At 43.6% G+C, this 144,179-nt stretch overlaps 2 protein-coding genes across 5 annotated transcripts; one reads left to right on the top strand and one right to left on the bottom strand.

The window, feature by feature from the left end:
- The first annotated feature begins 9,222 nt into the window (after positions 1-9,222).
- Positions 9,223-56,902, top strand: tmem184c (transmembrane protein 184C). Of its 2 annotated transcripts, none has more exons than XM_060827220.1 (10): positions 9,223-10,127; positions 13,932-14,062; positions 14,174-14,210; positions 22,795-23,000; positions 27,877-27,951; positions 38,488-38,581; positions 39,181-39,293; positions 39,549-39,648; positions 45,214-45,385; positions 53,574-56,902. In XM_060827220.1, the coding sequence occupies exons 1-10, from the start codon at positions 10,011-10,013 to the stop codon at positions 53,852-53,854; spliced, it is 1,326 nt and encodes a 441-aa protein (XP_060683203.1). In that variant the 5' UTR covers positions 9,223-10,010; the 3' UTR covers positions 53,855-56,902. The 2 variants fall into 2 exon arrangements, with proteins under 2 accessions (XP_060683203.1, XP_060683213.1); XM_060827230.1 differs by having other exon boundaries at positions 45,280-45,385.
- Positions 56,903-60,444: 3,542 nt separating this feature from the next.
- On the bottom strand, positions 60,445-110,368 carry prmt9 (protein arginine methyltransferase 9). 3 transcript variants are annotated; one of them, XM_060827243.1, is made up of 12 exons: positions 110,080-110,368; positions 103,812-103,960; positions 97,087-97,323; positions 95,767-95,934; positions 93,901-94,003; positions 81,784-81,890; positions 78,324-78,516; positions 76,152-76,335; positions 70,866-71,592; positions 64,563-64,716; positions 64,317-64,439; positions 60,445-61,530 (listed from the first exon to the last, which is right to left on the bottom strand). In XM_060827243.1, exons 1-12 carry the CDS (start codon positions 110,236-110,238, stop codon positions 61,312-61,314), a joined length of 2,523 nt encoding a protein of 840 aa, XP_060683226.1. In that variant the 5' UTR covers positions 110,239-110,368; the 3' UTR covers positions 60,445-61,311. The 3 variants fall into 3 exon arrangements, with proteins under 3 accessions (XP_060683226.1, XP_060683237.1, XP_060683246.1); XM_060827254.1 differs by having other exon boundaries at positions 110,076-110,164; XM_060827263.1 differs by lacking the exons at positions 93,901-94,003; positions 95,767-95,934; positions 97,087-97,323; positions 103,812-103,960; positions 110,080-110,368 and adding an exon at positions 81,970-82,059.
- Positions 110,369-144,179: the final 33,811 nt, after the last annotated feature.

The following is a 144,179-nucleotide window of genomic DNA, read 5'->3' on the forward strand; positions in this document are numbered from 1 at the left end:
GGGGTGGAGTGGGGGATGGGGGTGGAGTGGGGGATGGGGGGTGGAGTTGGGGATGAGGTTTGGAGCTGGGGGTGGGGTTTGGAGCTGGGGATGGGGGTGGAGTTGGGGATGGGGGTGGAGTGGGGGATGGGGGGTGGAGTGGGGGATGGGGTGGAGTGGGGGATGGGGGTGGAGTGGGGGATGGGGTGGAGTGGGGGATGGGGGGTGGAGTGGGGGATGGGGTGGAGTGGGGGATGGGGTGGAGTTGGGGATGGGGTGGAGTTGGGGATGGGGTGGAGTGGGGGATGGGGGTGGAGTGGGGGATGGGGTGGAGTGGGGGATGGGGGTGGAGTGGGGGATGGGGTGGAGTGGGGGATGGGGGTGGAGTGGGGGATGATGGGATTGAGTTCAGGGTGGGACATGGATCTTGGTGTAGTGTTTGAAGATGAGGGTGGGGGTTAGAGCTGGAAATGGGGTTTGAAGCTGGCGGTGGGGTTGGAGCTGGGGGTGGGGTTTGGAGCTGGGGTGGGGTTGGAGCTGGGGGTGGGGTTTGGAGCTGGGGTGGGGTTGGAGCTGGGGGTGGGGTTTGGAGCTGGGGTGGGGTTGGAGCTGGGGGTGGGGTTTGGAGCTGGGGTGGGGTTGGAGCTGGGGGTGGGGTTTGGAGCTGGGGTGGGGTTGGAGCTGGGGGTGGGGTTTGGAGCTGGGGTGGGGTTGGAGCTGGGGTGGGGTTGGAGCTGGGGGTGGGGTTTGGAGCTGGGGTGGGGTTGGAGCTGGGGGTGGGGTTTGGAGCTGGGGTGGGGTTGGAGCTGGGGGTGGGGTTGGAGCTGGGGGTGGGGTTTGGAGCTGGGGTGGGGTTGGAGCTGGGGGTGGGGTTTGGAGCTGGGGTGGGGGGTGGATCTGGGGGTGGGCTTTGGAGCTGGGGTGGGGTTGGAGCTGGGGGTGGGGTTTGGAGCTGGGGTGGGGTTGGAGCTGGGGGTGGGGTTTGGAGCTGGGGTGGGGTTGGAGCTGGGGGTGGGGTTTGGAGCTGGGGTGGGGTTGGAGCTGGGGGTGGGGTTTGGAGCTGGTGGTGGGGGTAGGAGCTGGGGGTGGGGTTTGGAGCTGGGGTGGGGTTGGAGCTGGGGGTGGGGTTTGGAGCTGGTGGTGGGGGTAGGAGCTGGGGGTGGGGTTTGGAGCTGGTGGTGGGGGTAGGAGCTGGGCATGAGGTTTGGAGGTGGGGCTGGATCTGGGGTTGGGGTTTTGAGCTGGGAGTGGGGTTTGGAGCTGATGGTGGGGGGGTCGAGCTGGGTGTAATGTTTGGAGGTGGGGGTGGATCTGGGGTTGGGGTCTGGAGCTGGGGATGGGGTTTGGAGCTGGTGTGGGGTTTGGAGCTTGGGGTGGGGTTTGGAGCTTGAGGTGGGGGTGTAGATCTGGGGGTGGGGTTTAGAGCTTGAGGTGGGGGGGTGGATCTGGGGGTGGGGTTTGGAGCTGGGGGTGGGGTTTGGAGTTGGGGGTGGATAGTGCAGTTGGGGATGAGGGGAGCTGGGGATGATGGGGTGGAGTTGGGGACGGGGATGGAGTTGGGGGTGGTGTTTGGAGTTGGGGATGGGGGGTGGAGTTGGGGGTGAGGGATTGGGAGAGGTTTGGGGTGGGGTTGGGGTGGGGTTTGTGGTTGGGGTTGGGGTTTGGTGTGGATTTGGGGGTGGGGTTTAGGGGCAGGGTTGGGGGTGGGCTTTGTGGTTGGGGTGGGGTTTAGGGGTGGGGTTGGGTTTGGGGTTGTGGGTGGGGTTTGGGATGGCGTTGGTGGTGGAGTTGGGTTGGGGTTTGGGATTTGGGGTGGGGTTTGGGGTGGGGATTGGTGATGATGGGTGGAGTTGGGGGTGGGGTTTGGGGTTGGGTCGGAGTTGGGGGTGGGGGTTGGTGTTTGGGGGTGGGGGTTGGGGGTGGGGTGGGGTTAGGGATTGCAGTTTGGGGGTGCCGTTTAGAGTTGGGATGGGGTTTGGGGTTGGGGTGGGGTTGGGGGTTGCGGTATGTGGGTGCTGTTGGGGGTGGGGTTTGGGGTTGGTGTTTGGGGTCTGGGGGTGTCGTTTGGGGTTGGGAGTGGGGTTTGGGGTTTGGGGGTTGGGGGTTGGGGTTGGGGTTTGGGTTTGGTTGTTATGGTTTGGGGTGGGGTTTTTCGTTGGGGGTGGGGTTTGGCGTTGGGTTTGTGGTGGGGTTTTGGGGTTGGTGTGGGGTTTGGGGTTGGGGTTTAGGATTTGGGGGTGGGGTTTTGGTTGGGTGTGGAGTTTGGGTTGGGGTTGGGGTTTGGGGGAGGGGTTTGGGGATGGGGGTGGTGTTTGTGGTTTGGGGGTGGGGTTTCGGTTGGTGTGGGGTTTGGGGGTGGGGTTTGGGGTTGGGGGTGGTGTTTGTGGTTTGGGGGTGGGGTTTGGGTTGATGTGGGGTTTGGGGGTGGGATTTGGGGGTGGTGTTTGTGGTTTGGGGTTGGGTGTTGGGTTTGGGGTTGGGGTGGTGTTGAGTGTGGGGTTTGGGGTTGGTGGTGGGGTTTGGGGTTAAGGCGGAGTTGGGTGTGGGGTTTGGGGTTGGGGGTTGGGGTTTGGGGGTGGGGTTTGGGGTTGGGGCAGAGTTGGGGGTGGGGTTTGGGATTGGTGGTGGGGTTTGGGGTGAGGGGCGGAGTTGGGCGTGGGGTTTGGGGTTGGTGGTAGGTTTTGGGGTTGCTGGCAGAGTTGAGGGTGGGATTTGGGGTTTGGGGTGGGGTTTGGGGTTGGGGTGGGGTTTGGGGTTGGGGTTTGGGTTGGGGGTGGGGTTTGGGGTTTGGGGATGGGGTTTGGTGTGGGGTTTGGGGATGATGGGTGGAGTTGGGGGTGGAGTTTGGTGTGAGGTCTGGGGTTGGGGTGGAGTTGGGGATTGCAGTTTGGGGGTGCCATTTTGAGTTGAGGGTGGGGTTTGGGGTTGGGGTGGAGTTGGGGGGTTGCGGTTTGGGGGTGCCGTTGGGGGTGGGGTTTGGGGTTGGGGATGGGGTTTGGAGTGGGGTTTGGGCGTTAGGGTTTGGAGGTGGGGTTTTAGATTGGGGTGAGGTTTGGGATTGGGGTGGGGTTTGGGGTTAGGGGTTAGAGTTTGGGAGTGGGGCTTTGGGTTGGGGTGGGGTTTGGGATTGGGGATTGCGGTTTGGCGTGGGGTTGGGTGTTGGGTTGGGGGTGGGGATTGGGGTTGGGGGTTAGGGTTTGGGCTTGGGGTTTTGGGTTGGGGGAGGAGTTTGGGGTTGTGGATGGAGTCTGGGGTTAGGAGTTGGGGTTTGGGGTAGGGTTTGAGGTTGGGGTAGGGTTTGGGGTTGGGTGTTGGGGTTTGGGTGTGGGCTTTGGGGTTGGGGGTTAGGGTTTGGGGTGGGGTTTTGGGTTGGGGGTGGGGTTTGGGGTTGGCGATAGCGTTTGGGGTGGGGTTTTTGGTTGGGGTTGGGGTTTGGGGTGGGGTTGGGGTTGTGGGTGTGGTTTGGGGTTGGGTATTGGGTTTGAGGTTGGGGTTTGGGGTTGAGGGTTGGGATTTGGGGGTGTGGTTTGAGGTTGGGGTGGAGTTTGGGGTTGGGGCGATGTTGGGTGTGGGTGGGGTTGGGGAGGGGATTGGGGTTGGGGGTTGGGGTTTGGGGGTGGGGTTTGGGGTTGATGGTTGGGTTTGGGGTTGTGGCGGAGTTGGGGGTGGGGTTTGGGGTTGGTGGTGGGGTTTGGATTGGGGTGGGGTTTGGGTTGGGGTTTAGGTCAGGGGTGGGGTTTGGGATTTGGGTTTGGGATTGGGGGTGGGATTTGGGTTGAGGGTGGGGTTTGAGGTTTGGGGTTTGGAGTTGGGGATGGGGTTTGGGGTGGTGTTTGGGGTGGGGGTGGGATTTGGGGATGAGGGTGGGGTTTGGGGTTGGGGGTGGGATTGAGTTTGGGGTTTGGGGTGGGGTTTGGGGTTTGGGGTTGGGTTTGGGGTAGGGTTTGGGGTTGGGGGTGGGTTTGGGTTTGGGGTTGGGGTGGGGTTTGGGTGGGGTTTGGGGTTTGGGGTTGGGTTTGGGGGTGGGGTTTGGGGTGGGGTTTGGGGTGGAATTTGGGGTTGGGGTTGGGCTTTCGGGTGGTGTTTGAGGTTGGGGCGGGTTTGGGGTGGGGTTTGGGGTTTGGGGTTGGCGGTTGGGGTTTGGGGTGAGGTTTGGGGTTGGGGTAGGGTTTGTGGTTGGGTGTTGGGGTTTGGGGGTGGGGTTTTGGGTTGGGGGTGGGGTATGGGGTTGGAAGTTAGGGTTTTTGGGTGGGGCTTTGGGCTGGGGTGGTGTTTGGGGTTTGGGTCGGGATATGGGGTGGGGTTGGTGTTTGGGGGTGGGGTTTGGGGTTGGAGTTTGGGGGCGGGTTTTGGCGGTGGGGTTTGGGGCTGGTGTTGGTGTTTGGGTGTGGGGTTTGGGGTTGGGGTGGGGTTTGGTTTGGGGGTGGGATTTGGGTTGTGGGTGGTGTTGGGGTTGGGGGTGGAGTTGGGGTGGGGGTTGGGATTGGGGGTGGGGTTTGGGGGAGTGGTTTAGGGGTGGAGTTTGGGTTTGGGGTGGGGTTTGGGTTGGTGTGGGGTTTGGGGAGGGGTTTGGGTTGGTGTGGGGTTTGGATTGGTGTGGGGATTGGGTTTGGGGGTGGGGTTTGGGTTGGTGTGGGGTTTGGAGGTAGGGTTTGGGGTTGGGGGTGGTGTTTGTGTTTGGGGGTTGGGTTTGGGGTTGGGGGTGGTGTTTGTGGTTTGGGGGTGGGGTTTGGGTTGGGGGTGGTGTTTGTGGTTTGGGGGTGGGGATTGGGAGTGGGGTTTGGGTTTGGGGGTGGGGTTTGGGTGTGGGGGTGGGGTTTGGGTGTGGGGATGGGGTTTGGGTTTGGGGTGGGGTTTGCGTTGGTGTGGGGTTTGTGGGATGAGTTTGGGGTTGGGGGTGGGGTTTGGGTTGGTGTGGCATTTGGGGGTTGGGTTTGGATTTGGGGGTGGGGTTTGGATTGGTGTGGGGTTTGAGGGTTGGGTTTGGGGGTGGGGTTTGGGGGTAGGGTTTGGGGTCGGGGTGGTGTTTGGGGGCAGGGTTTGGGGTTGGGGGTGGTGTTTGTGGTTTGGGGTGGGCTTTGGGTTTGGGGGTGGAGTTTGGGTGGTGTGGGGTTTGGGGGTGGGGTTTGGGTTGGTGTGGGGTGTGGGGTTTGGGGGTTGGGTTTGAGTTTGGGGGTGGGGTTTGGGTTTGGGGGAGGGGTTTGGGGGTTGGGTTTGGGGTTGGGGTGGAGTTTGGGTTGGTGTGGGGGTTGGGGGTGGGGTTTGGGTTTGGGGTTTGGGGGTTGGGTTTGGGGGTGGATGTGGGGTTTGGGGGAGGGGTTTGGAGGTGGGGTTTGTGGTTTGGGTGTGGGGTTAGGGTTGGTGTGGGGTTTGGGGGAGGGGTTTGGGGGTGGGGGTGGTGTTTGTGGTTTGGGGGTGGGGTTTCGGTTGGTGTGGGGTTTGGGGGTGGGGTTTGGGGTTGGGGGTGGGGTTTGGGTTGATGTGGGGTTTGGGGGAGGGGTCTGGGAGTGGGGTTTGAGTTTGGGGGTGGGGTTTGGGGGTGGCGTGTGTGGTTTGGGGGTGGGGTTTGGGGTTGGGGTTTGAGTTTGGGGCTGGAGTTAGGGTTGGTGTGGGGTTTGTGGTTTGGGGGTGGGGTTTGGGGTTGGGGGTGGTGTTTGTGGTTTGGGGGTGGGGTTTGGGGTTGGGGGTAGTGTTTGTGGTTTGGGGGTGGGGTTTGGGTTTGGGGGTGGGGTTTGTGTTGGTGTGGGGTTTGGGGGAGGGGTTTGGTTTGGTGTGGGGTTTTAGTTTGGGGGTGGGGTTTGGGCTGGGGTTTGTGGTTTGGGGGTGGGGTTTGAGTTTGGGGGTGGTGTTAGGGTTTGTGTGGGGTTTGTGGTTTGGGGGTGGGGTTTGGGGTTGGGGTGGTGTTTGTGGTTTGGGGGTGGGGTTTGGGGTTGGGGGTGGTGTTTGTGGTTTGGGGGTGGGGTTTGGGTTTGGGGTGGGGTTTGGGTTGGTGTGGGGTTTGGGGGTGGGGTTTGGGGGTGGTGTTTGTGGTTTGGGGGTGGGGTTTGGGTTTGGGGGTGTGGTTTGGGTTGGTGTGGGTTTGGGGGTGGGTTTTGGGGGTGGTGTTTGTGGTTTGGGGGTGGGGTTTGGGTTTGGGGGTGGTGTTTGTGGTTTGGGGTGGGGTTTGGGTTTGGGGGTGGGGTTTGGGAAGTGGGGTTTGGGGGTGATGTTTGTGGTTTGGGGGTGGTGTTTGTGGTTTGGGGGTGGGGTTTGGGGTTGGGTGTGGTGTTTGTGGATTGGGGTGGGGTTTGTGGTTTGGGGGTGGGGTTTGGGGTTGGGGGTGGTGTTTGTGGTTTGGGGTGGGGATTGGGGGTGGGGTTTGGGGGTGGGGTTTGTGGTTTGGGGGTGGGGTTTGTGGTTTGGGGATGGGGTTTGGGTTTGGGGGTGTGGTTTGGGGGTGGTGTTTGTGGTTTGGGTGTGGGGTTTGGGGTTGGGTGTGGTGTTTGTGGTTTGAGGGTGGGGTTTGTGGTTTGGGGGTGGGGTTTGGGGTTGGGGGTGGTGTTTGTGGTTTGGGGGTGGGGTTTGGGTTGTTGTGGGTTTGGGGGTGAGGTTTGGGGGTGGGGTGTGGGTGTGGGGATGGGGTTTGGGTTTGGGGGTGGCGTTTGGGGGTTGGGTTTGGGGGTGGGGTTTGGGTTGGTGTGGGGTTTGGGGGTTGGGTTTGGGGGTGGGGTTTGGGGGTAGGGTTTGGGGTTGGGGGTGGTGTTTGTGGTTTGGGGGTGGGGTTTGGGTTTGGGGTGGGGTTTGGGTTGGTGTGGGGTTTGGGGGTGGGGTTTGGAGGTGGTGTTTGTGGTTTGGGGGTGGGGTTTGGGTTTGGGGGTGGGGTTTGGGTTGGTGTGGGGGTTGGGGGTGGGGTTTGGGGGTGGTGTTTGTGGTTTGGGGGTGGGGTTTGGGTTTGGGGGTGGTGTTTGGGGGTGGGGTTTGTGGTTTGGGGGTGGGGTTTGGGTTTGGGGGTGGGGTTTGGGAAGTGGGGTTTGGGGGTGGTGTTTGTGGTTTGGGGGTGGGGTTTGTGGTTTGGGGATGGGGTTTGGGTTTGGGGGTGTGGTATGGGGGTGGTGTTTGTGGTTTGGGTGTGGGGTTTGGGGTTGGGTGTGGTGTTTGTGGTTTGGGGGTGGGGTTTGTGGTTTGGGGGTGGGGTTTGGGGTTGGGGGTGGTGTTTGTGGTTTGGGGGTGGAGTTTGTGGTTTGGGGTGGGGTTTGGGGTTGGGGGTGGTGTTTGTGGTTTGGGGTGGGGATTGGGGGTGGGGTTTGGGGGTGGGGTTTGGGTGTAGGGGTGGGGTTTGGGTGTGGGGATGGGGTTTGGGGGTTGGGTTTGGGGGTGGGGTTTGGGTTGGTGTGGGGTTTGGGGGTTGGGTTTGGGGTTGGGGTTTGGGGGTGGGGTTTGGGTTGGTGTGGGGTTTGGGGGTAGGGTTTGGGGGTGGGGTTTGGGGGTAGGGTTTGGGGTTGGGGATGGTGTTTGGGGGTAGGGTTTGGGGGAGGGGTTTGGGGGTGGGGTTTGGGGTTTGGGGGAGAGGTTTGGGGCAGTGTTTGGGGTTTGGGGCGGTGTTTGGGGTTTGGGGCGGTGTTTGGGGTTTGGGGGTGGGGTTTGGGGGTGGGGGTGGTGTTTGTGGCTTGGGGCGGTGTTTGGGGTTGGGGGCAGGGTTTGGGTTTGGGGTTGGGGCGGGGTTTGGGTTAGCGGTGGGGTTTGGGGTTGGGGTTAGGTTTGGGGGTGGGTTTTTGGGTTGGGGTGGGGTTGGGGGTTGGGGGTGGGGTTTGGGGTTGGGGGCGGGGTTTGGGGGTTGGGTTTGACGTTTGGGGGTTGGGTTTGGGTGTTGGGTTTGGGGTTTGGGGGTGGGGTTTGGGGTTTGGGGGTGGGGGTGGGGTTTGGGGTTTGGGGTTTGGGGGTGGTGTTTTGGGGTGGTGTTTGTGGTTTGGGGGTGGGGTTTGGGTTTGGGGGTGGGGTTTGTGGTTTGGGGGTGGGGTTTGTGGTTTGGGGGTGTGGTTTGGGTTTGGGGGTGGGGTTTGGGGGTGGGGTTTGTGGTTTGGGGTGGGGTTTGGGTTTGGGGGTGGGGTTTGGGGGTGTGGTTTGTGGTTTGTGGGTGGGGTTTGGGTTTGGGGGTGGGGTTTGGGGGTGGGGTTTGTGGTTTGTGGGTGGGGTTTGGGTTTGGGGGTGGGGTTTGGGGGTGGGGTTTGTGGTTTGTGGGTGGGGTTTGGGTTTGGGTTTGGGGGTGTGGTTTGGGGGTGGGGTTTGGGGGTGGGGTTTGTGGTTTGGGGGTGGGGTTTGGGTTTGGGGGTGTGGTTTGTGGTTTGTGGGTGGGGTTTGGGTTTGGGGGTGGGGTTTGGGGGTGTGGTTTGGGGGTGGGGTTTGGGTTTGGGGGTGTGGTTTGTGGTTTGTGGGTGGGGTTTGGGGGTGGGGTTTGGGGTTTGGGGGCGGAGTTGGGGGTGGAGCTCGAGCTCTCACCTGGCCCCTGACGTCAGCGACTCGCTCACCTGGACCACTCTCGGTGACTACTTCCGGTGGGTGGTACCGCGTGATTGACTGACGGCCCAGACAATCCGCGGGGAATGCTGGTGCACGTGACCGTGGTGTACCAATGGGAGTGGGCCATGGGCGGGGCCTGTGAGGGGTTGGGCCCGGGGCCTGAGGGAAGGGGAGTGTTTACACCGCGGCGCCGGTTTATCCATCACCCCCGGGGAGGGTGTACTCTGATCGGCGCTGGCCCTGACCCTGACCGTGCCCACGGCATCGGGTTACCTCACACCGAGCGGCTGGTACCGGGAGCGGGAGCGGGAGCTGTCAGGGAACCGGGCCGTTTGTTGTGAAAGGCCTCGGTGCTGCGGACACACAGGGAGCTGGCTGCAGCCGTCAGCAGCTCCACAGCCCGAGCCGTAACAGGCAGGGGGGCAGGGGGGGCAGGGGTCAGAGGTCAGAGGTCAGAGGGGGCAGGGGGGCCAGGGGGCCAGGGGTCAGAGGGGGCAGAGGGGCCAGGGGTCAGAGGGGGCAGGGGGCCAGGGGTCAGAGGGGGCAGGGGGCCAGGGGTCAGAGGGGGCAGGGGGGCCAGGGGTCAGAGGGGGCAGAGGGGGCAGGGGGCCAGGGGTCAGAGGGGGCAGGGGCAGGGGGGCAGGGGCAGGGTGCCCCTTGCAGTGAGGGGGGTGGTCCAGGGGGTAGGGTGCACATTGCAGAGGGGGGGGGGTCCAAGGGGGTAGGGTGCCCATCGCAGTGAGGGGGTCCAGGGAGCAGGGTGCCCATTGCAGTGAGGGGGTCCAGGGAGTAGGGTGCCCATTGCAGTGAGGGGGTCCAGGGAGTAGGGTGCCCGTTGCAGTGAGGGGGTCCAGGGAGTAGGGTGCACATTGCAGTGAGGGGGTCCAGGGAGTAGGGTGCCCGTTGCAGTGAGGGGGTCCAGGGAGTAGGGTGCCCGTTGCAGTGAGGGGGTCCAGGGAGTAGGGTGCCCGTTGCAGTGAGGGGGTCCAGGGAGTAGGGTGCACATTGCAGTGAGGGGGTCCAGGGAGTAGGGTGCCCATCGCAGTGAGGGGGTCCAGGGAGTAGGGTGCCCGTTGCAGTGAGGGGGTCCAGGGAGTAGGGTGCCCATCGCAGTGAGGGGGTCCAGGGAGCAGGGTGCCCATCGCAGTGAGGGGGTCCAGGGAGCAGGGTGCCCATCGCAGTGAGGGGGTCCAGGGAGCAGGGTGCCCGTTGCAGTGAGGAGGTCCAGGGAGCAGGGTGCCCATCGCAGTGAGGGGGTCCAGGGAGCAGGGTGCCCATTGCAGTGAGGGGGTCCAGGGAGTAGGGTGCAGAAAGGAACAGGTTTCTCATCATATGAGTTGTCCTGGAGATGGAATGTCCCTTGTTGTATGTTAATTGTAATGAGATTCCAGTTTATTTCGAGGATATGTGATGAGGACATCCATTACTATTTTATACTTGGGGAAAGTGTACAATTGGGCTACCTATGTGGGTCTAGTAGGATCTGATCAACTGAAGTACATCGGGTGAGGGAATTACACTTGTATCCTTGAATCATGCCATGCACTTGTGGAAACTGGAGACGGTGGATCCGGCCTTTAGTGGTATTCCTGTACCTTGTAGGTGTTGTGGTTGCTGTTCCTCTCTGTGTGTGGGAGCTGCGAAAATCTGAGGTATCATAACAATCTTGTTCTGTTTCACTGTGAGGCAGTTCTGTTTTTGAAAGGTGAAATGTATAAGTAGGAAGCCTTCACCGGATGGCATCGTTTGTTATTTTAATTTGCATATGTGGAAACTCCTGCAGGCAAATGTACTGTTCTTGTTTTAGAACATCAGTTTTCTTTAAATTATTTCCTTTCTACTAATGGATCTTCTGGAACATTGGTCGGGTTAAATTGGAGACTCCACTTCCTTTATAGCTGAATATTTTTCTCTCCTATCTAATGTCTTTCAACTTCTGGCTTCCTTTTTCTCTTGTATTACACTTTTTTTTGTCTAATCCTTTAGAGAGAAGTTAGTGTAGTGGTGAAGACAGTAGTCTGTGGAGTTGACTCTTGAATGCTAGACCTTGGGAGTAACAGGTAACAGATACATTTTGAGCTGCAGATCATAAGCTGGGAAGAGATCCAGGAATGATTCATTTTCTCCTTTCTTTTATGAAAGCAAGTTGTGGAGAGATGGAAATCAGGTCAAGGATAGGAGAGGGGGAGGTAAGAATTGACAGAAAGGAAAGCATTGGCACTTCAGCTAAGAAGCAGCAAGGTGGAGACATAAAGGGCTAAGAGTATGTAAAATATACATTCCGTGGTAATAGGAAAGGGTAAGGAGCAGGAAGAAACATGCTCAATTTTCGGGATTGAGTTTGACGGAAAAGAAATGAGGATTGGGAAGGGGCAGATACATATTCCTGAGTTGGGAAACTGGAGAAGAGTGTACGTTTGGATTTCAACATGGAAGGATGGGGACATTCTACTTGATGCACAATTGGAAAGGGCAAGAAGGCCGACTGGAAACACTTTTTCTCCCGCAAGACCAATTTAGGAAAGTTCCATTACTTTAATAAGGGTGACTGGGAGTTACAGCACAGAAGGAAGGAAGTTCAATCGATCAACTTTCTTGGGGCTAGGGGTTGTAATTTATCTAATGTTACTCCCATGGCATTCCAAATGCTTTCACTTAAGTTGTGTTTTGAAAGCCACAACTGAGTCTGCCTATACCACCCTTTCACGCAGTGCACTGTAACTGTTGGGGGGGGGGGGGGGGGAGAAACACTTTCCTTCGTGGCACCTTTTGCAAAAGAACCAATCAGATCAAATCTCAGTCCTTCGGTTTTTGACCCTCCTGTTGTTGGGACAGTTTCTCTTTTACCTATCTAAACCTCTCATGACCTTTTGCATCCAAGTTGAATCCCCTCTGTATCCAGGTTTATAACTCCATTATCTTCAATGTGTTAAAACATATGAAGGTCCTCATCTATGTAACAATTGTCAGTCTTTCCTGCACACGATCTAAACTTTTTGCGTCCTTCCTGAAGTTCAGTGGCCAAACTTGAATGTAGTATTCCAATTCAGGTCAAATCTGCCTTTTCAGAAAATTCTTCATAACTGGCTTGCTGTTATACAGTATTCTGTGACACTAATTACAAATCTTTGGGTTCTCTGTCATTTTAACTGCTTTCTGAGCATGTCATGCCACCTTCCAACAATTTGTGCATACGTATCCTACTCCCCCTTAGAAATGTATCCCTTGTATTGCCACTGTTTCTTTCTTCAACTGTAATGCATCAGTTTGTACCTCTGTTCATTAAATTTCATTTGAATGCCTTGAATAACATAAAATACTATGGCTTTTGGAAGTCTGAAGCAAACACAGAAAACTAGAGAAACTCAGGTGTGATGGGATGTGGAGTGAGAAATATTGAGTCCAGAAAGATGTTTTTTTCTGAACAACCACCTTGTTATACCAGACTCAATATTAACTCTTGTTTGGAAATTGTCTTCTACGCCAAAGTCACAGTCATTATTGAATTGAATTTATTGTCACGTGTACTGAGACACAGTGAAAAGTTTTGTCCTGTGAGCAATACAGGCAGATCACAGAGTTAAGTAGCATAGATAGTAAATAACAGGTAAACAGCAGCAAAAACAAAAACACAGGTACAGGCGAATGTTAAGAGTTTGAGAGTCCATTCGGTATTCAAGCAACAGTAGGGTAGGAACTGCTACGAAACTGGCTGGTGCGTGTGTTCAGGCTTCTGTACCTTCTCCCCGATGGTAGAGGTTGTAGAAAAACATTGCCAGGGTGAGATGGATCTTTGAGAATGCTGGCGGCCTTTCCTTTACAGCGGGCCTGGGAGATGGATTCTGTAGATGGGAGGTTGGCCTTTGTGATTGTCCGAGCTGAGTTCCCCACTCTCTGGAACCGTGTCTGATCCTGAATGGTACAGTTGCCATACCAGGTAGTGATACATCCAGACAGAATGCTCTCGATGGTGCACCTATAAAAGTTGGCAAGGGTATTCACTGTCGTGCCAAATTTTCTCAGCTGCCTGAGGAAGAGGAGACGTTGTTGGGCCTTTCTAACCAGTGCATCCACATAAAGAGTCCAAGAAAGCTTGTTGTTGATGACCACTCCCAGGAGCTTGACACACTCCACTCGTTCCCCCTCTGTGCTGTTAATGTGTAGGGGGGCATGAGTAACATCCTGTCGAAAGTCAATAATGAGTTCCTTGGTTTTGACAGCATTGAGAGCTCGGTTGTTCTCAGTGCGCCATTTTTCCAGGCCTTCCATCTCCCGTCTGTAGTCTGTTTTGTTGCCATCTAAGATTTGACTGGCTATGATGGTGTCATCAGCGAACCTGTAAATGGCATTAGTCTAGTGGAACTCCGGAACAGCATTGTTCCAAATGCAGTCTCCTGGAGAACCCCACTGTGCATGTCCCTCCAATTCGAGAAAATCATTCATTGCTACCTTTTTGCTTTTTTGTGATTCAATCAACTTTGTCTCCATACCTCCAATGTCCCTTTTATTCCATGAATTTCAAACTTGCTGACAAGTTTGTTATTGTCGCACTTCTCAAACCTCTTAGAGGTTCATGGCCATCTCATAAAGTGCCCTACCGTTGACTACCATCTATGTTATCTCATCAATAAACTCGATCCAATTGGGGCAGCACAGTGGCTCAGTGGTTGGCACTGCTGCCTCACAGCACCAGGGGCCTGGGTTCGATTCCAGCCTCAGATGACTCTGTGGTAAAAACAATGACTGCAGATGCTGGAAACCAGATTCTGGATCAGTGGTGCTGGAAGAGCACAGCAGTTCAGGCAGCATCCGAGGAGCAGCGAAATCGACATTTCGGGCAAAAGCCCTTCGTCAGGAATAAAAACAGATGACTCTGTGTTGAGTTTGCACATTCTCCCTATGTGTACATAGGTTTCCTCTGGGTGCTCCGGTTTCCTCCCACAGTCCAAAGATGTACAGGTTGGATGAATTGGCCATAGTGTTCAGGGATGTGTAGGTTAGGTGCATAAATCAGAGGTAAAATGTAGAATTATAGGGTAGGGGATAGGTCTGGGTGGGTTAGTTTTTGGAGGGTCGGTGTGGACTTGTTGGGCCGAAGGGTCTGTTTCCACACTGTAAGGATTCTATGATTAATCAAATGGGGGGTAAGAATATGTCATTGAAAGCGTTGACGAAGTGTGCAGGCACTACTTCAAACTGTCAGTATTTTAGCAGTTATTGATTCAACAGTATTACCGTACTGATGTACCGTATTCAACTGCCAGCCACAGTAATATAGTTGGATAATGCTAGGAAATATTTTCTCGTAATGCGGTCATTGTTAGTTTCAAAAATAAATATGTCTTTCTGACCATTTGACTAAATCAGATTTTACTGTGGCTTAATTGCAGTAACAAAACTGCAACTTTAAAACATTACTTTGTTTCCACAAAAGTTTTGGTTTTTTTTTAATGCAGGTGGGAACTCACAATAAAGCGTGGTTCACTGCTGGAATTTTTGTGTTTATGACAATTCCAATATCACTTTGGGGAATCTTGCAGCACCTAGTGCATTACACTCAGCCAGAATTACAGAAACCAATAATAAGGTATTTATCGTATATTTTGCTTTTAAAATTAATCAGCTTTTCATGTAAAAAAAAATCTGTAAATGCAAACTATTTAGAAATCATAATTTACTGTCAATTTTCTGACTACAGGATCCTATGGATGGTTCCCATTTACAGTTTAGACAGTGTAAGTAGATTTTACAGTTATGAATAACTTGTGTTGTTATGGAACACTAAATTAAATTATATTTTCACGTACCAGACAATTAACCGAATACTGACTTGTGGAGTGTCTCGTACCACGGAAAATGTTACTATAAGGTCTCCCTCGTATCAGGAATGCAGAGTTACGAGGCAAAGTTTCAAAATAAAGGATCTCCCATTTATGACAGAAATGAAAAAGAATTTCTTCTTTGGAGTTATTAGTATTTGCTGTTCTCTTCACCAGGGTACGTTCAGAGGTTTAATTATTGAACCAATGAGGCTGAGTTCAACAGAGGTTTGATCAACGAGGGAGATGAGAGTTACTGGTGCAGGCAGGAAAGTGAAGTTAAGGCCACAATCAAGTCTGCCAAATGGCCCATACCACCTATAACTTATGTTCGTAGTCCTTGTATTGTAGTTGCTGATGGAGTAGCTGTTTCTTGTATTTTTATGATTCACATTTGTTTTATGGGTCAGTATATTCACCTGCTAACTGGAAAGGTGATGGTTTGAGATTACCCAGAGATGAAGGAAATGTTTGCTCTGGTCCTCTTGTGCTGCAGTGATAATGTCCCTAACTTTGGACCAAGAGGTCTCAGTTCAAGTCCCACATGGTCTAGAAGTGTGTAATACCTGAACAAATTGATTAGAAAGTAAGTGTTTTTTTTTTAAATGCTCAGTGTCAAGACCTAATCATTGTATGTTTCGGAAATTGATATCGTCATGACTTGGGGAGCATGCTGGAAATCCGAGTCCTGCCATTCCTTCGGTTGTCACATTATTTCTATTCTAGAAGAAATATGCAAAATTCCCAAACTACTATTTCTTTTTAGGTAAGAATTGGTAGGAAACATGGACCAACTGTACTTCTGCATAGGAGGTAAAAACAATGACTGCAGATGCTGGAAACCAGATTCTGGATCAGTGGTGCTGGAAGAGCACAGCAGTTCAGGCAGCATCCAACAAGCAGCGAAATCGACGTTTTGGGCAAAAGCCCTTCATGATGAAGGGCTTTTGCCCGAAACGTCGATTTCGCTGCTCGTTGGATGCTGCCTGAACTGCTGTGCTCTTCCAGCACCACTGATCCAGAATGTACTTCTGCATAGAACTTAGCAAGAATCTCATAGATTCCAGTCAGGAGTGAACAATAAACTCTACAAATTAAAACTCAACTCTTTCTAAATCCCACCTTGTGCGCATGCAAATGAACATTGTAAATATGGATGGGGAGGAGAGAGAGCACATGGACAGAGGGAAAACTGGAAAAACAGGTGTATTCCCAAAACCCTATTTGTTTAGTTCTTGCTTGTCTGAGGTTTCTCTCTTAATTCCAAATAGTTTCATTGGTTTGCTGGAGGCATGGCGTGGCTATTTCACTTTTTTTTTTACAAGGTTTCTGATATATCCAATTGAAAGTCACAGTTTGGACCATCTACTGCACATCAGATATGCTGGTTTTCCTCAGTTTAAAGTGCCTTGCTAAGAGAGTCAAGAGTATTATTGGCTGCTGTAGGTCTGCTAGTTTCTTTTCTTAAAGCTTTTGTTTTTTTTTTGCACAGCCCAGCTGTTCAGCTACCTGACAACCAATCGAGTTGTTGGCAGGCAGAGGACCTTTTGTCATCGGTTTGTGAACTGAGAACCTATTATCAGCCAGCTTCACTTGTAATGAAGCAGCCACACAAATGAGGCTTACACCGTTATCAAATTCCTTGCATTCAAAGCAAGTGATCGTTCTTGTAAATCCTTGGTTTAATACAGTTCGTTCTCATTTCAGTTCACAGCTTTTTAAAAAAAAATATAATGAGAGAGTTTTGATAATAGCATTAAAGAAAGACCTGAATTTAGCTCCATGGATTCTTTCACTGATGTCAACCCAAGATCTTGAGGGTTTTCACAAACAATCAACCCAGAGTAACCTGCATTTCAATATGTAACCACATCCGTGAGGTCTCATCACTGATTATTGTGGAAAAATCCCTGAATTAAACATTTGAGTGTTTTGGGCATAATTGAAACAAAATAAAACAGCTCCGTTTTATTATTCCCCGTTTGGAGAACTCAATGTAGCTCCCTTTAATGTTGCAGCATACATATGAGCATTTCTTCAAAACATTAGTGGTTAAGTGTGAAAGTGACCTGATGTACACATCTAACCTTTTATAGTACAGTGTATATGATAGATAGAACTGAGATAAAATCATTGGGTGTGCTGAAGTAATATTTTCTTTGTGATCATTCAATGACTTTTACTCTAGTGATGGAGAGGGATAAGTGTGCACTGCAGGGCAGGAGTTATAGCTGGGGGCAGGGAAATTATGATGCGGTGAGGCATGACTTAAGATGTGTGGATTGGAAAAATAGGCTTCAAGGGAAGGACACAAGTGATATGTGGAGCTTGTTCAAGGAGCAGCTGTTGGGTGTCCTTGATAAGTATGTACCAGTCAGGCAGGGAGGAAAGGGTCTTGTGAGGGAGCTGTGCTTTAATAAGGAATTGGAATCCCTTGTAAAAGGGAAGAGGGCGGCCTATGTAAAGATGAGGCGTGAAGGTTCAGTTGGAGCGATTGAGAGTTATACGGTAGCCAGGAAGGATCTAAAGAGAGAGCTAAGAGCAGCGAGAAGGGGACATGTAAAGTCCTTGGTTGGTAGGATTAGGGAAAACCCAAAGGCTTTCTATAGATATGTCAGGAATAAAAGGATGACTAGGGTAGGTATCAGTCCAGTCAAGGATAGTAGTGGGAAGTTGTGCATGGAGGCGGAGGAGATTGGAGAGACACTAAATCAATACTTTCCGTCAGTATTCACTCAGGAACGGACATTGTTGCTGATGTGAATATTGAGTCACAAGTGATTAGAATGGATGGCCTTGAGGTATGTAGGGAAGAGGTCCGGGGAATACTGGAAAGGGTGAAAATAGATAAGTCCCCTGGGCCTGATGGCATTTATCCTAGGATTCTCTGGGAAGCTAGGGAGGAGATAGCGGAGCCATTGGCCTTGATTTTTATGTCGTCATTGTCAACAGGAATAGTGCCAGAAGACTGGAGGATAGCGAATGTGGTCCCCTTGTTCAAGAAGGGGAGTAGGGACAGCCCGAGTAACTATAGGCCAGTAAGTCTCACTTCTGTTGTGGGCAAGTCTTGGAGAGAATTGTAAGGAATAGGATTTATGAACATCTGGATAGGAATAATGTGATCAAGGATAGTCAGCATGGTTTTGTGAAGGACAGGTCGTGCCTCACAAACCTTATTGAGTTCTTTGAGAAGGTGACCAAGGAAGTGGATGAGGTTAAAGCAGTAGATGTGGTGTATATGGATTTTAGCAAGGTGTTCGATAATGTACCCCATGGTAGGCTACTGCAAAAATTACGGAGGTATGGCATTGAGGGTGCATTAGAGGTTTGGATTAGGAATTGGCTGGCTGGAAGGAGACAGAGGGTAGTAGTTGATGGTAAAGGTTCATCTTGGAGTGCAGTTACTAGCCGTGTTCCACAAGGATCTGTTTTGGGACCATTGCTGTTTGTCATTTTTATAAATGACCTGAAGGAGGGGCTTGAAGGCTGGGTGAGCAAGTTTGCGGATGACACGAAAGTCGGTGGAGTGGTGGACAGCGAAGAAGGATGTGGCAGGTTACAGCGGGATATAGATAAGTTGCAGAGCTGGGCAGAAAGGTGGCAAATGGAGTTTAATGTAGCTAAGTGTGAAGTCATTCACTTTGGTAGGAGTAACAAGAAGATGGGTTACTGGGCTAATAGTAGGCTACTTGGTAGTGTGGATGGGCAGAGGGATCTTGGTGTCCATGTACACAGATCTCTGAAAGTTGCCACCCAGGTAAATAGTGCTGTGAAGAAGGCATATGGTGTACTGGGCTTATTGGTTGAGGAATTGAGTTCCGGAGTTCTGAGGTCATGGTGCGGCCTCGTCTGGAGTATTGTGTGCAGTTTTGGTCGCCATACTATGGGAAGGATGTGGAGGAATTGGAACGAGTGCAGAGGAGGTTTGCCAGGATGTTGCCTGGTATGGTAGGAAGATCGTATGAGGAAAGGCTGAGGCACTTGGGGCTGTTCTCATTGGAGAAAATAAGGTTTAGGGGAGATTTGATAGAGGTGTACAAGATGATTAGGGGTTTAGATGGGGTTGACAGTGAGAACCTTTTTCCGCGTATGGAGTCAGCTGTTACTAGGGGACACAGCTTTAAATTAAGGGGAGGTTAGTATAGAACAGATGTTAGGGGTAGATTCTTTACTCAGCGGGTTGTGAGTTCATGGAATGCATTGCCAGTAGCAGTGGTGGACTCTCCCTCTTTATGGTCATTTAAGTGGGCATTGGATAAGCATATGGAGGTTATTGGGCTAGTGTAGGTTAAGTAGGCTTCGGTCGGCGCAACATCGAGGGCCGAAGGGCCTGTACTGCGCTGTATTTTTCTATGTTCTAACGCTCTCTCTGTAGTTTTCATCAGCGAATTAAATGTTTGACATTTATAAGGCAATTTTTTTTCAAAATCCCTGATTAGGAAACAATGTGATCAGAGTGTAGCCAATAACCCAGAAACTGGATATGAATGTGTCACAAAGAATTGGTAAAATACAAGACCAGCAAAAACATGTTAATATTAGTTACAGCTGGTATCCTCAGGCATAGCTGTTATTCGGATCAACTGAAGTGAAAGCTAACTCATGACTGTTCCTGTTTATTGCTGTTTGTGAAGTAGTGTGCCTGGTCATCTTTATAAAGCACTTCTATTCTGGTAATTATAGGATATTTTATTACCATATCAAATTCTTGAATAGTGTCCTGAGTGTGAACACTTCTGAACCATGAATCTTAACATGCCAGTAGAAATTCCGAGGTCAGTTTACAGGAATTTGTTTGTCAGAATGGAAAATCCAGCACTGCCCTCTCTCAGGCTCTTTCTCCCTATTTTAGTTATCGAGATCATTGAAGAATTAACAAAACAGGCTGACCTTTATATAAAAAAAAATTGAATTTTGGTCTTTGTCATGTAATATTGTGTCTGTATTGCCATAGTACACACAAATTATTCAGTCGTTCAGTTAGATTATAGCTGCTGTGTATGTGTGCTACATATTCATACATCAAGGAGACAGGACGCCTTCTCACACATCAGGGACACAGGATACCTTCTTGCAGATTGTTTCAGAGAACATGTCTGGGACACCAGCACCTACCAACCCCACCGCCCCGTGGCTGAATACTTCAATTCCCCCTCCCACTCCATCAAGGACATGCAGGTCCTGGGCCGCCTCCATTGCCAAACCCTTACCACCCGTCGCCAGGAGGAGGAACACCTCGTATTCTGCCTTGGGACCCTGCAACCACACGGGATAAATGTGGATTTCAACAGCTTCCTCATTTTCCCTCCCCCCACATTATCCCAGTGCCAAGTCTCCAACTCGGCACCGCCTTGCGGACCTGTCCATCACTGCCCCCCTCTGACCTAAAACCTTCTCCCTCACCTTCATCCATGTATCACTTTCTCAGCTATCAACCCCACCCCCCCTCTCATTTATCTCTCAGCCCTGGCCCACAAGCCTCATTCCTAATGAAGGGCTTATGCCTGAAATGTTGTTCTCTTGCTGCTTGGATGGTACCTGATCTATTGTGCTTTTCCAGCACCACACTCTCGATCTCTGGTTCATATCCCATAATATCCATATCCAGGAAAAATCTGTCAATCCCAATTGACTTAACATCTGTTTGGGGCACGTGTTGCATGTTTACTCTTTTTTTTAAGTGATTAAAAATGCTTCTTGCTTTTGATCTGAAAACCCTTGGCTCTAAATTTAATCATTTTACCCACTTGTTCAGGATTGTGATACCAGAGGAACTCTAGTGGTTTCATTGCAGCAAATCGCACCCTGTTACCACTTCAAAGGCTTAATGTGAAGTTGCACATGTTTGTTGATTTCCAAGTGCCACAATAAAGAGCAGTAACACTACAGGAAAGAAAATAATACTTTCATATGAAGACAGCTGTGTATTCTCCATAAAAAAAATTCATCACCAGTATTAAGAGAGTCAAAGATTGTGGTGCTGGAAAAGCACAGCCAGGCAGACAGCATCCGAGGAGCAGCAGAGTCGAGGTTTCGAGCGTTCGATCTACTTGCATGTAATTGCCAAAGCCCAGACTCTAAAGATCTGTAGGAAAAAAAAAGACATCTTTGAACTATGGATGCTAAAATCTATGTTTAAAATTCAAAATATAGACTATAAGTGCTTGAAATTGCAAGATCACAATGGACAAAGTGACACCTAGTAAAGAACATGCCAATTTTTTAGCCACTGGGTCAGAGCTTAAAAATCTACGGCAATCTGTTGTAGACCATAAAGTGGAGGGCCACAGGAAGATGATCAACATCGGTGTAATTGCATGGTAGATGTTTCCGAGCAGTTGCCAACAACTCTCTCAGTGTATATGAGGATGGCACAAGCCTGACCAGCGTGACAGGAGATCTCCTAGTTGGAGTAGTTCCAGCCGAGGCAGCAGCACATCTTCCAACCGGTTAACTGTCTAACCTAGAGAGATTAGCAGCAGTTCAACTACTCTGTTCCTTTCAGCTACGTGTCCTTACCTTAATTCATTAGAAGTTTGAATCCTTGCAGTGTGGAAGCAGGCCATTCAGCCCATGCCAACCCTCTGAAAGGCATCGCACCCAGCTCCACCCCCTACCCTCTCCTTGTCATTCCCATGGCTAACCCACCTCGCCTGTACATCTTTGGGAGGATACCAGAACACCTAATGGAAATCCAGGCACACGGGGAAAATGTGCCAACTCCACGCACAAATAACCTGAGGGTGGGATCGGACCCAGGTCCCTGGTGCTATGAAGCAGCAGTGCTAACCACTGTGTCACCTTATTCTCCTCATTTGTTTCATCATCAGATTGATCTAGATGTAGTCCTTTGTGAAAACCACTCAGTTCTCCGAAAGATCTTTTGGAACAAAGATAACGTGTGCCTTATTTTCCCTGTAACTTCTGTCTTGAACAACCCCCACCCCCACCAGCAGATGTAAGGAGACCATAGACAACATTAAAGCAGTGACAGAGCATCTGTTCAGCTGACTTTAGCATGCTCTCAAATAAAAACAGAAGTTGCTGCAAAAGCTCAGCGGGTCTGGCAGCAGCTGTAAACAGAAAGCGGCTGCCAGAGCGACTGAGCTTCTCCAGCAACTACTGTTTTTGTTTCTGATTTACAGCATTTGCAGTTCTTTCAGTTTTTATTTGGCATTCTCATTTTCCTTTTGCCAAAAAAAGTTTTGCAAATTTGACCCCACAGCCTTACCCCTAAAAAGATACATTTTTCTAATGTCTCTCACATCTCATTCAAGCCCCATCTCGGAGCTTCTTGTTAACAACTGTAGCTCCTGAGTTTTGTTTTGTTTAAACTCTCTCTTTTCATTAAGACTATTGATTCTGTTTTCCCTCCTGCTCAAACTTGTAGATAACATTGTAAATGATTTGCTGCTGTTGACATTTGTGTCCTTCGTTTTTTAAAAAACGATCTTTATCACCACTTCAAAATCTTATCAACTCTCTCATAAACTCTAATCTCCCTTTCCCCTCACGTTCTTAATCATGTGACCTCCAGAATCCATCGTAATGTTCATGTTTAAATCTTTTCAGTTAAATGTTTTGGCCCAAATCATAGCACTAAAGATCAAGGTGCAGTGTCTGTTTGCTTTAAAGGATGGAGAGAGGTAGTTTGCAACACTTCTATTCTCCAGTTCAGTAGCAACACCCTGTTGCTTACAATCTAGTTTTGGAGACCGTCTATTCACCTATACTGACCTGATGTCAGTTTATTTGTCTGATTTTAGTTGAGCTGTGTGTGCCCCAGTTTATAAATTAAAATAACTAAAGCCATCGTCTCTGACCCCTGTAATTTATTCTAAGTTCTGATGACCAGTTTGCTATGTGGTGGTGACATTTGGTTGAATTAGACTGTAAACTAACTTGATGTCCTACTGAACGCAGAGCTGAGCTTCCTATTTTATCTTCACTATTCACCCCCCGCCGTTCTTAGTCCATCTGCTACCACGGCCATTGGTTATGAACCTCGAACCTCTGTTTAAGCTTTTCTGGTCTCTTGTGATTCTGCCTTTAACTTTCTTCAGTGAAACAGGCCTCCAAGAATGTTAAGTTCCTTCAACTTGTGCCGTAGTGCAGCAACATTCCAGTCTAGCATAATTGTGCATCTGAAGTGCTGTAAGCCACAGGGCTATTTACCAAGCGGTGAAAAATTGGGATTAGGCTGGAAATTGTTGTGGCCACTGCAGACTCAGAGTTGTATGGCCTCTTGTGCTCTATGTATCGAAGATGTCCACACAGAAGATGATTGGTATGTACTGCATGTTCCCTATCTGATTTGTGATAGGCTCCTTCTTTCTTTTAATACTTTGCTTTGGTGTTTGGGGTGGCCTTTTTTGAATAAAGGTATCATTCAGAATGCTGGATTAGGCAACAGTTTAACTCCAGAAGTTGATCTGAAATTTGTGTAGCATGTCAGTGTTTAATTACTTATTTTCACATGATATCACTCTTTACTTAACAGTGGATAGCCTTGAAGTATCCTCATATCGCAATATATGTCGATACGTGCCGAGAATGCTATGAAGCATATGTCATCTATAACTTCATGATCTTCCTACTGAGCTATTTGACATATCAGCACCCAAATTTAGTGATTCTGCTTGAAGCTAAGGATCAGCAGAAACATCTACCTCCTCTCTGCTGCTGCCCCTCTTGGCACATGGGCGAGTAAGTAAGAATGTTCACGTGTTCATGCGTTGTTCAAATGCAACTAATTTTCCTGCAAAGGTTTGAGTTGTTTTACATGATTTAAACATAAAGCGCTTGCTCTTGACCGTTGTTAATGGCTGCACCTGCATGCAAATATTGGCTTTTATCCTTTTCAACTATTTAGGTTTAATCCAAACCTTTGATCCTTGCAATATTTTAAAATATGTAACAACTTAGAGTTTACTAGACGCCTCTATTAATCATACAGTCATCGCGATGTACAGCACAGAAACAGACCCTTCGGTCCGACCCGTCCATGCCGACCAGATATCCCAACCCAATCTAGTCCCACCTGCCAGCACCCGGCCCATATCCCTCCAAACCCTTCCTATTCATATACCCACCCAAGTGCCTTTTAAATGTTGTAAAGTACCATAATCTCACATTTATCCACATTACATTTCATCTGTAATGCATTTGCCCATTAAATCAATTTGTCCAAATCACACTGTTCCCATCCAGCTTTTCCATCTGCAAATATTACACTCAGTTTCCTCGTCTAAATCATTGAGTCACTGGGATTCAAGTACTGCTCCCCGTAGTGCTGCACTGGTCACAGCAGGCTGCATGAAAAAATACTGTTTGCTGCTCCTCACTGTTTCCTGTCTGCCGGCCAGTTCTCTCTCCATGTCAGTATGCTACCTCCAACCTTGCATGTGGGACCTTATCCAAAGAATTCTGAAATTCCAATTAAGTCAAGTCCACAGTTTCTCCTTTATCAGTACTACTAGTTGCATTCTCTTAAAATTCGATCATAATTTACCTTCTGGAAACCCCTGCTGACTCTGTCTGATCCTGTCACTCCTTTCCACATAGTGTGCTATTAAATTTTTAACTCCAGCAATTTCCCTACTAATGTCAGGATATTCAGTCTGTAGTTCTTAGTTTCCCCTCTCTCTGTTTATTTTTAATGTAGATGTCATGCTCCTATCCTCCATCCATAAGAGCTGTTCCAGAATCTGTAGAATCTTGAAAGATGACCAGTAATGCATCTATTATTTCTCAGGACACTTATTAATTATGTTGGGATATATTATTAGGCCCTAGAGATTAATAGGCCTTTAATTCCATCAATTTTTCCAACACCATTTCTTTACTAGTACTGATTTCCTTCAGTTCCTCACCGTACCCTATTTCCCCCACGTTTTAGGGGTGTTATTTGTGTCTGTCTTGTTCACTATGATAACTTCCCCCTTTCCTGACTGTATGGGACCTAGAAGTGTCTTTAGTAACCTTTTTCTCAATGGAAAAGAAAGTGAGGACTGCAGATCAGAGCTGAAAATGTGTTGCTGGAAAAGCGTAGCAGGTCAGGCAGCATCCAAGGAACAAGAGATTCGGCATTTCGGGCATAAGCCCTTCTTCAGGAATGGCTTCAGATTCCTGAAGAAGGGCTTATGCCCGAAACGTCGAATCTCCTGTTCCTTGGATGCTGCCTGACCTGCTGCGCTTTTCCAACAACACATTTTCAGCTTTTTCTCAATGGAGGTTTCTACAGGAGATGAAGCAGGAATGGAGACAGCTGTTGACACTCATGTTGAAATAGGCTCTCTTTGTGATCAGCTGCTTATTTAAGGGTCAAGTATGATAAGCTTGTGAATGGTCTGACCCAGCCTCAGACATTGGCCAGGAGTCTGTGACTGGAGAATGCTCTATGTGGTGGGAAATAATACAACAAGTTAGACTTTCCCAACGTTTTCATGTAGTGTGTTAGATGAGGCAGACATTTGTGTGTTTATCTCCAAATGTGAGCATGTAATCTGAGGTCAGTTTTGATCCATTTCAAAAAAAACTGGTGAGTTTTCCCATTGTTCTTCCCAACCATCATCACTTTAAAATAAAAACACACAATTCAGATTTTATTTCATTTCATTTTTGGGGGGATCTTGTTCCACAAAAATTAGCTGTACTACTTCCCATGGTACGAGGATGACTATACTCCACAACTAAATATGAAACCAGAGTGAAAATCACTTTTTATAGAGACTTTTTTTTTGATAACTTCAATTTAGTAGATTTAGGAGGTTTGTCACTAATTGAATGTCAGTATGGTAGTTATACAGTTGAGAAGATATCTTTTTTCTTAAAAATAGGACCCTTGGCTTTGTGCATAGAGCACAAAACCTTATCGACACCTATCCAGTCTCTTCAGGAGTGTTTTTTCAATTCTAGGTATCTCATGTTTGCAGAAAGATGAAAAGACGTCAAAGCGTGTAGAAGGCATTTGCTGCAATGGTGCCATAGATGAGAGACTTTAGTAACATTAAGTAACTGAAAGATCAAAGTTGTTTTCCTGAAAACAGGAAAGGTTGAGAGGAGGTGGAGAGTAGTGTTAAAATCATGACCTATTTTGATTGTGTAAATTAAGAGACACTGATAAGTGAAGGTGAAAAATGTAAGATAATTGGCAAATGAATCGGAGGCAATGAGAATAAACTAAGCTATAAGATATGATGTGGAATACAATGCGTCAAGGAATGATGTAGCAAATTCAATTGCAGCCCTCAAAAAGCTCGACCAATAAATTTTTGAAGAGCTAAGGGAGAGAAGCAGGATTGGAGACCACCTGCAGAGCTCTTCCAAAGTGCTAATGCAGACACAATGAATGTCCGAATTATGTAGGTGTCCCCTGTGGGAAGCTAGGGGAGTGGTTGCTGGGCCTCTTGCTGAGATATATGTCACAGGTGAGGTGCTGGAAGACTGGAGCTTGGCTAACATGGTGCCACTGTTTAAGAAGGGTGGTAAAGACAAGCCAGGGAACTATAGACCAGTGAGCCTGACGTCGGTGGTGGGCAAGTTGTTGGAGGGAATCCTGAGGGACAGGATGTACGTGAATTTGGAAAGGCAAGGACTGATTAGGGATAGTCAGCATGGCTTTGTGCATGGGAAATCATGTCTCACAAACTTGATTGAGTTTTTGAAGAAGTAACAAAGAGGGTTAATGAGGGCAGAGAGGTAGATGTGATCGATATGGACTTCAGTAAAGTGTTCGACAAGGTTCCCCATGGGATTCTGGTTAGCAAGGTTAGATCTCATGGAATACAGGGAGAACTAGCTGTTTGGATACAGAACTGGCTCAAAGGTAGATGACATGGTGGTGATGGAGGGTTGCTTTTCAGATTGGAGGCCTGTGACCATTGGAGTGCCACAAGGATCAGTGCTGGGTCCTCTACTTTTCATCATTGATATTAATGATTTGGATGTGAACTTAAGAGGTACAGTTAATAAATTTGCAGATGGCACCAAAATTGGAGGTATAGTGGACAGTGAAGAAGGTTACCTCTGGCTTCTGGGGAGCATTGGAGGCTGAGGAGTGACCTTATAGAGGTTTATAAAATCATGAGGGGCGTGGATAGGATCAATATACAAAGTCTCTCTCCATAACTAGAGGGCATAGGTTTAGGGTGAGAGGGGCAAGATATAAAAGGGACCTAAGTGGTAACTTTTTCACGCAGAAGGTGGTACGTGTACGGAATGAGCTGCCAGAGGAAGTGGTGGAGGCTGGTACAATTGCAACATTTAAGAGGCATCTGGATGGGTATATGAATAGGAAGGGTTTGGAGGGATATGGGCCGGGTGCTGACAGGTGGGACCAAATTGGGTTGGGATATCTAGTTGGCGTGGGCGGGTTGGACCGAAGGGTCTGTTTCTGTGTTGTACACCTCTATGACTCTTTGTTGAGCTGGGATGTGGTCTTGCAAATTTCTGTAAATATTGCTAGTTGTTCTTATTGGTTATTCTAACAATTTTGCATCATACCTGAGATATCAATGTTGGTGCCTTAAGGTCGTAAGTGTTCGGTTTCCAAAAATTCAACATGAATAGCTGATGGTGATTTGGCATTTTTGAATTCTTGTTTATCTTTTCCAGGTACTTAGCAATGCATTGTTTGCAACCTGGCTTACAGATTTGTTTGTTAAAACACAAACATTTTAATCCTTGTGCATCATTTGTACTTCTAGATTGCCTTACGTCCTCAGCTTAAAAACAAGATGTTTTGAATCCTGGGTATCTGAAATTAAGAGAAAATGATGGAAATTCTTAATAGGCTAGGTGTCATTTGTGATAAAAGAAGCAGCATTAACTATTCACATTGTGTACCTTGTATCAGATTAAAACTTGCTATCTGTCAACAGCCCATAATCTAAACCTAAGACAGGACTTGCTGGAGGTATTTGGCAGATCTGCAGTATCTCTAAAGCAGAGTTAACACTTCTGAGTCCAATGACCCTTCTTCAGGAGTCTGATTCTAGTTCTGAAGGAGAGTCAATACATTAACTCTGGGCACCTCTGTGCAGAGAAAGCACATCTGCTGAGTTTCTCTAGCAATTTCTGTTTTTGTTGCAGACTCACAGCATTTGCAATTCTTTGTTTTATCCCATAATCTAATATAGCTTGTTCTTAGATTTTTTTTCATTGCTCTGAACTGCCATTTTGACCTGAAGACAATCTATGCGTAGACCTATAAATAATACATCATTGAGAAATATCCTGTATTTGATCTGAAGTATTGCCCTGTTGTATATTTTCTGTTGTTCATTAGTTCCATACACAAGGGAAAAAAAAAATTTGTGTATCTTATTCATAAGAAATAAGGCATTTGTGGATTACATAATAACAACCTTTGTTGCATTTTAACTGGCTCATGCTATAGATGTAAGTGTCTAAGAATGACAACAATTACACATTCAATTTTCAGGTTTCACCTTTATTCACTGTCGTTTCACTGAAATATTCAACAGCATTTCCTATTACTTCCTGTTTCAGAACCTTCTAAATATTGTTACATGTGTATGTTAATTATGGTAACTCTCTGGCTTGTGTTTTCTTTCGACAGGGTGTTGCTGTTCAGATGCAAGCTTGGAGTTTTGCAGTACACTGTTGTTCGACCATTTACAACCATAATTGCATTGTAAGTAACATTGTTTCAGAGTATTAAGTGCAAACATATCAGTTCTGAGGGGCTCCAACATTTACAACCATCAGTATTTTCTACAATCTCTTAACATGCTGCATTTGAATGCTCAGAGTATTGTCTCTTTATTGGGGGGTAACTCATACAGCTTGCCTATTTGACTCAGCATCACTGTTTTTGCCTTTGTACAACCATCCCATCTCTGCCCAAACCACCCAACTTTAATCTTTCTACCCCTTCGGTCTACTGCGCAGCTCCAGCTGAACACACCAATTCATGGAACGTTGTTTTCATTTTCATATTCTTAAGAGATTAATTATTCCTCCTGTTTTCTTAGTAAATTCTACAGAGCCACATAAAACGTAATCCATTGTCTTTCCTATAACCTTGGGTTACAGAAAGCATCACATTACAAACCCCTTTCACGTTGAAACCACAAGTCCCAGCAGAAGAGATTCAGCCAATAGCAAAGCTTTTTTTTTCCCCTGTTCAAGTGTATAACCAATTCCCTTTTAAGTTTCCATTGTTCTTCGAAGCCATGCATTCCAGATCACACATCATTGTATTTTTTTTTAATGCCTCCTCTTCCCTCCAATGGATTGGGGCTCCTGTGTACAGCTTTGATCCCCTTTAATTGTTGTTGCTTGTGAAGATGTTTCGCAGAAAGTTCACTCAACTCCAGGGATGGCGGCTTATCTTACGAATTAAGGGTGAAAAAGTGAGGCTTGATGCACTTTGAAGTTCAGAAGGAAACAAGATTTTACTGAAATGTACAAGGTCTTGAGGATAGCTGATGGATGTTTCTGCATCTGAGATTAAAATAGGGAAAATTTGTCTCAAAGTAAGGGGTCTCTCCCTTTTAAGAAAGATGAAAATTTGTTTTTCTGTCAACAGAGTGAGGAATCCTTCTCCCCAGCAGACAGTGGAGGTTTGGTTAAATTTACTCAAGGCTGAGTTAGAATTTTGGGAGGCAATTTGGTGTAAGATTTAGGGGGATCATGTGGGAGAGTGAAGCTCCGACCACAACAAGGTCAGCTGTGTTTTACAAACACTTCGAACAGGGCCAAATGGGCTACTGCTATTCCCGCCCCCATTTAATGATTGATCGCTCCACACAATAAAACTGGGCTGAGTCAGCGTGGCTGTGTCAATGGGAGGCCATAACCGATAAATCTGTTCAAGTCTTTTGAGGACATAACGGGCAGGTTAGATAGAGAGCCAGTGGACATTTATTTGTTTAGATTTTCAGAATGAAAATCTTTGACACGAAGCCGCACAGGAGACTGCTAAATGAGAGCCCATAGGGTTAGAGGCAAATTACTGGCGTTGATAGAGGATTGGCGGACTGGCAGAAGGCAGCGGGAAGAGTTAGAAGGGTCTTTTTCAGGATGGCTGATGATCAGAGGAGTTCCACAAGGGTCCATGTAGGTACCATAACTGTTCATGTTGTACATAACAATCTGGATGAAGGAACTGAGGACACTGTTACTCAGTTTGCAGATGACCTAAAGGCAGGGGAACAGGTGGTGTTGAAGAAGCAGGAAGGCTGCAGAAGGTTTTGGAAAGGAAAGTGGGCAGAGAAGTGGTAGATGGATTAAAATGTAGGAAAGTGTGAGGTCATGCACACTGGTACAAAGAATAGAGGTGTAGACAATGGTAACTAAATAGAGTCATAGAGTCACAGAGATGTACAGCATGGAAACAGACCCTTCAGTCCAACCTGTCCATGCCGATCAGATATCCCAACCCAATCTAGTCCCACCTGCCAGCACCCAGCCCATATCCCTCCAAACCCTTCCTATTCATATACCCATTCAAAGCCTTTTAAATGTTGCAATTGTACCAGCCTCCACCAGATCCTCTAGCAGCTCATTCCATACACGTACCACCCTCTGTGTGAAAAAGTTGTCCCATAGGTCTCTTTTATATCTTTCCCCTCTCACCCTAAACCTATACCCTCTAGTTCTGGACTCCCCCACCCCAGGGAAAAGACTTTGCCTATTTACCCTATCCATGCCCCTCATAATTTTGTAAACCTCTATAAGGTCATCCTGCACCCTCCAATGCTCCAGAAAAAACAGCCCCAGCCTGTTCAGCCTCTCCCTTTAGCTCAAATTCTCCAACCCTGGCAACATCCTTATAAATCTTTTCTGAACCCTTTCAAGTTTCACAACATCTTTCCAATGGAAGGAGACCAGAATTGCACACAATATTACAACAATGGCCTGTAGAGCCGCAACATGACCTCCCAACTCCTGTACTCCGTACTCTGACCAATAAAGGAAAGCATACCAAACGCCGCCTTCACTATCCTACGTACCTGAGATTCCACTTTCAAGGAGCTATGAACCTGCACTCCAAGGTCTCTGTACAGCAACACTCCCTAGGACCTTACTATTAAGTGTATAAGTCCTGCTAAGATTTGCTTTCCCAAAATGAAGCACCTCGCATTTATCTGAATTAAACTCCATCTGCCACTTCTCAGCTCATTGGCCCATTGGCCCATCTGGTTCAGATCCTGTTGTCATCTGAGGCAACCCTCTTTGCTATCCACTACACCTCCAATTTTGGTGTCATCTGCAAACTTACTAACTATACCTCTTATGCTTGCATCCAAATCATTTATGTCAATGACGAAAAGTAGAGGGCCCAGCACCGATCCTTGTGGCACTCCACTGGTCACAGGCCTCCAGTCTGAAAAACAACCCTCCACCACCACCATCCTCTGTCTTCTACCTTTGAGCCAGTTCAAAACAGGAATACAGCTAACAACCCGCATCCATGAACACCAACTGGCCACGAAACGACACGACCAGCTATCCCTAGTAGCCATACACTCAGATGACAAACAACATGAATTTGTTTGGGACAACACCACCATTATAGGACAGGCTAAACAGAGAACAGCCAGGGAATTCCTAGAAGCATGGCACTCATCCACGAATTCGATCAACAGACATATTGACCTAGACCCTATATACCGGCCACTGCAGTGGACAGCTGCTGACAACTGGAAGCGGCAGATTCAAACCAGTATAAATGCCGGAGGAATCAGCACAGAAGCACTTCACAGGAGGTTCCCAAGCACTGAAGATGTCACCTAGAAAGGGGACGAAACGTTTGCAAGAAAAACTCCCAGCTCGGCGAACAGAATCACAACAACGAGCACCCGAGCTACAAATCTTCTCACAGAAAAGAATATGTCAGAACTGGAGAAAGTCTGTAAATGATTTATGGAATTATACCAGAACTGAGAAGTTACCTTATAACCATGGAATGGTTTCAGCAGAAGAATGCATTTGGCCCGTTGTGTATGTTGGTCTTGGAGTAATGTACCTAGTGCCACCCCCTTGACTTTTCTCTGTGGCCCTGATAACCTTCCTTTTGCAGATAATGAGCTAACCCTCTTTTGAAAAGTCTCCAATGATCCCGCCCACATCCCGCACTCAGGCAATGAATTTCAGATGCTAACCACTTATTGCGTTAAAAAGTTTTCCTCCTGTCACCTTTGCTACATTTGTCACTTTATCTTGTACTCTTGTTCGCAATAGTTTGATCACTGGGAACAATGTCTGTCTCTACCTTGTTCAGCTACTTCCTGATTTTCAGACTTATGACTGAACTTCTCCAGTCCTTCTCTACACCTGAAGCTCCTCATCCCTGGAACTATATTCATGAATCTTTCTGTACCCTCTCTAGTGCCTTCTAAAATGTGGTGTCCAGAATAGGTCATAGTATTCCTGTTCAGACCAAAGTAGTGCTCATAACCAGAAAAGATAAAGATACTTTTCTTTAGAAAACTGAAGCTTGATAAACCCGGAACGGCAGATGTTAGAAATTCTGAAACAGTGTGCTGGAGAAAGACCGCAGGTTCGGCAGCATCTTTAGTGAGAAAAACACTTAACATTTCAAGTTCCGAGACCCTTTGTTAGAAGTCAAGAGTTGATCTGACTAAAGGCTTTACAATTATGAAAGGATTTGATAGGGTTAAGCACAGAGGTCGTTAGACTTGCAGATGCCATAAATATTATTTTTACTGGCAAATTTTGGGGGAACATCTTTATTCAGAGAATGAAATGTGGAATGCGTAATCACAAGTGATTATGGTAACTAGCATTAGATGCATTTAAGAGGAAGTTAACTAAGAGTGAGAAAAGAATAGAGCCATATACTGATAGTTAAATGAAGGGTGGGAAGAAGATAGTATGAGGCATAACCACTGCCAAGGTCATGCTGGTCCAACTGACTGTGTGTGTTTTGTTCATTCTACGTAATGTCAGGGAAGGTATGAAATAGAGGCCAGCCAGGATAGCATGGGAATAGTCACGTCTTGGTAAGAAAGATATGGGTGAGCAATAAAGCATCCAGTTAGCTGAAGCAGAACAGGGGCGGTAATGTTGTTGTGGTTAGAAATTGGTGCTTTTGGTGAGGGAGAAAATACGACATTCAAAGGTCAGATCCAGATCGAGGTCAAATAGGACGACATCTTTTCGAACTGTCCTGTTCAGTGTTAGACAGTGGCTACAGCAAGGACGGGAGTTGGTGCAAGGACATAGAGTTTGTGGCAGGACCAAAGCTTAATGGTTTTGAGCTTCCCTGTATTTAATTTTTAGTTGTGGATATAGCATTTCATATAAGTAGCAGAAGGGATAAGATGTAATAGTACGGTAGATGGCAGACCATCACCATATGTGTGAAACCTCATGTGTTTTTGAATGATATTGCTAAGGGGAAGAATGTAGATCAGGTATAAGAGGGACCACAGATCACCAGACACTTCAGAGATATTAGACCAGAAAGAAAAACCATTACAAGGTTGTGTAAAGATTTGTAGTTTGGGTGCTGGTTGTTGTGGTTGTGGGTATGTTTGCCGAGCTAGGAAGTTGATTTGCAGATGTTTCATCCTCTGTCTGGGTGATGTCTTCAGTGTTTTGGAGCCTCCTGTGAAGCGCTTCTGTACTGTGTCTTCTGGAGTTTATTTGGTTCCGTTTCTGTTTATGATTGCTCGGTGTAGTGGCCGGTATGTTGGGTCTAGGTCAATGTGTTTGTTGATAGAATCCATGGCTGAGTGCCATGCTTCTCAAATTTCTCTGTCTGTCTTATGATCGTTGTGTTGTTCCAGCCAAATTTGTGGTCCTTGTCATCTGTATGTGTGGCTACTAGGGACAGTTGGTTGTGGCGTTTAGTAGCTAGTTGGTGTTCATGGATGGAGCGGAAAGAGAAAAAGCACAAATCATCCTCGCAGAAAGAAGAGGACCGAATCGCTTTAGCAGAACAAAAAGAAAAAGAAAAGGAGAGTTTGAACTTTAGAAATTGACACATAGACAGGAAGTCGCCTTAAAAGGATGGAGGTGATGGTAGGCGGTATGCTTACTGAGGAAGATAGGGAGCAAACCCATCATAGCCAAAGGCCTGGTGGGGATCTGTTAAATTTATCCAAGTGTTGCCTGAATTTGAGGATGTAGAAGCCTTTTTCATCCTGTTTGAAGTGGCTAATGACTATATGAGTTTTGTTGATCCAAACAAAGCTATTAGGTAGAGTGAGTGAGGTATCTGCATCACTATCGGAGGAAATATCTGGGGAGTATGAGGAGGTGAGGAAAGCCATCTTAAGTGCATATGAGCTTGTGCAGGAGCGTACAGATAACGTATCAAGAATCTAAGGAGGGACTCTGTTCAAATGTACATGAGTTTGAAAGGATCAAACAAAGTAATTTTGATAGGCAGATAAGGGCATTAAAAATAGTGCATGCATGTGGCGCTCTGAGAGAGGTGATTGTTTTGGAGGAATTTCAGAATACACTTCCTGAAGTAGTGAGAACTCAATTGGCACGGCCGAGAGTTAAACTGACAAAATTAGCAGCTGAAATGGCTGATAATTATGAGTCAGTTCATAAATCAAAGTTTGGCTTCTAACATCAATTTCAGTCCGTGAGGGATAGAAATTGAGGAAAAGAGAAATCCTCATGTAGAAAGGGAAAGGTGGATCTCGGTGAAGTTCATAAGGATAACTTACCACAGGGCAAATAGACCCTTGAAAGGGAAAAAAGATTTTAAAAAGCTCCACTATTTTCACTTCAATAAAGTAGGCCACGTGAAATTAGTGATGGTGGGTTAGAGAAAGCGCTGGGAAGATGAATGTAGGAAAACCAGGTAAGCCAGCAAAGTTTGTTGGAGTGGTAACAGAAAGCACATTGGAGGCTAAAAAGCTGCACCAGAATGGACACCTGGTCGGATGTTGGTTAAGGAGCAAGTACCAGATCATCTTCACCTTACCTTTGCAAGTGAAAGGTTTTACTTGCATAGGCCAGGAGCAGCAAGTAAAGAGGTTACAGTATTAAGAGATACGGGATCATGTCAATCTTTGATGTTGTGAACGATGACGAGATCTGTAACTCAGAATGACTACTGCCAGAAAAAGTGCTAGTACGTGGAATTCACGATGAGACAAGAAGCGCTCAGTTATGTCGAGTGAGATTGGAGTGTTGGTGGAGAAGTGGTGATTGAAGTATTGGAAGAACTCTTGGCTCCAGCAATACAATTTGTCCCTGCTAACAATATAGTTGGGTTACAGGTGGGAGGCCTGCCTATTGTGGTTGGAAGGGCAGTGGAAAATCAGACAACTGAGGTATTACAGGAATGATATCCTGTGTGATAACAAGGTCAGAAAACCTCTAGTTGAAATAGGAGGAAAAATCAAAGAATACAGATACGAACATTTGAGGTAGAATTATCAGAGACCATATTTAATCAAGTGATTAAGACAAAGCAGAATAAGTGGAGGACAACGTGGATCTCTTCAGCTCCGATAAATTAACTGAGTTACAACAGAGAGATGAAAACCTGAAGCAGTTGTATCAGAAAGCACACACCAAAGAATCTGAGTGTTACTATGTTAAAAATAATGTCTTAAATAGGAAATGGAGACCATCACATAATCAGGCAGATGAGAAATAGGCAGAAGTTCATCACATCATATTGCCAGTGGGTTATAGAAAGCAAGAGTTGCGGGTAACACGTGAATTTCTAGTAGGAGGTCATTCAGGGGTGAGAAAAATTCGAGCTAAAATGCAAAAACATTTTATGCATAAGACTGCTTAATAATATAGCTGAAGTTTGCCAGACATGTCATGTGTCAGGTAATTGGAAAACTGCAGACAATAATAAAACCCACACCTTAATACCCATTCCTTACAAGGGTATTAATGGATTGCATAAGACCCCTACCCAAAACAAAAACTGGGAATCAGTATTTGCCAACAATAATGGATATATCCACTAGATTTGCTGAGGCCATTCCATTATGCAATATCACCGCTAAAATTATTGTAGCAGAGTTACTCAAATTTTTTAGTAGAATGGACTATCCACAGAGATACAATCAGAATAAAGATCAAATTTTACATCAAAATTATTCAAGGAAGTTGTGGACAGCTCAGGAATAAAATGATTCAAATTCACTGCATACCAGTCAGAACCGCAGCGAATACTAGAATAGCAGCTGGCATTCAAGACTATGTTATGGGCTTCTAGTCAAGACTATCCAGATGATTGGGATAAAGGAATTCCGTTTGTATCTTTAATGTCAAAAAGTACAGCAAATGAAGCAACCACCTTCAGTCCATTTGAATTAGTTTTTGGTCGAGAAGTGAGAGGGTTGCTAAGGAGAAATTGCTAAGTCAGATTCTGAGCCCACATTTGGACTATGTGTCAAATTTTAGGAAATGATTAAATAGAGCAGGGGGTTTGGCTATACACCCTTTAAAAATATCGCAGTATGCCATGAAATAGGAAGCAGACAAAATATCAGAAACTTGCAATTTTACTTGTAATGTTACTCCAGTGATAGGTGAACTTTTTAAAAGCATGGTTTGGTGGAACATGTTAAGTTGAAAGGAGACTGAGTGAGGTGAACTATCTGATAAGGACTCCAAACCGAGAAATCTCCCGAGTGTGTCATGTAAATATGCTCAAAGGTATTTTGATAGGGAAGGAAAGCGAAAGGAGAAATGTGTTACTGGTTACAACACAAAGTGAAGAACCAAGTTCAGAGAATTTCGAATTAGAGATTCCTCAAGTTAAATTGGCCAGTGAGGAAGTTGTTAAAAAACTGGGATAGATTATTGAGTTACCTTCCAGAGGAAAATCAAAATGACCTGAAAGAGTTATTGCCAATTCATGAAGAGATATGTGGAAATAAGCTGGGAAGTACTAACCTAATTATGCGTGATGTGGATATAGGAAATGCTGTTCCAGTTAAGCAACATTCTTCTAGGCTTAACCCTCACGTTGGCATAGGTTCAAAAAGCTTAAAAATGTGTTGCTGGAAAAGCGCAGCAGGTCAGGCAACATCCAAGGAACAGGAGAATCGACGTTTCGGACATAAGGGCTTATGTCGATTCTCCTCCTTTTAATGCTGCCTGACCTGCTGCATTTTTCCAGCAACACATTTTTAAGCTCTGATCTCCAGCATCTGCAGTCCCCACTTTCTCCATAGGTTCAAAAAGAGATAGAATGCATGCTCCAAGATGACATAATTGAAGTGAGTTGTAGTGACTGGCACTCACCCATAGTCATGTGCCAAAACCAGCTGGTTCCTGATGGTTCATGTGCAGACTGTCGCAAAGTCTGACTCATGTCCACTTCCACATTGGGAAGACTCTATAGAAATGTAAGTTACTTGTCTCACTTTTTCAAAGTTGGACTTAGTCAAAGGATACTGGCAGACACCTTTTATCCGAAAGAGAGGACATAATTTTAGCTTTTGTGATGCCAAATGGACTGTATCAATTTAAAGTCATGCCGTTTGGTATGGGAAATGTGTCAGCCACATTTCCTTTCTGGCTTACCCAATTGTGAGATATATATCGATGACCTGGTGACTTTTCGTCTCATGTGGAAGGAATGTTTGCAACGTTTATCCAAGTTATTTGATTGACTTTCAGGAGGCAGGCTTAGTGATAAACCTGGCTAAGAGTGAATTTGCCAAAGCCCAAATCCCATTCCTGGACCATGTTATCAGACATGGACAAATTGCCCCATGAAACGTAAAGACAATGGTTATTGGGGAGTTTCCTCTACCATCGACAAAGAGAGCAGTTCTATGATTCCTGGGGTTGAGTGGGTTTTGTCGAAAATTCATATCAAATTTTAGCAGTGTGGCTGCTTCCCTCACCGAATTGTTGAAGAAAAGCAGTTTGTCATAAGGCATTTGACAGCCTGAAAGCTGTGTTAACCACTGCCCCAGTATTAGCCATACCTAATTATGCAAAGCCATTCAAGGTGGCTATCAATGAGAGAGATGTGGGGGCAAGACAATGACGAGAGGATAGAAAGACCTATTCGATATTTCTCTAGGAAGTTGAGCATTCATCATCAGAAATATTCAACAATTGAAAAGGAGACTTTGATCTTGGTGTTGGTGTTCCAAATCTCAACATATATGTTGCCAGTAATGTGTCTAAGACAATCATCTATACTGATTATTACCCACAAAGTTTTTTGGAGGAATTTAAGGAGACAAATTCCAGTGTATTTAGATGGAATTTATTACTGTAGCCATTGAATTTTAAAATTGTACGCGTAGCAGGGTGAGATAACGTGATCGAAACATTATCAGGACTTGGATAAAAAACGGAGGCGTTTGGTGGCAGAAATAAACAGCTTTAAATAGAATGTAGTTTTGCATGTTTACATGGTTATAGTCATTGTCATTTGCATGTATTTTACTGTACTAACTAAGAGTAAGGGGTTGTAAAATGAAGCCATCTCTATATATTGATGGTTCTTTTAAGTGGGGAGGTATGACAATGCTGCCCCTTTAAGGTTATTTTGTCCATTTTCTTTCCAAGAGGGGTCATGAAGGCAAAGGTGCTGATATGTCTGGAAGTGGCTACTTCTCAATTTTGGTTTAGTTTTGCAGGCAGAAATTGCTGGTGGCAGAGAAACTTTTGCTGTGGAAAAAAGGTTCCATGCTTCAACAGATGTTTCTTGCCTGACTCTTTTTTTTTCCTGTGCAATCTCTCCTGCTTTTAAGAACCTGAGTTTGAATTTACGGTTTGCCAAGGGGTGTGTCTTTGGGTTATTGTGGGTATTGGAACAGCAATTCTGCAATTTAAGTTGCAATTTTGAGTTGGTTGGATTTTGGAATAGTGGGGTTATTCTAAATTCTGTTTTCTTTTGTTCGTGTTTCAACTGTGGTGTGTAAATAAATTCTGTTTTGCTTCAAGCCGAGTGATTTCGTCAGCTGCATCACTCCTGGAATATCCACTTTATATCTGCTTTTAAAATAAGAGAAGTTAGGGTCTGGGCTACTTCTGAAAGTGCTCTGGGGGGGGGGAGGGGTTGGCCTGGTCCATAACAAAGAAAATACCCAGAGAAGGATTCACAGATCACGTGGAGCAAGTATGAATTTTCTTTGATCTGTATTTTAGAATTTCAACATTCAAACTTGTGCAGGCTGACATGTATATTATGAAATGGAACACAGACTTTATGAATAGATGATTTCAAAGCCATTTTCCCTTTTCCCAGAATCTGTGAACTCGTTGGAGTGTATGATGAAGGAAATTTCAGCTTCAAAAATGCTTGGACGTATTTGGTTATAATTAACAACCTTTCGCAAATAGTAAGTCTTGTTATGTATCTGTATGTAATATATGTATAGTCTGCATTCTTAGTTTGTAGCATTTGATTCAATATTTTGAGCTGATTTATCTCCTCTGTTGGTCTTAGACTGAACATGTGTATATTCCATTAAATGTAGCTGAATTATCTCTCTACATTTTCCTATGAAACTTCAATTATCAATAATACTTGCAAACATCATTTGAAGTTAATCAACATATCCTTACACTTTATTTCAAGTGTACTAGTATTTATTCCTTGGCAAAAGATATGTTTTGAACTTTGTATTGATAATATGTAAAGCTGATCAAGTTTATTTGATTATCTTTTTCGATCCTGTTTTATTTTAAATTTTGAAGAAAGCTTACCGTCTTAATTCAGAAAACATCCATTGTTGTAGCAAACTGTAGTTCAAATTATGAATTAGATAACAAAAGAACTGCTTTTAAAATCGAAGAGGAAGCATTTATTTAGATGTGAACAGTATTTTGTGGACTCAAACGTATCATCATTCAGTTTTTTTTTCTCTTCATTATTATCTCATTATAACTGAAAGTGGTTTATCTATTCTATCTTTTTGGATTCATTTTTACTTTGCAGTTTGCCATGTATTGCCTTGTGCTGTTTTATAAAGTGCTGCGAAATGAACTGAACCCAATTCAACCAGTCGGCAAGTTTCTTTGTGTGAAACTGGTTGTATTCGTATCTTTCTGGTAAGGTTTTTTTTAAATTTAAAAAAAACTCCTCATTTCATATTACTGGCTAATCATTAAATATGTCTGTCATAAATATTGGGAACCAACTGAATTATTTTGTATTTTGCCAAATAGGAATACTACAATCCTGCAAATCAAGACGCTAACTGTTTGAATACCTACTGCAGAATCTGAGCCTAGTTTGTTAGTTAGCTTATTAATCAGACTGCATACTGTGTTTGTAAAAAAAAATCTTTTTCAATTCCTTCATAGGCAAGCTGCTTTGATTGCTTTACTTGTGAAAGTTGGCATAATTTCTGAGAAACACACGTGGGACTGGGAAAGTGTGGAAGCTGTTGCTACTGGCCTGCAGGTAAATGTAACCATTTCATGTTTAAGGTAATCTCTCTGGAACCTTGCAATCCTTTATTTTATTCCTGGTCTTCAAATTATGATTTTGGAGGTTTGCCTTCAAAATTAATATGTGGTAGATACATAAACAGTCAAAAATATCCAAGAGAAATATCTCCAACATGGAAACTGTTTGCGAATCACCGTTGCTGTTTTTGGTAGGTATGTGATATTTCATCTGTTAGGGCCGTGGAGAAATATTCTACCACTTAATGATCAGACACACGCTTCACATTCATCACAATTTTCCAGAGCTGGTTGCATTTATGGATTGTGCTGGGGGAGGTGTTTGAAGGTATTAAAAAGTTTTTCTTTTTGTCTATTTTGTTTTAAAGTTAGTTAATTTAACATCAGAAGGGTAGAAAATTGCAAGAGTACACCCAAGAAGTGATGTCCTCAGGGTTGGAAAATAACTGTTTGGCGAAAGATGAGTCCGACCTAGTAAATCTGATGAGCACTGGCATAGCACTCATGAGGAGAGTAAAGAGGTGGCATAACTGTTGATATTTTTCAGTACGTTTAGTTAGATTATACTGAATAGACGAGCGAAATGTGGGTTTGAGAGATTTGAAAGTGACTGGTCTTGATTGGGGAATTAATTGAATTATAGAATCACTACAGACATTCAACCTATCGAGTCTGCACCAACCTTCCAGAGAGCATCCACCCCTCACTCCCTGTCTCTGTGAAAGGAAAGCAACTGGCAGGAACACATACGAGCACTGGGAGAATGTGCTAGATTGGAATGAATTTAAAGACAAAACTGAATATTTTGTCAACCCCACCCGTGCACATACTTAGTTGATTCCAATTTGTAGTCCAGATGCTCCCTATTGCTTCCAGTGGGTGCGTCCTGTAGGTTTCAGTACGGATACAGACAGATTGCTGAAATCCCTGATCTTACTGGGACTTTTGGCTGCAGTGCCACCCGTTTCAGGAGTAGTTATTAAATGAAGAGGAGATAAGAGGGGAAGTTGAGGAATTTACTTAGTGGTTAGTAGCAGTGCTACTCGAGTTTGAGGATGGATTGTTAAGAGTGAATGGATTATTAGTGTATAAAATATACTGATCTAAAATTCCAAGTGATCCTTTTTCGTGAATTCCACAGCAGGGATTAGAAAATGGAATGGAAATGGTTTCTGCTAGGATTTTATTCCATTTGGACAACTGAGAAATGTGCTTGGGGAGGGTGAAAGAGGGCAAGTCGTTTGTTGGAGCTCCTCCCCATGTTAATTGTGGGAGTGAAAATGGAGTCTCTAGAATATCCCAGGAACTTTGCCAGGTATGCCTTAGCTATCAACAGATTTCACTGAAGACTATCATTGTGACTTCTGTCAATTCTTAGAGGGAAGGAACAAAAATATTTGCATTATAAGGTAGCTACCTGGAGAGAATGTAAACACCGTGGGCGGCACGGTGGCACAGTGGTTAGCACTGCTGCCTCACAGCGCCAGAGACCTGGGTTCATTTCCCGCCTCAGGCGACTGACTGTGTGGAGTTTGCACGTTTTCCCCATGTCTGCGTGGTGCTCCGGTTTCCTCCCACAGTCCAAAGATGTGCGGGTCAGGTGAATTGGCCATGCTAAATTGCCCGTAGTGTTAGGTAAGGGGCTAATGTAAGGGTAGGGGTATGGGTGGGTTTCGCTTCGGCGGGTCGGTGTGGACTTGTTGGGCCGAAGGGCCTGTTTCCACACTGTAAGTAATCTAATCTAATCTAAGAATCTACTGTATATAAAAAGGCCATTCAGCCTTCCTTGTGATTGCTGGTATGTATGTTCCACTCGAACCACCTCTCTGCATTTTCCTGTAACCTTATCAGCATATGCTTCCAATTACACACAGCGAATGAATGTAATTAATACAGTTAAATAATGTACTGAAAATAATTACTTCAATTGTTAGAACTCTTTGAGGATGTAACTTACACTGTGATAAAAAGAAACAAGTGGACATTGTATGAGTTGTATTTTCATGAAGCATTTGATTAGCTACCACAATAAAAGCTTGTTGCACAGAATTTGATCTAATAGTTGGAGTAAATGATTAGTTGATGGTCAGGAAATATATAGTGGTGTTAGGAAGCTTATAGAGTCATCAAAAGCATTGTAAAACAATAATGATACAGAAATCAGCCCATAACTTTTCTCTTTTCTCTGTAGAGCAATGCAGCCAGTTCCAGTCCCCCCCATTAGGTCCTGAAAGATTGTTTCCTTTGAAATCTTTTGACATCATTCATTATCTCCTCTTCACATAGGCAACTTATTCCGGATCGATACACATACTGCACTTCTTTAAAAGAAAATTCTTGCTCCCGTCCCCTTGCATCTCTTGCCTAAAACACTTAAATTTGTTTCCCGTGTCCTTTTACTGTCAATTAATTGGAACATCTTTTCTTTTATCATTGTCTAAACTTGGCTTAGATTTGTCCATTCCTGAGGAAGGGCTTTTGCCCGAAACGTCGACTCTCCTGCTCCGCGGATGCTGCCTGACCTGCTGTGCTTTTCCAGGACCGCACTCCCGACTCTAATCTCCAGCATCTGCAGTCCTCACATTCGCCTATAGTTTTGCGTACCATTAGATGACATGAGATTCAGGGAGAGCTTGGCAATTGGGTACAAAATCAGCTTACCAGCAGGAGGCAGCGATGGTTATTATTTGGACTGGAGGCCTGTGACCAATGGTATTCCACCAGGATTAGTGCCCAGGTCTACTTTTGGTTTTCATTTGTATACGTGATTTAGATGAGAGTATAGAAGAGGTGGTTAGTAAATTTGCAGATGGTGGCTAAGATTGGTGGTATAGTGTGCACTGAAGGTGGTTATCTAAAATTACAAAGGGATCTTTCTCAGTTGGGTTATTGGGATGAAGTGTAGCAAATGAAGTTTAATTTTGATAAATGCTAGATATTTTGGTAAACCAAATAAGGACAGGACTTAACCAATTAAAAGTAGGGCCTTGGGTAGTGGTGTAGAACAGAGGGACCTAGGGATTCAGGTACATTATTCTTTTTGAAGTTTACATCTTAGTTGTTGGCAGATAGATCAAGGAAAACCCTAAAGCTTTCAAATGGTACATCAGGAATAAAAGATTAGATTACAGTGTGGAAACAGGCCCTTCGGCCCAACAAGTCCACACCAACCCACTGAAGCGCAACCCACCCAGACGCATTCCCCTACATTTACCCCTTCACCTAAGACAAAGGGCAATTTAGCATGGCCAATTCACCTGACCTGCACATCTTTGGACTGTGGGAGGAAACCGGAGCACCCAGAGGAAACCCACGCAGACACGGGAAGAATGTGCAAACTCCACACAGTCAGTCGCCTGAGGCGGGAATTGAACCCGGGTCTCTGGCGCTGTGAGGCAGCAGTGCTAACCACTGTGCCACCATGCTGCCCATTAAGGCCCATTAAGATTAGGGCCAATCAAGGATAGTGGTAGGAGGTTGTGTGTGGAGTTAGAGGACTGGGGAAGCACTAAGTGAATATTTTTAATCAGTATTCAACTGGAAATAGACATTGTTGTCGAGGAGAATACTGAGATACAGGCTACTAGACTAGATGGGATTGAAGTTCACAAGGAGGAGATGTTAGCAATTCTGGAAGGTGTGAAACTAGGTACGTTCCCTGGGCCCGATGGGATTTATCCTAGGATTCTCTGGGAAGCCAGAGAGGAGATTGCAGAGCCTTGGCTTTGATCTTTATGTCATCATTGCCTACAGGAATAGTGCCAGAAGACTGGAGGATAGCAAACGTTGTTCCCTTGTTCAAGAAGGGGAGTAGGGACAACCCTGGTAATTATAGACCACTGAGCCTTCCTTCAGTTGTGGGTAAAATGTTAGAAAAGGTTATAAGAGATAGGATTTATAATCATCTTGAGAGGAATAAGTTGATTAGGGAATAGTCAACGTGGTTTTTGAAGGGTAGGCTGTGCCTCACCAACAGTATTGAGCAGGTGACCAAACGGGTGGATGAGGGTAAAGTGGTTGATGTGGAGTATATGGATTTCAGTAAGGCATTTGATACGGTTCCCCATGATAGGCTACTGCACAAAATATGGAGGCATGGGATTGAGGGTGATTTAGCGATTTGGATCAGAAATTGGCTAACTAAAAGAAGACAGAGGGTGATGGTTGATGGGAAATGTTCATCCTGGAGTTCAGTTACTAGTGGTGTACTGCAAGGATCTGTTTTGGGGACACTGCTGTTTGTCATTTTTATAAATGACCTGGAAGAGGGTGTAGAAGGATGGGTTAGTAAATTTGTAGATGACACTAAGGTCGGTAGAGTTATGGACAGTGCGGAAGGATGTTGCAGGTTCCAGAGGGACCTAGATAAGTAGTAGAGCAACTGAGAGGTGGCAAATGGAGTTTAATGTGGGAAAAGTGTGAGGTGATTCACTTTGGAAGGAGTAACAGGAATGCAGAGTACTGGGCTAATGGTAAGATCTTGGTAGTGTAGCTGAGCAGAGAGATCTCTGTGTCCATGTACATAGATCCCTGAAAGTTGCCACCCAGGTTTATAGGGTTGTTAATAAGGTATATGGTGTGTTAGCTTTTATTGGTAGAGGGATTGAGTTCAGAACCATGCGATCATGCTGCAGCTGTACAAAACTCTGGGGCGGCCGCACTTGAGTATTGTGTACAGTTCTGGTGACCGCATTATCGGAAGGATGTGGAAGCTTTGCCTGGTTTAGAGGGAAAGCCTTATGAGGAAAGGCTGAGAGACTTGAGGCTGTTTTTGTTAGAAAGAAGAAGGTTGAGAGGTGATTTAATTGAGACGTATAAAATAATCAGAGGGTTAGATAGGGTGGATAGTGAGAACCTTTTTTCCTCGGATGGTGATGGCGAACACGAGGGGATATAGCTTTAAATTGAGGGGTGATAGGACAGACGTCCAGAGGTAGTTTCTTTACTCAGTGTAGTAAGGGGCGTGGAACGGCCTGCCTGCAACAGTAGTCGACTCACCAACTTTAAGGGCATTTAAATGGTCATTGGATAGACATATGGATGAAAATGAAATACTGTAGGTTAGATGGGCTTCAGATTGGTTCCACAGGTCGGTGCAACATCGAGGGCCAAAGGGCCTGTACTGCGCTGTAATGTTCTATGACAGGTAATACAGTTTGAAGTTTAGAAGCGTGAACTGAAGCGTTGAAGTTTCTGAGAGGATTTAGGGTAGATGCTGAAAGGCTCTCTCCCTTAACTGAGGCAAAGACCCTCTTTCTAAATTCTCCAGCTAAGGGGTTTTGGCCAGGTAGAACCATGTGGAGAAATTTCTTCACTCTGACAATTGTAAGTCTTAAGAATTCACTCCCCTAGAAGATTATTAGATGTTCAGTCTCTGAGTATGATCATGATGAACTACTGAAGTTCCGACAAGCCCAAGCTGAGCTTGAGAATGTGCAGCCTTTTCTTGTGTCTGTTCATTTTATGTTCTGAGTATGAGGACTAACTAGAATTAAGATTTGTCTCACCAAAAATATTTGTTTCATCAAATGCTTTTTGTGGTTTTTCTTTCTCCCCCCAGGATTTTGTGATTTGTATTGAAATGTTTTTTGCTGCGATTGGTCATCATTATAGTTTTTCCTACAAGCCCTATGTCCAGGAAGCTGAAGAAGGCTCCTGCTTGGATTCCTTTTTTGCCATGTGGGATATCTCTGACATCAGAGCAGATATATCAGAGCAAGTACGGAATGTGGGTAAGGAACTCATGTTTAAGTGAGACTGTTCTTATTTCACGTTTTTAAAAAAAAAATCTATTTGTAAACCAAATTTCCACATCATCTTTCAGGTCTGGGCTGTCTTCTATGAATTATTTTCATTTGCAACACAGGAGGACCTGTAACCTGTTGACTCCATGTTGGTTTGCTGTGGGACAATCCAGTCAGTCTCTGTCCTCTGCTGTCTCCCCATAACTATCACTCACTGCCCATGACAGTCAAAGGAAGAAACTGTGAGTTCCAGATCATTATCACATGCTGCAGAAAGGAAGCATTTCCTCACACATTCCCTTTGCCCAGAACCTTTGTTTCCTCGTCCCCTTGTTCCCGTTAGCCCATGGTATATTTTGGCTTTGTCCAGTTGGTCCAAGCTTATCAATCTTGTACACTTCCATCAGATCTCCCCTCTCTTTCCGTTCCATCTAAAAGGAGCTTTGCCAATCTAAAAGTCGGTAAAATCCTCCATCCTTGAAACTATGTGGATAAATTTCTTCCACGCTGACACTGGGGCCCGCACGTTCTTCTTAAAGTGGACCATCAGGTTTGGGTGTCATACTCTAGTTGTGCCCCAACCCAGAATTTGTGAAGGCTCGCATTACTTCTTTCTCGTCTCTGCACCCAAATCCCGTATCCATAACACCCAAGAACCCAGACACTTTGGTCATGTTTTCAGTTTGTTCGGTCATATTAAAAGATTGTTTGTTTAGTGAATGTTGTCCAATAGCAGGAACACATCTACTGTTGGATATGATGAGCTTGCAGGCACAGGCTGGCTGAGTGCAGTTAGCATGCTGCCTACTTTGCCTGGTCAAGAGGACATGCTGTTTAATATGGCCCACCAGTAGTTTAGTCATACAGCGTTCAGACTTGGAATCAGACTGCTTCAGAAATTCCTGTCACCTCACCTTTTAGGCTGATGCAGCATCCTGTTGGTGAAGAAAATGAGACTTGTATTTATTAACAGTAAAGTTACCTGTTCGGAGCCAAAAGTAGAATTAAGGGGAAACATATGTTCATGAGCTTGCACGATGTACAGCAACTAGTGATCGGCGTAGCCATCATTATGCAAAATAGCTTTCATAGGCCATATCTCAGGTAATCTGGTGACTGGGGACCTAGCTATCCTGTTGTTATGGAAGCATTAGCCTATCAATCTCTACCAAAACGCTGCATCTAGTATGTGTTGGGATTCATAGTCATAGAGATGGACCTCACAGTAACAAACCATTCAGTCCAACCTGTCCATGCAAACCAGATATCCCAACCCAATCCCATTTGCCAGCAGTTAGCCCATATCCCTCCAAACCCTTCCTATTCATATACCCATCCATGCCTTTTAAATGCTGTAATTATGTCAGCCTCCTCCACATCCTCTGGCAGCTCATTCCATACACGTACCACCCTCTGTGTGAAACAGTTGCCCCTTAGGACTCTTTTATATCTTTCCCCTCTCACCCTAAACCTATGCCCTCTAGTTCTAGACTCCCCCACCCCAGGGAAAATACCGTCTATTTATCTTATCCATGCCCCTCATGATTTTCTGAACTTCTATAAAGTCACCCCTCAGCCTCTGATGCTCCAGGGAAAACTATCCCAGCCTATTCAGCCTCTCCTTAAAGCTCAATTCCTCCAACCCTGGCCATATCTTTGTAAATCTTTTCTGAACCCTTTCAAGTTTCACAACATCCTTTTGATAGGAAGGAGACCAGAAATGCACGCAATATTCCAACAGTGGCCTAACCAATGTCCTGTACAGCCACAACATGACCTCCCAACTCCTGTACTCAATACTCTGACCAATAAAGGAAAGCATACCAAACGCCGCCTTCACCATCCTATCTACCTGCAACTCCACTTTCAAGGAGCTATGAACCTGCACTCCAAGGTCTCTTTGTTCAGCAACACTCCCTAGGACCTTACCATTAAGTGTATAAGTCTTGCTCTGATTTGCTTTCCCAAAATGCAGCACCTTGCATTTATCGAAATTAGACTCCATCTGCCATTCTGATCAAGATCCCGTTATACTCTGGGGTTACCTTCTTCACTGTCCACTGCACCTCCAAGTTTGGTGTCATCTGCAAACTTACTAACTAAACCTCTTATGTTCACACCATTTGATTCTCAATTTTCCGCTATTTGGGGGTCTATAATACAATCCCAATAAGGTGGTCATCCCTTTCTTATTTCTCAGTTCCCCCCAAATACCATCCCTGGATGTATTCCCAAGAATATCCTCCCTAATTACCGTTGTAATGCTATCCCTTTTCAAAAATGCCACTCCCCCTCCTGTCTTGACACCCTCCATCCTTCCTATAGCATTTGTATCCTGGAACATTTTGCTGCCAGCAAGTTTTGAGAAAATTTGTAACTCAGGTTGAGGTACTGGATGTAGGTTTGCTCGCTGAGCTGGAAGGTTTGTTTTCAGACGTTTCGTCACCATACTAGGTAACATCAGCGAGCCTCTGGTGAAGCACTTTCTTTCTATTTGTGTGTTTAGGGAGGTTTACCACAAATCTAAAGGAGGATGTAACACCAGTGTTTCACCATAGGCTCATTGATGTTACCTAGTATGGTGACGAAACATCTGGAAGCAAACCTTCCAGCTCAGTGAGTAAACCTACATCCATTAAGCTGCCATTTCTTCCCTTCCCTGAGCCATGTCTCTGTAATTGCTATGGTTATCCCAGTCCCATGTTCCTAACCAGGCCCTGAGTTCATCTGCCTTCCCTGTTCTGCCTCTAGCCTTGAAATAAATGCAGTTTAATTTATCAGTCCAACCTTGTTCCTGCCTGCCCTGTTTGTTTGAGTCGCTCCTTTTTCCAGCTGTACCAGTCTGAATGATCTCTTTCCTCACTATCTCCCTGGGTCCCCGTTCACTCTCTTTCCCCCCCCCCCCCACCACCACCTTACTAGTTTAAATCCTCCCAAGTAGGATTTAAATCCTCTCGGGAGGATTTCCCTGACAGTATATTAGTCCCCTTTCAATTTAGGTGCAACCCGTCCTTCTTGTACAGGTCACTTCTACCCCAGAAGAGATTCCAATGGTCCAAAAATGTGAATCCTTCTCCCATACGCCAGCTCCTCAGCCATGCATTCATCTGCGCTGTCTTCCTATTCCTGCCCTCACTTGCTTGTAGCACTGGGAGTAATCCACATATTACTATCCTTGAGGACCTTTTTTTTTAGATTTGTGCCTACCTCTCTATAATCTCCCTTCAGAATCTCATCCTTTTCCCTTCTAATGTCGTTGGTTCCAATGTGGACAATGACCTCCTGCTGGTCTCTCTTCTCCCGTGAGTACATTCTGCACCCTCTCTGAGACATCCTTGATCCGGGCACCAGGGAAACAACACACCATTCTGCTTTGTCTCTGCTGGCCCCAGAAACGTCTCTCTGTACCTCTGACTGCAGAATCCCCTAACACAATTGATCTCTTGGAAGCTGATTTACCCCTCATTGCATTAGAGCCAGTCTCAATGTAGCTGTTCGTGCTACGTTCCCTTGAGAATCCATCACCCCCTACATTTTCCAAAACAGCATTCTTATTCCTACAATTTTGTATGCTACAAAATTAACCTCCAGGACTGCCTTTGCATTTTTCAGGACATTTACTAAATATGCCAGACTGCATTAAGACTGATACTGGAAATCAGTTTAAGATTGAGCCCAACTTAATAATAAAGCAAAGTGTGATGCACTTATGCTAGAAACTACAACATATATTAACAGACAAGATCGTATCTAAAGTAGGCAAAAAGAACCTGTACACACATTGCACCCCCTGCAGTACGAACAGGATCGTGGGGGATTATCAATCTCTGCAGTCCCATAGCAATGCCCTGACCAATCAGAGTCAACCTGCCTGCTCTGAGAGTGATGATTGACACTTAACTGCCTCTAGTGCGTCCCTATGCCAACAGTGGCCCAACCAATCAGTTTTTTTATGCTGTGTAAATTTGTCCTTTTTCATATTTGGTTTCTTGCTTCCTTGTCCTACTGAGCACAAGGATACAAGATGTGAATTTCTCTCCTTTTTTTAGCAATGACTGCTTTTAGTACAAAATTCATGTACCTTTGGTTATTAATTATATAAGGGATATGATTATTAATATATAACTTATTCTTATAAATTATAGTGAGGTTTTTGTATTTATGATCCCATACATGGTTGTGATTTCCTGAACAGCTGCTTTACATTGTCCTGCGTTGTGTTCTGATTTGCAAGCGGACTGGAGAACAGTGCCTGTTCACAACCTAGAGTTACCTGTCCGGGGAAGAGAGATGAACTCAGATTTCTCCAGTTTCCTCATTCCCCCTCCCCCCACCTTGTCTCAGTCGATTCCCTTGAACTCAGCACCGCCCTCCTAACCTGCAATCCTCTTCCTGACCTCTCCGCCCCCACCCCACTCCGGCCTATCACCCTCACCTTGACCTCCTTCCACCTATCACATCTCCATCGCCCCTCCCCCAAGTCCCTCCTCCCTACCTTTTATCTTAGCTTGCCTGGCACCCTCTCCTCATTCCTGATGAAGGGCTCCGGCCCGAAACGTCGAATTTCCTGTTCCTTGGATGCTGCCTGACCTGCTGTGCTTTAACCACCAACACATTTTCAGCTCTTACCTGTCCGGGGAAATGGCTACAGGAGCTACAACATTCCTCGACTTTGTTACTTAAGACAAGGGTGCAATATAAAGTCAGTGAAATCAAAACTGAACTTGACCAGCAAGCCTTGCACCACTACCGTCCGTACCCCAGCCCCCTCCGCTCCTGCCTACCTTTTGAAGTATATCCTTTATATTGCATTTTCTTGTTCTTCCAACCAAAATGAGTCACTTCGCGAGTTTAAAAATTCAGCTGCAGCATATTCTGTCAACTTCACCATCCTGTACGTTTCCTCAAATCTATCACTTGCATTTATAGTTTGCCATACTTAAACTTGGACCCAACATAATATTTTGAAATTGTGCTGTACATCCAATTCTAGATCATGAACATCTTTTTAGAAATTGATCATGTATTAATTCTGGGGTGAGGACTTCCCTGAAGGCTGAGTAACAGCAGTTCACCAGGTAGTTTCCATGCTGCTGCTACCAAGGACTACGGTTGCTATATTGTATTTTGTCTCTCATGTGACACATTGATCAGTTAACCTCCTGAAGTCAATTGCATTGCACTCCACAACTGTGTTAATTCACCCAAAAATTATTTTAACATATTTCCTCTTAACAAAACCATGTTTCATAATACCTGAGGTAAAATACTGTTGTTAATGATTCTGAATAGGTGATCTATTTGACTCCAAGTGTTCTCTTTGTATCTCTCCACTGGTGTCAGACAGCCTTGGTTACCCTCATACTTGTATTTTTTTTTAAAATCAGATTCCCAGCAGTTTCTTCCTGCCTGACTGCTGTACCATTTACAATCGTAAGGTGGCTTCCTCTGTCTCAAATTGCTTATTTTTTAAAAAATTACTATTTTCTTTCCAGCCATAGGTCATTTTCTTTGTTATCAATTAAAAGCCACTTTTTTAAGCGCTGTTGGTCTCCAATGGACAGTTTATATTTGGGGGTAAATTGATTATGAAGTTTTACTTATTACCAAATCTAAGACTGATGAACCCCAATCCAAAATCAGCAGTTTGAGTTAGAACCTAGAACAGTGCAGGACAGTACTGTTCAGCCCTTCAGCGCTCTATGTTGTGCTGTCCTTTTATCTTACTCTAAGATCAAACTAACCTACATACTTTGCTATCATCCAAGAGTCGCTTCAATGCCCCTAATGTCTCTGATTCTACTACCACCGCTGGCAGTGCATTCCACCCACCCACCACTCTGTGTAAAGAACCTACCTCTCACATCTCCCCTCAATTAGGGGATCATCTTAAAATTATGCCCTCCTGTGAAAGCTATTTCCACCCTGAGAAATAGAGTGGATAGCCAGAGACTATCTATGCCTCTCAACATCTTGTACCCCTCTATCAAGTCAGCTTTCATCCTTCTTTCTTCCAATGAGAAAAGCTCTAGCTCACTCAAACTTTCCTCATACAACATGCCCTCCAGACCAGGCAGCATCCTGGTAAATCCCCTCTGCACCCTCTCCAGGGCTTCCATATCTTTCCAGAACTGAATACAATATTCCGTGTGTGGTCTAACCAGGGTTTTATAGAACTGCATCATAACCTCACAGCTCTTAAACTCAATCCCCCTGCTAATGAAAGCCAACACACCATATGACTTCTTAACAACCCTATTCACTTGGATGGAAAAGCGCATCAGGTCAGGCAGCATCAAAGGAGCAGGAGAATCAACATTTCAGGAATCCTGAAGAAGGGCTTATGCCCGAAATGTCGATTCTCCTGCTCCTTGGATGCTGCCTGACTTGCTGCGCTTTTCCAGCAACACATTTTTAAGCTCTGATCCACAGCACCTGCAGTCCTCACTTTCTCCTATTCACTTGGATGGTAACTTTGTGCGATTTATGGACATGGACTCCAAGATCCCTCTGTTCCTCCACACTGCCAAGAATCCTGCCTTTAACCCTGTAATCTGCATTCAAATTTGACCTTCCCGAATGAATCACTTCACACTTTGACAGGATGCAGAGCTGGGCTGATAAGTGTCAGATGGAGTTCAACCTGGAAATGTCCCATTGCAACCTACAACAGCCCTCCGCACCACCCACAACTCCACCAATCTTTGTGTCATCGGCAACCTTACTAACCCACACTTGCACTTCTTCAACTCATTCATAAACAATCACAAAGAGCAGAGCTCCCAAACAGATCCCTGCAGAACACCACTGGTCACTGAGCTCCAGGCTGAATATTTTACATCTGCCACCACCCTGTTTTCAATAAGCCAGCCAATTCTGTATCCAGACAGCCAACCTTCCCTGTATCCCATGTATCCTTATTTTCTGAATGAGCCTACCATAGGGGACCTTATCAAACATATTGCTAAAATTCATATACACCTCATCCACTGCTCTACCTTCATCAATGTGTTTTGTCACATCCTCAAAGAATTCAATAAGGTTTGTGAGGCATGACCTGTCCCTCACAAACCATGTTGACCATCTCTAATCAAGTCATATTTTTCTAAATAATCATAAATCCTGTCTTTCAGAATCCTCTCCAATAATTACCCACCACCGATATAAGACTGACCGGTCTGTAATTACCAGGATTATTCCTATTTCCTTTCTTGAACAAGGGAGTAACATTTGCCATCCTCTAATCATCTGGTCCTACTTCAGTGGACAGTGAGGATGCAAAGATCATCACCAAAGGAGCAGCAATTCTTTTCCCTCGCTTCCCATATTAACCTTCGGTCCCCTGGGCCAGACAGGATATACCCATCTATCCTCACATTTTTCAAATTTCCAGCACATCCTCCTCCTCAGCATTGACCTGTTGGAGCATATCAGCCTGTTCCACGGTGAACTCTCAAATGACAAGGTCCCTCTCACGAATGAATACTGAAGCAAAGTTGGTATCATCTCCGCTGTTTTCCAGTTTAGTAGAAGGTAGTTACGACATATATAATATTTATTCCTTGTGTGGAGCTAACATGTTCCTAGCTGTTGGATCAAACTCTGTCCAGCACAGAGTAAATCTTGCCCTGTGATTGGAGGATGCTAGACCATGTTGTAATACCTAATCTTCAAATGCTGCAGCAGCTGCCCTGATGGTTTTAATTGTCTCCTTGAGCCAGCGCCCAACTGGACTCGAAATGAGACTCTGTCCAGCTGATTTTGCACAGATACCATTTGCCAGTACTTAGAGTAAATCTATTGTTCTGTTGTACTTGGTATTCAGAATAGTGTTACCTGTCAGAGCTCCTGAGGAAGCTGTTCAAGTCTGCAGTGCCTTGAATTTTATGCTTTAGAACACCGAGATTGTTCTCCTCCTGCTTTCTCAAGTATTTCTTGCTTCCAGGTGAGATTTCTGGAGGGAGGCATCTAATAAAGCAGAATGCTCTTCTATGTAGCACAGGTTAAAGTCAGTAAAAGGGTTCCAAGGAAGTTGGAATCTGTACAGCTGACTGAATCTGGTGAATGGTGTGTAAATGCAGTGGCTGCTCCTTCATCAAGATGTCACTTTGATGGATGTGGCTTGCAGTAAGAAGTTGACTTTAAAATGAATAACGTTCTATTTCTAAATGTGAAGGGAGGACGGTTTTGGGTCGACCAAGGAAAACCAATGTTGGTGTAGAAGAAGAGCACAATGAGCACACCAGTCTTCTGTCTTCAGCAAGCCAGGACCTGAACTCTGATACTCCATCCCTCCCACCTTCTCCACTGGGACATTACCAAGGATTTGGACAAACACATGCAGTTCTTGCATCTCATCCCACATCTGTTCCAGAACCAAATGACTCTCTCGATAATTTAGCCAAAGCGAAAGACATTGAAGACTCCTTAAATCCGGTGCCTAACAACTCAGCATGAAGCTGATCAGGATATATACTGGTACTTCAGCTATTCACCTCCTACTCCTTTCAGGTCATTATGTTCTGTTGGTACCATAGATAATTATACTGAATAGTACGGATGATCTCTATTTGAGACTTTAATATTAGATTTCTAATACTATTATTAAGAAAGCTGATGAGGAATGAGGAGGAGTACTGACTAAATAAATTCATAAAACAATTTCATAATTTTGTGCATCTAAAGTATAACAATCTGCCAGTGATGCCAAAATATTGGTTCGAACATTATAGGATCCATCAACATGCAGAAGTCTCAAATTACTAGTTAACGAGCATTGTTAAATCTGAAGTAAATTTTAATAGTCATGTGTTACTGCAGCAACCACTTTTTTTTTTAATTTCTTGGGTTGTGGGCATCCCCAGTTAGCTAGTATCTATTACCCATCCCTTATTGCTCTTCACTGTGGTGGGGGACTACCTCCTTGAATTGCTCAAATGAAAGTCACCCGAATGAGACTAAAGCTCGTGGTCCTCTGAGACTAGAGGGAGATGACTGGTGTGATTACTGAGAATCATTATACTCGAGGTGAGGTCCAGGGTTGAGGAGGTAGGGCCTTGGTGACATTCACTGGTGTAGAAATCAAATCTATGCTGTTGGCATCAGGCTGCGTCACAAACCAGTTGTCCAGTCAACTGAGCAATGGTTTTAGGCTACACTCTCTCCATGCTGCTAAGCGGGGATTTGCAGGATTTTGACCCTGTGACAGTGAAGTAACAGCATTATACTTCCAAGTCTGGATAGTGTTTGTTCTGGACACTATGCAACTGTTCCATTGGATGTTCGAGATGGAGATGTTGGAAGGTGTTGTTCTTCATTACAAATGAATGGTATTTTTCAACCTTAAATTGCTTGAGCATTTTAACCCCTTTTTGATACAATGCTCATTTGTTAGAACTGACAAAGCAACTGTCTGTCCTTTCTACTTATCACTTGCAAACAGTAACAAAATTAAACTGATTAGGTGATAAAACTCCTGCACAAATAATGCTTGCTAGAAAATTGAAGTGAGCACAATTAAAGCAAACCAAAATTTGAACTAAAGTAGGAATTGCTAGAGAAACTTCAGTCACTGGACTTGAAACAGTAACTCTCCTTTCTCTTCTCATGCTGCCAGACCTGCTGAGTTTCTCCCACAATTTCTGTTTTTGCTAAGGAATAATAAATGTCAGGAATATGCCACACTAGGTTAAGTAGGGTGGAGCATGGCAACTAGGGTCAGTAAAGATCAGTTTTATATGATTTTTAAAAAACATACTTCATTTTTCCTGTACCAGCTGGTTACTTTTACCCATGTTTTACTGTAATTCAACCTGAATTTTAGAACATTAGCCAGTCTAAGTTTATCTGGAAATACAGGGTACCAGGGTGGGTGGGGTGGTGGGATCCCAATACTCTACATTTAACAGGCAGGACATTTTAAAAAGAAATTTGGGTTTCTTAGGTGACTTATCCACAAGATTTCAAATTTTAATATGACAGGCTTGAGTAAGCTCCAGACACATTACACAATTGCAATGCCAGGAGTTATAAATAATCTGATGTAAAGTAGAAACATTTAGCTACAGGAGAAGTTTTTTGATTTCATAGTGGACCATTTTGGCATATAATTGCTGTATTTTGGGAGTTGTGCATCATGCTTAAAGATTGATGATCCATTTGCATCTGCCAAGATCAATTTATAACCAGTGTCGGCTGGATGTGAGCAATGTAGGTAACTTGATATCCAATCAGTGTTTCTCTTTTCTTGAAAGGTTAAACACAGACGTCAAACCTGATTTCTGGAAAGAGTAATTGGAGTTTTAGAATTAGTCTTGAAGTACTCTGCCACAGGGATGCTCAAGAAAGAGAAGTTGTATTTAATGCAGAACCAGAGAATTTATAATCCACATTTTAAGAGAGGGGCTATGATGATCTTACCAGTGATGCGTACATCCCTTGGATGAATTAAGAAAATTCCTCCACTGATGGGAATTTCTACTGATAGGAAGAGCCTTACAGTGCACTCTCAGGTAAAAGGCTGTGCTAAGAGCACAAGCTTGGCGTACGGTTCACTCTAGGCCTGAGGAAGTACTGCAGTGTCTGATGTACTGTCCGTTTCGATGCTAAGTCCAAATCCAAGCTGTCCCTTTGGATGATGTAAAAGTCCCCATGACAGTTGCCACAAAAGCCCTTTGTCAAATATTGTGGTTATGAAAAGATCACTTGTACAATTTTTCAAACAAATCACTTTTAAAAGAAAACAAAACATTTATTGCATTTTATGCAGAGTCCAAAGTGTATTTTCTGTAAGACCTGACTCCAAACAATAATCACAGCTATGTGTAGCAGATCCCACTTCAGTGGCATTTCAAATTATCGACTGTCATTATATGTCAAAACATGCAATTTTGTGACTAACAGCAGGAAATGGATCCAAGTTGTATCAATCAAATTACTGAAAACAAACTGTGGCTCCTGCGTCTTTCAAGTTAGAATGGGTTGTCTCAAACAAAAAGCATGAGTACAGACAAAGTTAACTTGGCACTTGTACATTTATGAAAAGTCCTTTAGGACTGTTCCCTATCCAAAATTAATACCATTTTGACACATCAGAGCCATCTAAGCACCAAAAACTTATCAGGAGTGTTATAATGCTGGGCTGCTAAGGAAATTTAACCAATTGGAGGTTTTCGCACTAATTACTGTAATTTGGAAAAGGTACTGTAACAATTGGAAGTGTATCTTTATTCTGGAATCTGTTTTATCAAGAAGATTTATTCACCTTTCCAGAATAAAAATGGAATGATGACTATAAATATTAAACAATTAGGTTCACTGCAAGTTGAATAAATGGCCTTTATGTAAATCAAACCCAACTCTACTAAAATGTAACTGTACAATATTGAACATTCTATTCAGAAAGAATAGAAAATTTGAATTTTACTTGTTAAACTGTAACATAGCAGTTAAACCTGGAACAAAAGTTACCAATTGCTTAATAAACATGGATCATGTGAAACTGGACTCTGGTACATTTTGATTCCTTGTTAAGAACACAATTTTTAAAAAATACTTTATACAGATTGGACTAATACTTCAAGTGGTATGATTTTGCAAAATGTAAACTTTATACAGATCAATCAGTATATAGCAGTACACTCAAAATTAGTGAAGGTGGTTCTGTACTTCAATTCCATGAATGTAATTTTATTTTGTATTTTGGTCTCTATGCTGTCTCCATTTTAACCTTGTGGCCCCTGTCTCCTCTCTCAAATGTAATCCTCTTGCCTTTACTCCACTTGCATCTAAGTTTCATTTTCCCAACCTTATTTAGAAAGATACAGTCAGACAACCAAGCAAAATCAGGAGAAGTTGTGGGTGGCACGGTAGCACAGTGGTTAGCACTGTTGCCTCACAATGCCAGAGACCCGGTTCAATTCCCACCTCAGGCGACTCAGGTAGTTTGCACATTCTCCGTGTCTGGGTGGGTTTCCTCTGGGTGCTCCAGTTTCCTCCCGCAATCCAAAAATGTGCAGGTCAGGTGAATTGGCCATGGGAAATTGTCCCATAGTGTTAGGTGAAGGGGAAAGGGTCTGGGTGAGTTGCGCTTCGGCGGATCAGTTTGGACTTGTTGGGCCGAAGGGCCTGTTTCCACATTAAGTAATCTAATCTGACAAATGATTAGAACTTTTTGAGGAGGTAACAAACAGGGTAAAGGGGAATGACCAAATATGCTATATTTGGATTTTTTACATGCAGTCAGTGAAGTACTGCACATTGGGCTCATCTTAAGAGCCCTTTGTGTTGGGGTAGTATATTAGCAGGAATAGAGGATTGACGAAGGCAGAGGAGTTGGGATAAAAGGGGCAGTTTGGGATAGCAACCTATAACAAAAGGAATGTGATAGAGATTGGTGACTGAGCCACAATAATAGCCTATACATGAATATATTCAACTACATTAATATAGATTTATGACTTGGATAATGAGTTTGTGGAGAGGTGGGAAGGCAAATAGTGCGGCTAACAGTCTAACGAGGGATTTAAATGTGGGCAAAATCTTAACAGAACAATGTGGGAAAATTGAAGTTATGCACTTTCACACAGAAAATAGAGCTATATATTATTTAGGGAAAAGTGAGGTCCGCAGATGCTGGAGATCAGAGCTGAAAATGTGTTGCTGGAAAAGCGCAGCAGGTCAGGTAGCATCCAAGGAACAGGAGAATTGACGTTTCGGGCATCATTCCTGATGAAGGGCTTATGCCCGAAACGTCGAATTTCCTGTTCCTTGGATGCTGCCTGACCTGCTGCGCTTTTCCAGCAATACATTTTCAGCTATATATTATTTAGACAGACAAAGGCTTCAGAAAGATGAAAGACCAAAGGATTTGGAGTCTTCATTCTCAAAAGGCTACCAAACACATGCAACAAGTCACCAGCAAGGTCAATTGCCCTTTATTTGGAAAGTAGTGAACTGTAAAAATAGGGCTGGCTAAAACTCTACAAGCCTCTCACCAGGCCACACTTGGAATACTAACAGCAGTGGATGTCGGTTTGCTCAGTGAGCAAATCTACATCCAGAACCTCAACCTGAGCTACAAGTCTTCTCAAAACCTGCTAACGAACAGCAGTTTTGATCCCCTGAAAGAAAAATTGGTTTTTGAGGCAGTTCAGAGAAGGTTCATTAGACTGATTCTGTACATGGAAGGATTTTCTTGGGTGGAAAGACTGAGCCTGTACTCACTGGAACTAAGAAGAACGTACAGAGACCTTGACAAGGTAGATGCAAAAAGGTTGGTTCCCTTGTGGGAAGTACAGGACCAGAAGGTAGAATCTCCGTGTAAGGATTCAGACATCGAAGGCCGAGATGAGAAGGAATTATTTTCTGAGAATAATAAATCAGTGGAATTTACAGCACAAGGTTGACAAGGCTGTGCTAAGTAAATGCAAGGTTCAGGTTTGTCATCAGTATGTGAATTAAGTTACAATTGGGTTATGGTGACGTCATCAGATCAGGTATGATCTCATTGAATAACAGACCCGATGTAGTGTTCTTATTTCTCACCCTGACCAGTGTAATGTGTGCACTTTACCTTCACATTTGGAAATAGTGTATTTTCCAATTTTTGTTTGAGCTGACACCTTGGTTGATTACTTGAATTCTTATGGTAATCATAAGTTTTAGTATTCCCTTAATTCCTTCCTTTTATTACTTGTTTAATTTTGTCCACCTAATTTCTAATCTTGTTGGTGTGTTTTTATTTTCCTTCCCCAGCTTAAACTACACACTGCTAAATAGCTGTTCTGCCAATTCATCGGTTCCCATTTAGATGTGGCCCATCCTTCCAGAACAGCTTTCATTCTAACCAGAATGCCCAGTAAAATGGAAACCATCCCTTTTTAGCCAAGGAGTAAGCTCCCTAACTTTTCCTTGCTTTTAGTTTGTATCTGGAAAAGTAATTCTGAGATTACCTTCTTTTGACATCTTGCTTTCTAACCTCCTATGTAGACAGTGAGTAGATGCATCCTATCCCTTTCCAGCTTTCCACAATGCCTTAGCACTTGGGAGGCAGCAAAGCACCTGGGATTCCAAGGGTCTACAACATTGAAAACAGACTCGACCAGCCTCCAGAATTACTGCTTTTGTCTTGTGAATAATCACAGAGCTTTGCTGACCCTGTAATCCTTACTAACATCTGGGGGGGTGTGGCAAAGTTGGGACAGTTGTCCCACGTGTTAGTCAAGCAACAGCCTAATAAAGGCACACTCAGATCACACCTTGCCACCAAGTCCCAGACACCACAATTCCTGGGATTTTCCTTTCCCAACTTAGCACAGGTGGGAAGAGTTGACCTGGAAGTCATCAGTATTGTCTTTGGATCCTGTGAAATCTCATGTGGGACGAAAATGAGTAAATAAGTATCCAACATCTATGAGGGAGGAATGTGGTGGAATATTCTCCACTTGCCGAGATAAGTGTTCTAAACACTTCTCAATCAACTTGGTGGCATCCAGTCTAAAGCAACCCACCTGACTGGGACCATGTTCAACATTCATTCCCTCTACCACTATTGAGAAGTACAGACACAACCTTCATAGCTCCCTGAAACAACTCACTAGGGCTGGTTCCACCTGAGAGAAACAACAGCAGCAGGTGCATTGGAACGCCACTATCTGCAGGTTGTTTTCCAAGTCACTCACCATTAAGATGCTGGAACTCTCTCCCTGACAGCACTGTGGGCACATCTATTCCAAAGGTCTGCAGCAGTTCACCAAGGCAGCTTACCACCTCCGTTTCATCTCAAACATGGCAATAAACACAGGCACAGACAGTAACACCCATGACCCATTAACAAGTAAAACAATTACTAAAACAGCTGGTTGTCAACTGTGGAGACTTGCATTCAGTCGCATCCAGCAATTACAGAAACTATAATTGGAAGAAAAATTGCAACACAATTTTCATTACTAGCTAAACCTGTTCTGAAAAGGATTCCTTATAAAAACAACTGATTTGGAACAAAATATTTGTGCTTATTTGTTAAAAGTAACATTTAATAACTTGACAAATTAGTATCACATGATAAAATCACAGAAAATGTGATGACAATAAAGAAGCACAGAAGCATGCTTGTACAAATATACAAGATGATATTCCACACATGGCCAGTATATGCAGGGATTCACAAACATGTATTGCATTATTGAAAGTGCAGTTTGTCCAAATGTGAGTTTTGTTCTGATGAAATTAGTGGACTTTGAAGATTCTCTGGCATTATTTGAAGACGTGCAGGGAATTCTTTGATATCTAGGCCACCACTTTGTCCTCATCAAAAAGACTAAACTGGCACTTAATTTCATCTTCTGGTTACTGGTCATTTAAATTAAGTGCCACTTTTGCCTTTAACAATAATCAATCATTGTAAGTGCAGCACTAAGTATTACAGGATAGCATTCTAATATCTTTCTTCTTCTTGCGGTGTGTTTCTTTTAGCAGTGGATAGAAAAGTTTTATTTAAGTATCTTGTTTAACATTTCAGGCAATTGCCTTTCATGACCTCTGATGAGATCATGGACCTGAAATGTTCTTGCTCCATGCACGTATTCAGGCTTGCTGAGCATTTCTATGCAATTTAATTTAATTTCAGATATACAACATTGGAAGAATTTGTGTTTTGTATTGGTATTTTTTCCCCATTCAACTTGACAAATCGTTGATACTCAATAACTTATGCACTAAAATAGAGCTCCATTCAATTTACATTTTTTTTTTAAAATGAGCCCAACTTTAAAATAATAATAAAGGGAAAACACAAAGCTAGAAATCTGAAACAAAGAGTTATGTTGGAGAAACTCAGCAGGTCGGGCAACATCCATGGTGACAGAAACACTGAACATTTTGAGTCTGGTATGACAAACTGAGTATAAAATTAACTATCCGTGATTTACAATCATTGAGATACTACTTTTGTGATACTGAATTTTCAGTCTAAGTTCATCTCCTGAAATAACTTGGATTGGATTATCCAAAACAAAGGCAGCTTGCTTCCAATGGGAAGTATCGTTCCAAGTATTGAGACTGACATCCGTGTCCAGATAAATTTCATACCAAAATGGAACTGCTGTTACTCTTCCAGATGAATGTACTTGAACCTGGAATTTTAAACAGATTAACAGGAATGAGAATATGCTTCCATAAGATAGCTGAATAAACAAGTCGTTAAAATTTAACCAAATAATCTCTAATATATTTTAATACTGTATTACTCATAGTATTGTAATATTGATTAATCTTCATTGTATTTCAAATAATGCATTGAATTTACAGGGTGAGCACCGCTGCCTCTCAGCGCCAGGGTCCCAGGTTCGATTCCAGCCTCGAACACTGACTGTGTGGAGTTTGCACATTCTCCCAGTGTCTGTGTGGGTTTCCTACAGGTGCTGTGGTTTCTTCCCACAGTCCAAAAGATGGCTGTGCTAAATTGCCCACAGTGTCCAGGGATGTGCAAGTCAGATGGATTCGCTGTGGGAAATACAGGGTTAAGGGATTTGGTAGGGAGGGGTAAGTCTTGTTGGGATGCTCTTCGGATGGGGCAGTATGGACTTGTTGGGCTGAATGGCCAGTTTCCACACTGTAGAGGGATTCTATGAAGCTGTCAAAAAAACCTTCAGTGAAATCAATCATTTGTAGAGAAATCTCTTGAGACAATTTCAGAGCTTAAGATATAGACAATTACAGATATAGCCACCAATAGAGGCACAAAGGATATCAAAGATGTGTAAGGTATCAGAGCTGGGCAACTGCAGAGTTTATAGTGGCTTGCAGAGCTGGATTGGATTACAGACATAGGGCCATAAATGGATTTAACTACAAAAATGCGAATTTTGAGAAGAGTTGTAGCTCAGGTTGAGGTTTGTTCACTGAGCTGAAAGGTTCATTTCCAGGTGTTTTGTTACCTTACTAGGTAACATCTTCAGTGGACGTCAGATGAAGCAATGCTGAAAATTCCTGCTTTTTATTTATATGTTTGGGTTTCTTTGGGTTGGTGATGTCATTTCCTGTGATTAAGTCACTTCCTGTTCTTTTCTCAGGGAGTGATAGATGGGGTCTAACTCTATGTATTTGTTGAGTGTGTTCTGGTTGGAATGCCATACTTCTAGGAATTCTCGTGCATGTCTTTGTTTGGCTTGTCCTAGGATGGATGTACTGTCCCAGTCGAAGTGGTGTCCTTCCTCATCAAGATGTGAGGATCTCTCACTAGTAAAAAGTGAGGTCTGCAGATGTTGGAGATCAGAGCTGAAAATGTGTTGCTGGTTAAAGCGCAGCAGGTCAGGCAGCATCCAAGGAACAGGAAATTTCAATGTTTCGGGCATAAGCCCTTTATCAGGAATGAGGAAAGTGTGTCCAGCAGGCTAAGATAAAAGGTAGGGAGGAGGGACTTGGGGGAGGGGCGATGGAGATGTGATAGGTGGAAGGAGGTCAAGGTGAGGGTGATAGGCCGGGAGTGGGGTGGGAGGCGGAGAGGTCAGGAAGAGGATTGCAGGTTAGGAGGGCGGTGCTGAGTTCGAGGGAATCGACTGAGACAAGGTGGGGGGAGGGGAAATGAGGAAACTGGAGAAATCTGAGTTCATCCCTTGTGGTTGGAGTGTTCCCAGGCGGAAGATGAGGTGCTCTTCCTCCAACCGTCGTGTTGTTATGTTCTGGCGATGGAGGAGTCCAAGGACCTGCATGTCCTAGGTGGAGGGGAGGGGGGAGATAAAGTGTTGAGCCACGGGGTGGTTGGATTGGTTGGTCCGGGCATCCCAGAGGTGTTCCCTGAAGCGTTCCGCCCGTCTCCCCAATATAGAGGAGGCCACATCAGGTGCAGCGGATGCAATAAATGATGTGTGTGGAGGTGCAGGTGAATTTCTGGCGGATATGGAAGGATCCCTTGGAGCCTTGGAGAGAGGTAAGGGAGTAGGTGTGGGCGCAAGTTTTGCATTTCCTGCCGGGAATGGAGGTTGGGTTGGGTTGGTGGGGGTGTGGACCTGACAAGGGAGTCACGGAGGGAGTGGTATCCTCACATACAGATGAGGAAGGACAGGACTTCGACTGGGACAGCACATCCATCGTAAGCCAAGCCAAACAGAGACACGCACGAGAATTTCTAGAAGCATGGCATTCCAACTGCAACTCTCTCAACAACACGTCGACTTTGATCCCATCTACCACCCCAAGAAAAGGAACAGGAAGTGACTCCACCACAGGAAATAACGTCACCACAGGAAATGACATCACCAACCCAAAGAAACCTAAACATATAAATAGAAAGCAGGAATTTTCAGCATTGCTTCACATGAGGTCCACTGAAGATGTTACCGAGTAAGGTATCAAAACGCCTGGAAATGAACCTTTCAGCTCAGCTAGCAAACATACATCCAAAAATGTGAATTTTAAGCTTCTGTAGCACTGATAAATGAATAGGATGATAAAAATCATCCTCACTCAGACAACAACCTAAAAGGTTTTCAGATAAAATGAACCAAAGTGGGACAGAGAATGAAGTGAAATTGTTTGCATTGATATTGAACAGTCACTTTTAATATTTACACTTCATTCTCTGCGACTTGATGAATGAACCATTACTAGTATTTAATTTTCCTTTATCTCCATGCCTGGAAAACTGATTAATCATACAAAAAAAATCTGGGCTTCTCAATTATTTGGCAGATTCCATGATGAGCTGGGTTGGGTGACTGTTCTGATGGAAAATGGCGGGTCGCCTTCACATCAAACCAAATGGAAACAGTCTCTTAATGGCAGTAAGAAATAACAACTGATTTCAGTTTATTTGTTTGAAACAAGTGATGCCAAAACCATAAAATGTGTTCAAAATGAGAACAAAACCAGGAGCTAAAGTTTGACCAGCGCATGACGTAAACGTGAAAAGTGATCTTACCCTGATTTCACTACACAATTCATCAGTGATCAGGCTCATCAGATCCAGCTTTAATAGTTCCACTGGCTCACTTAATCGGATATGAGGCAGTGTGGATAAATGCAAGAACACGTGGACAGGCACCTTTAATGGGGAGAAAAGGGTCATTCAACTTATTCTAATCAAATACATCACCTACCCTGTGCATTCACTGACAAAAACAATTAAGTCAGTCTAATAGTTACACGATAAAAATACATAAAGAACCTTGAATTGGTTGATGAAAGGTGCAATATTGAACCCCAGTGTGGCTTCTTTTCCTTGGACAGCACTTTCTCGCTGTAATGTCTCAGATTCAATGAGCATTCCATATATTTTTATGCACTGAGGCAGTAACCTTCCCTCTGGTCGAAGCAGACACCTGAAACCAAGATACAAAGAATACACGTCCGCACAGTTAAATTTATGCACCAAACTTTGATAATTTACATCTTTGCAAGATCATTGGAACACAAATTAGTTTGCACTGAGCACTCTCTCAAACGTTTCGGATCTAGAAGAAAGACGGATTGAAAAAGAAAACATTCATTTTCATAAAATCAAAAATACTGTGGATACGAGAAGTCGGAAGTCAAAACAAAGTGAGAGCAAAAAATCCAACCCATCTTATAGTATCTGCGCAGAGAGAAACAGAATTATTGTTTTGAGTCATGCAAAGGTCATTAACTCTGTTTCTGTCCACAGATACTGCCAGACCAGCTGAGTTTCTCCAGTAGTTTTATAATTTCCATAACATTTTTAATGTTATAAAACCACCCAAAGCAAATCAGACAGGCATAATCACCAATATTGGATACTGAGCCACAGGAGGGATGAATGATCACCACAAGCAAGTTGGTTTTGAGAAGGAAATAGATGTTTAAGAAAGATAATTTCAGAGTGCAGGCCTTACACTATTAAATGCACAAACACCAAAACAAGAGCAAGAGATACAGGAATAGTTGGGGACTGCAGAGTTGAAAGACAGGGAGAAACAGAACCACGAGGGATTTAAACAAAATGTATGAAAATTTAAATTTGAAGCACTGGGTGAGTAGCAATAAAGATATATGGGACAGGTTAGCAGGACTTAATGCAGCAGATGCAGGCAGCGGAGTTTGGAATGAGCAGAATTTTCTGAAGAATGGTGGATGGGAGGTTGGACAGCAGAGAACTGTAATAATCTAGTCTGGATATGGTAAAGACAGTGATGAGGGGTTTAGCAGCAGGAAGGCGAGGAAGAGGTGGACAATGGTATCGAGAAGGAAGCAAGCAGTCTTTGCAACAGAGCATAAGGTACAGGCATTGGAACAAATGCCACATTATATGGCTTAGACATACCCATAAAAACATTTAAAGAAGAAAAACTGGGTCTCATGTTAAATAAGGGAATGTTCATAGGAATTTAGCATTCTTCCTGGTTGATACTGTTGTAGGTAAATTTAATTTGAAAGCTTGTGTTTATAATGTAGCAAAACAGTGTACTTTAAAGCCTTCCCTATATCAGATATTTACAATGTTTTTACATTTTACAGTACGTAGTTATGAATATAATGTTTGTGTAAATTAGAATAAATATTATAACCTTATTTGGAAAAGAATGGACTTATTTGGGACAGTTAGCTGGTTTTGTGTGGGGCAGATCTCTCTCAAATTTGAATGAGTTCTTTGTATCCTCAATCATCTTAGTCAGTTCTTCAAAGGTATAGCAGAAAGATATTCAGGGAGGTTTAATAGCCGCAGTCCTTATCTTTACATATATCATGGCATCATGATGAAGGGCTTATGCCCGAAACGTCGAATTTCCTATTCCTTGGCTGCTGCCTAACCTGCTGCGCTTTAACCAGCAACGCATTTTCAACCATCATCCACAGTCAACTTAGTCATTTTACTAGCTACTCCATCTCGAAAACGACCCTCACGATGATGCCCAAACAACTTCAGCACTGGCAATCCAGTCCTGCAATCTTGGGAACAGTTTGAATTGTACTTATTAAGATTGTTTATCCATTTGTTTGTTGTGTCTGGAAATTGTGGACCCCACCTTGAGGATTAGGAAAGGCTGCTTATAATGGCTTTTCCTAACTGCAACAGTGCACTTTCACAGCTGACTTTAGTGAAATGGCAAACGTCTCTGGAGATCAGTCGAAAATAAAGGTACTGTTTCAGAGCCTGGCCAGCTAAGTGTTTAATTGAAAGTCTTATAAAACGTATACATTTTTTTTGTAAATCTATAATAGTTGGAATGGTGAGGTGTTTTTTGTTTGACTGAGATCTTGAATTTTAATATAAAAGATAGGTATTGAGTTTTCCCAGAGCAGTGTTTTTTGAGCAGTAAGACCTCACTAATGCTGAGCTTTTGAGCCAAGTGTGGTGTGGTGTGTTTGCATATCGGGATTTTCTGGATCTGTAGAGATTGTTAAAGGGGCAGAAGTGACTTTTAGCAGAGTGATGAGCTCTTCCTTTCAGATGTGGGAGATCACAAAGCATTTCAATGTTCCTGGAGACTACATCTGCAGGAAATGTGTTTGATTGCAAATCCTGTCGGATCACATACATTGGCAGTTAGAGGCAATGAGGAATTTACAGGAGGCAGGGGTGTGATGGAAGGCAGAGAAGCCACACCGGTACAGTCAGGTAGATGGGTTACATTTCGGAAAGGTAGGAGAGATAGACAGACACTGCAGGGTCTGCTGTGGCTATCCCCATCTCAAACAAGTATGCTATCTTGGATACTGCAGGGGGTGATGCTCTCTCAGGGGAATATAGCATTGACAGCCAGGTTTCTGGTGCCTTGACTGTCTCTGTTGTAAAGAGGGGTACATCAAGTTCCAAGCGATCAACTGTGATAGGGGATTCTCTAGTCAGGGGCACAGACAGACGTTTCTACAGCCGACAGCGAGGCATCAGAATGGTGTTGACTCCCTGGTGCCAGGGTCAAGGATGACTCAGAGTTGGTGCAGAACTTTCTGAATGACAAGAATGGCCCGAGGTTGCTCTACCCATGTTGTTGATACCAACGTGTACAAGACAAGGTTCTGCACAGGATTTCAGGCAGGAGGTTTAAGATTAGGTTCTGAGGGTAGTAATATCTGGATTATTCCAGTGTGCCATGTGCTAGTCAGAGTAGGAATAGGAGGAGAGGGCAATGAATGCGTGTCTAAGGAGCTGGTGGAGACGGTATGGATTCACATTTTTGAATCATTGGGATCTCTTCTGGGGTAAAGGGGACCTGTATAAGGAGGTCAGGTTGCACCCAAATTGGAAGGGGAGATTTGCTAGTACTATTCGGGAGGCTTTAAACAAGTTGGGGATGGGTGAGGGGAACCCAAAGAGTTACCGAGAAAAGATTCAAATCTGAAGTTGGTACAGTAGATAAGGGGAGCAAGTTAAATAGTCAAGGCAGGCAAGAGTATGGCAGACAACTAAGTAAGATAGATAAATTAAACTGCATTTATTTCATTACAACATTACAAACTTAGGACTTGGTTAACATGGGACTGAGATGTCATAGCTGATACAGAAATAAAATTCAGGAAGGGACAGGACTGGCAGCTTAATGTTCCGGGGTAAAGATGCTACAGGAAGGATAGAAAGTGGGAAAAGAGAGGGTTGGCATCTTTGGTTAAGGATAGCACCGCAGGCATACTTAGGGAGGATGTTCCTGAGAGAACATCTAGTGAAGTCATATCGGTAGAACTGAGAAAGAAAGAGATGATTGCCTTATTGGGATTGTACTATAGGCTCCCCACTAGTTAGCAGGAAACTGAGAAGCAAATATGCAAGGAGGGCGGAGATATCTTCAGGATTGTAATGGAAAGCGAATTTTAACTTTCCAAACACAGACTGGGACGGCCATAGTATTAAGGGCTTGGACGGAGAGGAATTTATCAAGTGTATACAAGAAATTTTTCTTATTCAGTACGTGCATGTATTGACTAGAGAAGGAGAAAACTGGACCTATTCTTGGGAAATAAGGCAGGACCAGTGACCATAATTCAGTTTTAAAATAGTTAAAGAAAAGGATAGACCTGATCTAAATGTTAAAATTCCAAATTGGAGTGAGGTCAACTTTTATGGTATTAGGTTGAATTTTCAAAAGTTGATTGGGGGAAAGCTGTTCATAGGTTGGATGGTTAGAAAATGGAAGGTCTTCAACAAGGAGATAACGAGAATTCAAAGCCAGTACGTTCCTGTTAGTGCGAAGGGCAAGGCTGGTAGGTGTATAGCATGCTAGATGACTTCACAAATTGAGGATCTGTTCAAGAAAAAGGAGGCATACGTCAGGTGCTGACAGCTGAGACGGGGTGATTCCCTAGTTCGCTAGAGCAGCATAAGGGCAATAGGACCATACTTAGGAGGGAAATCAGAATGGTTAGAAGGGGACAAGAGATAGCTTTGCCAAACAGGGTTAAAGAGAATCCAAAGAAATTTTACAAATATATTAAGGACAAAAGAATAAGTAGGAAGAGAATAAGGCTCTTTAACGATCAATAAGGCCATCTGTGTGGAAACACAGGAGATGGGTGTGACAGTCAATAAATATTTTGCATCATTATTTAGTATGGAGAAAGACATGGAAGGTAGGAAACTTGGGGAAATAAACAGATGTCTTGAAAAGTCTCCATATTACAGAAGAGGGAGTTCTGAAGGTCTTAAAACACATCAAGGTAGATAAATGCCTTGGAACTAATAAGGTTCACCCCAGAGCTTTGTGGGACGTTAGGGCAAAGATTGTGGAGCCCCTTGCTGAGATACTTGCATCATCGACAGCCTGGGTAAGGAGATGTTTGGGAATTATAGACCAGTGAGCCTGATGTCAATGGTGGGTAAATTGTTGGAGGGGATTCTGAGGGACAGATTTACATCCATTTGGAACAGCAAGGACTGATAAGTGATAGTCAATACAGCATTGTGCATGGGAAATCATGTCTCACTAATTTGACAGTTTTTCGAAGAGGTGACATAGAAAACTGAAGGAGCAGATGCATTGTCTATGTGGGCTTCAGTAAGGCATTCAACAAGGTTTCGCATGGTACACTGGTTAGTAAGGTTAGGTCACATGGAATCAAAGGGGATCTACTCAATTGGCTTAAAGGTAGAAGATGCAGTATGATGGTGGAGGTTTGTTTTTTTTCCCAAGACTGGAGGCCTGTGACCGACGGTGTGCCACAAGGATCGGTGCTGGGCCCACTGATTTTCATTTGATTTGGAAGTGAACTTGGGAGTTTTGGTTAGTAAGTTTGCAGATGACACCAAAATTGGTGGTGTAGTGGATGGTGAGAAAGGTCATCTCAGAGTACAATAGGATCTTGATCAGATGGGCCAAAGGGCTGAGGAGTGGCAGATGGATTTTAATTTAGATAAATGTGAGGTGCTGCATTTTGGTAATGCAGACCAGAGCAGGACATACATAGTTAAAAGCAGGGCCCTGGGAAGTGTTGTCAAACAAAGAGACCTAGCAGTGCAGGTGCATAGTTCCTTGAAAGTGGTGTCGTAGGTAGACAGGGTTGTGAAGGCGTTTGGTACACTTGCCTTTATTGGTCAAATCATGGAGTGTAAACGTTGGGGTGTCGTGTTGCAGCTGTACAGGACATTGGTGAGGCCACTTTTAGAATACTGCCTTCAATTCTGGTCTCTCTGCTGCATGAGAGATGTTGTTAATCTTGAAAGGAATCAGAAAAGATTTACAAGGATGTTGCTGGAGGATTTGAGCTGTAGGGAGGCACTGAATAAGCTAGGGCTTTTTCTCCCTGGAGCGTCAGAAGTTGAAGGATCTTACAGAGGTTTATAAAATCACAAGGGGCATGGACATGGTGAATAGCCAAGGTCTTCTTCCCAGGGTAGGGGAGTTGAAAACTAGAGGGCATGGGTTTAAAGGTGAGAGGGGAAAGACTTAAGAGAGACCCGAGGGGCAATCTTTTCACACAGTGGGTGATGCATGGATGGAATGAAATGCCAGAGCAGATGGTGGAGGCTGGTACAATTGCAGAAGAACCTCGATTATCTAAATGACATGGGCAGGGAGTATTTTGTTCAGATAATTGAATGCCGGATAACACAGTTTAGCCAAGCATCAGGACCTTGCAAACTTGTTCAGATAAACGGAATTGCAGATATTTGAATGCTGGATAATCGAGGTTTCTCTGTACAACATTTGAAAGGCATCTGGATGGGTACATCGGTCGGCATGGGCGAGTTGGAGCAAAAGATCTCATCTTTAAGCCTCTATAACATACTAAGTTTGGTTAGTGACAGCAATTTACAATTTAAGTAAATGAATGGCAATATTGATTTTTTAAAAAACTGCATCAACCCTTACTCATTTCAGGTTTTAGAGTGCACAAATATATAACCCAAAGAACAAAAGCTCAAACATCCCCACTACATCTATGAACTTTTACAGATTAGATCAAACTGGGATTATCCATGGAGATTCTCTCTCTCTCATTGTTACAGCAACAGGGACTTTACTGCTTAATCAGATTTTGGGTTTGGTTTTATTTTATAATTACAGAAAATCTGACATACCTAGCCAGAGTTGCTTTCTCCACCAAACCTTGTCGGATGAGTCCACATACCTCGATAGCATCGAGAATAATCACACTCCACAACTTGCCCGACTGAGGTCGTTGTAATAGTGTAGAGTCATCCTCCAGGTAATTATGCCAAAACTCCAACAGATCTTTTGAAATGTCATTAGATTCTGCTAGAGCACATAATGCAGCCTGTTGCTGAACTTTTTCTAAGGAACTGAAAACTTTAACAGTTCTTAACTTGGCAGCAACCAAAGGCAAAATGGAGAAACCTTCCGAAACATCCAACACACACAATATGTCAGAGGTTAGATCTGAAGAGCTTTGACCATTAGAATTTTCACAATTCATATCTGCACTCCTGTCATCTATTGTCTGTGAGAAACAGACTCCATCGTCCATTGATGTTAATGAAGACAATATATTGTCCAAGGCAGACTTGAAACGCTCGTTGTATTGTGTGTTATTGAGACGAGCTATTTCAGAAGATTCAAGCATACATTTTAGAAGGTTTGTTTTCGATTTACTTGTGGTCTGAAGGTTGGCCAAAGCATCACAAAGTTCAGCTTCACTTGCAAGACTGCTATTCTGACCACTCATGGTATTCACTTCAATTTCCATCCTGAGTTCATGGCTTAATATGGCAACAGTGTGAAAAACCAGGTAGGCGTTATTGCAGGAAACATCAACGATTAGAGTATTACCAGGTTTAACAAACTGGCCTAAAACAGGAAAGAAACAATGAGAACAATGTAAATAAAGACTCATGCACTTTTACAAAATGTATTAATAGAACATACATTCAACATGAATTTGGAGCAGGAGTAGGCCACTCTGCCCCTCGAGCCTGCTGTAACTGTAGTTGATCTGATTACTCTATATTCCTGTCTACCCAACATAACCTTTCACTGGCTTGCTAATCAAGAGTCTACCTATCCCTACCTTAAAATTATTCAAGGATTCTGCTTCTACAACCTTTTCAGGTACAGCATTCCAAAACTTCATTACCCTGAGAGAAATGAAATCAGTCCTTATCCCTGTCTCAAATCAGTGATCCTTCATTTTGAAACAACGATATCCAGCTCTACATTCTCCCAAAAAAAGTTACCTTTTCCACATCTACCTTGTTGAGACCTCTCTGAATTATAAGTGTTTCAATTGAAGTCACACCTGATTTTTTTAAACTCCAGCATATACTTGCCTATCCTATCCAATCTTCCCTTATCCAAACTTGATTGAGCTTTTTGAAGAAGTAACCAAAAACATTGATGAGGGCAGAGTGGTAACTGTTGTTTATATAGGTGAACTTGCTAATTAGATACAAAATTGGCTTGATGGTAGGAGACAGTAGTGATGGAGGGTTGTTTTTGGATTGGATTGGAGACCTGTGACCAGCAATGTTCAACAGGGATTGGTGCAGGGTCCACTTTTACTCGTCATTTATATAAAACAGTTTGGATGAGAATATAGGAGGGCACGGTCAGGAAGTTTGCAGGTGACATCAAAATTGCTAGACAGTGAAGAAAGTTTACAAAGAAATCTTGATCAATTGGGTTAATGGGCTAAGGAGCGGAAATGGAGTTTCATTTGGATAAACGTGAGGTATTGCATTTTAGTAAAGCAAGCAAAAGCAGGACTTCTACAATTAACGGTAGGGCCCTAGGTCATGGTGTAGAAGATTAACCGAGGAGTTCATGTACATAGTTCTTTGTAATTTGCATCGCATGTAGACAGGGTGGCGAAGGCTTAGTATGCTTGCCTTCATTGCTCAGACCTTCGAGTATAGGAGTAGGGACGTCATGTTGAGGCTCGACTGGATGTGAGTGAGGCCTTTTCTGGAGTACTGTGTGCAGTCTGGTCCCCCTGTTCCCTACTATAAGTAGTATGTTATTGAATTGAAGAGGGTTCAGAAAAGATTTACCAGAACATTGCCAGGAATGGAGAGTTTGAGTTATAAAAATAAGCTGGGCCATTTTTACTGCAGTGTAGGAACCTCGGGGTGACATTATAGAGGCTATAAAATAATGAGGAGCACAGGTAAGGTGAATAGCAAGGGTCTTTTCCCTAGGATGGAGGAGTTCAAAACGAGGGGACATCTTTTTTAGGACAGGAAAAAGACAAAGGGCAATGTTTTTTACAGAGTGGTTCGTGTGTGGAATGAACCACCAGAGGAATTGATGGATGCAGGTAGAGTAACAACATTTAAATGACATTCAAATAAGTCCATGATTAGGAAAGATTTGGAGGGATCTGGGCTAAGGCCAGGCAAGCAGGACTGGTTTAGTTTGGGAACATGGTCAGCATGGACGGGTTGGACCAAAGGGTCGGATTCCATGTTGTATAATTCGATCACTCAACCAACATACTCATTACATTTAATCTAACAAACCTTCTCTTTGCTTTCAATGTATTTACATCTTTCTTAAATAAAGAGATTATACGCTATGCTCCAGATGTGGAAGCACCCACGTCCTGTTAACAGAAGCAAAACCTCCCTCTTGTTGTCTTCAACATTCAACTCACAATAAATTATAACATTCTATTAGCATTCCTAATTACATGCTATACCTGAATATTAATCTTTTGAGACTCTCAAATTAGGATAACCAGATCGCTCTGCATCTCAGTACTGTGGTCGTTCTCCATTTAGGTAGTTAACTTTTATTCTTCCTGCCAAAGTGGACAACTACATATTTTCTCACATTATAACCTATTGAGGACATTTTGCTTACTCACATAATGCATCTATATTGGTTTTCAGCCTTCTTAGGTCTCTTTCACATCAATCTTTGTGTCAACAACAAATTTAACTACCATACCTTCTGGCCCTTCATCTAAGCCGTAAATATAACCTGCAAATAAGTGAGGCCCCACAACAGGGCGCTTTGGCACCTGATTCATTACATCTTGCCAACCAGAAAATTAACTACCGATGTCTACTTCTTTTCCTACTAGCTAGGAAATTTTCTAGCCATTTCAAGGCATTACCTTTAGACCATCTTCCACAATGGCCTTAAATGTGCTTCGAGTGTGTTCTGAAAATATACGTACAGTACACGCACCGCTTCACCCTTCTCCATTACACACCTCACTCCTACTAAAACAACTCCAATAAATTGGACAAACAGAATTTCCCCTTGAACAACCATACTGAGTCTACCTGACTGTCCTGAACATTTTGAAGTGTCCTGCTATAATGGACCAGGCCAGACCCCCTTTTGGAGAAAGTAGCCCAGATCCTAACTTTGCCAATTGTTTTAAGTAGGTGTAAGGTGGATAGTCCAGGAGAGATGACCACTTCATTTTAAAAACAGCATTTATTTACAAGCTTACTAAATGAAACACAAACAAAAGAGAACAGAATACAGAATAACTTAACCTACCCGAAAACCCAATGGCTCATCCCAACTTAATCTGTTCCAAATACCTCTCGGCACAAAAGGGAAAATCACAGGGTTTTACCAGAGAGAGAGTGTGTGTGCGTGTGCGAGAGAGAGAGAGAGAGAGAGAGAGAGGGAGGGAGAGAGAGCGAGCGAGCGAGCGAGCAGAATGGAGCACTCCCTCCCATAGAGCTGTGACTTGGGTCACCAGCCTCAAATTGCCTGACTGCTTTCAGTGAATGGCCAGGCTGCCACAACCCAAACCAAACCAGAGAAAGACTTAGCTGGGAGAACCGGCCAATCCCCTTTTATTGTGCAAGCAATTTTTTTAAAACTTGAAACCCCTTTGCCTGAGGCAGTATCTGTCAGCTACAATCAAACTGGCCCCAAAACCTATCCAAGCCAGACTTTATGGACTGACTGCTTTTACGACCTCTCTGGAAAAATAACCTAAGGGCAACATAACCTTGTTCAAGGAGCAGCATCATTGCAATAGTCACAGCTGTCCAGCATGGAAACAGTCCACTTGGTCCAACTCATCAATGTTGACTAGATATCCTAAATTAATCCAGGGCCATTTGCCAGCATTTGGCTAATATAGCTCTAAACATTTCCTGTTCATAAATCCATCCAGATGCCTTTTAAACGTTGCAATTGTAAGTCTGCACCACTTCCTCTGGCAGCTCATTCCAAACATGTACCACCCTCTGTGAAAACATTGCTCCTTCGGTCCCTTTTAAATCTTTCCCCCCACCTTAAGCCTATGCCTACTAGTTTTAGTCTTCCCTACCCTGGGGAAAAAGGCCGCTTTATTAATAGTTTGTAGCATCTTTTCTATGATAGATATTAGCTAACTTAGTCTACATTAACTCCCAATCCAGAAATCTGATATGTCAAACCATGCCCGAACCTTCCCTCCCAATCCTCAACTTTCTAATAACAAATGCCTTGCGCTTCTGACTTTTTTCATCCGAATTCTGGCACCCATTCTTTTTGAGGGGTAAATCCGGAGCCTGGAATTTTGTCACAAAACCACAATACCTGGAAATACTCAGCAGGTTGGGCAGCATCTGTAAAGAGAAATCAAGAGTTAACGTTCGGGTCCGGTGACTCCCTTAGAACTCAGAGGCTGCCAGACCTGCTGAGCTTTTCCAGCAACGTCTGGCTTTGTTTCTGATTTACATCATCTGTATTTCTTCCAGTTTTTACCCGGGAATTTTGTCCCTCTGCCTCTCGGTTCTCCAGAAAGCCTCGCTCTTTGAACAAATTTTTGATTACCTGTTCTAATATTTCCTTATCTGTGACAACTTTTGTCCAATAATTCTCCTGTGATGATGTCTCACTACATTAAAGATATTACCATAAATACACACCATAAATGTTGTTATATCAGGGCTAGATACTTAAAATGCTGTTTGTTTCATTCCGTAATATACAAAGCAATAGATTACGTATCTGATTTGAAAAATAAACTTTTAATAAACAGATTCTGAAACTTACAACACCAGAGGCCATTCAGGCCATCATGCCTGTACTAGCTGATTGAAAGGGATGTCTGATTTGCATACCACAGATACCTAATACCATCCTGAAAACAAGCACACTGAAGAACCTGAACGTTTCTATGGTATCTTATTCCATTGCCCTTGAGTAAGTGTAGCTCAGACCTTAAAAACAACTTGTGTCAAAACAGTCTGTTTCTTTCCCTTCCTGTTCTTTTTCCAAATATTTTAACCAATGATCTCTGCTCAAGGACCACTTTATCAGAGGAGGGAGTTTCGCCCTTCCTGCTCAATCGAAATTCTCTATTTTTGAATATTTGTCACTCAAAAATTTATAATTCAACAAAGATTTTAGGGCAAATTAATGGCAACTTTATGTTGTCACTATATCACACTTACCAAGCCCACCCTGTACAGGATACACTGCCTGCTCCCAGCAGGTTTCTTCATCAGGGCCAGTGGAGAGACTTATATCTTCATCTAACTGCAGGACAAACCAGGCTACAATAGCATCCAGCACACCCTCCTTAACGACTGGCAGACAAAGTCGACAAGGTTTCCTGGTGGACAATTCCTCTAATTCCTAACATAATACACAAAAATTATGGTCACAAATTGTTGTGGACTTCATAGCCTGTCATGTACAGTTTTGTCAAAAGACCTTTTTAAAATCATGATAAAGGAAGGAGTTTTTTTTCAAAACTAATAATACTATTCACAGACAAAACAGAAATTGCTGGAGAAACCGAGGTGTGGTAACATCTGTGGAGAGACAGCAGAGTTAACATTTTGAAAAGTTCCACTTCTGAAGAATGTTCACTGAACTCAAAACATATACTCTACCTTCTCTCCTCAGATGCTGCCAGACCTGCTGAGTTTCCCAACAATTTCTGTTTTTGTTTCAGATTTCCAGTATCCGTAGTTCTTTATTATATAAAATTATTCATAGGCAGAGTTTCAATTTGGTGAAGTAGCCCAGAAGCAGACTTTTTGTGCTTACTCTCGAGAATTTCTTAGCAGTGACAGAGAAGAACATTAAATAACTACATACTACACTTTCGAGGGTTACCTGCCTTCTTCAAGAACTTATCAGAAGCTTACACATGTGCAGTCCAGAATTTTCGGAGCATAATGCTCAGAATAGCTTAAATGCAGTTTCATTGCAGCTCCCAATAAAAAGTGCAAAGATCTTGCGCATCATCCAGCCAGGTAATTCTCTGGCCAAATGAGGGGGGAATCTATGTAAAATATGTTTTATGGCTAGCCCATTGCTTTCCTGCTAACTCCTGAATTTGCCCTCACTGTGGTGGGGTTGACAAGCAACAAAATCAGCTGACCACCAACCATACGCAAATAAATAATTAAGGGTCTACTGAGGGCAGTCAAGCAGAAGTGGGTAGCCTGTCCTTTCAAAAGGAAACTTAGAATAGCAGGCAAGGAGTCAGTAACGTCACCCGCCCAGTACACCCATGCCTTCCATTCCACCTGCACTGCAAACAACCACCCATCCCCCCCTACCATCACCACCTGACCTCTCTCACTAGATATGTCTGATCCCTCCATACTAATACCTCAGACTGAACTTACTCAAGGACCCAATGGGGCCTTTATGGGCTTGCCTGTAGATGCAACAGCACCCATTACCTAGCTCTGATTTTCTGATCAGCTGGCAGCTCTCAAGAGCAGGACTTTCTCCCACCGAGGGACAGAGTCCACTCTACATTTGTTAACATCACTCACACTGGAATTTTTAGTCAGGAGGTGGGAGTAGATACCCCCATAAATGACATGTTACCTGTCTAGTACCCTCTTAACACTGGAAATATTTACTGTTTATACCACATTGTCTGTCCAACTGAAATGTTCACAAGTTCTAATATAAGTTCATACCCACCACTAGTTTCAATGAGAGCACAAACTGGAGCTGATACTTCATGGAGAAAGTGAGGACTGCAGATGCTGGAGATCAGAGCTGAAATTGTGTTGCTGGAAAAGCGCAGCAGGTCAGGCAGCATCCAAAGAGCAGGAGAGTCGGCGTTTCGGGCATGAGCCCTTCTTCAGGAATGAGGAAAGTGTGACACACTTTCCTCATTCCTGAAGAAGGGCTCATGCCCGAAACATGGACTCTCCTGTTTCTTGGAAGCTGCCTGACCTGCTGCACTTTTCCAGCAACACAGTTTCAGCTCTGATACTTCATGGGTCAGGCTCTGATGCTTTGATTGTGGGAACCCATTGACTTTCGTGTGGGATCAGTGAAGTTATTGTATTGTTTAAAAATAAATTTAGGTATACAACGTCTTTGATCAGATAATTAGATAACCTTGGGTGACAAATTTATTGTGTAACAATATTGAAGCTAACAACAAACTAACAAACATTACACATTCATACACCAAGCCCAATTCTTCTCACAACCCAATCTACTATAACGTTCTGAACATTTGGGAAAATAAGACAATTGGCACAAACATACAAAACAAAAGGTTTGCAATAACAAGTAATTTGGAGCAAGCAAGCTTTAAACTTCGAATGTTTTTTTTGGCTAAGCCATCGTGGAATTATTGCTCATACCTGTGGATTATTGAAATCTATGGTCAAAGCCTGAAAATGGTCAGTCAATGGCGTGTATCCACCTGGAACCTGCCTCATCCTCTCAGTGGTGTATGGTTCAGATGTATCATCAACACAGGATTCATTGCTAACAGGGCTGTACCATGTTATTGTTTCATTCAAGTGCAATCCACCAGCCTCATTCAAGCAAACCCTGCCAAACAGGCCATCAAGAATAAACTGTTATGCCAAATTCACTCCTGACCTTTCTGCAAATATTTTGTATTAACATTGCTTTATAGTATGTGTACAGTTTTCAAATTCCTTTAGTCCTGTGAGAATTACAATTATAACACCAGACTAAGGCAATTTTTATTTTAAAGTCAGCACAGTTTTATGAAAGGTAAATCATGTTTGACTAATTTGCTAGAGTTCTTTGAAGATGTAACAAGGAATATGGATAATGGAGATCCTGTAGATGCAGTATAATTAGATATCCAGAAGGCATTTGATAAGTTGCTTCACAAAAGGTTAATATGTAAGGAAAGGTCCCATGGTGTTGGGATAATTTATTCAGACAAACCAGGGAACTATAGACCAGTGAGCCTGACCTCGGTGGTGGGCAAGTTGTTGGAGGGAATCCTGAGGGACAGGATGTACATGTATTAGGAAAGGCAAGGACTGATTCGGGATAGTCAACATGGCTTTGTGCGTGGGAAATCATGTCTCAAACTTGATCGAGTTTTTTGAAGAAGTAACAAAGAGGATTGATGAGGGCAGAGCAGTAGACGTGAGCTATATAGACTTCAGTAAGGCGTTCGACAAGGTTCCCCATGGGAGACTGATTAGCAAGGTTAGATCTCATGGAATACAGGGAGAACTAGCCATTTGGATACAGAACTGGCTCAAAGATAGAAGACAGAGGGCGGTGGTGGAGGGTTGTTTTTCAGACTGGAGGACTGTGATCAGTGGAGTGCCACAAGGATCAGTGCTGGGCCCCTTTTGTCATTTACATAAATGATTTGGATGCGAGCATAAGAGGTACAGTTAGTAAGTTTGCAGATGACACCAAAATTGGAGGTGTAGTGGACAGCGAAAAGGGTTACAACAGGATCTGGATCAGATGGGCCAATGAGCTGAGAAGTGGCAGACGGAGTTTAATTCAGATAAATGAGATTTTGGGAAAGCAAATCTTAGCAGGACTTATACACTTAACGGTAAGGTCCTAGAGAGTGTTGCTGAACAAAGACCTTGGAGTGCAGGTTCATAGCTCTTTAAAAATGGAGTTGCAGATAGATAGGATAGTGAAGGCGGCGTTTGGTATGCTTTCCTTTATTGGTCAGAGTATTGAGTACAGGAGTTGGGAGATCATGTTGCGGCTGTACAGGACATTGGTTAGGCCACTGTTGGAATATTGCGTGCAATTCTGGTCTCCTTCCTATCGGAAAGTTGTTGTGAAACTTGAAAGGGTTCAGAAAAGATTTACAACGATGTTGCCAGGATTGGAGGATTTGAGATACAGGGAGAGGCTGTACAGGCTGGGGCTGTTTTCCCTGTAGCGTTGGAGGCTGAGGGGTGACCTTATAGAGGTTTACAAAATTATATGGGGTATGGATAGGATAAATAGACAAAGTCGTTTCCCTGGGGTCGGGGAGTCCAGAACTAGAGAGCATAGGTTTAGGATGAGAGGGGAAAGATATAAAAGAGACTTAAGGGGCAACTTTTTCATGCAGAGGGTGGGACGTGTATGGAATGAGCTGCCAGAGGATGTGGTGGAGGCTGGTACAATTGCAACATTTAAGAGGTATTTGGATGGGTATATGAATAGGAAGGGTTTGGAGGGATATGGGCCAGGTGCTGGCAGGTGGGACTAGATTGGGTTGGGATATCTGGTCGGCATGGACGGGTTGGACAGAAGGGTCTGTTTCCGTGCTGTACATATCTATGACTGTATGACTCTATTTGGATAAAGGACAGGCTAACATGGGGGTACCCACTATTAATCTGGATTAATGACTTAGATATGGCAATAAATGCACTGGAGCCAAATTTACAGATGGCATTCATTGCTAAAGAAAGAGTAAATAAGTAGGGAAATGTTGATATAAACTGTACTGCAATATACTGTAATGCCTGTACCATACAAGGCATTAGTGAGATCAGACCTGGAATATTGCACACAATTTTGCTCCCTTAACTTGAGGAGAGATGTAGTTATATTGAAGACCGTTCGGAGAAGGTTTATTCGACTGATTCAAGAGATATAGGGTGTGTCATCTCAATAGAGATTGAGCAGTGTAGGCCTATTCTCCTGGGCATTTAGCAGAATGACAGGAGATCTAATTCGGAGAAACAAGATACTAGAAGAGATTGAAAAAGCAGACAAAAGAAGGAAGGTTCCTTATGTGGGACAATGCAGGTCAACAGTCAGAGTTTTAGGGTAAAGGGTAGAAGATTTAAAATAAAGATGAGGAAAAAACTACTTATCTCAAAGGGTCATAAAATCTGAAATCTACTACCCCAATTGCAGCTGATCTTAGGACACTGAGTAAACTTAAGGAAAAGATAGATTTTTAATTAGTAACATGTTGAAGGGCTGCAGAAACAGGCAACACAGTGGACATGAGGCCGAGATGAGATCAGCTGTGATTGTATCAAATGGCAAAGCAGACTTGGCAGGTTGAGTTATCTATTCCTGCTCCTAGTTATGATAATATTGCTACAACTTGCCAGTGAGAGACAGTGCAGTGATCAGGAAAAAACACACCACCACCATTGTAACTAATAAGTTTAATAAGCTATATTATATAGTAACAGTCTTATCAATGAAGATAACTTATTATTAGGGAGGATGACTATTCAGCAGAATGTAGTTTTACACATTTCCAACCAGCTTAACTAAGTGCTCTTTTAAGTAATTTCTCAAGACTGCTTGAGAAAAAAGGTAAAAATATTTTACAAAGAAGAGAGATCAGGTTATTTTGCACACCTGACCCATGAGCTTCTCAAATCCACGTTAAGAGTTGTAGAGACAACTTTATCTTACTTTGACTACAGTTAAACTAATTTGACTATTAGTTAAAAATAAACTTTTATAGGTTAGTAGGATTTCGTTGACACCATATTTTGGTTCAAGGCCAAGCTGAATTATTGGAATGAAAGTTACTTCATTCAGGCTGGAAGAAATGAGCTTGGATAATCTTTTGAAGTTGCAAGTTCACAACACAAATCTATTCTCAAGCAATAAACTGACAGTCACATTTACAGATTCTCCTTATGTGGTCTGTGTGGAAAATATAAATGACATGCTGGTCATTAAAGTTAGGATTCAGGGACATGCTATGTGAACTACACAGCTTTTATTTCATGAAAAATAAACAAAAGAAATAAATTCAGGTTAATGTATAGCTGAACTCAATTACACCATGAAATCATTTCAATATTGCTCTAAGTGAGGTGAGTGCAGTGTTGAGAAACTAACCTGTGATGTCTCCTGATTTCTTGACAATCCACTGCCATGCCAAACACAACAGCACGCAATGGGATGACACGGCCAAATCCTTCACTGGGACCTTCTTGACTTGTTGGCTGAGAAGTAGAAAAATGAAACACGATATTCCAAAGAGGAAAGTAAAACTAAACTAAAAGTGAAAAACTTGGCGCTTACATCTTTAAAATACACGTCTGCAGATTTTCTTCCACTTGGCAACTGTGAAAACCCCGATGACCGAATGGTCAGTGAGTTAGAGCTCAGAACATTGGTTCAATTCCAGACCAAAGTTTTTTTCTGTGTGCAGGACGGGTGGGAGACTCATCTTATCTGTTGAGAATGAGGAACTTAAGTGAAACAATATTTTTCAGGGGGGAGCAGTTCCAACACAACCTCTCTAATTTGGCACTGATTATTTATCTTGCTGACACGGTCCATAAGATTGTCTGCAAAAAGAAATAGAGAAGGTACCTCACATTTTTGGGTGGTACATAAAGAATTTTGGTATAAATAAGTTCAAACTCTCTTATTCTTGTCTAGTACTTACAATATCGATCTTAGGGGTGCAAGGAAAGGATTCTATTCTCCAGTACAAAGAGTCTCTCAACTCGAAGACAAAAATAATTACCAATGAAATGCAAACAGGTAGCACTTTCTCTACCTGTCCTGACACCTTCAATGATAACCCCAGCTCCTTCGGATCCTGAACCCCTTTTAGAATTGTAACTATTTCGTACTGCTTCGCCACGTTCTTCCAATCTGAATGAACCCTTCACATGCCTTCAAATAAAACTAACGAGACACTTGTCTCAATATAATTCCAATTTGTTGCCAAATTGGATGTCCCCCACCCTCAATACAAACACTTCCCTTTTTCCAGAGAAGTCATGTGTGGGTTGGCTGTGGTCTTTGGAACTCCCCAACTATGGTGCAGGGTTGCTGGTACACTTTAAACCCTGAGAGAACTGGCAGGCTGTATGCCGCTTGCTTGGAGGGCTGACCTGCCTTGTACAAGCATCAATTTAGTGAGTGTACATTGGAAAGTTTACAGTGGTTCTCATCACCACTCTTACTACCTTGGGAGTGACCTTCCACTGAATTTGAAAATGAGTGTAAATAATTTGTGGCCACACATTGGTTATAGGATTCTCAGACAGCATCACTAGATTCTGATCTCCATTATATCATGGAACCTTTAAAAGGAAGGTGCAAATAGGATGGGGGGAGGGGGGGGTGGAAGAGAGAGAATGTAACCAGCAAGCCACTCAAACAGGTTTTTGAGCATCAGTTTTAGAGTTTCAATGAGTGGTACAGGGAAAATGGAAGAACATGACATGTTGCAGCTGTCATGAACACAGCAGAGTGTCCTAAGTCCTAATGAATACAGCCTTAGAAATGGGGAATTAAACTCAACTGCTCAATCAGTGGCAGAGAGTTGTCATTACTGGTGCTGAGACACTTAGATTGGTGAACAGTGGTCAGACTTTTAAGAGGCACATTAAACCACTGATATTACCTGTTATCAGGATCTGGTAAAGCCACTCCCAGTGGCCTCTGAGACAGTCACAATTGAATAAGGTTAGACTGACCTTGAGCAAAATAGACAGTAGGAGCTTCCGCTGATGTAGCCATTGAGTCAGGAAGGGACCAAAGAAACAGAACAGGGGATTACAAGCAGAAGGAGGTGATCAAAGTTTGGGAGAAGATTTGTATCTCGGATACTCGTTGCTGTGATTCTGTTCGCCAAGCTGGGAATTTGTGTTGCAGATGTTTTGTCCCGTCTAGGTGACATCCTCAGTGCTTGGGAGCCTCCTGTGAAGCATTTTGGTGATCTTTCCTCCAGCATTTGTGGTGGTTTGAATCTGCCGCTTCCGGTTGTCAGTTTCAGCTAGGTAAAAACAATGACTGCAGATGCTGGAAATCAGATTCTGGATCGGTGGTGCTGGAAAAGCACAGCAGTTCAGGCAGCATCCAACGAGCAGCGAAAATCGACGTTTTGGGCAAAAGCCCTTCATCAGGAATAAAGGCAGTGAGCCTGAAGTGTGGAGAGATAAGCCAGGGGAGGGTGGGGAGAGAGCAGCATAGAGTACAATAAGTGAGTGGGGGAGGAGATGAAGGTGATTGAGGTCAGGGAGGAGAGGGTGGAGTGGATAGGTGGAAAAGGAGCTAGGCAGGTCGGACAAGTCATGGGGACAGTGCTGAGCTGGAAGTTTGAAACTAGGGTGAAGTGGGGGAAGGGGAAATGAGGAAGCTGTTGAAGTCCACATTGATGCCCTGGGGTTGAAGTGATCTGAGGCGGAAGGGTCCAGGTCGATGTGCTTATTGATTGAATCTGTGGATGAGTGCCATGCCTCTAGGAATTCCCTGGCTGTTCTCTGTTTGGCTTGTTCTATAACAGTCGTGCTGTCCCAGTCGAATTCATGTTGCTTGTCATCTGTGTGTGTGGCTACTAAGGATAGCTGGTCATGTCGTTTCGTGGCTAGTTGATGTTCATGGATGCGGGTCGTTAGCTGTCTTCCTGTTTGTCCTATGTCGTGTTTTGTGCAGTCCTTGCATGGGATTTTGTACACTACATTGGTTTTGCTCATGCTGGGTATCGGGTCTTTCGTTCTGGTGAGTTGTTGTCTGAGAGTGGCTATTGGTTTGTGTGCTGTTATGAGTCCTACTGGTCGCAGCAGTCTGGCTGTCAGTTCAGAAATGTTTTTGATGTACGGTAGTGTGGCTAGTCCTTTGGGTTGCGGCATGTCCTCGTTCCGTTGTCTTTCCCTTAGGCATCTGTTGATGAAATTGCGGGGGTATCCGTTTTTGGCAAATACATTGGATAGGTGTTCTTCTTCCTCTTTTTGCAGTTCTGGTGTGCTGCAGTGTGTTGTGGCCCTTTTGAATAGTGTCTTGATGCAACTTCTTTTGTGTGTGTTGGGGTGGTTGCTTTCATAGTTCAGGACTTGGTCTGTGTGTGTGGCTTTCCTGTATACCTTCGTGCTGAATTGTCCGTTCGGAGTTCTCTGTACCATCACATCGAGGAATGGGAGTTGGTTGTTCTTTTCTTCCTCTCTAGTGAATCGGATTCCTGAGAGTGTGGCATTGATGATCCGGTGTGTGTTCTCTATTTCTGTGTTTTTAATGATTACAAAGGTGTCATCCACATATCTGACCCAGAGTTTGGGTTGAATTTGTGGTAAGACTGTTTGTTCTAACCTTTGCATTATCATTTCTGCTATGAGCCTCGAGATGGGTGAGCCCCTGGGTGTGCCGTTGATTTTTTTCATATATTTGGTTGTTGAATGTGAAGTGTGTTGTGAGGCACACGTCCAGTAGTTTAAGTATGCCGTCATTGTTGATAGGTTCAATGTCCTGTTGTCTGTTCTGTATGTCCAGCAGGTTGGCTATTGTTTCTCTGGCTAGGGTTTTGTCGATAGAGGTGAACAGTGCCGTTACATCGAATGAGACCATTGTTTCTTCCTTGTCTATGTGTATGTTTCTGATGATGTCCAAGAATTCCTGTGTTGACTGTATAGTGTCTGGATCCGCTGATCAGGTGTTTCAGTTTCTGCTGTAGCTCTTTAGCCAGTTTGTGTGATGGTGTCCCTGGTAGTGATATTATGGGTCTGAGTGGGATGTCTGATGCCTTTTTTTTGCGGTGATTAAAAAAACGGCATTAAAAGAAAAATTGGCCAAACTAACACACAACAAAGAGGACACCACAACACACACCTGGGTTAGAAACCTCTCCCACAGACAGCTCACAGACATGGAAAGAACAATACTGGCCAAGAGACTCAACTACAACCACAGAGACGCCAAGACAGTAGACTTCCTAGCAGCACTAGAGTGCACACTCAGGAACAATGGACTGACAGAAGAGACACAACAAACAGTGAGACAAAGTATCGTACCTCTGATAACAAGGAAAAGACAAACACACAACCTCAACACCAAGGAGAGGGAAGCACTAAAAGCACTAAGAAGCGATAAGAACATAATCATACTACCAGCAGACAAAGGCAGAATGACGGTGAACCTGAATGAAGCAGAGTACATCCAAAAAGCACAACAACTACTTGCAGATATCAACACCTACCAAAAGAAGGAGTCTGACCCCACCCCATAGCTCACCAATAGGATAATCAACACACTGAGGAATCTACAAAAAAACCGTCAGATAACCAGGTTCGACCTACAGAGAATGAAACCAGAAAGCAACAACACCCCCAGATTCTATGGACTACCTAAAGTGCACAAACCAGACATCCCACTCAGACCCATAGTATCACTACCAGGGACGCCATCACACAAACTGGCTAAAGAACTACAGCAGAAACTGAAACACCTGATCAGCAGATCCAGACACTCTATACAATCAAGACAGGAATTCTTGGACATCATCAGAAACATACACATAGACAAGGAAGAAACCATGGTCTCATTCGATGTAACGGCACTGTTCACCTCTATCGACAAAACCCTAGCCAGAGAATCAATAGCCAACCTGCTGGACATACAGAACAGACAACAGGACATTGAACCTATCAACAAAGACGGCATACTTAAACTACTGGACTTGTGCCTCACAACACACTTCACATTCAACAACCAAATATATGAACAAATCAACAGCACACCCATGGGCTCACCCATCTCGGGACTCATAGCAGAAGTGATAATGCAAAGGTTAGAAAAAACAGTTTTAACGCAATTACAACCCAAACTCTGGGTCAGATACATGGATGACACCTTTGTAATCATTAAAAACACAGAAATGGAGAACACACACCAGATCATCAATGCCACACTCTCAGGAATCCGATTCACTAGAGAGGAAGAAAGGGACAACCAACTCCCATTCCTCGATGTGATGGTACAGAGAACTCCGAACAGAGAATTCAGCACGAAGGTATACAGAAAAGCCACACACACAGACCAAGTCCTAAACTATGAAAGCAACCACCCCAACACACACAAACGAAGTTGCATCAAGACACTATTCAAAAGGGCAACAACACACTGCAGCACACCAGAACTGCAAAAAGAGGAAGAAGAACACCTATCCAATGTATTTGCCAAAAACAGATACCCGCGCAATTTCATCAACAGATGCCTAAGGGAAAGACAACAGAACGAGGACATGCCACAACCCAAAGGACTAACCAACTACCATACATCTGGAACATTTCCGAACTACTGCGACCAGTAGGACTCATAACAGCACACAAACCGACAGCCACGCTCAGACAACAACTCACCAGGACAAAGGACCCAATACACAGCATGAGCAAAACCAATGTAGTGTACAAAATCCCATGCAAGGACTGCACAAAACACTACATAGGACAAACAGGAAGACAGCTAACAACCCGCATCCACGAACACCAACTAGCCACGAAACGACATGACCAGCTATCCTTAGTAGCCACACACACAGATGACAAGCAACATGAATTCAATTGGGGCAACACAACTGTTATAGGACAAGCCAAACAGAGAACAGCCAGGGAATTCCTAGAGGCATGGCACTCATCCACAGATTGAATCGATAAGTACATCGACCCGGACCCAATATACCGAACACTGTAGCATACAGCTGGAACTGACAACTGGAAGCGGCAGATTCAAACCACTAGAAATGCCGGAGGAAAGATCACAGAAGCGCTTCACAGGAGGCTCCCAAGCACTGAGCATGTCACCTAGACAGGGGACGAAACGTCTGCAACACAAATTCCCAGCTCCGCAAACAGAATCACAACAAGGTGGTGGTGATCCTAGGACACCAGGTATACCACCCAATAATCAGCAATCCACAGATTCAGGCACAGGAGAGCATGCAGGACACCCAGGATTACCTGGAGCGGGAAGATTTCAGCACTGCCTTCACCCATTACTTATTGCTGCTCAACCTGGTGCTGGAGCTGTAAGACATCATAGTGAGTTCAGATGGAGACTGGGTGGCAGTGTGGGATCTGGGGAAAGGGCTGACCCTGCAGCCTTAGTAACTGTGAGCCTAGGCTGCCTTTAGTCTATTACCCCATGGCAACATTGGCCTCTTTTCCCAACCTGATGTGCTGGCATTATAATCTTTTATGAAAATATCTTCAGGACCACTGAGTGGTGACTGAATTGTAATTTTAATACATATCATTTTTACTGATGTTATGAGGGATTGCAACTACGTTAAAGGATGCAAAAATCCCAACAGGTCTAACTAAATCCATCATCTTGAATTTTTGTCTACCATCATATGTGCTCTCCCTACAAACAGCTTCTCAACTCATTGTCTCATGATGTTTTCTCCTCAGCTTTTGGCAAATTTTTGTTCGTAGTGATATGCCATTGGCTTCCATTCTCAGGGACAGAGCTCCAATTTATCTCGCCCAGAATGGAAATTGAGCTCACGCTGTTGTCACATCTCTGAACCACTACTAGCCATCTCTCAATTGAAAGCTGCAATTGCAAAAACTGCCTGAGCTCTGATCAGTTCTGGTGGTCTCTCTCATCTACAATTACTCCATTTCGTTCAGGAGATCCACTGACTTAAGCTGAATTGGAAATACTAGAGCTAGCTGTCAGTTAGCTCAGCACAGATCCAGCAAGAGACTATCATATTCTCAGCTCTTATTTCACAATTTGTGCATCTGGAATATTTTATTTATGTTGACTGGTCTTCCGAAAATCACTTTAAGGTCCAGTGAGTTCTCTAGATTAAGGCCAAATGAAATAAGATATGAAACTTAACATTTGATGAGAATCTCTTCAAATCTCAACATTTCAGAAGGGTATTCAGACTGGAAATCCAAATTTAAGTTAGACAACCCACAGCTTTTTCAAATCACAAATGAATAGCTTAATAACATTTCCCCAATACAGTATCAACAACTTTGTACTTTACAAAATTTACCTTGACTTGTAAAACACAATGTGAAGTCCTGTGTTAACCATTAATGTTTTGTTTTGACTTTTGGGGGACTAAATTGTGAATACCAAACTTGAAATTGGTCTCTATCCATATGCATAAGATGGTGTAGGGAGAGGGGGTAAGGAGTAAATGATATGTAGGGATAGAGCCCAAAGAGAGGGTTGAACAGCTGGACAGACAAAGGAGTCTATAATGATCTGGTTGGGAGGATGAACAGTTAATAGACCCTGTTAGTGGCTAACTATGTGTAATGGCAGAATATGTGACAAGTCAGGCAGCATCCAAGGAGCAGGAGAATCGACATTTCGGGCAGAAGCCCTTCCTCATTCCTGAAGAAGGGCTTATGCCCGAAACGTCGATTCTCCTGCTCCTTGGATGCTGCCTGACCTGCTGTGCTTTTCCAGCAACACATTTTTCAGCTCTGATCTCCAGCATCTGCAGACCTCACTTTCTCCTACGTGACAACAAAGGCCTGGTGTGTGGTAGGGGAGGTCAGGCCCTAAAATTATTGAACTCCTTATTGAGTCGAGGGGGCCTGTAGGGTCCCCAAGTGGGAAATGAGGTGTTGTTATTTCAGCTTGCGCTGAGCTTTGCTGGAGCATTGTAGCAAGCCTGAGACAGAGATGTCGGCCAGGGTACAGGGTGGGATGTTAAAGTGGCAGACAACTGGAAGCTCAGGGTCCTTTTTGCAGGCGGAGCGTAGGTGTTCTGCGGAGCAGTCACCTAGACTACACATTGTTTCCCCAGTGCAGGGGAGACCACACTGTGAGCAGTGAATGAAGTAGACTCAGGTGTGAGAAGTGCAGGGAAAGTGCTGCTTCAACTGGAAGGTACGCTTGGGCCTTTGGATACTGAGGATGGAGGAGGTAAATGGGCAGGTGTTACACCTTCAGCTGTTGCAGGGGAATGTGCCTTGGGGCTCTGGGAGGCAGGGTGGAAATTGGAAGCGAAATAAATTAACTTTTCCAATTCTGGATGAGACAGAGAAACAGCACCGGTGATTTTATCAATATATTGAAGAAAAAGTTGTGGACGGGGGCCAGAGCAGGACTGGAACGTGAATGTTCCACATACCCCATGAAGAGACAGGTATAACTGAGGCCAATGCTGCTCCAGCAAAGGTCAGTGTAAGCTGGAAGAACACCACCTCTCATTTTCTGCTTGGGGGCCCTGCAGCGCACCCCCCCCCCTCAATATAGAGTTCAATAATTTTAGGGCCTGAACTCCTCATGTCCTAGCTTCCTACCACACACACCAAGCCTTGCTATCACATACTCTGCCTTTACACAGTACCCATAGTTAGCCACTAACAGTCTCCATTAACAACTATTTACCCTCCCAGCCAGGATTGTTATCGACATCTTTATCTGTTCAATTGCTCTTCTCACTCTGTGGGCTCTATCCCTACCTATAGTTTACTTCTTACTCCTTCCCACCACCATGTCTTGTGCATATAAGCCAACATTCTCCTAGCTACCATCAATTCTGAGGAAGGGTCACCGGACCTGAAACGTTAACTTTGATTTCTCTGCACAGATGCTGCTAGGCATACTGAGCTTTTCCAGCAACTTCTGTTTTTGTTTCTGATTTACAGCATCTGCAGTTGTTTTGGTTTTTATTCCCTCTAAACGTTTCCTATCCATGGACCTGTCGAAATAACTTTGAAATGTTGTAGTTGTACCTACCTCTACGACTTCCCCTCTCACCTTAAACCTATGGCCTCTAGCCTTTGGACTCCCCTACCCTGAGAAAATGATCATGGTTATTCAGTTGATCTATGGCCCTAAACTGTTATAAAGTAAACTCTCAGCCTCCTATGCTCCAAGAAAAAAAATTCCCAACCTTTCCTTATAAATCAAAGCTTCCCGTCTTGGTAATATTCTTGTAAATCTCTTTTGTACCCTTTCCAAATTTAATAACATCCTTTTTATATAGCAGGGTGACCCAGAAATGCAAGCAGTACTGTGGCCTCACCAATGTCTTGAACAGCTGTTAGGTAACATCCCAACTCCTATACTCAATGTTTTGTCTGATGAAGGCAAGCATGTCAAACATATTCCTGCCACGTTTAAGAAACTATGGACCTGCAGCCATGGGTCTCCCTGTTTGATAACACTGCCCAGGGCCCTGCCATCAATTGTGCAACTCCTGTCCTGGTTTGTCTTATCAAAAGGCATCACCTCACATTTATCTAAATTAAACTCCAGCTGCCATTCCTCAGTCCACTGGCCCAGGTGGTCAAGATCTCATTATTCTACTTGACTCTCCACTATGCCACCAATAACTGGTGTCATCGGCAAACTTATTAACTATGCTTCCTATATTCTCATCCAAGCTGTTTATATAAATAATGAACAACCGCTGGGTCACAGTCTGAACATTAACCCCATACCACCACCCTCTGTCTCTACAATCTCCGATCATCAGGTCAATTTTGTATCTAGTTGGCTAGCTGTCCCTGGATCCCATGTGATCTAACTTTCCTAACCAGTCTACCATGCAGAATTTTAAAGAAGGCCTTGCTAAAGTCTATGTAGAAAAAGGTTTACTGCTCCATCTTCATCTATCTTCTTGGTCACGGCTTTTAAAACAAACTCAATTGCCTTTGAAACAAAGGCCAACATTCCATACATCTTTGCTCTATACCTGCCGATTTTGAGTGCTTGTTTTTTGTGATTCACGGAATAAGGACTCCCAAATTCCTCTTTTCTGTAACTGTGTACTTTCTCCATTTAAATAATATTGAGCTCCTCTGTTATTCCTGCAAAGTACATAACCTCAATTTCCAACATTATATTCCAACTACCAAGTTTCTGTACACTCTACGTAATCTGTCTGTATTCCACTGCAGACCATATGTGCCATTCTCACTACTCGGCTTCCCATCTATCTTTGCAACATCTGCCAACTTGGTTATCACACCTTATAGCAGGTCCCATCATCTAAATAACTGATACAGACTGTTAATAGCTGTCACCCAGCACTGATCAGATGGCACTTGCCAATCCAAAGACGACCCATTTATCCTTATTCTATTTCCTGTTAGCTAATCAAGTCTTTACCCATGTTTACCATGTTAACAATTCCATGCACTCCTATATTGTGCAACTACTTTTGATGAAGCACATTAACAAATACCTCTTGGAAAGCTAAACAGCATTACTTGCAGTTACTTGTACATTACCTCGTCAAATAAACTAAACAGATTATTTCAACACTATTTCAGTTTCAAAAATCCATTATTTCATGGTTGATATCAGAATGCTGGTTCCAGCATGTTTCCGATATAGGCCATCTCAACGGTATAGCTCCCACTTTCCTGGTGCCCCTTGAACTGAAATCTATTTCTTTCACACATCCGTCTCTCTAATGCTATTTACCATATACCAATTTCCACCTGGCTCAGGGAGCAATTAGGAGGTCATTCCTTTGAGATGTTGCTTTCTAATTTGGCCTCCAGCTACTCACACTCACTCAACAGAACTTCTTTCCTAGTTTTGATCTCTCGTCAATATGTTACACGGACCACACCAATGGGATCCACTTTATCCCACTGCAGGTTCCTCTCACCCTGGAGTAGGTATCCCCAAATCCTGGTAGCGGCCAAGCAACACAACCATCTGGACACTTGCTCTCAACTGCAGAGAAATGTAGTACACAATCTCCTACTACTGCTACATTCCTGTTTAATAGGTTCTCATATTACAGTGCCTCAGTCAGTTCGCACATTTACCCCACTCGCATCCAAAGAAGGTGAAAGAACCTTCAAATCTGTTGGACAATTGCAAAGGATAAAGTTCTTGCATTCCTACCATCTGGTTCCCATTACCTACACCCTCCAGCCCTTGACAACTAGCTTCATCATAAGACCCTATCCTAAGAAATGTGATGGTCTCCCTGAACAGAGAATCCACTTAACTTTCCCCTTCCCTGGTGGGTTGCAGTATATTTAGCTCAGCCATAGTTCTGAGGTCAAACTCTTACTGCAGACGTATTTGTCCTAAATCATACTGGCATTTGTAAGCTCCCATATTCTGCAATCACAACACACCATCTTAACAGTTTTCAATTAATTAACTGTTTGACCAAGTTACAGGCTCTCCTCGTCGCCACTTACTAGACAACACAAGATAATAACAGAATAGACCTTTACCTCTTAAAATAAAATTTTGAAAAACTTACTCTTCTCTAATTTCCACCTATTTATCCTAATGGTAGTTACTCACCAGCCAACCAACCTTCAGCTTTCCTGTAGCGTCACTGTTTCTTTCAAACTACCTCCTTGGGGACCTCCAGTCACTGACTTCCTGTCTCAGAGTCTCTCTCTCTCTCTCACACACACACTGCCCACCAATATTAACTTCAGCTTCTCTAATGATAATGATCTTGTTAGAACACTGTAAAAATTAAGTTTGGATGGATGGAATAGGTTGTGTGATAGCATTCCAAGAATAGCAGGAGTTTCTGTGTCCCAAAGAAATTTTGGTTTTCTAACTAGGGTCATTAAAACAGGTAAAACAATTATTCATCTTATTTGTTGTTTATGGGTCACTGTTGTTTGCAAATTAGATGTCATATTTACTTCTAAATGAAATAATTTATCATTTGAGTGAAACACTGACATCATGAAAGGTGTTACACAAATGCAAATTATTTATTGTATAAATCTCCATACTTTGGTATAAAATTGCTACATTTTGAATTACTACAGGTTATTTTATGGAATACAAGCTATAGGAAGCTTAAAAAATCATTACATAATCATCTATCTAGTGAAGATTCTCAGTTGCAGTACTGCTTTGACAATGATAGTCTGCTAATTGCTTAACAGTTTTTATTAAGATCTGTGCTACATCACTGTAGCAATTAAAATATACAATTATTTGGTTTCCAATCACCATTAAAAAGGGCCAGTATACCATACACAAACTTCCAATAAACTCTGGGCAAACTAGAGAAGTAATCCAGGTAATTGAGTGGTACTCAACTACGTAGGGAATGTATAAAACTTATTTAGTCAGAAAAGACCTCTGACATGTACCCAAGTGACCATGGTTACATTCAAAACGTATCATTAAAAACACACCCACTTTAGGAAAAGGATGCAAGTATCAAACCTCTGGGCTGAATTTGGTATTACAGCATGAAAACATTTCTAACTATTCAAATGTTCAGTCACACTTGTATAAAACACACACCTTTGGTGGGAGAAGAAGATGTTGCCATGCATGTATTAAGCTCTCTACAATTCCTTCACCGAATAGCCCAGCGTCTACAGTCTCTGTGACAACAAGCGACACCCTGACAGAAAAGAAAGGAAAGCGCTGAAACAACATTACAAATTATAGGAGCCAAAATTCCTGTCTTTTCTAATTTCATTAAATGCACTGATGAGAGTATAAAGTGATATTGACATGTTTGTGCAGGAGAAAGTGAGGACTGCAGATGTTGGAGATCCAGGTCAAGAGTGTGGTGCTGGAAGAGCACAGCAGGTCAGGCAGCATTCGAGGAACAGGGGAATTGACGTTTCGGGCAAAAGCCCTTCATCAGGAATGAAGCTTATTAGTGCATTTAGTACATTTCAGTGCAGTCTATTTTCTCAATAAAGTTACTGAAAACAGAAACTTCAGTCTAGAGTTGCTCAAAAATATTTTAACATAAATTATAATAATGCTCTATGAAGCGTGTGTAAGGATTGTAATTACTAAACTGATGTTGTATTCTACACCATTGGTATGCTGCAAATCCATTCATCTACTGCCAATGGTTCCAAGTTGAGTAGGACACAACCTTCGAATTCCCTCCCAGTGATATTGTGGACAGTTCACCACCATGTTCTCAAAGGAAACTCAGCATAGGCAATAAATGCTGGTTCCCATGAGGTCCACATCCCATAAGTGAATTTTAAAAAAAGAGCACTGGACTGGTATCAGAGGATGCCCCTAAATGACTGTGCCAGGGACCCCAAGTGAAATCCAACCCCTTGATTTGACTGAGGCCTTCTGACAACCATGACAAACTGCCTTTGTGTCAGCTCTACGAGACAAGTCAAGATAAAAGCAATGTGAACCTGGTATCTCTGGCTAATGGGTGAAGCACAAAGAGAGAAGGCAAGGGAAGGCAAAGCAGGAATATGGAGAACATTTGCATAGTCTCTGTGTCAGTGTGAAGAGAACAAGCAAACATCCTAAAAATGTAGACTGGTCCAGTCCATGGGCTGAGTGCTCTGAAAACAAAATATCCTTGCAGCAGCATTACAAATATAGATGTCATTGTGTCCAGAAGTACATCATTAAAATGAGGAAAGGCCCTCTAAGTGGTTAGAGATATGCCATGAGGGCTCTTTGAAGCTGGTACAAGTCAGATCCAATGTCTGTGCAAGTGGAATTCATGTGGCTGGTGGCCAGATAGCCTGCCCTGAGATGATGTTGCCCAGCATCCAACCTGGAGGCCCTTTGGAGAAAGCAGTCAGCTGAATTCAGCAGGTACCCACTCTGGCTTTCATAACCCAAAAGCGCAGTGCTGGAAAAACACAGCTGGTCGGGCAGCATCTGAGGAGGAGAGTCAACGTTTCGAGCATATTCATCAGGAATACTGCATTCTGGTTTTCATGTCAAGATTTCTTAATGGCTAGCTTGTTTGGTGAACACCTGCGAAGTGAGTTGGCAGTCAACAAAACACTTAACAAGCTTTAATCATCAGAAGCCCAGGAGCTTTTGCAATACATGCTGGTGTCAGGAAGGGACTTCCTGTGCTCACTGGTGGTGACTTCTAACAACATCTCGTACAATTTCATTTTGGTACATTGAAGTGTCTCCCAATCATGATGGACATTTTTCTCAAATAAAAATTTTTCACTGAATTCAACTTTTACAAACTAGTTAATAAAGTTGAAGCACAAAGATTATAACAACAGTATTTGATTTAAACTAGCTAAAACAGATCAAGTTTCTTCTTTACAGCTTTTAGCTATAGGGTGAGTTGATAAAAATCAGAAGCAGATTGTTAGAAGGTTATATATAGCTAATACATAAGTATATTTGCTAAGTTGTGATGGAACGTACCTGCTGGGGAGATCTTTAGGTACTTCCATGTCTAATGATTTCATGTGCAGAACCTGGATTTGTCCTGCCATTTGGTTGGAAGCTATCACTTCACAGGCAAGTTCATACATGGTCTTGGACAGCTCACAAGCATACACATGAGAAGCTCCAGCTTTCCTTGCAAACATACTGTATGGGAGAGAAAATAAAAATCACAAAAACAAGATCTTAAGGAGAGGAAGCAAAAATATGGCAAACAATTTTCCAAGTTCAGATTAGTTTCCCTTTAGTATGGAAACAGGCCCTTCGGCCCAACAAATCCACACCGACCCTCAGAAGAGTAACCAACCCAGACCCATTCCCCTACCCTATATTTACCCCTGACTAATGCACCTATCTCTATGGGCAATTTAGCATGGCCAATTCACCTGACCTGTACATCTTTGGATTTTGTTTGCCTTTCATGTATCACCTGAAACTATAAAATTTAACAAATTTTGTTCTTTCATGTATTTCTTCAACTTCAACACAAACCTTGAAACCAATTAAGATCCCAGAAATTATTTCGTTACTATGAAGAAATTATTTCTTGTTACTATATATTTTGTATGCTCAACACAAAGTCCTGTTTCTACAAATGCATTGGTTCTGAACTCATTTGTTTTTTTCAATCCCTTCCACATAGTTACAATTAATACTGACAACTGATTAGATCCACCATTTTGGACTATCTTAATACCTCTTGTGACTTGACCAGTCTTGAATTGATCTTTATTATGAGAATGAGGCATGAACTTAAACAGCCAGTAAACTGTCTTTTACACTTGGAAGCAACAGAATTGTACTCCAGCATAAGATGCAACCTCACGGTCCAGCATATTTTCCACTCAATCATTACCATCAAGTCAGGAGATCAACCCTAGTGCAATGGAGAGTGCAGGAGGATGTGCAGGAGTAACACAAGGCATATTAAAAATGAGGTGCTAACCTGGTGAAGCGACCAAACAGGACAACTTGCATGCCAACAGTATAAGCAGCAAGTGAAAACAATCCCACAACAAACTGATCATATCTAAGCTTCTTCCATACTGTATGATTCTATGATTATGGCTGTTCGTTTGCAAGTTAATTTTAGCAGTTGCTCCAAACATAGATTTATCACCTGTCATCCTTTGGCCCACTCAAACCTATATTCTCCACTTATTTTCACTTATACTTGGCACCTTTCATTTCTTCCATTCATAGCGTTGCCTTTCCAAATCCATGTTTATAATATGCATACAGAAACATAGGTCCATTTAATAAACATACACAATCAGAACAACACACATGAAGGCACACCTGAGAATACCAGTTCCTGTTCCAATATCAAGAACAGACATACAACCAGACTGCACTGTTTTTTGGATTGCTCTCTGATAGGCGACATTCCTCTTCTTATCATTCAGCATTAAAAAATGCCAGCGTTCCACTAGCCAGTTGGCCACACGATAGAAATTTTCCCTTGCCTCAGCGTAGTCAGGATTGAGCTTAATAGACTTGTGGAAATAGCCGGCAGCTTCATCTCGGAACCCCAAACTGCACACAGAGCAAAGACAAAGACAGTCAAGCGAATTAACTTTAACTTTTGGATACAATGGATATATAAAAAAAATATTTTTTGTACGCAAACATTTTTCGTAAGAAAATGATTACAATAGCTATCATACACATACAGGATCAACTAACAATACTTTAAATAGTTTAGAAAGGTCAGCTGTTTAATAGATTACCGCGCCAACTTCAGTTTGACCAAAACAAAAGATATTAATTTCAGTTTGATTGCTTAACGAAAACCGAAACAACAGGAGAAACTCAGCAGGTCTGACAACATTTTGGTGAGAAAAGTAGAATTAACGTTTCGGTCCAGTAAGAGTTCTGAAGATGGGTCACTGGACCTGAAACGTTAACTCTTGCTTTCTCTTCTCAGATGCTGCCAGACCTGCTGAGTTTCTTGAGCAATTTCAGTTTTTGTTTCAGATTTCTAGCATCTGCAGTTTGTTGGTTTTTCCAATTTGGCTGCAGTTTTGTAGCAACAGTTTGTCCATATATGTACAATATATGTAGATAAATTATTTTTTCTTGTATTTACTCGTGGGATGTGGGCATTACTGCTTGACCAGTCGTTACTGCCCAACCTTAGTTGCCCTTGGCCAGCTGCCTTCTTGAACCGCTGTAGTTCGTGTATCGTGGGTTAACCCACGATGCCCCGAGGGAGCAGCCGATACATTTCCAAGTCAGATGGTGAGCAGCTTGGAGGGGATCTTGCAGATAGTGGCACTCTCATCTATCTGCTGCCCTGTCCTTCTCAAATGGAAATGGTTGTGGGTTTGGAAGATGCTTCTTGGTGTCTTTGGTGAATTTCTGCACTGCACCTTGTAAGTAGTATACAGTGCTGCTACTGAACTTCAGTAGTGGAGGATGTGGATGTGGTGCCAATCAAACAGACTGCTTTGTCCTGGAGGGTGTCAAGCTTCTTGACTTTTGTGGAGCTGTACTCATCCAGGAAAGTGATTCCGTCTTGCGATTTTCGATGGTAGACTGGCTTGGGGAATCAGGAGCAGAGTTCCTCGCTGCATTGACTTTTTTAAAAAAAACTGCATTTACGTGATGGGACCGATGATTTTCTAGTGAATGTAACCCCAAAGATGTTGACAGTGGCAGATTCAGTGGTGATAGTGCCATTGAATTTCAAGGGGCAGTGATCAGATGGTCTTTTATCGAAGATGGTCATTGCCTGGCATTCGTAAGACGTAAATGTTACTTGCCACATGTCCAAATCCAGATCAACTTGTTCCATTATGTTATGGCATATGGGAAAGAGTTAAAAGGGTCCTGAGGAGCACCATTTTCACATAGAGGGTGGTGCAGGTACGAAACAAGCTGCCAGAGGAAGTGGCGGAGGCGGTTACAATTACAACATTTACAAAGCATCTGGATAAAAAGCACATGAATAGGAAGCGTTTCGAGGGCCAAATGCTGACACATAGGACTAGATCAGTGTAGGATATCTGGTCGGCACGAATGAGTTAGACCATCTAGAAGATGGTCTGTTTCTGTGCTGTACAACTCCATACTCTATGTCTGGGGCAGCTGGACTTGAAACCAGACCTTCTGGCCCAAAAGTAGGTACCACTGCACCACAAGTACACTTTACACAATATGTATGCATCCCATCCTGTTTTCACTTAGTGATTCAAATGGAATTGTTTTCACGTTATAATTTGGTCTAGAACAGGCCCTGTACAAATTGGCGAGACAATCACGACATACTTGTGAAAGCGGCCAGGGCTATTAACTTTGAACATCTGTTGCAGTAGGGTTGGGTTCTGTTCACCAGATGTTCAGCTCTGTGCGGTCCTCCAAGTGGATGAATGGTCTGACGCCCAGTCTCATGTAGCCTGCGAAAACTAATGTGACTAACAAATCTGCCCTTGCAATAAATGATTTACTGGAGTCAGCTTTGAATTCTTGTGAACAATAGCAAAAGTACTGTATATAAATCAAGCTAACAGTCCAGAATCTTTCGTGAATGTTTGCTTTATGAGACAGTTGAATCTACAAGTGGAAATACTCAAAGTGAAATAACATATAAATCAATTTATCAAGCTCATTATGGGACAAGTTTAAGACATGGGTCAAAAACCAAGCTGGAGTCATACTTAGCAGAAGAGTTCTGATTGTTCGAGACCAATCACCTCAAGTTCCCAACATTACTGTAGCTGTAATACATAAGTAAAAGATTGCAAATACTGGAAATCTGAAGATCAAAAAAACCTGGCAAAAAATAATCAGCAGGTTAGGCAGCACCTGATAAGAGAAACACAACGTTTCAGGTCAAAGAATTTGTTCCAAGAAAGTTTGATCAGTTCTCGTGACTTGGAATGTTAACTCTGCTTGTCTCTTTCAATGCCACTTCACTTATTTTCCCATTTTTGTGTTATCGTTGTAGCAATTTCTCAGGATAGTATCTTAGGTCCACCCATCTTCAGCTGCACCATCAAATGACCATTGTTCAATAATAAAGTTGGAGGTAGGATGGTTGTTGGTGATTGCCGTGTTAAATCCATTTACAAGTCATCAAAATTAAGCAGTCTGTGGCCAGATGTTGCAAAGTGTTGACAACATCCAGTTTGGGCAGAGAAGTGACGATTAACATTTGCAGCACAAAACTGTCAGGCAATGACCAAATCCAGCAAGAGAAAGTCTGACCATCTGCCCCAATGTTCAACAGCATTGCCATCAGAGTCTCCCACTATTAACACCCTGAGGGTCACCATTAATCAGAAATTAATCAGTCTCAACGTTGATTTTATTCTTTCACATAGCATTAATTTCCTATCCCTAATTTCCCTCACGTAAGTAATGGTGAACTACCTTCTTGAATCTCAGTGAAAACTTGGATGATCTGAACGACATGGACCATGGCAAGAAACATGGCAAAATTGTGTAGGAAGTCAAGCAAGGCCTACCCTGACATCAGGAACAACTCGCTGCATCTTTTAACTAACTTTGAGGTAACAGGGAGAGATTCTCATTGGGAAGTGCCGATTGTTACTTAACGACCTCATGAGCTGCAGATTTCATCTCATTAATATGCAGCTTTCTACCCACCACAAGTAAACTGGACCCCAAGAGTTCTCAACATAGAAATCAGAAAGGATACTTTGCTGCTTACTCTAAAGGATCTTCACACTGGATACCAGGCACTAACATCTGAATGCATTCTTCATGGGCACCTGTCTCACACACCCCACATCCACAAATGTACCATCTCCAAGAACACTCAGCATCTACATACAATCCATTCTCTAAGTACTCCAGCACTTAATACTGCATCTTAGGCTACAACGGCAGCTATCGTGGTAATACCACCACAAGGACACTTTGCACTCAGAGACATACATCCAGCTTGTTGACACGACTAGGCTGCACCTCAGGGCTGCTCACCTACTCTCTTACCACTCACTCACTCTAAGCCAACCTGGATACTCTCAGCATCCTTGCCTTGCTTTTCCTTTTTGCACCTTCACCCTCAGCAGAGCTACCAGGCTCACAGCACTGCTGTATCACCTTAGTGTTTAGTGCAGCTAGAAAACACGTCAGGCTTGTCAGCAATCCTCAGTCAAGGCAAGATAGATAGAGTCCAGTCAGGGTATCCTGGCAAATTAAGTGTATGGTAGTCTCTGACTTTAGTCCAGAAGCTTTGACATTATCAGTCAGCAACTTGGGGCAGCCAGAATCAGGAACCTCTTCTCATAACGGCTTCGTGTAGCTGATAAATGAGGAAAAATCTTGCATGACGGAACATAAGCCCAAGTGGGAAATGGGTGCATGGTCAGAGAGAGGCAGGTTTCAGAATGAAGATGATGGCACTTGCCTGATGGAATGGAGAAATTCACCTTCCTATACTGCTGAGTAGTTCTCCAGATGGAGGAGACCATACTGACCCAGGTAAAACTTCAGACCAGGCTAGCAGAGTCCGGTATTGTGACTCTCTGTTGCTGGGGGGGGGACAAGGGCATTTCTCTTCTCTACTAGTTCTGAGGAAGGGTCACTGGACCTGAAATGTTAACTCTGATTTCTCTCCACAGATATTGCCAGACCTGCTTAGTTTTTCCAGCAATTTGTTTTGCCTCTGCACCAGCCTGTCCACCAAGACCTCCAAGCCTCTGCTTGCAAAGTGAAGGGCTAATTTTCCCTTGGCTTCATGCCAGGAATTATGCAGGACAGTTCCAGGCTAACAGTGGGTGACTGGGTCCTCAATAGCCTTCCACATAAAATGGCAATTATCTGGCAATGCTAAGTTATTCTGGATATGAGTAGTAAAATGGGGCTATAATAGAATGAGGAGGTACCACAGGGATAATTAGTTAATGAGATAACTTTGCAAAGATGCAACAAGAAAATTCACCAGGCTTCAGCATGTATAACAACTGAGTAATTTCCCAAGCGTACTTTAGTCATCCTTGCCCACAATCTACCTCTGTTAAACTGGAAAGTAGGCATGTCCGAGATAACTTAGAAAGATCTGAGTCTGAAATTTACCAGAAATCAGCTGTGTCTCAGTTTCAGTGAGCTTCCTGAAGGGTTTCTCTCTGTGTAGCTCCTCCACGTTTCTCACACTACCTACTCAAGTGTCCCGCGTTACTATTAAACCATGCCCCGACACTGCACTGCTTGTCCCATTTTCCCACTTACTACAGAAGAAAGCTCTTACCATGGTCAGTACCTCTCTGGATCCCTGGCACCGGTGCCAGTTTTACACCAATTCAAGCATTGTGGCCCAGAGCTGCCCTGCATGGTTCCTGTCAGTCACCCCAACATCCTTTGTCAACAGATACCTGGAGATCCTGGTGGACAAAGTACCGAGAAGGGCTGACCTCTTGCCTGTGGAAACGTTTACGACACCAGACCCTCTCGCAACCTAGTCCGAAGGTTTCCACCAGGTTCAATATGAATGCAGAACCCAGCAATGCAGGAAGAAGCTCAATGTCCTTCCCTGCTCTGCATCCATGATCCACCATCGCCCTTCTGTTACCTCACACTCACTCTATCCAAACCTTATGCATGAGAATATTAAAAGACGGCAGAAACCAATTCAATTGCAATGTCATTAAATTGCACATTGATGCATATGAAGGCTAGTCAAATGGGTAATATAATACGTTTTCCAGTGCTTCTACAACTGCAGCTCAGGAATAGAACTGAAGTGGGAAATTTGAAACAATCACATTTATAGTTGAGCAACATATACTGTTAACATTCTCTTTTTAAAATAATGATAGATTTATTTCATTTCTGAAGGGAGAAGTTATAGTAAATGAGAATATATTTGCATACTACTATCTTTGTGATGTTTCAATATCAAAAAGGTATTTGAAAGATAAAACTAAATGTAAACATATTTTCTCATTCTGAAATACAACATCGCAACTTACCTCAAGATGTCAATAAGGGGAGGGGCCCACAAACAGCAACGGTATATTGATCATGACTGGTTTCAGAGATATTGGTTGAAGGTTAAATATTGGCTTCAACCCTTCCCTCGGATGGACCCGGAGCAGAGGGACCTCCACAACATTTCATTGTATAATAAAATCTTTCATGTTTATTTAAGAATGTCGAGGTGATCCTGGACAACCAGGCATTTGGCCAATCACATTGATAGGAAAAGATTAGAAGGATTTGGGTCACGTGGAGAGAAATGAGGTTAGCATGAACGAACATTTCAGTTGGCATGGACCAGTTAATTACAGTCAGAGTCCATGCTGTAGGACTCGACAACTCCAATTAGCTGATTTCAAGTACGGTGACAAATAGGGGCTGCAATTCATAGCAGCACATAAAGTTTAGAAACTCGATATGCTTCATCTGAATCACAGTTCTGCTTCTATCTAACAAACTCCTCTCGAATCATCAAACTATCCAACAAGTGGCTGAGACATATAGCCAAAGGTTCAATTATTGATCTGTGCTAACTTGGATGAAGAAAGTTAAAGTAAATGTTGGACAGACTATAATTACAGTGGACATTACCATACAATTACAACACAATAATAGTATATCTTAGTTATCTTCTTTAAAAGCCAGTCCTTATGAACACCACCTTGCAGCGACACAGCATTGGGTGTGCAATGGGGTCAGATTGAGCGGTGATACTGAACAACACAAAGAAAATTTTAAGGATGTTAATAATCCCACCTGGGCAACATACTGGTGATCAATCATCATCCATAGAACCATACAATAAGGGGTTTTTTTTTTAAAAGAAATCAACTTGCTGGAAAGTTGATATTTGTGAATCTTAGACAAAGACAGGATTGGGCTACATTGTACTGGCATTAACAATTAAGCGTACCAATACTCACAGCTCATGTTCACTAAATTTACTATGGGTATTGAGGACGACAGAAAGTCACAATAAAAGCTGTTAAGGAGATAGATAAAAGTATTATACAAACGATATTATATAACCACTTAATATAACAGATATTCAAAAACAATTGGGAAATGCTATCACTAACCTAAATAAATGTTCTCCCATACTGTTCCATATTACTTCATTATTTGGGTAGAGCTCCAAGGCCTGTTCATAGCAGTCAAATATATCCTGAATCCGACTTAAAGAATTAAGTTCTTCTGCCCATTTAAAGAGTGTGTGTTGGAACGATTCCTAGGGTTTCAACAATAAAGACAACTAACGTAAAATACATGAAAAACTGAACGACATTAAAGCAAAGCCAATGCATTACATTGGATTGGACAGGAGGCTTCAAAACTGATGCTTTTGTGATCATTTATCAATTTATCTATAACTTGGCAAGTACATTAACATCCAGAACAAACAATGAATCTTTATTTTCGGGAGTTCAATTTGGTAAAATCCATATGCCATAACAGCATAACAGAAGGCATGCTGGCCATTGGTGTTTTATTATCAAACAATTCCCATGTTCCATATATGGCACCACTTCCAAGTGATTCCATCTTACAGGGTCTCTTGTCCAGAGTTGAAATTATTTACAATAGGTGAAACTATCAAACTTGAACAGAAGTATACTTTGCTCAAACATTAATGAGGCATAAGGAGTTGGATTTTGCTGCAATAATTAATGCTCAGGCTTACTTATGTAAAAATCAGAAAGCAACAAGCAATGCTCACATCTACAAAGTTAAAATAGAAATCTGAAAATTACTGGAAGGCAAAAGATTCATCAAAACTGCATTGTGCCATCTGCCCCACCATTTAGGCACATTGAACAGTCAGAAACCCGCAGTTTGAGTCACCTCATAGATACTGAATTCTTAACAAGAGTTTGTCCATTCTACTGTAGGCATCCTTTTAATGCTGCAATTAATCACAATTAAAACGACCAACAAACTACAGGTAGTCCTCCTATAATGCCGTAGTTGCATTCCACTGAAACCTCGCTTAATAGAAAATCACTTCATATAAAGAATGGGGCCTTTGAGAAAAGTGGGATTGGGGCAGGGCAACAAAAGAAAATTCACTCATGATCGCTCAAAAATCACCCAAAAGTCTAACGCAAAGTACAGCACAGTGTGAATGAAGGTTGAAATCATATTTACTAATGAAACAAAAGTAAATTTAACACACTTCATGTAAAAACTATAAGAAAGCTGCTCTCTGTACAGTACCTCTCACAGAAAGCTGCTCTGTCAGCAGCTGACACCACGCATGTGCAGAACGGTGCAGAGATATGGGTGCTGAAATAGCTGCTTATTTAAGGGTCACATGAACAAGTATTAGCTGAAGAGATTAGTATTTTGTGCACACAGAACCTTGCCAGAAAGTAAACACATTATAACATTTCAGTGTGGAGACAACAGTGAGGTGGAGTATCTGTAAAGTTGTTATGGAGTAAGAAGGTTGAATCTAACTTTGTTAAATTTGTTATAAGACTATTTCAAATAGTTCTGTACAATATAACTTGTTTGGGTTTTCCTTCTGAGAGTAATTTACTTGTATTTTACTGTTAAAAAAAGGTACACAGGCAGGCTCTGCCAGTTTGAGTACGATCAGTAACTGACTACCATGGTAAACAAATGAAAAATTAAAACCTATGATCCAACAATGCTAGAGGATACGAATGCCATAGAAAGGGAAAACACAGCTGGTTGGAGTCATACCTAGCATAAAGGAAGATGATGGTGATTACTGGAGATCAATCAGCCTAGTCCCAGGACATCTCTGCAGGCGTTCCTCTAGGTACTGTCCAAACTACAACAAATTCAGTTGCTTCGTCAATAACTCTCTCTCCAGCATAAGGTCAGACGTGGGGATGTTTACACAACATTAACACCATTAATGCTGAAACAATCCATACCTATTCATGCAAGACCTGAACATCATCCAGGCTTGGCCTGATGGGCAACAAATAACATTTGCACCACACAAATGCCTGGCAATTACCACCTCCCACAAGAGAGAATCTCATCACTTGATATTCACTTGCATTACCGGTGCTGAATATCTCACTATCAGTATGTCCTGGGCATTACCATTACCCAGAAAGTGAACCAGAACCACCACATAAATACTGTGCCCACAACAGCAGGTCAGAGGATAGAAATCCTGCAGCAAGTAACTCACATCCCCCAATGTCTCCCACATTACACAAGGCAGGAGTGTGATGGAAGAACATGAACTGAAGATGCATGGGAACATCACCACTCACAACTTCTCCTTCAGGTCATACATCGAGCTAACCTAGAACTGTATCACTATTATTTCAGTGTCACTGATACAAAATCCTGGAATTCCCTTACTAACAACTCTATGGGTGTACCTACACACCAAGAACTGCAGCGGTTGAAGGTGGTAGCTCACCATCACCTGATATGTCAGTTACAGTCCCTCCTGCTCAGCCAATTTCCTAAAAAGGTTGATAATTTCCATCAATTCCAGGAACATTAAGCTTAGCGAACAGAATCTGATGAGAGACTTCATCAAAAACCTTCAGAAATTTAAATAACCAAGAGTCAATTCTGTCCACTTCTTTAATCACATCTTCAAAACTGATTTAAGTCCGTTTACCTGGGAATGGCCTACCATTTACAAAACCACAGCTGGAAATTTCAAGTTGTCCAGTCACCTAATCATTGATTATGGGCCTGAATAATTTTACTAACAACAGATTTTCAAGTAAACCACCTCTACTTTCCCGGCTTCACAGCACCAGGGACCCGGATTCGATTTTCGCCTTGGGCAACTGTCTGTGTGGAGTTTGTACATTCTCCCCGTGTCTGCGTGGGTTTCCTCCCACAATCCAAAGATGTGCAGGCCAGGTGAATTGGCCATGGGAAATTGCCCATAGTGTTAGTTGCATTAGTCAGGGGTAAGTATAGGAATGGGTCTGGGTGGGTTACTCTTTGGAGGGTCGGTGTGGACGATTGGGCCTAGGAGCCTGTTTCCATACTGTAATCTAATCTAATCTAAATTAACATGCATAGTTTTCCAGTCCAAAACAACCACTCCCAAATCAAGAACTGGGGAAGCTTATAATTAGGACTTCTGCAATGTTCCCAGATGACCTAAAGCTGACCTGAATGAACAATAATGTATCAGTATATGGAATGCACAGCCGAAAAAGTAGAAGGAGCTGATTTAGCAGCAATTTTTAAAGGAAAACAGGATAAAGAAATTGAGGGAAAACAATTTACATGACTATGTGGAAAAAGCCAGAGAACGAGAACAATTGTTTTCTCGGTCTATAGATGCTACCAAACCGGAGTTTCTTCAGCAATTTGTTTTTGAGCTGGAATAATTGGACTGCCTTTTCAAAAAGCTGGTACAGGTATGGTGGGATAAATAGCTTCTTTCCGCACTGCGTCATTCAAAGAAAGGCTCAAACAAGTGGAGGATGAATGAGATTAGTATATATTCACACAGAATGTCATTTGTGAATTTGATACGGATCATATCTTTACAAAACAAGGCTTAAGACCTGTTTAGAATGCACAAATATTGCACCAAGGTGGGTACAGATTTCGGAAGCAACTTTCAAGAATCTTGAAAGGGACACACGAGGAAAAAAAGAGGAGAGAATATATTTTTTTGAAGTGGTACACATCCATCAAGACAAAATAAGCCACTCAAGGAAATGAATATTCTTCTTCCACTTTTATTCATTCAGCTTCCAAGTTAGCTACATGCTATTGAAGTATGGTAACAGTGTAAAGGGTTAGAAAGGTTTAGGGAAACCCATTCTATTTAAATCAATTGTTGAGGAGATCCAATAATATTTGAAAAAAACTAGAAGAATCATATGACAGTTTTCAAAGAATTGATAAAAGCTTGATGGAATTGTAAAAATGTGGATATCATTAAGACAGGAGCGCAGCTGGGACAATCAAATAACTGTAAGGGAACCTACAGTAACATTCAAGAGAACAGGGAAGAGACTTATGCTGATACACTGGTCAAAAAGGAAGACTGCATAAATGGCCTTTTAGTATTGCATATCATTCTATATTATTCAGATGTCATCTCTTAACTATTGCAAAGATGTCACTGACAATCAGCTGCCCTTAAGTTGAAAATTATCCATTCAGCTTTAATTGTAACATTTTAATGAGATTTAGAAATCAAAATCCCTCCAGTGTGGAAGCAGACTGTTCGGCCCATTAGGTTTACACCACTCCACCAAAGGACATCTGAACCAGACCTACCCCTCAACCTAATCCCTGTAATCTACCCAGCCTGTATATCCCTGGACACTAAGGCAATTTACCATGGCCAATCCACCTAACCTGCCACATTTTTGTACTATGGGCAGAAACTGGAACACCCAAAGGAAACCCATACAGACACTGGGAGAATGTGCAAATCCCACATGGACAGTTCCCCGAGGGTGGAATCGAACCTGGATCCCTGCGCTGTGAAGGTGCAATGCTAACCACCATGCCAACTTCATGTGTAACTGGGAGAATACTCGAGCAGCAAAAATGCAGTAAAGAATCATAGAGGTCCATGGCACAGTAAAAGGCCCTTCAGCCCATTAGATCTGCCCCAGTCAAAAACAAGCACTAACCATTCTCATCCCATCCTCCAACAATACAACACACTCTCCATGGCTGTCAGCTCCATGTGATCCTCAACTGCCTAAGTGCTATCTGAAGCTTGGCATTCACAATTCTGTTCACCAAATTCAAACAAAACATTAACTGTGAGCAAAGCTCTTCAACTGTGTTTTACAAGTCAGGGAGAAGTTTAAAATACAAAACGGTCAATACAGTATTGGGGAAAGGAGAAAGTGAGGACTGCACATGCTGGAGATCAGAGTGAAAAAGGGTGGTGCTGGAAAAACACAGCAGGTCAAGCAGCATCTGAGGAGCAGGAGAGTCAATGTTTCAGTCATCAGAAACGATGAAGGGCTTATGCCCAAAACAACAACTCTTCTGCAGCTCGGAAGCTGTGCTTTTCCAGCACCACACTTTTTGACTCTGTATTGGGGAAATGTCATTAGTGATTGGTTGTCTAACTTAAATATGAATTTCCAATCTGATACTCTTCTGATATGTTGAGATTTGAAGATATTCTCATCAAATGTTAATTTTCATATCCCATTTGGCTTTGGCAACATTTAAAGAACTCACTGGACCATGAAGCAATGTTTGAAAGTCAAATCAACACAAGCAAAATGTTGCAGGTGCAGAAAATGTGAAATAAGAACTGAAACTATTGTCTTCAATGGATCCATGAAGAGGTAACTGTCAACAAGGTCAAGCACTTGTAATTCTAATTAAGTCAATGGGCTTTCTGAACTGAACAGAGTGTAGATCAGAGAAGATCACCAGAACTGGTCATAGCTCAGGCAGATTTTGTCATTTGGGTGTTCAGTTGATGAGACAGTTGGCCGTGGATCAGAAGATGGGCAGCACAGTGGCACAGTGGTTAGCACTGCTGCCTCACAGTGCCTGAGACCCAGGTTCAATTCCCGACTCAGGCGACTGATTGTGTGGAGTTTGCACGTTCTCCCCGTGTCTGCGTGAGCACCCTCCGGGTGCTCCGGTTTCCTCTCAGTCCAAAGATGTGCGGGTCAGGTGAATTGGCCATGCTGAATTGCCCGTAGTGTTAGGTAAAGGGGTAAATGTAGGGGTATGGGTGGGTTACGCTTCGGCGGGTCGGTGTGAACTTGTTGGCCCGAAGGGCCTGTTTCCACACTGTAAGTAATCTAATCTAATCAAATCTAATCAAGAGTGAAAACAGTGTGAACTCAATTTCCATCCGGGCAGGGGTAAACTGTAGTTCTGTGTCTGAGAGAGGAAGGCAATGGCAAACCACCACAAACAAATAAAACTTTGCCAACACCCCAGGAGGAAGCATCACTGAGACAGTGAGCTGGCTCAGGGGAGACATGTTGGGACAGAACAGTTCAACCTGACAGATGTACACAGACTTGCTGGGACTCCATGTCCTTCAATGCAGGGGCCACCTGTACAAATACAAACACCAAACCCCCACCCTCACCTCCCTCCCCCCACCCCACCCCCCCCCCCCACCCCACACCCTACCCCACACCCCACCCCACCCCCACCCCCCACAGGCCAGGGGAGGCGGACAGGGACCAGCACCAGCCCCAGTCCCCAGGCCCCAGGCCCCAGTCCCCAGGCCCCAGTCCCCAGGCCCCAGGCCCCAGGCCCCAGGCCCCAGGCCCCAGGCCCCGGGCCCCAGGCCCCGGGCCCCGGGCCCCGGGCCCCAGGCCCCAGGCCCCAGGCCCCAGGCCCCAGTCCCCGGGCCCACACTCACTCCCTCCCTCACTCACTCACTCTGATGATGTCCTTCAGCTCCGGCGCCACGTTCAGCAGGAGCAGGTAATGGGCGAAGGCGGTGCCGAAATCCTCCCGGTCCAGGTAATCCTGAGCGCTCTGTAGGGAGCGGTAAACCAGGCGAACCCGGCCCCGGCGCCCGGGCCTTGGGGCCGACATCAGGAGGAGCGGCAGCGGCGGGATCCGAGCAAAGTAAAGCAGGCCCGGCCCGGCCCAGCAGGAGGACAGCGGCTCGAGCTGCGGGCGCGCACCGCACGCGTCACCAACCAGGCCCCGCCCAGCCTAGCGTCGTCAGCCCCGCCCCGCGACAACAACCCAGCCCCGCCCCGCGTCGTCAGCCCCGCCCCGCGTCGTCAGCCCCGCCCCGCGTCGTCAGCCCCGCCCCGCGTCGTCAGCCCCGCCCCGCGTCACCAGCCCCGCCCCGCCCCGCCAGGTGCAGCCCCTCCCTCTCCCTGACCTCACACCCCCCTCCCCCACATTACAGGGAGTGAACAGCTTGAGGACGTGACCAAGTGGTGTCATGGGGCCCAGATAAACCTCACTTCAGAATGTACCTCTATAAAATGTTCAATGATTTAAATATGAAGGAACTGAAACCAACATGGTCATCCCAAACACCAGAGACTGAACAATCCACAGTTAAACGCCCCACACACACCGGGTTATAGTCCAACAGTTAAACACCCCACACACACCGGGTTATAGTCCAACAGTTAAACACCTCACACACACACCGGGTTATAGACCAACAGTTAAAGATCACACACACACCAGGTTATAGACCAACAGTTAAACACCCCACACACACCGGGTTATAGTCCAACAGTTAAACACCCCACACACACCGGGTTATAGACCAACAGTTAAAGATCACACACACACCAGGTTATAGACCAACAGTTAAACACCCCACACACACCGGGTTATAGTCCAACAGTTAAACACCCCACACACACCAGGTTATAGACCAACAGTTAAACACCCCACACACACCGGGTTATAGACCAACAGTTAAACACCTCACACACACCAGGTTATAGTCCAACAGTTAAACACCTCACACACACCGGGTTATAGTCCAACAGTTAAACACCCCACACACACCAGGTTATAGTCCAACAGTTAAACACCTCACACACACCGGGTTATAGACCAACAGTTAAAGATCACACACACACCAGGTTATAGACCAACAGTTAAACACCCCACACACACCGGGTTATAGTCCAACAGTTAAACACCCCACACACACCGGGTTATAGTCCAACAGTTAAACACCCCACACACACCGGGTTATAGACCAACAGTTAAACACCTCACACACACCAGGTTATAGTCCAACAGTTAAACACCTCACACACACCGGGTTATAGACCAACAGTTAAAGATCACACACACACCAGGTTATAGACCAACAGTTAAACACCCCACACACACCGGGTTATAGTCCAACAGTTAAACACCCCACACACACCGGGTTATAGTCCAACAGTTAAACACCTCACACACACCAGGTTATAGACCAACAGTTAAACACCCCACACACACCGGGTTATAGTCCAACAGTTAAACACCACACACACCGGGTTATAGTCCAACAGTTAAACACCTCACACACACACCAGGTTATAGACCAACAGTTAAAGATCACACACACACCGGGTTATAGTCCAACAGTTAAACACCACACACACACCAGGTTATAGACCAACAGTTAAAGATCACACACACACCAGGTTATAGACCAACAGTTAAACACCCCACACACACCAGGTTATAGACCAACAGTTAAACACCACACACACACCGGGTTATAGACCAACAGTTAAACACCCCACACACACCAGGTTATAGACCAACAGTTAAACACCCCACACACACCGGGTTATAGACCAACAGTTAAACACCTCACACACACCAGGTTATAGACCAACAGTTAAACACCCCACACACACCGGGTTATAGTCCAACAGTTAAACACCCCACACACACCGGATTATAGTCCAACAGTTAAACACCCCACACACACCGGGTTATAGTCCAACAGTTAAACACCCCACACACACCGGGTTATAGACCAACAGTTAAACACCTCACACACACCGGGTTATAGTCCAACTGTTAAACACCCCACACACACACCGGGTTATAGTCCAACAGTTAAACACCTCACACACACCGGGTTATAGACCAACAGTTAAAGATCACACACACACCGGGTTATAGACCAACAGTTAAAGATCACACACACACCAGGTTATAGACCAACAGTTAAACACCCCACACACACCGGGTTATAGTCCAACAGTTAAACACCCCACACACACCAGGTTATAGACCAACAGTTAAACACCCCACACACACCGGGTTATAGACCAACAGTTAAACACCTCACACACACCAGGTTATAGTCCAACAGTTAAACACCTCACACACACCGGGTTATAGTCCAACAGTTAAACACCCCACACACACCAGGTTATAGTCCAACAGTTAAACACCTCACACACACCGGGTTATAGACCAACAGTTAAAGATCACACACACACCAGGTTATAGACCAACAGTTAAACACCCCACACACACCGGGTTATAGTCCAACAGTTAAACACCCCACACACACCGGGTTATAGACCAACAGTTAAACACCTCACACACACCAGGTTATAGTCCAACAGTTAAACACCTCACACACACCGGGTTATAGACCAACAGTTAAAGATCACACACACACCAGGTTATAGACCAACAGTTAAACACCCCACACACACCGGGTTATAGTCCAACAGTTAAACACCCCACACACACCGGGTTATAGTCCAACAGTTAAACACCCCACACACACCGGGTTATAGTCCAACAGTTAAACACCTCACACACACCAGGTTATAGACCAACAGTTAAACACCCCACACACACCGGGTTATAGTCCAACAGTTAAACACCACACACACCGGGTTATAGTCCAACAGTTAAACACCTCACACACACACCAGGTTATAGACCAACAGTTAAAGATCACACACACACCGGGTTATAGTCCAACAGTTAAACACCACACACACACCAGGTTATAGACCAACAGTTAAAGATCACACACACACCAGGTTATAGACCAACAGTTAAACACCCCACACACACCAGGTTATAGACCAACAGTTAAACACCACACACACACCGGGTTATAGACCAACAGTTAAACACCCCACACACACCAGGTTATAGACCAACAGTTAAACACCCCACACACACCGGGTTATAGACCAACAGTTAAACACCTCACACACACCAGGTTATAGACCAACAGTTAAACACCCCACACACACCAGGTTATAGACCAACAGTTAAACACCCCACACACACCGGGTTATAGTCCAACAGTTAAACACCCCACACACACCGGATTATAGTCCAACAGTTAAACACCCCACACACACCGGGTTATAGTCCAACAGTTAAACACCCCACACACACCGGGTTATAGACCAACAGTTAAACACCTCACACACACCGGGTTATAGTCCAACTGTTAAACACCCCACACACACACCGGGTTATAGTCCAACAGTTAAACACCTCACACACACCGGGTTATAGACCAACAGTTAAAGATCACACACACACCGGGTTATAGACCAACAGTTAAAGATCACACACACACCAGGTTATAGACCAACAGTTAAACACCCCACACACACCGGGTTATAGTCCAACAGTTAAACACCTCACACACACCGGGTTATAGTCCAACTGTTAAACACCCCACACACACACCAGGTTATAGTCCAACTGTTAAACACCCCACACACACACCAGGTTATAGTCCAACTGTTAAAGATCACACACACACCGGGTTATAGACCAACAGTTAAACACCCCACACACACCGGGTTATAGTCCAACAGTTAAACACCTCACACATACCAGGTTATAGTCCAACTGTTAAACACCCCACACACACACCAGGTTATAGTCCAACTGTTAAAGATCACACACACACCGGGTTATAGACCAACAGTTAAACACCCCACACACACCGGGTTATAGTCCAACTGTTAAACACCCCACACACACACCAGGTTATAGTCCAACTGTTAAACACCCCACACACACACCAGGTTATAGTCCAACTGTTAAAGATCACACACACACCGGGTTATAGACCAACAGTTAAACACCCCACACACACCGGGTTATAGACCAACAGTTAAAGATCACACACACACCAGGTTATAGACCAACAGTTAAACACCACACACACACCTTGTTATAGACCAACAGTTAAACACCTCACACACACCAGGTTATAGTCCAACTGTTAAAGATCACACACACACCGGGTTATAGACCAACAGTTAAACACCTCACACACACCGGGTTATAGTCCAACAGTTAAACACCCCACACACACCAGGTTATAGTCCAACTGTTAAACACCCCACACACACACCAGGTTATAGTCCAACTGTTAAACACCCCACACACACACCAGGTTATAGTCCAACTGTTAAAGATCACACACACACCAGGTTATAGACCAACAGTTAAACACCCCACACACACCGGGTTATAGACCAACAGTTAAACACCCCACACACACACCGGGTTATAGACCAACAGTTAAACACCACACACACACCGGGTTATAGTCCAACAGTTAAACACCCCACACACACCGGGTTATAGACCAACAGTTAAACACCACACACACACCGGGTTATAGACCAACAGTTAAACACCTCACACACACCGGGTTATAGTCCAACAGTTAAACACCTCACACACACCGGGTTATAGACCAACAGTTAAACACCCCACACACACCGGGTTATAGTCCAACAGTTAAACACCCCACACACACCGGGTTATAGACCAACAGTTAAACACCACACACACACCGGGTTATAGACCAACAGTTAAACACCCCACACACACCGGGTTATAGACCAACAGTTAAAGATCACACACACCGGGTTATAGACCAACAGTTAAACACCCCACACACACCAGGTTATAGTCCAACAGTTAAACACCACACACACACCGGGTTATAGACCAACAGTTAAAGATCACACACACCGGGTTATAGACCAACAGTTAAACACCACACACACACCGGGTTATAGACCAACAGTTAAACACCCCACACAAACACCAGGTTATAGACCAACAGTTAAACACCTCACACACACCGGGTTATAGACCAACAGTTAAACACCACACACACACCAGGTTATAGACCAACAGTTAAACACCTCACACACACCGGGTTATAGACCAACAGTTAAACACCACACACACACCGGGTTATAGACCAACAGTTAAAGATCACACACACCGGGTTATAGACCAACAGTTAAACACCCCACACACACCAGGTTATAGACCAACAGTTAAAGATCACACACACCGGGTTATAGACCAACAGTTAAAGATCACACACACCGGGTTATACTCCAACAGTTAAACACCCCACACACACCGGGTTATAGACCAACAGTTAAACACCTCACACACACCGGGTTATAGACCAACAGTTAAAGATCACACACACCGGGTTATAGACCAACAGTTAAACACCCCACACACACCGGGTTATAGACCAACAGTTAAACACCTCACACACACCGGGTTATAGACCAACAGTTAAAGATCACACACACCGGGTTATACTCCAACAGTTAAACACCCCACACACACCGGGTTATAGTCCAACAGTTAAACACCTCACACACACCAGGTTATAGACCAACAGTTAAACACCCCACACACACCGGGTTATAGACCAACAGTTAAACACCTCACACACACCGGGTTATAGACCAACAGTTAAACACCCCACACACACCGGGTTATAGTCCAACAGTTAAACACCTCACACACACACCGGGTGAGAGACCAACAGTGAAATACCCCACACACACCAGGTTATAGTCCAACTGTTAAACACCCCACACACACACCAGGTTATAGTCCAACTGTTAAAGATCACACACACACCGGGTTATAGACCAACAGTTAAACACCCCACACACACCGGGTTATAGTCCAACAGTTAAACACCTCACACATACCAGGTTATAGTCCAACTGTTAAACACCCCACACACACACCAGGTTATAGTCCAACTGTTAAACACCCCACACACACACCAGGTTATAGTCCAACTGTTAAAGATCACACACACACCGGGTTATAGACCAACAGTTAAACACCCCACACACACCGGGTTATAGTCCAACTGTTAAACACCCCACACACACACCAGGTTATAGTCCAACTGTTAAACACCCCACACACACACCAGGTTATAGTCCAACTGTTAAAGATCACACACACACCGGGTTATAGACCAACAGTTAAACACCCCACACACACCGGGTTATAGACCAACAGTTAAACACCACACACACACCGGGTTATAGACCAACAGTTAAAGATCACACACACCGGGTTATAGACCAACAGTTAAACACCACACACACACCGGGTTATAGACCAACAGTTAAAGATCACACACACACCAGGTTATAGACCAACAGTTAAACACCACACACACACCTTGTTATAGACCAACAGTTAAACACCTCACACACACCAGGTTATAGTCCAACTGTTAAAGATCACACACACACCGGGTTATAGACCAACAGTTAAACACCTCACACACACCGGGTTATAGTCCAACAGTTAAACACCCCACACACACCAGGTTATAGTCCAACTGTTAAACACCCCACACACACACCAGGTTATAGTCCAACTGTTAAACACCCCACACACACACCAGGTTATAGTCCAACTGTTAAAGATCACACACACACCGGGTTATAGACCAACAGTTAAACACCCCACACACACCGGGTTATAGTCCAACAGTTAAACACCCCACACACACCGGGTTATAGACCAACAGTTAAACACCCCACACACACCGGGTTATAGACCAACAGTTAAACACCCCACACACACCGGGTTATAGACCAACAGTTAAACACCCCACACACACCGGGTTATAGACCAACAGTTAAAGATCACACACACACCAGGTTATAGACCAACAGTTAAACACCACACACACACCAGGTTATAGACCAACAGTTAAACACCCCACACACACCGGGTTATAGACCAACAGTTAAACACCTCACACACACCGGGTTATAGACCAACAGTTAAACACCCCACACACACCGGGTTATAGTCCAACAGTTAAACACCTCACACACACACCGGGTGAGAGACCAACAGTGAAATACCCCACACACACCAGGTTATAGTCCAACAGTTAAACACTTACTTGCGGAACGCTTCAGAGAACACCTCTGGGCCGCCCGAACCAACCAACCCAATCACCCCGTGGCTCAACACTTTAACTCCCCCTCCCACTCCACCGAGGACATGCAGGTCCTTGGACTCCTCCACCGGCAGAACACAACTACACGACGGCTGGAGGAGGAGCGCCTCATCTTCCGCCTGGGAACCCTCCAACCACAAGGTATGAATTCAGATTTCTCCAGCTTCCTCATTTCCCCTCCCCCCACCTTGTCTCAGTCGGTTCCCTCAACTCAGCACCGCCCTCCTAACCTGCAATCCTCTTCCTGACCTCTCCGCCCCCCACCCCACTCCGGCCTATCACCCTCACCTTGACCTCCTTCCACCGATCCCACCTCCATCGCCCCTCCCCCTAGTCCCTCCTCCCTACCTTTTATCTCAGCCTGCTTGGCTACTCTCTCTCTTATTCCTGATGAAGGGCTTATGCTCGAAACGTCGAATTCTCTATTCCTGAGATGCTGCCTAACCTGCTGTGCTTTGACCAGCAACACATTTGCAGCTGTGATCTCCAGCATCTGCAGACCTCATTTTTTACCCCAAACACACACCAGGTTATAGTCCAACAGTTAAACACCTCACACACACACCAGGTTATAGACCAACAGTTAAACACCACACACACACACCAGGTTATAGTCCAACAGTTAAACACCTCACACACACCAGGTTATAGACCAACAGTTAAACACCCCACACACACCAGGTTATAGTCCAACAGTTAAACACCTCACACACACCGGGTTATAGACCAACAGTTAAACACCCCACACACACACCGGGTTATAGACCAACAGTTAAACACCCCACACACACCAGGTTATAGACCAACGGTTAAACACCCCACACACACACCAGGTTATAGTCCAACAGTTAAACACCCCACACACACCAGGTTATAGTCCAACAGTTAAACACCTCACACACACACCAGGTTATAGACCAACAGTTAAACACCCCACACACACCAGGTTATAGACCAACAGTTAAACACCCCACACACACCAGGATTTCGTCCAACAGTTAAACACCTCACACACACACCAGGTTATAGTCCAACAGTTAAAGATCACACACACACCAGGTTATAGACCAACAGTTAAACACCCCACACACACACCAGGTTATAGTCCAACAGTTAAACATCTCACACACACCAGGTTATAGTCCAACAGTTAAACACCACACACACACACCAGGTTATAGTCCAACAGTTAAACACCACACACACACCAGGTTATAGTCCAACAGTTAAAGATCACACACACACCAGGTTATAGACCAACAGTTAAACACCCCACACACACCAGGTTATAGACCAACAGTTAGAGATCACACACACACCAGGTTATAGACTAACAGTTAAAGATCACACACACACCAGGTTATAGACCAACAGTTAAAAACCCCACACACACCAGGTTATAGACCAACAGTTAAAGATCACACACAAACCAGGTTATAGACCAACAGTTAAACACCTCACACACACCAGGTTATAGAACAACAGTTAAAGATCACACACACACCAGGTTATAGACCAACAGTTAAACACCCCACACACACCGGGTTATAGACCAACAGGTAAACACCTCACACACACCAGGTTATAGACCAACAGTTAAACACCCCACACACACCAGGTTATAGTCCAACAGTTAAACACCCCACACACACCGGGTTATAGACCAACAGTTAAACACCTCACACACACCGGGTTATAGACCAACAGTTAAACACCCCACACACACCAGGTTATAGTCCAACAGTTAAACACCTCACACACACACCAGGTTATAGACCAACAGTTAGAGATCACACACACACCAGGTTATAGTCCAACAGTTAAACACCTCACACACACACCAGGTTATAGACCAACAGTTAAACACCCCACACACACACCAGGTTATAGTCCAACAGTTAAACATCTCACACACACCAGGTTATAGTCCAACAGTTAAATACCTCGCACACACACCAGGTTATAGTCCAACAGTTAAACACCACACACACACCAGGTTATAGTCCAACAGTTAAAGATCACACACACACCAGGTTATAGACCAACAGTTAAACACCCCACACACACCAGGTTATAGACCAACAGTTAGAGATCACACACACACCAGGTTATAGACTAACAGTTAAAGATCACACACACACCAGGTTATAGACCAACAGTTAAACACCCCACACACACCAGGTTATAGACCAACAGTTAAACACCTCACACACACCAGGTTATAGAACAACAGTTAAAGATCACACACACACCAGGTTATAGACCAACAGTTAAACACCCCACACACACCGGGTTATAGACCAACAGGTAAACACCTCACACACACCAGGTTATAGTCCAACAGTTAAACACCCCACACACACCGGGTTATAGACCAACAGTTAAACACCTCACACACACCGGGTTATAGACCAACAGTTAAACACCCCACACACACCAGGTTATAGTCCAACAGTTAAACACCTCACACACACACCAGGTTATAGACCAACAGTTAAACACCCCACACACACACCAGGTTATAGTCCAACAGTTAAACATCTCACACACACCAGGTTATAGTCCAACAGTTAAATACCTCACACACACACCAGGTTATAGACCAACAGTTAAACACCACACACACACCAGGTTATAGACCAACAGTTAAAGATCACACACACACCAGGTTATAGTCCAACAGGTAAACACCTCACACACACCAGGTTATAGACCAACAGTTAAACACCCCACACACACCAGGTTATAGACCAACAGTTAAAGATCACACACACACCAGGTTATAGACCAACAGTTAAACACCCCACACACACCAGGTTATAGTCCAACAGTTAAACACCCCACACACACCGGGTTATAGACCAACAGTTAAACACCTCACACACACCGGGTTATAGACCAACAGTTAAACACCCCACACACACCGGGTTATAGTCCAACAGTTAAACACCTCACACACACACCAGGTTATAGACCAACAGTTAAACACCCCACACACACACCAGGTTATAGTCCAACAGTTAAACATCTCACACACACCAGGTTATAGTCCAACAGTTAAATACCTCACACACACACCAGGTTATAGTCCAACAGTTAAAGATAACACACACACCAGGTTATAGTCCAACAGTTAAACACCCCACACAAACACCAGGTTATAGTCCAACAGTTAAACACCTCACACACACCAGGTTATAGACCAACAGTTAAACACCACACACACACCAGGTTATAGTAAAACAGTTAAACACCTCACACACACCAGGTTATAGACCAACAGTTAGAGATCACACACACACCAGGTTATAGACCAACAGTTAAACACCCCACACACACCAGGTTATAGACCAACAGTTAAAGATCACACAACACCAGGTTATAGTCCAACAGTTAAACACCCCACACACACACCAGGTTATAGTCCAACAGTTAAACACCACACACACACCAGGTTATAGTAAAACAGTTAAACACCTCACACACACCAGGTTATAGTAAAACAGTTAAACACCTCACACACACCAGGTTATAGACCAACAGTTAGAGATCACACACACACCAGGTTATAGACCAACAGTTAAACACCCCACACACACCAGGTTATAGACCAACAGTTAAAGATCACACAACACCAGGTTATAGTCCAACAGTTAAACACCCCACACACACCAGGTTATAGACCAACAGTTAAACACCACACACACACCGGGTTATAGACCAACAGTTAAACACCCCACACACACCAGGTTATAGACCAACAGATAAAGATCACACACACCGGGTTATAGACCAACAGTTAAACACCCCACACACACCAGGTTATAGACCAACAGTTAAACATCTCACACACACCAGGTTATAGTCCAACAGTTAAATACCTCACACACACACCAGGTTATAGTCCAACAGTTAAAGATCACACACACACCAGGTTATAGACCAACAGTTAAACACCTCACACACACCAGGTTATAGTCCAACAGTTAAACACCCCACACACACCAGGTTATAGACCAACAGTTAAAGATCACACCCACACCAGGTTATAGACCAACAGTTAAACACATCACACACACCAGGTTATAGACCAACAGTTAAAGATCACACACACACCAGGTTATAGACCAACAGTTAAACACCCCACACACACCAGGTTATAGACCAACAGTTAAACACCACACACACACCAGGTTATAGTCCAACAGTTAAACTTCTCACACACACCAGGTTATAGTCCAACAGTTAAACTTCTCACACACACCAGGTTATAGTAAAACAGTTAAACACCTCACACACACCAGGTTATAGACCAACAGTTAGAGATCACACACACACCAGGTTATAGACCAACAGTTAAACACCTCACACACACCAGGTTATAGACCAACAGTTAAACACCCCACACACACCAGGTTATAGACCAACAGTTAAAGATCACACAACACCAGGTTATAGTCCAACAGTTAAACACCCCACACACACCAGGTTATAGACCAACAGTTAAACACCACACACACACCGGGTTATAGACCAACAGTTAAACACCCCACACACACCAGGTTATAGACCAACAGATAAAGATCACACACACCGGGTTATAGACCAACAGTTAAACACCCCACACACACCAGGTTATAGACCAACAGTTAAACACCCCACACACACTGGGTTATAGTCCAACAGTTAAACACCACACACACACCAGGTTATAGACCAACAGTTAAACACCCCACACACACCAGGTTATAGTCCAACAGTTAAACACCACACACACACCAGGTTATAGACCAACAGTTAAACACCACACACACACCGGGTTATAGTCCAACAGTTAAACACCACACACACACCAGGTTATAGACCAACAGTTAAACACCCCACAGACACACCGGGTGAGAGTCCAACAGTTAAACACCATGTCACGGGATCCATTACTTCTTCATGAAAAGACTCGATTCCTCTGTGGAATTTTACCTGATTATATTATATTGTATAAGATTAAGCTTAACAACAATGATGCTATTAACTCGTTAAGTGTCATGGGATCCGTCTACTTCTTTATGAAAAGACTCGATTCCTCTGTGGAATTTTACCTGATTATATTATATTGTATAAGATTAAGCTTAACAGCAATGATGCTATTAACTCGTTAAGTGTCATGGGATCTGTCTACTTCTTCATGAAAAGACTCAATTCTTCTGTGGAATTTTACCTGATTATATTAGATTGTAGCAACAATGATACTATTAACTCTTTATTGTATTTTAGCCTAGCAACAATTAAGTATAACTATGACTATGTGGCAACTGCTCTCTACCAGCTACTTATTGTTTTCTCAGCTAATTAAGTGTTTAACACGACCTTTAAACAATGCTGACCGAGGCACAGTTTGAGATTCCAGTTCTTTAAACAAATGATGTAATTGCTTAACTTAGACTGTAAGGGATATAAAAGCAGAGCTAAAACAGACAGAACTCACTCTTGTCTTGAAACACAGACAATGAGTCACCCAACCATCCTCTGAACCACCAGGCTTGCAGAAAAGACACATTTGTGCAAAATACGGACCGATCGGATGAAACATACGGACGGCTAAGAGCTTGCTGAAATACGCCTGCCTAAAAGATTCTCGGTTGAGGCACTGCATTCTAGCCTGAAGAAGATACAATCTGAACCAACTAGCTGATACACGCTAGTCTATGAAGATCCCATTTGGGACACTCAGGTATTAAGCTCTGCTTTTATCCTAGGTATCTTTTAAGAACATTCAAAAAGGCTGTAACGATTGTGATTAACTGAAAACATCTGATTGTGAGTATTCAACTTATTATATTGATAAATTTCTATTATATTTTACACCACACACTTCGTATTCGCCGAACCTTTAGTTGATAAGATATGTTTACCATTGTGTTGGTATGTTAAGTCTAGAACTTAGCTGAGAAGGCATTAGGATTGACTTAAAGTGAATCCCTCTCACTCCTAGGTGAAAGGATAAACTGAAGGGACCTAGAGACCTGCGATAAACCCAGCCGAGTTTGTAGCTATCAGGACCATACAGTCAATAGGGACCACTGGTAAACTTGACAGGTAACGGCCTCCGGTATATAATCCGGTAGTAACCCATACCTATTGAGGATATCCACCTGAATAACATAACAACCACACACACACCAGGTTATAGACCAACAGTTAAACACCCCACACACACACCAGGTTATAGTCCAACAGTTAAACACCCCACACACACCAGGTTATAGACCAACAGTTAAACACCCCACACACAGACCGGGTTATAGACCAACAGTTAAACACCACACACACCAGGTTATATTCCAACAGTTAAACACCACACACACACCAGGTTATAGACCAACAGTTAAACACCCCACACACACACCGGGTTATAGTCCAACAGTTAAACACCACACACACACCAGGTTATAGACCAACAGTTAAACACACCACACACACACCGGGTTATAGACCAACAGTTAAACACCCCACACACACCAGGTTATAGTCCAACAGTTAAACACCCCACACACACACCAGGTTATAGATCAACAGTTAAATACCCCACACACACACCGGGTTATAGTCCAACAGTTAAACACCCCACACACACCAGGTTATAGTCCAGCAGTTAAACACCCCACACACACCAGGTTATAGACCAACAGTTAAACACCCCACACACAGCAGGTTATAGTCCAACAGTTAAACACCTCACACACACCAGGTTATAGACCAACAGTTAAAGATCACACACACACCAGGTTATAGTCCAACAGTTAAACACCCCAAACACACCAGGTTATTGACCAACAGGTAAAGATCACTCACACACCAGGTTATAGACCAACAGTTAAACACCCCACACACACCAGGTTATAGTCCAACAGTTAAAGATCACACACACACCAGGTGATAGTCCAACAGTTAAACACCCCCCACACACCAGATTATAGTCCAACAGTTAAAGATCACACACACACCAGGTTATAGTCCAACAGTTAAACACCACACACACACCAGGTTATAGACCAACAGTTAAACACCCCACACACACCAGGTTATAGTCCAACAGTTAAAGATCACACACACACCAGGTTATAGTCCAACAGTTAAACACCACACACACACCAGGTTATCGTCAAACAGTTAAACACCTCACACACACCAGGTTATAGTCCAACAGTTAAACACCCCACACACACCAGGTTATAGTCCAACAGTTAAACACCCCACACACACCAGGTTATAGACCAACAGTTAAACACCACACACACACCAGGTTATAGACCAACAGTTAAAGATCACACACACACCAGGTTATAGACCAACAGTTAAAAACCCCACACACACCAGGTTACAGACCAACAGTTAAAGATCACACAACACCGGGTTACAGACCAACAGTTAAAAACCCCACAACACCAGGTTATAGACCAACAGTTAAAGATCACACACACCAGGTTATAGACCAACAGTTAAATACCCCACAACACCAGGTTATAGACCAACAGTTAAAAACCCCACAACACCAGGTTATACACCAACAGTTAAAGATCACACACACACCAGGTTATAGTCCAACAGTTAAACACCACACACACACGAGGTTATAGTCCAACAGTTAAAGATCACACACTCACCAGGTTATAGTCCAACAGTTAAACACCACACACACACCAGGTTATAGTCCAACAGTTAAAGATCACTCACACACCAGGTTATAGACCAACAGTTAAACACCCCACACACACCAGGTTATAGTCCAACAGTTAAACACCACACACACACCAGGTTATAGACCAACAGTTAAACACCCCACACACACACCAGGTTATAGACCAACAGTTAAAGATCACACACACACCAGGTTATAGTCCAACAGTTAAACACCACACACACACCAGGTTATAGACCAACAGTTAAACACCACACACACACCAGGTTATAGTCCAACAGTTAAAGATCACACACACACCAGGTTATAGACCAACAATTAAACACCTCACACACACCAGGTTATAGTCCAACAGTTAAAGATCACACACACACCAGGTTATAGACCAACAGTTAAAAACCCCACAACACCAGGTTATAGACCAACAGTTAAATACCCCACACACACCAGGTTATAGACCCACAGTTAAAGATCACACACACCAGGTTACAGACCAACAGTTAAAGATCACACAACACCGGGTTATAGACCAACAGTTAAATACCCCACAACACCAGGTTATAGACCAACAGTAAAAAACCCCACAACACCAGGTTATACTCCAACAGTTAAAGATCACACACACACCAGGTTATAGTCCAAAAGTTAAAGATCACACACACACCAGGTTATAGACCAACAGTTAAACACCCCACACACACCAGGTTATAGACCAACAGTTAAACACCCCACACACAGCAGGTTATAGTCCAACAGTTAAACACCTCACACACACCAGGTTATAGACCAACAGTTAAAGATCACACACACACCAGGTTATAGTCCAACAGTTAAACACCCCACACACAAACCAGGTTTTCGACCAACAGTTAAACACCACACACACACCAGGTTATAGACCAACAGTTAAACACCCCACACACACACCGGGTTATAGTCCAACAGTTAAACACCACACACACACCAGGTTATAGACCAACAGTTAAACACCCCACACACACACCGGTTTATAGACCAACAGTTAAACACCCCACACACACCAGGTTATAGTCCAACAGTTAAACACCCCACACACACACCAGGTTATAGACCAACAGTTAAACACCCCACACACACACCGAGTTATAGACCAACAGTTAAACACCACACACACACCAGGTTATAGTCCAACAGTTAAACACCACACACACACCAGGTTATAGACCAACAGTTAAAGATCACACACACACCAGGTTATAGACCAACAGTTAAACACCCCAAACACACCAGGTTATTGACCAACAGGTAAAGATCACTCACACACCAGGTTATAGACCAACAGTTAAACACCCCACACACACCAGGTTATAGTCCAACAGTTAAACACCACACACACACCAGGTTATACTCCAACAGTTAAACACCCCACACACACCAGATTATAGTCCAACAGTTAAAGATCACACACACACCAGGTTATAGTCCAACAGTTAAACACCACACACACACCAGGTTATAGACCAACAGTTAAACACCCCACACACACCAGGTTATAGACCAACAGTTAAACACCCCACACACACCAGTTATAGTCCAACAGTTAAACACCACACACACTCCAGGTTATAGACCAACAGTTAAACACCCCACACACACCAGGTTATAGTCCAACAGTTAAACACCACACACACACCAGGTTATAGACCAACAGTTAAAGATCACACACACACCAGGTTTTAGACCAACAGTTAAACACCCCACACACACCAGGTTATAGACCAACAGTTAAAGATCACACACACACCAGGTTATAGACAAACAGTTAAACACCCCACACACACCAGGTTATAGACCAACAGTTAAAGATCACACACACACCAGGTTATAGACCAACAGTTAAAAACCCCACACACACCAGGTTATAGTCCAACAGTTAAAGATCACACAACACCAGGTTATAGTCCAACAGTTAAAGATCACTCACGCCAGGTTATAGACCAACAGTTAAAAACCCCACAACACCAGGTTATAGACCAACAGTTAAATACCCCACACACACCAGGTTATAGACCCACAGTTAAAAATCACACAACACCAGGTTATACACCAACAGTTAAAGATCACACACACACCAGGTTATAGACCAACAGTTAAACACCACACACACACCAGGTTATAGTCCAACAGTTAAAGATCACACACACACCAGGTTATAGACCAACAGTTAAACACCACACACACACCAGGTTATAGTCCAACAGTTAAACACCACACACACACGAGGTTATAGTCCAACAGTTAAAGATCACACACACACCAGGTTATAGTCCAACAGTTAAACACCACACACACACCAGGTTATAGTCCAACAGTTAAAGATCACACAACACCAGGTTATAGTCCAACAGTTAAACACCACACACACACCAGGTTATAGTCCAACAGTTAAAGATCACACACACACCAGGTTATAGACCAACAGTTAAACACCTCACACACACCAGGTTATAGACCAACAGTTAAAAACCCCACAACACCAGGTTATAGACCAACAGTTAAAAACCCCACAACACCAGGTTATAGTCCAACAGTTAAAGATCACACACACACCAGGTTATAGTCCAAAAGTTAAAGATCACACACACACCAGGTTATAGACCAACAGTTAAACACCCCACAATAACACCAGGTTATAGTCCAACAGTTAAACACCACACACACACCAGGTTATAGTCCAACAGTTAAAGATCACACACACACCAGGTTATAGACCAACAGTTAAACACCCCACACACACACCAGGTTATAGTCCAACAGTTAAACACCCCACACATACCAGGTTATAGACCAACAGTTAAACACCCCACACACACACCGGGTTATAGACCAACAGTTAAAGATCACACACACACCAGGTTATAGACCAACAGTTAAACACCCCACACACACCAGGTTATAGTCCAACAGTTAAAGATCACACAACACCAGGTTATAGTCCAACAGTTAAACACCACACACACACCAGGTTATAGACCAACAGTTAAACACCACACACAACACCAGGTTATAGTCCAACAGTTAAACACCTCACACACACCAGGTTATAGACCAACAGTTAAAAACCCCACAACACCAGGTTATAGACCAACAGTTAAAAACCCCACAACACCAGGTTATAGTCCAACAGTTAAAGATCACACACACACCAGGTTATAGTCCAAAAGTTAAAGATCACACACACACCAGGTTATAGACCAACAGTTAAACACCCCACAATAACACCAGGTTATAGTCCAACAGTTAAACACCACACACACACCAGGTTATAGTCCAACAGTTAAAGATCACACACACACCAGGTTATAGACCAACAGTTAAACACCCCACACACACACCAGGTTATAGTCCAACAGTTAAACACCCCACACATACCAGGTTATAGACCAACAGTTAAACACCCCACACACACACCGGGTTATAGACCAACAGTTAAAGATCACACACACACCAGGTTATAGTCCAACAGTTAAAGATCACACACACACCAGGTTATAGACCAACAGTTAAACACCCCACACACACCAGGTTATAGTCCAACAGTTAAAGATCACACAACACCAGGTTATAGTCCAACAGTTAAACACCACACACACACCAGGTTATAGACCAACAGTTAAACACCACACACAACACCAGGTTATAGTCCAACAGTTAAACACCACACACACACCAGGTTATAGACCAACAGTTAAAGATCACACACACACCAGGTTATAGACCAACAGTTAAACACCCCACACACACACCAGGTTATAGACCAACAGTTAAACACCACACACACACCAGGTGAAAGACCAACAGTTAAAGATCTCACACACACCAGGTTATAGTCCAACAGTTAAACACCACACACATACCAGGTTATAGACCAACAGTTAAACACCCCACACACACCAGGTTATAGTCCAACAGTTAAAGATCACACACACACCAGGTTATAGACCAACAGTTAAACACCCCACACACACCAGGTTATAGTCCAACAGTTAAACACCCCACACACACACCAGGTTATAGACCAACAGTTAAACACCCCACACACACCAGGTTATAGTCCAACAGTTAAACACCCCACACACACCGGGTTATAGACAAACAGTTAAACACCCCACACACACCAGGTTATAGTCCAACAGTTAAACACCTCACACACACCAGGTTATAGACCAACAGTTAAAGATCACACAACACCAGGTTATAGACCAACAGTTTAACACCCGACACACACCAGGTTGTAGACCAACAGTTAAACACCTCACACACACCAGGTTATAGTCCAACAGTTAAAGATCACACAACACCAGGTTATAGACCAACAGTAAAACACCCCACACACACCAGGTTATAGACCAACAGTTAAAGATCACACACACCAGGTTATAGACCAACAGTTAAACTCCTCACACACACCAGGTTATAGACCAACAGTTAAAGATCACACAACACCAGGTTATAGTCCAACAGTTAAACACCCCACACACACCAGGTTATAGTCCAACAGTTAAAGATCACACAACACCAGGTCATAGTCCAACAGTTAAACACCCCACACACACCGGGTTATAGACCAACAGTTAAACACCCCACACACACCAGGTTATAGTCCAACAGTTAAACACCTTACACAACACCAGGTTATAGTCCAACAGTTAAACACCACACACACACAGGGTTATAGTCCAACAGTTAAAGATCACACACACAGGGTTATTGTCCAACAGTGAAAGATCACACACCAGGTTATAATCCAACAGTTAAAGATCACACACACAGGGTTATAGTCCAAGAGTTAAAGATCACACACACCGGGTTATAATCCAACAGTTAAATACCCCACAACACCAGGTTATAATCCAACAGTTAAAGATCACACACACCAGGTTATAGTCCAAGAGTTAAAGATCACACACACCAGGTTATAGTCCAACCGTCAAAGATCACACACACCGGGTTATAGTACAACAGTTAAAGATCACACACACCAGGTTATAATCCAACAGTTAAAGATCACACAACACCAGGTTATAGACCAACAGTTAAACACCTCACAACACCAGGTTATAATCCAACAGTTAAAGATCACACACACCAGGTTATAATCCAACAGTTAAACCCCTCACAACACCAGGTTATAGTCCAACAGTTAAAGATCACACACACCAGGTTATAGTCCAACAGTTAAAGATCACACAACACCAGGTTATAATCGAACAGTTAAACACCCCACAACACCAGGTTATAGACCAACAGTTAAAGATCACACACACCAGGTTATAGACCAACAGTTAAAAACCCCACAACACCAGGTTATAGACCAACAGTTAAAGATCACACAACACCAGGTTATAGACCAACAGTTAAACACCTCACACACACCAGGTTATAGACCAACAGTTAAAGATCACACAACACCAGGTTATAATCGAACAGTTAAACACCCCACAACACCAGGTTATAGACCAACAGTTAAAGATCACACAACACCAGGTTATAATCCAACAGTTAAAGATCACACACACCAGGTTATAGACCAACAGTTAAAGATCACACACACCAGGTTATAGTCCAACAGTCAAAGATCACACAACACCAGGTTATAGACCAACAGTTAAACACCTCACACACACCAGGTTATAGACCAACAGTTAAAGATCACACAACACCAGGTTATAGTCCAAGAGTTAAACACCCCACACACACCGGGTTATAGACCAACAGTTAAATACCCCACAACACCAGGGTATAGTCCAACAGTTAAAGATCACACAGACCAGGTTATAATCCAACAGTTAAAGATCACACACACCGGGTTATAATCCAACAGTTAAAGATCACACACACCAGGTTATAGTCCAACAGTCAAAGATCACACACACCGGGTTATAGTCCAACAGTTAAAGACCACACACACCAGGTTATAATCCAACAGTTAAAGATCACACAACACCAGGTTATAGACCAACAGTTAAAGATCACACACACCAGGTTATAGACCAACAGTTAAACACCACACACACCGGATGATAGTCCAACAGTTAAAGATCACACACACCAGGTTATAGACCAACAGTTAAATACCCCACAACACCAGGGTATAGTCCAACAGTTAAAGATCACACAGACCAGGTTATAATCCAACAGTTAAAGATCACACACACCAGGTTATAGACCAACAGTTAAAGATCACACACACCAGGTTATAGACCAACAGTTAAACACCTCACACACACCGGATTATAGACCAACAGTTAAACACCTCACACACACCGGATTATAGTCCAACAGTTAAAGATCACACAGCACCAGGTTATAGACCAACAATTAAAGATCACACACATCAGGTTATAGACCAACAGTTAAAGATCACATACACCAGGTTATAGTCCAAGAGTTAAAGATCACACACACCGGGTTATAATCCAACAGTTAAATACCCCACAACACCAGGTTATAATCCAACAGTTAAAGATCACACACACCAGGTTATAATCCAACAGTTAAAGATCACACACACACCAGGTTATAGACCAACAGTTAAACACCCCACACACACCAGGTTATAGTCCAACAGTTAAACACCCCACACACACCGGGTTATAGACCAACAGTTAAACACCCCACACACACCAGGTTATAGTCCAACAGTTAAACACCTCACACACACCAGGTTATAGACCAACAGTTAAAGATCACACAACACCAGGTTATAGACCAACAGTTAAACACCCCACACACACCAGGTTGTAGACCAACAGTTAAACACCTCACACACACCAGGTTATAGTCCAACAGTTAAAGATCACACAACACCAGGTTATAGACCAACAGTTAAACACCCCACACACACCAGGTTATAGACCAACAGTTAAAGATCACACACACCAGGTTATAGACCAACAGTTAAAGATCACACAACACCAGGTTATAGACCAACATTTAAACACCTCACACACACCAGGTTATAGTCCAACAGTTAAACACCCCACACACACCAGGTTATAGACCAACAGTTAAAGATCACACACACACCAGGTTATAGACCAACAGTTAAACACCACACACACACCAGGTTATAGACCAACAGTTAAAGATCACACACATACCAGGTTATAGACCAACAGTTAAACACCCCACACACACCAGTTTATAGTCCAACAGTTAAACACCACACACACACCAGGTTATAGACCAACAGTTAAAGATCACACACACACCAGGTAATAGATCAACAGTTAAACACCCCACACACACACCAGGTTATAGACCAACAGTTAAACACCACACACACACCAGGTTATAGACCAACAGTTAAAGATCACACACACACCAGGTTATAGTCCAACAGTTAAAGACCACACACACACCAGGTTATAGACCAACAGTTAAACACCACACACACACCAGGTTATAGTCCAACAGTTAAAGATCACACACACACCAGGTTATAGACCAACAATTAAACACCTCACACACACCAGGTTATAGTCCAACAGTTAAAGATCACACACACACCAGGTTATAGACCAACAGTTAAAAACCCCACAACACCAGGTTATAGACCAACAGTTAAATACCCCACACACACCAGGTTATAGACCCACAGTTAAAGATCACACACACCAGGTTATAGACCAACAGTTAAAGATCACACAACACCGGGTTATAGACCAACACTTAAAAACCCCACAACACCAGGTTATAGACCAACAGTTAAAGATCACACACACCAGGTTATAGACCAACAGTTAAATACCCCACAACACCAGGTTATAGACCAACAGTAAAAAACCCCACAACACCAGGTTATACTCCAACAGTTAAAGATCACACACACACCAGGTTATAGTCCAAAAGTTAAAGATCACACACACACCAGGTTATAGACCAACAGTTAAACACGACACACACACCAGGTGATAGTCCAACAGTTAAAGATCACACACACACCAGGTTATAGACCAACAGTTAAACACCCCACACACACACACCAGGTTATAGTCCAACAGTTAAACACCACACACACACCAGGTTATAGACCAACAGTTAAACACACCACACACACACCGGGTTATAGACCAACAGTTAAACACCCCACACACATCAGGTTATAGTCCAACAGTTAAACACCCCACACACACACCAGGTTATAGACCAACAGTTAAACACCACACACACACCAGGTTATAGTCCAACAGTTAAACACCCCAAACACACCAGGTTATAGATCAACAGTTAAATACCCCACACACACACCGGGTTATAGTCCAACAGTTAAACACCCCACACACACCAGGTTATAGACCAACAGTTAAACACCCCACACACAGCAGGTTATAGTCCAACAGTTAAACACCTCACACACACCAGGTTATAGACCAACAGTTAAAGATCACACACACACCAGGTTATAGTCCAACAGTTAAACACCCCACACACACACCAGGTTATAGACCAACAGTTAAACACCACACACACACCAGGTTATAGACCAACAGTTAAACACCCCACACACACACCGGGTTATAGTCCAACAGTTAAACACCACACACACACCAGGTTATAGACCAACAGTTAAACACCACACACACACCAGGTTATAGACCAACAGTTAAACACCCCACACACACACCGGTTTATAGACCAACAGTTAAACACCCCACACACACCAGGTTATAGTCCAACAGTTAAACACCCCACACACACACCAGGTTATAGACCAACAGTTAAACACCCCACACACACACCGGGTTATAGTCCAACAGTTAAACACCACACACACACCAGGTTATAGACCAACAGTTAAACACCCCACACACACCAGGTTAGAGTCCAACAGTTAAACACCCCACACACACACCAGGTTATAGACCAACAGTTAAACACCCCACACACACCAGGTTATCGTCCAACAGTTAAACACCTCACACACACCAGTGTATAGTCCAACAGTTAAACACCACACACACACCAGGTTATAGACCAACAGTTAAACACCCCACACACACCAGGTTATAGTCCAACAGTTAAACACCACACACACACCAGCTTATAGACCAACAGTTAAAGATCACACACACACCAGGTTATAGACCAACAGTTAAACACCCCAAACACACCAGGTTATTGACCAACAGGTAAAGATCACACACACACCAGGTTATAGACCAACAGTTAAACACCCCACACACACCAGGTTATAGTCCAACAGTTAAACACCTCACACACACCAGGTTATAGACCAACAGTTAAACACCACACACACCAGGTTATAGTCCAACAGTTAAACACCACACACACACCAGGTTATAGACCAACAGTTAAAGATCACACACACACCAGGTTTTAGACCAACAGTTAAACACCCCACACACACCAGGTTATAGACCAACAGTTAAAGATCACACACACACCAGGTTATAGACCAACAGTTAAAAACCCCACACACACCAGGTTATAGTCCAACAGTTAAAGATCACACAACACCAGGTTATAGTCCAACAGTTAAAGATCACTCACGCCAGGTTATAGACCAACAGTTAAATACCCCACACACACCAGGTTATAGACCCACAGTTAAAAATCACACAACACCAGGTTATACACCAACAGTTAAAGATCACACACACCAGGTTATAGACCAACAGTTAAAGATCACACAACACCGGGTTATAGACCAACAGTTAAACACACCACACACACACCAGGTGATAGAACAACAGTTAAACACCACACACACAACAGGTTATAGTCCAACAGTTAAAGATCACACACATACCAGGTTATAGTCCAACAGTTAAAGACCACACACACACCAGGTTATAGACCAACAGTTAAACACCACACACACACCAGGTTATAGTCCAACAGTTAAAGATCACACACACACCAGGTTATAGACCAACAGTTAAAAACCCCACAACACCAGGTTATAGACCAACAGTTAAATACCCCACACACACCAGGTTATAGACCCACAGTTAAAGATCACACACACCAGGTTATAGACCAACAGTTAAAGATCACACAACACCGGGTTATAGACCAACAGTTAAAAACCCCACAACACCAGGTTATAGACCAACAGTTAAAGATCACACACACCAGGTTATAGACCAACAGTTAAATACCCCACAACACCAGGTTATAGACCAACAGTAAAAAACCCCACAACACCAGGTTATACTCCAACAGTTAAAGATCACACACACACCAGGTTATAGTCCAAAAGTTAAAGATCACACACACACCAGGTTATAGTCCAACAATTAAACACCCCACACACACCAGGTTATAGACCAACAGTTAAACAACCCACACACACGCCGGGTTATAGTCCAACAGTTAAACACCACACACACACCAGGTTATAGACCAACAGTTAAACAACCCACAGACACACCGGGTGAGAGTCCAACAGTTAAACACCACACACACACCAGGTTATAGACCAACAGTTAAACACCCCACACACACACCAGGTTATAGTCCAACAGTTAAACACCCCACACACACCAGGTTATAGACCAACAGTTAAACACCCCACACACAGACCGGGTTATAGACCAACAGTTAAACACCACACACACACCAGGTTATATTCCAACAGTTAAACACCACCCACACACCAGGTTATAGACCAACAGTTAAACACCCCACACACACACCGGGTTATAGTCCAACAGTTAAACACCACACACACACCAGGTTATAGACCAACAGTTAAACACACCACACACACACCGGGTTATAGACCAACAGTTAAACACCCCACACACATCAGGTTATAGTCCAACAGTTAAACACCCCACACACACACCAGGTTATAGACCAACAGTTAAACACCACACACACACCAGGTTATAGTCCAACAGTTAAACACCCCAAACACACCAGGTTATAGATCAACAGTTAAATACCCCACACACACACCGGGTTATAGTCCAACAGTTAAACACCCCACACACACCAGGTTATAGACCAACAGTTAAACACCCCACACACAGCAGGTTATAGTCCAACAGTTAAACACCTCACACACACCAGGTTATAGACCAACAGTTAAAGATCACACACACACCAGGTTATAGTCCAACAGTTAAACACCCCACACACACACCAGGTTATAGACCAACAGTTAAACACCCCACACACACACCGGGTTATAGTCCAACAGTTAAACACCACACACACACCAGGTTATAGACCAACAGTTAAACACCCCACACACACACCGGTTTATAGACCAACAGTTAAACACCCCACACACACCAGGTTATAGTCCAACAGTTAAACACCCCACACACACACCAGGTTATAGACCAACAGTTAAACACCCCACACACACACCGGGTTATAGTCCAACAGTTAAACACCACACACACACCAGGTTATAGACCAACAGTTAAACACCCCACACACACCAGGTTAGAGTCCAACAGTTAAACACCCCACACACACACCAGGTTATAGACCAACAGTTAAACACCCCACACACACCAGGTTATCGTCCAACAGTTAAACACCTCACACACAACAGGTTATAGACCAACAGTTAAACACCCCACACACACCAGGTTATAGTCCAACAGTTAAACACCACACACACACCAGGTTATAGACCAACAGTTAAACACCCCACACACACCAGGTTATAGTCCAACAGTTAAACACCACACACACACCAGCTTATAGACCAACAGTTAAAGATCACACACACACCAGGTTATAGACCAACAGTTAAACACCCCAAACACACCAGGTTATTGACCAACAGGTAAAGATCACTCACACACCAGGTTATAGACCAACAGTTAAACACCCCACACACACCAGGTTATAGTCCAACAGTTAAACACCCCACACACACCAGATTATAGTCCAACAGTTAAAGATCACACACACACCAGGTTTTAGACCAACAGTTAAACACCCCACACACACCAGGTTATAGACCAACAGTTAAAGATCACACACACACCAGGTTATAGTCCAACAGTTAAACACCCCACACACACACCAGGTTATAGTCCAACAGTTAAAGATCACACACACACCAGGTTATAGACCAACAGTTAAACACCCCACACACACACCAGGTTATAGACCAACAGTTAAACACCACACACACACCAGGTTATAGTCCAACAGTTAAACACCACACACACACCAGGTTATAGACCAACAGTTAAACACCCCACACACACCAGGTTATAGTCCAACAGTTAAAGATCACACACACACCAGGTTATAGACCAACAATTAAACACCTCACACACACCAGGTTATAGTCCAACTGTTAAAGATCACACACACACCAGGTTATAGACCAACAGTTAAACACCCCACACACAGCAGGTTATAGTCCAACAGTTAAAGATCACACACACACCAGGTTATAGACCAACAGTTAAACACCCGACACACACCAGGTTGTAGACCAACAGTTAAACACCTCACACACACCAGGTTATAGTCCAACAGTTAAACACCTCACACACACCAGGTTATAGACCAACAGTTAAAGATCACACAACACCAGGTTATAGACCAACAGTTAAACACCTCACACACACCAGGTTATAGTCCAACAGTTAAACACCCCACACACACCAGGTTATAGTCCAACAGTTAAAGATCACACAACACCAGGTCATAGTCCAACAGTTAAACACCCCACACACACCGGGTTATAGACCAACATTTAAACACCCCACACACACCAGGTTATAGTCCAACAGTTAAACACCTTACATAACACCAGGTTATAGTCCAACAGTTAAAAACCACACACACACAGGGTTATAGTCCAACAGTGAAAGATCACACACCAGGTTATAATCCAACAGTTAAAGATCACACACACAGGGTTATAGTCCAAGAGTTAAAGATCACACACACCGGGTTATAATCCAACAGTTAAATACCCCACAACACCAGGTTATAATCCAACAGTTAAAGATCACACACACCAGGTTATAGTCCAAGAGTTAAAGATCACACACACCAGGTTATAGTCCAACCGTCAAAGATCACACACACCGGGTTATAGTACAACAGTTAAAGATCACACACACCAGGTTATAATCCAACAGTTAAAGATCACACAACACCAGGTTATAGACCAACAGTTAAACACCTCACAACACCAGGTTATAATCCAACAGTTAAAGATCACACACACCAGGTTATAATCGAACAGTTAAACACCCCACAACACCAGGTTATAGACCAACAGTTAAAGATCACACAACACCAGGTTATAATCCAACAGTTAAAGATCACACACACCAGGTTATAGACCAACAGTCAAAGATCACACAACACCAGGTTATAGTCCAACAGTTAAACACCCCACACACACCGGGTTATAGACCAACAGTTAAATACCCCACAACACCAGGGTATAGTCCAATAGTTAAAGATCACACAGACCAGGTTATAATCCAACAGTTAAAAATCACACACACCAGGTTATAGACCAACAGTTAAAGATCACACACACCAGGTTATAGTCCAACAGTTAAAGATCACACAACACCAGGTTATAGACCAACAGTTAAACACCTCACACACACCAGGTTATAGACCAACAGTTAAAGATCACACACACCGGGTTATAATCCAACAGTTAAAGATCACACACACCAGGTTATAGTCCAACAGTCAAAGATCACACACACCGGGTTATAGTCCAACAGTTAAAGATCACACACACCAGGTTATAATCCAACAGTTAAAGATCACACAACACCAGGTTATAGACCAACAGTTAAAGATCACACACACCAGGTTATAGACCAACAGTTACACACCACACACACCGGATGATAGTCCAACAGTTAAAGATCACACACACCAGGTTATAGACCAACAGTTAAATACCCCACAACACCAGGGTATAGTCCAACAGTTAAAGATCACACAGACCAGGTTATAATCCAACAGTTAAAGATCACACACACCAGGTTATAGACCAACAGTTAAAGATCACATACACCAGGTTATAGTCCAAGAGTTAAAGATCACACACACCGGGTTATAATCCAACAGTTAAAGATCACACACACCAGGTTTTGGACCAACAGTTAAACACCTCACACACACCGGATTATAGACCAACAGTTAAACACCTCACACACACCGGATTATAGTCCAACAGTTAAAGATCACACAGCACCAGGTTATAGACCAACAATTAAAGATCACACACATCAGGTTATAGACCAACAGTTAAAGATCACATACACCAGGTTATAGTCCAAGAGTTAAAGATCACACACACCGGGTTATAATCCAACAGTTAAATACCCCACAACACCAGGTTATAATCCAACAGTTAAAGATCACACACACCAGGTTATAATCCAACAGTTAAAGATCACACACACACCAGGTTATAGACCAACAGTTAAACACCCCACACACACCAGGTTATAATCCAACAGTTAAAGATCACACACACCAGGTTATAATCCAACAGTTAAACACCTCACAACACCAGGTTATAGTCCAACAGTTAAAGATCACACACACCAGGTTATAATCCAACAGTTAAAGATCACACAACACCAGGTTATAATCGAACAGTTAAACACCCCACAACACCAGGTTATAGACCAACAGTTAAAGATCACACAACACCAGGTTATAATCCAACAGTTAAAGATCACACACACCAGGTTATAGACCAACAGTTAAAGATCACACACACCAGGTTATAGTCCAACAGTCAAAGATCACACAACACCAGGTTATAGACCAACAGTTAAACACCTCACACACACCAGGTTATAGACCAACAGTTAAAGATCACACAACACCAGGTTATAGTCCAAGAGTGAAACACCCCACACACACCGGGTTATAGACCAACAGTTAAATACCCCACAACACCAGGGTATAGTCCAACAGTTAAAGATCACACAGACCAGGTTATAATCCAACAGTTAAAAATCACACACACCAGGTTATAGACCAACAGTTAAAAACCCCACAACACCAGGTTATAGTCCAACAGTTAAAGATCACACAACACCAGGTTATAGACCAACAGTTAAACACCTCACACACACCAGGTTATAGTCCAACAGTTAAAGATCACACACACCAGGTTATAATCCAACAGTTAAACACCCCACACACACCGGGTTATAGACCAACAGTTAAACACCCCACACACACCAGGTTATAGTCCAACAGTTAAACACCTCACACACACCAGGTTATAGACCAACAGTTAAAGATCACACAACACCAGGTTATAGACCAACAGTTAAACACCCGACACACACCAGGTTGTAGACCAACAGTTAAACACCTCACACACACCAGGTTATAGTCCAACAGTTAAAGATCACACAACACCAGGTTATAGACCAACAGTTAAACACCCCACACACACCAGGTTATAGACCAACAGTTAAACACCTCACACACACCAGGTTATAGACCAACAGTTAAAGATCACACAACACCAGGTTATAGACCAACATTTAAACACCTCACACACACCAGGTTATAGTCCAACAGTTAAACACCTCACACACACCAGGTTATAGACCAACAGTTAAACACCTTGCACAACACCAGGTTATAGTCCAACAGTTAAACACCACACACACACAGTGTTATAGTCCAACAGTTAAAGATCTCACACACAGGGTTATAGTCCAACAGTTAAAGATCACACACCAGGTTATAATCCAACAGTTAAAGATCACACACACAGGGTTATAATCCAACAGTTAAATACCCCACAACACCAGGTTATAATCCAACAGTTAAAGATCACACACACCAGGTTATAGTCCAAGAGTTAAAGATCACACACACCAGGTTATAGTCCAACCGTCAAAGATCACACACACCGGGTTATAGTACAACAGTTAAAGATCACACACACCAGGTTATAATCCAACAGTTAAAGATCACACACACCAGGTTATAATCCAACAGTTAAACACCTCACAACACCAGGTTATAGTCCAACAGTTAAAGATCACACACACCAGGTTATAATCCAACAGTTAAAGATCACACAACACCAGGTTATAATCGAACAGTTAAACACCCCACAACACCAGGTTATAGACCAACAGTTAAAGATCACACAACACCAGGTTATAATCCAACAGTTAAAGATCACACACACCAGGTTATAGACCAACAGTTAAAGATCACACACACCAGGTTATAGTCCAACAGTCAAAGATCACACAACACCAGGTTATAGACCAACAGTTAAACACCTCACACACACCAGGTTATAGACCAACAGTTAAAGATCACACAACACCAGGTTATAGTCCAAGAGTTAAACACCCCACACACACCGGGTTATAGACCAACAGTTAAATACCCCACAACACCAGGGTATAGTCCAACAGTTAAAGATCACACAGACCAGGTTATAATCCAACAGTTAAAAATCACACACACCAGGTTATAGACCAACAGTTAAAAACCCCACAACACCAGGTTATAATCCAACAGTTAAAGATCACACAACACCAGGTTATAGACCAACAGTTAAAGATCACACACACCAGGTTATAGACCAACAGTTAAACACCACACACACCGGATGGTAGTCCAACAGTTAAAGATCACACACACCAGGTTTTAGACCAACAGTTAAATACCCCACAACACCAGGGTATAGTCCAACAGTTAAAGATCACACAGACCAGGTTATATTCCAACAGTTAAAGATCACACACACCAGGTTATAGACCAACAGTTAAACACCTCACACACACCGGATTATAGACCAACAGTTAAACACCTCACACACACCGGATTATAGTCCAACAGTTAACGATCACACAGCACCAGGTTATAGACCAACAATTAAAGATCACACACATCAGGTTATAGACCAACAGTTAAAGATCACAAACACCAGGTTATAGTCCAAGAGTTAAAGATCACACACACCGGGTTATAATCCAACAGTTAAATACCCCACAACACCAGGTTATAATCCAACAGTTAAAGATCACACACACCAGGTTATAATCCAACAGTCAAAGATCACACACACCAGGTTATAGTCCGAGAGTTAAAGATCACACAACTCCAGGTTATAATCCAACAGTTAAAGATCACACACACCAGGTTATCGACCAACAGTTAAACACCTAACACACACCGGATTATAGTCCAACAGTTAAAGATCACACAGCACCAGGTTATAGACCAACAGTTAAAGATCACACACACCAGGTTATAGACCAACAGTTAAATACCCCACAACACCAGGTTATAATCCAACAGTTAAAGATCACACACACCAGGTTATAGACTAACAGTTAAAGATCACACACACCAGGTTACAGTCCAACAGTTAAACACCTCACAACACCAGGTTATAGTCCAACAGTTAAACACCTCACAACCCCAGGTTATAGACCAACAGTTAAAGATCACACACACACCAGGTTATAGACCAACAGTTAAACACCCCACACACACACCAGGTTATAGACCAACAGTTAAACACCACACACACACCAGGTTATAGTCCAACAGTTAAACACCACACACACACCAGGTTATAGACCAACAGTTAAACACCCCACACACACCAGGTTATAGTCCAACAGTTAAAGATCACACACACACCAGGTTATAGACCAACAATTAAACACCTCACACACACCAGGTTATAGTCCAACTGTTAAAGATCACACACACACCAGGTTATAGACCAACAGTTAAACACCCCACACACAGCAGGTTATAGTCCAACAGTTAAAGATCACACACACACCAGGTTATAGACCAACAGTTAAACACCCGACACACACCAGGTTGTAGACCAACAGTTAAACACCTCACACACACCAGGTTATAGTCCAACAGTTAAACACCTCACACACACCAGGTTATAGACCAACAGTTAAAGATCACACAACACCAGGTTATAGACCAACAGTTAAACACCTCACACACACCAGGTTATAGTCCAACAGTTAAACACCCCACACACACCAGGTTATAGTCCAACAGTTAAAGATCACACAACACCAGGTCATAGTCCAACAGTTAAACACCCCACACACACCGGGTTATAGACCAACATTTAAACACCCCACACACACCAGGTTATAGTCCAACAGTTAAACACCTTACATAACACCAGGTTATAGTCCAACAGTTAAAAACCACACACACACAGGGTTATAGTCCAACAGTGAAAGATCACACACCAGGTTATAATCCAACAGTTAAAGATCACACACACAGGGTTATAGTCCAAGAGTTAAAGATCACACACACCGGGTTATAATCCAACAGTTAAATACCCCACAACACCAGGTTATAATCCAACAGTTAAAGATCACACACACCAGGTTATAGTCCAAGAGTTAAAGATCACACACACCAGGTTATAGTCCAACCGTCAAAGATCACACACACCGGGTTATAGTACAACAGTTAAAGATCACACACACCAGGTTATAATCCAACAGTTAAAGATCACACAACACCAGGTTATAGACCAACAGTTAAACACCTCACAACACCAGGTTATAATCCAACAGTTAAAGATCACACACACCAGGTTATAATCGAACAGTTAAACACCCCACAACACCAGGTTATAGACCAACAGTTAAAGATCACACAACACCAGGTTATAATCCAACAGTTAAAGATCACACACACCAGGTTATAGACCAACAGTCAAAGATCACACAACACCAGGTTATAGTCCAACAGTTAAACACCCCACACACACCGGGTTATAGACCAACAGTTAAATACCCCACAACACCAGGGTATAGTCCAATAGTTAAAGATCACACAGACCAGGTTATAATCCAACAGTTAAAAATCACACACACCAGGTTATAGACCAACAGTTAAAGATCACACACACCAGGTTATAGTCCAACAGTTAAAGATCACACAACACCAGGTTATAGACCAACAGTTAAACACCTCACACACACCAGGTTATAGACCAACAGTTAAAGATCACACACACCGGGTTATAATCCAACA

The sequence above is a fragment of the Hemiscyllium ocellatum genome, chromosome 1 (genome assembly GCF_020745735.1).
Source record: "Hemiscyllium ocellatum isolate sHemOce1 chromosome 1, sHemOce1.pat.X.cur, whole genome shotgun sequence".
Lineage (NCBI taxonomy): Eukaryota > Metazoa > Chordata > Chondrichthyes > Orectolobiformes > Hemiscylliidae > Hemiscyllium > Hemiscyllium ocellatum.

Excerpts from the sequence above, each read along its gene's own strand:
- tmem184c (XM_060827220.1), top strand. The coding sequence starts at position 10,011 with ATGCCATGCACTTGTGGAAACTGGAGACGGTGGATCCGGCCTTTAGTG. Across the intron at positions 38,582-39,180 it reads TTAACAACCTTTCGCAAATA|TTTGCCATGTATTGCCTTGT; the intron begins GTAAGTCTTGTT and ends TTTACTTTGCAG. Across the intron at positions 39,294-39,548 it reads GTTGTATTCGTATCTTTCTG|GCAAGCTGCTTTGATTGCTT; the intron begins GTAAGGTTTTTT and ends ATTCCTTCATAG.
- prmt9 (XM_060827243.1), bottom strand. The coding sequence starts at position 110,238 with ATGTCGGCCCCAAGGCCCGGGCGCCGGGGCCGGGTTCGCCTGGTTTAC. Across the intron at positions 103,961-110,079 it reads AGCTGAAGGACATCATCAGA|GAATCGTTCCAACACACACT; the intron begins GTGAGTGAGTGA and ends TTGAAACCCTAG. Across the intron at positions 76,336-78,323 it reads TAGATTTCAATAATCCACAG|GAATTAGAGGAATTGTCCAC; the intron begins GTATGAGCAATA and ends GTATTATGTTAG.